This window comes from Pelodiscus sinensis, chromosome 32 (genome assembly GCF_052426305.1).
Source record: "Pelodiscus sinensis isolate ZL-2025 chromosome 32, ASM5242630v1, whole genome shotgun sequence".
In the NCBI taxonomy this organism is placed as follows: Eukaryota; Metazoa; Chordata; order Testudines; family Trionychidae; genus Pelodiscus; species Pelodiscus sinensis.
In genome coordinates, this window is record NC_143083.1 from 10,427,925 (window position 1) to 10,547,192 (window position 119,268).

Below are 119,268 nucleotides of genomic sequence, written 5' to 3' on the forward strand. Positions count from 1 at the left end.
GGATCCCTGCCCAGAAGCGCAGCCACATCTCTCTTTCCAGGCCTTCCTGCTGGAGAGAGGTGGCATGCTGGTTCATGTTGCTTTTAACAATGCAAGAAGAGCCTGAGCTGCAAGATTTGGACCCAGATTCCAGGCCAGATTCCTGTGCCTTCCTGTCCTCAGGAATGTCTGCATTTGGGATTCAAGCAAGGGCCCATATCTAATGATAACATTTGCTCCAAAGGCCGTAATGGTGACTGCAGCTTCCTGGTCCAGCAAGGTTTGGTGTAACAATTGGGCAGCAAGTTTCTTTTTCCCTAGACAAAACCCCCTGGGGCTATTTGATGGCAGTGTTCCAGCAAGGAGCTGTGAGTTGATCTTCAGGTGCAGCTCTTTTTAACTGGTTCTACTCATGTTTATAAATGTCCATCTATAGAGAAGGTCACTGTGCTGCTACCGCTAAGCCAAAGCATCTTCCTGCACTGGCTGTAGAACTACCATTGACTCCATTAAATAATAAATACATAGGCCTGAGTCTGACTAACACACTTTGCTTCTCGTGCTCTGTACCATGCAAGATCAAACAGCAGCACTTTTAAGCCAAGGGCATAATAAGCCTGCAGTGCATTCTCCACACAATTTCCTGGTCCAGCAAACATTACACCGGGGTGGGAAATAATTTTTGAAGAGGGGGCACACCAAGATTTTGGTAAGTGGTCGAGGGCCACACTTTTCTGTGGAGGGGTTGCAGGTCTGGGACAGAGGTCGGGTGCAGGAGAGTGGGTTTTACTCATGAAAGTTCACAATACTTTATATTTTTGTTAGTCTCTAAGGTACTACAGAACTATTTTTTGTTTTTAAAGTTACAGACTAACACAGCAACCCCTTTGAGACTTTTGTGTTTGGTTTGGTTTGTCTTAGAGAAGATGGGGTGGATCTGGCATGGTCAGCTGGGTGGTTGCACACAGCAATGGAGAGCTACTAAATGTGCTCGCTTAACCGGATAATCAGGAAAAGGTATTTCAGAGATTTGTGAGGATTTCAAAGGAGATAGGGTGTTTCCAATCTCCATGACACCTGGTCAGCAGCGTTATCAGAACCATCAGTATTGGGCATTGTAGGAGAGCAGTGAGAGAACTGTTAGGTTTGGCATAGGTAATACAGTATCTGCAGTTGCACTTATTGTCCTACTACATAGATCAATCAGGGGGCTGGTGTTACTATGTTAGTGTATCAGGGCTCTTCCCTCAGTGGGAAAGAAATGTAAGTATAGACACATGCACAATTAGGTTGACCTACAAGATGGCTTACATCAGCCTAACTTTGTAATGTAGACCAGAAGTACATTGCTTGGGTTAATGGACAAAGAAGGTATAGTCACAAAAGATTAGTCACTAATGATTCCCACTCTGTTGTTCATCATCTGTTACAATATGGGTGTGTCTACACTGCAGGGCTTCACTCAAAATAAGCTACACAAATTGAGCTACGTCAATTGCACGTCTTATTTTGAAATAGCTTATTTCGAAATAGGGAGCGTCTACACAGCACTTATTTCGAAATAGAGCACTCTTCTTCCAACTTCCCTTATTCCTTGTACAATGAGGGTTACAAAAGTCGGAGTAAGAAGTCCTCCAGCTTGACAGTATTTTGACACTATTTTGAAATAGTCTGCCGTGTAGATGTGGACTAAGTTATTTCAGAATAGCGCTAGTTATTTCGAAATTGTGTTGCAGTGTAGATGTACCCAGTGTTAATAATTCCGCCTCTGTGAGCGGCATAGCATTTACGTCAATGTACTCAGATCAATGCAATGCTAGTATAGATCAATGCAATGCCAGTATAGACAACTGCATTATTTATACCAACATTAGTGGCCCTTAGGAGCAGTGTTTCCTGTAAGCTGTGTGCTTGTGCAGCCGCTCGGGAGAGATTCCAATGCCATCCAGCTGATATAGCTAGGTTTGTGTTTCTCCTGCTGGTGCACATTTGCACATGCCATGGTGCACATAGCAAAACTTAGTCCACACATGGATGGAAAAAATCTGCACATGGATGGAAAAGATTAGACTAGAGGGAACATTCCTCAGTAGGTGTCCCACCCTCTATGGCTGCACTAATCACCATTTTGAACTCTGCTGCCTAGCAGCCCAGTACATAGGTATACATGTACACCTTTCCTCTCTAAATCCCTGCACATTTTTAAACGCCATTTCCTGGGCAGTTGCTAAGTGTGCATGGAGAGCTGACCCAGCAACTGCCCATCTTGACCATACTACATGCTGCAGATGCACTTCTGCCTCGAGTATAGAGGAGGCACTGAATCCCCTGGTTCTGTGGTGAGAAGAGGTTATGCAGGTAGACATGTAGACACCTAACTGTGGAACACCTGGGCAGGAGGGAGAAGGGCTACAAGAGGGTGCCTTAGTAGTGATGTCGGCAAGCCCAGGAGGTGTGGCAGAAACGAGGGTATGGGGCAGACATGCTGCTATTACAAAGAGCTGCATGGTATCCTTGGTGGAGACTCCATCATCACCTCATCACCACCTGCAAGAGCCCCATGGATACTTTGGAGGAGTCCAAGTCACAGGTCTGTGGAATGAACAGCGAGGAGGAGAAAGAGCAGGAAAAGGAGTATAGGGGATAGGCAACCAGGGGATCCAGTGGCACAGCCAGCCTGTTTTTTACTCCAACACAGTCAAGCCAGGCCTTAGAGTCCCGCTTGGGTGAGCCTGATGCAGGGGAAGGAACGTCTAATAAGCCTGCTTTTTGCGTTGATATTGCAGGGACACGTCTATTCATTTGCCCATTTACGATCATGTTGGCAGAGTTAATGAAATAACCAGTAGGAGTCACTCTCTGCTTCTCCTTTGCTGGTACAGCTTGGCAGATGGGCCCGCAGAGCAATACTGTGATGTCGCATGAACCCTATATAGAGATCTTGAAGAAATTCTCTGGAATCTGCTGCTGCAGGTTTCTATGGAGGGCTACCTTATTTCTTCCACCATGTGGGGTGCTGTCCCATGTCACTCAGCAAGGACTACAGATGGTGCCTTTGCAGCACACAGGCTGCAGCATACAGATCCCAATCAGTATCTGTACCCTCACACGTGAGATATCAGTCATATTCAGCATTCCCTGAAAGCTGAGCACTTGGGGGCCACCCAGGAGAGATTCAAATGCCATCCTGTTGATTAACAGTGCACCCACAGCCACCAGCATGTGTTTGTAGTGGTGGTGCACATGCCTCAGTGCATATAACAAAATTTATTACACACAGATAAAAAATTAGCGGGACTATTGATCAAAATCACTACCGCCTGTGGAAAATAGGTCCAGTATTCAGTTCATTTGTCCTAGCCACATATACTATACCCATGATCAACCCCTGGCTTTTTGTTCCAACTCTGATGACATGCTCTATGAGTCCCAAGTAAAAGTGAGACTCTAGTGCTCGTGTGGATCAAGGGGAGTAAGTTCAGTATAACAAATTTTCCATTTATCTTAATAATGCAGGCACCATAGTACTTCTATTTATTGCATCTTTTGCAGCTAGAGAAATGGCCTGGGTGGTCTGTCCATCCACAGCCTCAGAGTAAGTTGGCTGGATAAGGAAAAGAAGGAAGAGGATGTGGGACAACACATTCTAAGAGAGCCTACAGGCCTGTGGTGCTTCAAAAAACAAGCACTGTGCTTTGAAGATCATCATCACAGACAGAACGGAGAAGGATACGGGGGAGAGGAGGAAGGCACTGGAGAAGGAGAGGGACATGTAGCAGGAAATGCTCATCTCCTTCTGCAGCCCATAAGAACTGCATTCCAGGACCACCCTACGCCCTCCCCCCTCATTCCATGTTGTTTCTGGGCTTTTGCTTGTTACACCAACCTGACCGCTCCACCCCCAGAAACTGCAGCCATACATATACTGACTGACCTGTGAGAGACACAGTTGGTGTACATAGAAATGTAGCCGTGTACATGTTTGGTTCTTTTCCCTGCAGGAGGTTCTTTTCCCTGTATTTCTAAAGTTTCATTCAGTTATAAATATGTCTGTTTGCCTGGGTTTGGAATAAAAAGTCTGTTTATGGAAACTGGATTCATTTTTCTCCACCCAAGCTCCAGCCCCTTCCCCTGAGCCTCTCTCCTGCCACCTCCCTGCCCTGACTTCTCCACCCTGACCCCCTGCCCTGAGCCCTTCCTCAACCCCTGCTCTAACTTCTGGCCCCCACGCTGAGTACTGCACCCTCCACCTCCTGCCCTGAGCCCCTCCTTGCCCCCCTACCCTGACTCCTGTACCCCCACCTCTCCAGCCCCCTGCCCTGAGCCTTCCACATCCCGAAGCCTCTGCCCTGACTCCTACAACCTCCACACTGCCAGCCCCCCACCCTGAAGGATCTGAGCAATGCTGGATAAGCCTTCTAGTTCACAAATAATATATAACCCCTTTTTCCTCCCTGGGTTACTTGGGAGCAGGTCACACTCACGTGTGTGCTTGGGCACCTGATGTTTTTAACATAGAAGGAGATCCCAAGTACCCCAGTGGTGATGTTGTGTAGCTGGGGATTCGCTAACCACCCCCTTGCTGCTTAAAGAATATACAGTACCTCCATCTAGCTAGCCCTGTACACACTTAATGGTGTGCCTTGGGAGCCACCAGGAATAAAATTATTCCAGTGATAGTCTGGATCTAACTCCAAAACAACAATTATAAATAATATACATCTAATTGATTAAATTAGAACACACCTTTACATAACCACTTAAAGAAACAGGGTTTAACAGGATTAAAAAAGTGAATAAAATCAATTAACAAAGTACACAGAAAGAAAGGAAACGTATCTATCTGGCATTTACACTGCCACCATTTATCCCACCCCAGAGCGTGCATTCCTCTGCATTCACAGTCCCAGATGCTTGCATGGGCGGGCTTGAAGGTCTGCAGCTGGAGTGGAGACAGCACCAGGCAGGTTGTATACATGGCAACCAGCTGCAAAATCCCTCTGCCACTGTAGCAGGCCCCACCAAATGCCAGTAGCTCTGGTTTAGTGGGCTGGTCACTCTGCCTCTCTTTGGACCCAAAATCTGTCTCTTCTTTGTGCTGTGTCCCAGGCAGCACTTTCCAAAAGTTACCTCCTGTGCAGGTTTATGTAGGCCCCTCTCTGCCACAGGCACAGCCAGTGTCTCTAGGGACAATCAACAGCCCCTGAAGCAGCTTGCTAGATCCAAGCCCTGGCAGGCTCTCAGTAACAGGCTCTAGCTGCAACACAACAGCTCCTGGACTGGAAAAGGCTACTCAGCAACAGCTTGGCTCCTCTCTTCAAATGGAGACTACAAACTCTTTGGAATGGAGACTACAAACTCTCTGGAATAAAGACTTTTCCGGAATATCCTTTATCCCTTATTTTAAGAGGTCTGCAAAATAAGAGGGATAAGGGATCTTTCGGAAAAGGCTTTATTTTCCGAAAGATCCGCGTCTAGACTGGCGCTTTTTTCCGGCAAAGCTCCAAGCCGGTAAAAAGCAGCAGCCATTTTTATGCTAATGAAGCAGGGGAGATTTAAATCCCCGCTTCATTTGCAATTGCGATATGTCTAATTTGCATCCCTTTTACGAAAAAGGGATGCAGTCTAGACACAGCTGAAGAGTTCTGTGTAGCTGGAAAGCTTGACTCCCACCAACAGAAGTTGGTTCAGTAAAAGATATTACCTCACCCAGCTTGTCCATTTAATATCATGGGACCAACACAGTTATAACAATACTGAAAACAAGTATTATTATTGTTACCATGGGCACATCCACACAGCAGGGCTAAATCTGAAATAAGCTACGAAACTTGAGCTACGTCAATTGCGTAGCTTAAGTCGAAATAGCTTATTTTGACTTTTGGTGCTATCTGCCTAGCAGGCAGTCCAAGAAAGAGCACTCTTCCTCCCACTTCCCTTAATCCTTGTCAAATGAGAGTTACAGGAGTCGGAGTAAGAAGACTTCTGGCTGGATGTTATTTCAACATTATGTCGAAATAACTGCTTGTGTGTAGACGCAGACTATGTTATTTTGGAATAAAGTTAGTTATTCTGAAATAACGCTGCTGTGTAGACATAGCCTACCACAATGACAAGCACCGTACTATACAAAAGCTTTCAAGGACTGATCAACTCAGAACTGCAAACTTTGATCAGTAAAAAGTCTGAAAAATTAGGGTTTCTTAAGAGCTTCCCTGTGGGAAATGATTTAATTTGTCAAAGTCACAATAACTTCTAGGCTATATCCTCCTAGAAATGCTGACCTCCTAACAGAATACTTCTAATCAGAAAGTGGGGCATTAATAGTATCTTAATAGCATGTTCTCTAAATAGACTTTTGACACCAGGGACATACCATTCTTGTGGCACACAGCTGTCTTTTGTAATTAATTTCTGGAGGTCACAGGGAAGGTGCCTTGTTGTGAAGATAGGGGGAGGTCATTCTGTATGGAAATTGTACAATTCCAGGACCCATTTACCCTGCTCTAAAAAGAATAACTCAGTTTACATCCATGGAATTACTCAGGGTAAATTAGGTCAGAACCAGGCCTCAGACCTTTGCTGGGACAGAAAGTGAAAACATCCCTCTAATCTGAATGATGTCAGTGAAGTTTAGGATATAAGTAGAGCAAGATGAGATAACACAGTCCAGCATGCTGGGTTCAGAGCCTAGTGATTGCAAACTTTAAGAGGTAAATCTTTTCCTCAGGCCCAATCTCCAAATTATAGCTAACAATGTCCTGGCATAGTGTCCTTGCAGCTGTTAAGCGCAACCCAAATTATTCTTTCATTATAAAAAGGGAAAAATATGATTCAAATGCTATATTCCTAATCAGGTCACATCATACATTAGAATGTTTTCACACATTACAGGTGGCACAGACATCAATGCCTGTGCTTAAGGTGATACATTTTCCATGAGGAGACCTTGTTTTGAGATATTTATAATTTTGCCAAACTGTAAGCATTCGTGCTGAAGTTTTCCCATGCTGTGTGTCAGCCTCTGACTGTGAGGGTTTACTTAGAAAACGTCAGCAAAAAGAGTGCTGCCATTTCAGAGAATGGGAACAAGGAAAACGTTGCTTTGCCCAAGTTAAAAAAATTACAAATCATCTGTAGAGGAGCTCTAGAGCCTTTATGGTCTGGAGCATGGCCTTAAAATCAGACAGACTATTTGTTCGAGTGTTTCAGAGGGGTAGCTGTGTTAGTCTGTAACTGAAAAAAAATTAAAAAACAGCGATTAGTCCTGCAGCACCTTAGAGACTAAGGCTATGTCTACACTACAGTGATCTATCAGAAAAAGGTACACAAATTGCGCTACACAATTTGCGTACCTTTTTCCGATAGTTTTTTTGGAAGAGGCTTTTCCATAATTCAGCCCGTCTACATTGGGCTAAATTTCGGAAAACCTTCCTCTTTTGGAAGAGCCCTTCTTCCTTGTGGGAGGAAGAAGACAGGGCTTCCGAAAGAGCATGTCTGCTCTTCCGCAAAAAAAAAAAAGTGGAAGAGCAGACGCATCCCCTGGACATGGCAGAGTTTTTCTGGGATACCAGAGGTATCCCAGAAAACTCCTGTAGTGTAGCCATAGCCTAATAAAAATGGTAGCTGGTATTATGAGCTTTCTTGGGCACAGCCCACTTCTAGGATGTGCCTTTTACTGTTCCACTGCAAATCTGACCAAATTTGGCTAAGGTATGATATATATCTCTGAAAATCTTTTAGCACATGCCCATTAGAGCCTTGTTAGAGTTTGGCAACTAAATTCTCTGAAGATTCTATTTGCACTGAACATGATCCTGTCCAAGGCTACAGGGACCCAGAAACAGAGAGCAAGGAAGCTGTCTCCTCTGTGTCCTGAGTGTTCCTGCTGCTGGCACCTAGGCAATAAGGAGGAAGAAGAAGAAAGCAGCCTAATTAGAATGTGGGGGGAAAGGAGCAAGATTTGGTGGGTGATTGGAACAAAGGGGCAGGGGTGAGGGAGAGTTGGACAATAAGCAAACAGGGGACAGCAGAGGAGACAGGCAGGGTTGGCCTTACCATGAGGTGAACTGAGGCGGACGCCTCAGGAGCCAAACTGGGGGGGACGAGACATCACTAGGACTGTCGCCAGAGGCATGTAGATTAGGCTACCCGACATAGTAAAATGAAGCGGCGATTTAAATAATCGCCGCTTCATTTAAATTTACATGGCTGCAGCGCTGAGCCGACAAACAGCTGATCAGCTGTTTGTCGGCTCAGCGCGATAGTCTGGATGCGCGGGTGTCGACATCAAAGGTATTTGTCAACCACCCAGGTAAACCTCATCCTTTGATGTCGACACCCGCGCGTCCAGACTATCGCGCTGAGCCGACAAACAGCTAATCAGCTGTTTGTCGGCTCAGCGCGGCAGCCATGTAAATTTAAATGAGGTGGCGATTATTTAAATCGCCGCTTCATTTTACTATGTCGGGTAGCCTAATCTACATGCCTCTGGCGACAGAGGCATGTAGTCTAGACGTACCCAGAATGTAGAAAATTGTGTCTGCTGCTGGTGCATATCTATTCTCTCTGCTCTAGTGCACAGCGATGGTGGAGTGCTGTGCTGGAGGAAGGAGGGCACAAGAGACATAACAGGCAGGCAGGAGAAAAGGTGGCATGAGGGCATCATTTGAGCTCCCTGCCTCAGGTGCCAAAATGGCTGGAAACAGGACCTAAGAAGAACAATTGGCAGTGGCCTGAAATTAACAGGGGACAAGAGTAGGCTAGATGGACCAAAGTTGGAAAGTGTCTGTTTGGAGGGGCTGGGTCAAAGGGTTTGTAACTATTAGAAAACACTCCCCTAAGAACCTGGAATATACACTGGGATTTCTAACTATCACCATTTCTTCACATTCAGCAAATATCTATGGGCATGTCTACACTAGGAAACTATTTAGAAATAATAAAAATTGATTTAATAACTCCTGAAATAACAGCATTGAATAGCGTGTCCCCATTATGGGGAAGCCTTGAAATTAGTCCGAGGCAGGCTCCATTAATGTGGACGTGCTATCTCAACTTAGAGCCCCAGGAAGCACTGGGGAGCAATTACTTCAACTTACTCTGGGGAATAGTTATTTCAAAATAGCAGCAGCAGGGCATCCACAATAACACTATTTCAAAATAACTATTTTGAAATTAGCATTATTCCCTGAAGAAAGCAGGAGTACAGATTTTGAAATAACCAGCCCATTATATCAAAATAATTATATTCTTTCAACATAAGCAGGGTTATTTTGAAATAACTCTCTAGTGTAGACCAGGGCTATGAAACTCACAGACAAAGTGGCTACGTCTACACTGCCCCTTTTCCGGAAGGGGCATGTAAATTTCACTAGTCGTCGTAGGGAAAAGAGCGTCTAGACTGGCCCCGATCCTCCGGAAAAAGTGCCCTTTTCCGGAGGCTCTTATTCTTACTTTGAAGTAGGAATAAGAGCCTCCGGAAAAGGGCACTTTTTCCGGAGGATCGGGGCCAGTCTAGATGCTCTTTTCCGGCTTTTTTAAAAGCCGGAAAAAAGCGGCGGACATTTTTATTTAAATGCCGCGGGGGATATTTAAATCCCCCGCGGATTTCCCTACGACGACTAGTGAAATTTACATGCCCCTTCCGGAAAGGGGCCAGTGTAGACGTAGCCAGTGTGTGCCTCATCTCTCTTTCTGTTCCATGTAGAGGATGACAAACTACTACCCATTACCAAGATAGCTCCCCAATTATCACCTCTAATACCATTAACTCACAAACATCCCACTCTCCCCACCTCTAACATCATCAATTCACAGACACTTACCTTCCTTCCTCCCCCCCCCCCCCCATCACCCTCCTGTTCTGAAATGTGATTTGTCCTTTTCATATGTGTTCATTTTTTTAAATTGTATCCTTTGGTATATATGGTTGTGACATTTTCTTCCACTATTTGATCTAAGGAAGTGGGTCTGGCCCACGAAAGCTCATCACCTAACAAACCATCTTGTTAGTCTTTAAAGTGCTACAGTGTCCTGCATTTTGCTTCAGCTACCCCAGACTAACACGGCTACATTTCTATCACTACTCTACATAGCAAGCATGTGATTGTATAACTATAGATTTCATCATGGTACATCATGGTTCATCCTGGTGCAAGGAGAACAAATTAAAATTTCATGGGCAGTCATAATTCTGGCATTTTCTAACTTTAAAGTGTTTGACTTTGTAACCAAAATAACTTTCTCTGAATGTAGGATTTTAATGTGATTTCCTATGTAGTTTAAAGGAGAAAAATCCTATTTTGTATATTAACCACTATACCCTGTACCATCAGCAGGATTTAAAATCTGAATGTTCAGCACAGGCAAATACCACTTGAGCTACAGGTAGGCAAATACCACTTGAGCTGCCAGATACTTTCACAAAAAAGTGGCCTTCTGTCTGAGAAAAACAGGCTGCAAATACTGCACTGTCCAGGCCAATACTGGACACCTGGCAACCCTAGCTACAGTGCCAACTACTTCAGCTGCTGTCAGATAAATGCTGTTTCCTAAAGGGGTGAGGTTGGGTGAGATGGACCATTTGTTCAGCATGGACTACTCTGGATCCATGTGCCAGGCCTGAAGCAAAGAAGCCTGGCATAAGGGATGTCAGGTCCCTTGAAACTCTCTGCTGGTGGCCTTGCAGACCTACCACATGCCATACCAGAAAAGGAGCAGTAAAGGCGAGTCTTCCAGGTCTGCTGAGAAAGGCTGCAGGGAACCAGCTAATCAAAGTGCAGCAGACTCAGTTAAAAAGTGATCAGATGATTGAGCTAGTCACTTTCTGTCTCGGACCAGAAGTATAAGGAAGGGTGCTCCTTGCTGATGCTCAGGGGAGAGCCAGGAGACGGGCTCTAGTGACACTGGCATTTCATGAGGAAGAAGAAAAGTTGAGAACGTCAGCCCTGAAGTGAGGGTGAAGAGGAAGAGGCTACATGGGATGTGGCCCAGGGAATAGCAACAAGAAGCAACTATTAAAGGAAGCAAGATGTGATTTCTACTTGTAGAGTCCCTGGGTTGGGAGTAGTGGGTGTGTCTGGATTCCCTCACAGGCGTGGTGAAGTGGCCTATGTCCTGAGGAGAAGATAAAGCTTGATTAGAGGCTCAAGTGAAAGTATTTAAGGGACACCAGAGAACAGCTAAAGGCTAAGATCTCCAGGGAGGAAGTCCTGAGTGTGCTGGTTTATAATGTGGTAGGGATAGATTTAAAGCCAGTCCAGAAGGGGCTAAGAACCTAACCCAGGGTAGAATAACAGTTCCAACAAGGGCATTATGATAGGCGTTGTTGAACCTTTGCTACTCTGGAAGGGAGTCATCCATTTTAGACTATGTGTGTCAGCCAAAGGAAAGAGCCCCTGAAGATTCACCTGATGAGGGCAACAACTGATAGAGCAGGGCTACTCAACTTTGGAAGCTCCAAGGGTCACAATGATACTCACAGAACATGCCGAAGGCCGCAACTTAAGTGTGGTTGCATATTTCGCATTGACAGGCATGAATACAAAGGTCAAGGCAAGATTGCACAAAACACAGGCCCCATTTAAGTCAGTTCTGCTGATATTAATAAAATGCAATATTTACCCGATTTCCATCCATATGACAGCTAGGGTTGCCAGATGGTTTAACCAAAAATACAGACCCCCGCTCTCCCCCAAAAAAACACCGGGAAAAAAATTCTGTTGAGAAAATAAAAGGACAGCAGTTATTAAAAAATAAAAATCAGCATGGCCCATTTAAGAAGAGGCTTTTTTGCCGGTGGCCATTTTGTTTTTCTGCCAGGCACAAGACAAGCCCCTGCAGAACCAGGTAAGTGGGGGAGCCTGGCAGAAGGGAGGCGGGGGGCTGGGCCCAATTGCTGAGTGAGTTGCCAGGTGTCCGGTATTTTTGCCTCCTGGCAGGGAAATGTTTTTTTAGGTGTTTGGTATTTTCTGAATTTTTTTACCGGACAGGAGGTGAAAATACCAGACTGTCTGAATCAGTACCGGACACCTGGCAACTCTAATGACAGTATTTTAAATTCCTGGACTGTCATTGCTCATTAAACTACTAAAACACATATCAACAGAAGACCATTATATTGCCTACTTTCTTGTTTTGGCTCCCACCCGCGGGCCACATGTTAAATCCCCGCTTCATTAGCAATTGCAATACGTCTAATTTACATCCCTTTTCCGAAAAAGGGATGTAGTCTAGACGTAGCCACAGGCTGTGGGCCACATGAAGAGCCCTATAATAGAGGATACTTTGAGCACAGAAATAGGGAGGGTTCACATCCATCCAACAGGGGGTGCTCACAAGAGGTTAGTGTGCCCCATCAGAAAGCCCATTCTCCTTCTGTTCATCCTACCACTGCTCTGGGAGTACCCATGTATTCCCACTGTAGTGGTTCCTGTTGCTATTAGTCTAATAGTGGTGTGAGTCTGGCCTAGAATGTGTGCTTAGCTGCTATTTTGACAGGCTGACAAATTTCCCTGAGGAACAGGAGGGAAAGAAAATGGTGATTTCATTGTGTATCTCAGCAATACCTGATATTTGTTCTCCCTGCCAAATACCTGCTGCAAACAATGGAAGTGAAGAACAGATCACAAAAATTCTTCATAATGGAAAGTGTCAGCTTCCCCAACCCCTATAATACAGTAAACTTCCAATAATCTGGCACCTTTAGGACCCAAGGGGTGCCGGATTATCAAATATGCTGGACTATCAGAAGGGGGGGGGGCATAAGGGGTCTGGGGCGGAGTGTGGGGGATGTGCCCCTCGGCGCTGCAGGACCAACCCAGCAGCACCCCAGCTGCTCTGCCCCAGGTGTCCCCAAGTCAGCCGCTGCTGAAACTGACCAGTGACTGACTCGAGGAAGCCCGGGGCAGAGCAGCTGGGGTACTGCCGGGTTGGTCCCGCAGCGCTGAGGGGTGGTGCTAGGGGACCAACCCGGCAGCACCCCAGCTGCTCTGCCCCCGGCGTCCCCAAGTCAGATGCTGCTGAAACTGACCAGCAGCTGACTCCGGGAAGCCTGGGGTAGAGCTGCTCTGCCTCCGGCTTCCTGGAGTCAGCCGCTGGTCAATTTCAGCAGCGGCTGAATAAGGGAAGCCGGGGGCAGAGCAGCTCCAATTGTCCGGCTGCCCTGAGCACTTCTGGGTTCCAGATGGTGCCAGACCATCAGGAGTGTGGGACCATTGGATGCTGGACCACTGGAGTTTTACTGTAGTTAAATTTTGTGTGAATTTAGAACCAAATAATCTTCCCAGCTCCTAACCTGATACCTCTGTTGTGGGATAGGGATGATCAGAGGACAAATGGGAGAGAAAGCCTCCTTTTCAGGCCACTGGTCTGACCAGTAGCTTTGTAGTTACTCATTCAAAGAGTTGGAACAGTCTCTATGGCTGTTGCTCACCCCTTTTATGGAGAAGACAAACTTCTGTCTAGTTCAAACCTTCCACTAGCTGTAACAGAAGCACTGTTTCAACAAGGACATCAAAGTTTGTACCAAGGATATTTAATTCCTTGAAACGTGACCTCCTGAAATCTCATCCCCGTACTGCTGAGTTCAGTGAACCTTGGGGGGGATAGATATTTGGCTATGTGTGTGTGTGTTCCCTCTGTGTGCCATCTCAGCTCTGTACAGACAATTGGAACATAGGCCAGGATTATTGTTAATGAAGCACAATAATAGCATTTGGCAGACTCTACGGCTGTGTCTACACTGGCATCCCTTTCCAGAAAAGGGATGCTAATGAGACACTTCGGAATTGCAAATCCGCGGGGTTTTTGCCGGAGAAAAGCGCCAGTGTAGACGCGATTTTCCGGAAAATAAGCCCTTTTCCGGGATATCCCTTATTCCTACTTTCAAGGAATTCAAGGACTGAGGCGGCGGAAAGGGGGCTGTGGAGGAGGGTGGCGGTGATGGACTGAGGCGGCGGGAAGGGGGCTGTGGAGGAGGGTGGCGGTGATGGACTGAGGCGGCGGGAAGGGGGCTGTGGAGGAGGGTGTCGGTGATGGACTGAGGTGGCGGGAAGGAGCCTGTGGAGGAGGGTGGCGGTGAAGGACTGAGGCGGCGGGAAGGGGGCTGTGGAGGAGGGTGGCGGTGATGGACTGAGGCGGCGGGAAGGGGGCTGTGGAGGAGGGTGGCGGTGAAGGACTGAGGCGGCGGGAAGGGGGCAGTTGAGGGGGGTGGCGGTGAAGGACTGAGGCGGCGGGAAGGGGGCAGTTGAGGGGGGTGGCGGTGAAGGACTGAGGCGGCGGGAAGGGGGCTGTGGAGGAGGGTGGCGGTGAAGGACTGAGGCGGCGGGAAGGGGGCAGTTGAGGGGGGTGGCGGTGAAGGGCTGAGGCGGCGGGAAGGGGGCTGTGGAGGAGGGTGGCGGTGAAGGACTGAGGCGGCGGGAACGGGGCTGTGGAGGAGGGTGGCGGTGAAGGACTGAGGCGGCGGGAAGGGGGCTGTGGAGGAGGGTGGCGGTGAAGGACTGAGGCGGCGGGAAGGGGGCTGTGGAGGAGGGTGGCGGTGAAGGACTGAGGCGGCGGGAAGGGGGCTGTGGAGGAGGGTGGCGGTGAAGGACTGAGGCGGCGGGAAGGGGGCTGTGGAGGAGGGTGGCGGTGATGGACTGAGGCGGCGGGAAGGGGGCAGTTGAGGGGGGTGGCGGTGATGGACTGAGGCGGCGGGAAGGGGGCAGTTGAGGGGGGTGGCGGTGAAGGACTGAGGCGGCGGGAAGGGGGCAGTTGAGGGGGGTGGCGGTGATGGACTGAGGCGGCGGGAAGGGGGCAGTTGAGGGGGGTGGCGGTGAAGGACTGAGGCGGCGGGAAGGGGGCTGTGGAGGAGGGTGGCGGTGAAGGACTGAGGGGGCTGGAAGGGGGTAGTTGAGGAGGGTGGCGGTGATGGACTGAGGCGGCGGGAAGGGGGCAGTTGAGGGGGGTGGCGGTGATGGACTGAGGCGGCGGGAAGGGGGCAGTTGAGGGGGGTGGCGGTGAAGGACTGAGGCGGCGGGAAGGGGGCAGTTGAGGGGGGTGGCGGTGAAGGACTGAGGCGGCGGGAAGGGGGCTGTGGAGGAGGGTGGCGGTGAAGGACTGAGGCGGCGGGAAGGGGGCAGTTGAGGGGGGTGGCGGTGAAGGACTGAGGCGGCGGGAAGGGGGCAGTTGAGGGGGGTGGCGGTGATGGACTGAGGCGGCGGGAAGGGGGCAGTTGAGGGGGGTGGCGGTGAAGGACTGAGGCGGCGGGAAGGGGGCAGTTGAGGGGGGTGGCGGTGATGGACTGAGGCGGCGGGAAGGGGGCTGTGGAGGAGGGTGGCGGTGAAGGGCTGAGGCGGCGGGAAGGGGGCAGTTGAGGGGGGTGGCGGTGATGGACTGAGGCGGCGGGAAGGGGGCAGTTGAGGGGGGTGGCGGTGATGGACTGAGGCGGCGGGAAGGGGGCAGTTGAGGGGGGTGGCGGTGAAGGGCTGAGGCGGCGGGAAGGGGGCTGTGGAGGAGGGTGGCGGTGAAGGACTGAGGGGGGTGGGGGGGTGGGAACGAGGCAGTAAGGGCTGACAGGTCTGGAGCCGGGTGCTCACACCCCTGAGCCACCGCCCCCAACCTCCCGACGCGGGGGGAAGGGACAATGCTTTGTTGTCACAGGTGGGTTTTATGAAATGTGGCGCGTGCAGTTGTGCGCATGCCCCGTGAGGCTCCTACAGCGCTGACTCCGCTCCCCTCACCCAAGAGGCTCTGCTAGTCCTGCAACGGGCGGAGCGGGTGGGTTTGGCGCAGGCGCACTGTTTGTCTAACCGCGAGCGGCGGAACGAAGCCTTTGCTTTTAGCGCATGCGTACTAAACCCTGTGAGGCGGAAGGGAGTTAAAAAAAAAAAAGAAACGTTCTTCGGAGCATGCGCAGTCTCTCCCGCTTGACGGCGGGAGAGCCCCTCCCTTGCGGGACACTGCGCGCATGCGCCGCCGCGCTGTGTCTGTTGTAAATCGGAGGCCGGCCGGCCGCGCGATGCACTGTGGGAGTGATTGAGGAAGTAAAATGGCGGATTTAGCGAACGAAGGTAGGGGGGGATGTGGCCGTTATCGCGGTTGTGCGGAGGCGGGGTTTGGGCCGCGGGCCGGAGCAGGCCTGGCATTCGCCTCAGGAAGAGCTCCACGGGCCCCGTAGGGGAGTTGCTCCTCCCTGCCGCCTGCCTCAGTGCCGGCCACCGCAGGGGAACGGACTGGACAAAGGGAGAGGCTGGGCCTAAGTGGGGCCGTCTTGTTTCCCCGCCCCCCAGTCCGGGGGGAGCCGACCGACACCCGCCCTGCAGCGAGCACCTTGGGGGGCATCGGCGTGAGCATGGGGGTGACGGAAGTGGGGCTGGGCGTGGGCCCGGGCCTGTCGGTGCAGGCTGTGCGGGCCAGGCGCTAAGAGAGAGGCGTGTGTTATTTATTACTGCCCAGCGTCAGGAGCAAAGCTACTCCTTTCCTGCTGCAGCCTTCAGCGTGGGACAGAACCGCATCCCTTTGTAAAAACAGGGAGGAGTCCTGTGACACCTTAAAGACTAACAGATTTATTTGGGTATAAGCACTTGTGGTCAAGGGCCCCCTTCCTCAAGCTGCATGTCTTTGCCCAGAAAAGCTTATGCCTGAGCAAACCGGTTCATCTTTAAATTATCACAGGGCTCCTTGTTTTTTGTGGATACAGACTAACACAGCTACTCCTCTGATTCCTGTCAAATCCTTTTCTAGTGAGCCTATCTAGCTTGGCAGGTACATACCCTGTGTGTGTTCCGAATGTGAACAGAGCATCCCTCTATGTTCCCATTAGTCACCTTATTTTGTTCATGGTGAAAAACTGTGAGGCAATGGTGGCAAAGGAAGAGACCTGTGGGAGCTGCCTCTTGTTTAATTATCACTTGAACCCCAAAATGTGAAAAGCAAGCTCAGTATTTCTCTTTCCTGTTTGGGGCTAGGTGCCTCCTTATATGTCACCCCTTTTTATGCAGTGTTCAGGTAGCATGTCCCTTCTTGGCATGCCTATTTAAGGGAGCTGTAAAATTCCCATTGTTAATGCTGTGTATTTATGTCTAGCAGTTGGCTAAGAATATGCCTTGCAAGATTAGAGAAAATTTAGGTATCTTTTGTATAGCCATAATTTTGTGAGGGCAGGGAAATTGGTTTTATTAATTCTTCCTTGGGAGCTTTAAGAGAGAATGGCATACCATGTAGAGGTCCTAGGCTTTATCTACACTGGCACTTACCCAAATGACACAAGTTTTCCAATAAATGTGGAAAACCTTGCCCCCTAACACCCAAACAAAAATGTGGAAAACCTTGCCTTCCACCACCCAAACAAAAAACAATTAATTGATGAAAAGTGTCTGCTTGCATAGTGCTTTGTTCAGTGGGACCTTTGCTTGTTGGAGGTGGTTTTACTTTGTCACTGGAAAACATCTCTCCCAGCAGTAAAGAGTGGCCACTCAGTGCACCTTATAACTATGCAGATTCAGCACTGCTATAAGGTGTGTTGTGTAGACATAGTTTTAATGTGTATCTCCCAAGTGGAAGATAGACAGAAAACTTTCATAATATGAAAGAGTTGGGGCTCTTGTACATTTGAAAAGCAGAATCGCAGCAGAAGCAGCGCTAGTAGAGAATGCTTCAGTCCCTGCTTGCACCATTGCCAGTGTGCTTTTATCTCCCCTGTCCCCCTCAGAGATGGTGCTGGGGGAAACTGGCTTTCACGCTGGCTTCCCCCCAACATCATCTCCTGCTTCCCCCCCTTGCTGCCGGTCTCTGATAGAGGCTGCTACAAAGTCATTCTCTTATCCTGTCACATTCTCCTTGCATCCTTTCATTGGCTTCCTCTTCTCTGTTGCCTCAAACAAAATTTACTTATGTTTACCTTCAAGGCCCTTCATGGTGTGTTCCCACCACACCAGTCATCTCACATTGACTGACATGTAGATTTACACTTTTGATTAGCCATGATGCCAGCCTCCATCACACACTCATTAAAAGATTAAAATAAGACCTTTGTGCCTTCTTCCATACTTTTCCTCACGCTCAGAGGAACTCCTTGTAAATATGCGCTAAGTTATCCCATTAATCTCATTCAGAATTCTCTTTGAGATTCTCCTTTCAGTGTACAAAACTTTTGACATCTTTTAGGCCACTGAGAGGCCTGAGGCAACTGCCTATCGTGTCCAATTTTGCCTTTCAGTTTCCTTGCACCCCTCTGTCTATATCTATTTTCGCTTATCTTATACTTAGGTTGTAAGTTCTTTAGGGGTAGGGTCTGTTGTTTTGTTTTGTATTTATTCAGTGCCTAATATAATGGGGTCTTCTTCCATGACTATTGCTTCTAGGTACTACCATAATGTCTCTTTTTTGAGATAACTGGATTAGTCCTCATCAACACTTATTTTCATGAATTCTCCTCTAACAAACTTTCCAGATTGATTTGTATGAAGATGCTTGTGATAGGAAGCAGTATAGCTTTCCATGGTACTTTATAACTACATCCCTTTATTTTAAATTTAAATTGAGTTTTACTAAACTCCCCTGCATTTTATAAAAACTATTAATTTTTTCCAATTTTCACCCTGCTTTTGTATTCTTGGAAATAAATTGCATGAATATATCTATTATGATAATACGCAGGGCTTGACAAATCCATGTATCTACTCGCCCATGGCGAGTAGATTGCAGCGGTCGCCCCGTTCACTGGTGGTGCACGCATGCGCAGTGCAGGTCTGGCGCATGTGCGGGGCTGGTGAGTGGATTTTGCTGTGGTTTGTCGAGCCCTGATAATACGTTAGTTATAACTACTCGAGAGAGATCTTGGAGTCATTGTGCATAGTTCTCTGAAAACTTCCACTCAATGTGCAGTGGCAGTCAAAAAAGCAAACACAATGTTAAGAATAATTAAAAAAGGAATAAAGAATGAGCCAGATAATATCTTATTGCCTCTGTATAAAACCATGGTACGCCCACATCTTGAATACTGTGTACAGATGTGGTTGCCTCATCTCAAAAAGGATATATTGGCATTGGAAAATGTTCAGAAAAAGGCAACAGAAATGATTAGGGGTTTGGAACGGGTCACATGAAGAGAGAGAGGATGGCAAATAGGATGTTAGGAATTATTAAGGAAGGGATAGAAAATAAGACACAGAATATCTTACTGCCCCTGTATAAAACTATGGTACGCCCACATCTTGAATACTGTGTACAGATGTAGTCATCTCATCTCAAAAAAGATATTTTGGCCTTAGAAAGGGTTCAAAAAATGGCAACTAAAATGATTAGGGGTTGGAACGGGTCCTATATGAAGAAAGGTTAAAGAGACTGGGACTTTTCAGTTTAGAAAAGAGGCGACTAAGGGGGGATATGATAGAGGTATATCAAATCATGAGTGGTGTGGAGAGGGTGAATAAAGAAAAGTTATTTATAAGTTCCCATAATAGAAGAACTAGAGGACACCAAATGAAATTAATGGGTAGCAGGTTTAAAACTAATAAAAGAAAGTTCTTCTTCACACAGCGTGTAGTCAATCTGTGGAACTCCTTGCCAGAGGAGGCTATGAAGGCTAGGACTATAACAGAGTTTAAAGAGAAGCTAGATAATTTCATGGAGGTTAGATCCATAAAAGGCTATTAGCCAGGGGATAGAAATGGTGTTCCTGGCCTCTTTGTCAGAGGCTGGAGAAGGATGGCAGGAGACAAATCGCTTGATCATTGTCTTTGGTCCGCCCCCTCTGGGGCACCTGGTGCTGGCCACTGTCAGCAGACAGGCTACTGGGCTAGATGGACCTTTGGTCTGACCCAGTACGGCCATTCTTATGAGATTAAAGAGACTGGGACTTCTCAGCTTAGAAAAGAGGAGACTAAGCGGGTGGGGGAGATATGATAGAGGTCTATAAAATCATGACTGTTGTGCACAAAAGTGAATAAGGAAAAATTATTTGTTCCCATAATAGAAGAACTAGAGGTTACCAAATGAAATTAATAGGTAGCAGGTTTAAAACAAACAAAAGAAAGTTTTTCTTCATGCAGCATGTGATGAACCTGTGGAACTCCTTGCCAGAGGATGTTGTGAAGACCAGGAATTTAACAGGGTTCTAAAAAGACCTAGATGAATTAATGGAAGTTAGGTCTTTAAATGGCTATTGGCTAGGATGGGTAGCAATGGTGTCCCTAGCCTCTGTTTGTCAAAGACTGGAAATGGATGACAGGAGAGGGACCACATGATGATTCTCTGTTCACTCCCTCTGGGGCATCTGGCATTGGCCACTGATGGCAGACAGGGTACGGGGCTAGATGGATCTTTGGTCTGACCTTGTATGGCCATTCTTATGTATGTCTGTATGTAAATGCAAAGCTATTTGAAGTAACAGTATGTATTAAGCTAGAACAGGAGTAGACAAAATATGGCCTCTGGGTCAGATCTGGCCTGCCAAACCACCAGATATAGCCTGTGGCCCAGCAGGAGTACCAAGCACGCTTCTTGCCTTTCCTGCTCTGCACATGGCTCAAAGCTGCTGGCTGTAGGAGCCATATGTTTTCTGCACGCGGGGAATTGGGAAAGGCGGTCTCCCCAACACAATATTGCAGCTCCATTGGTTGGAAATCAGCCAGTGAAAGCTCCCTGGACTGTGCGTGAGGCATTCTTTGTGCACAGAGAACATGTAATACCCACAGCTGGTTGCTTTAAGCAATGTGTGGAGTGTGTACGGCAAGGAGCCGGCCTGAGAGTCCTGCTGGGCTGCTGGCCAGGAGCTGCCTAGGAAAGCACCTCCTGGCCAGAACCTGTTTCTGGCACCCCAGCCCCTCCCTGTCCTCAACCCTCTGCTCCACCTCATGTACTTCTGCCCCAGATCAGTCCAAAGCTTTTTCACCCCTATTCCTGCATCCATCACCTCTCCCAGACTCTGCACTCCAATCCTTTGCCCCAGGTCAGGATCCTCTCCTGCACCCATTCCCCCTCATGGATCCTGTCCACCACTCCCCTGCTCCACGTCACAATCCCATCATAGATCCTGCAACCCTCCTACTCTCCCCTTCTAGGTCAGAATCCTTTCCTGCACTCATACCCCCATTGGACTCTGTACTCCAATTGCCTGCCCAAGTTACAACCCCCTCCCTCACCCAGATTCCTTCCCAGTTCTCTCACCCTCTCCTGCACCCCTAATCCTCTATCCTAAGCTCCTTTCTATCGCAGATCCTGCAACTCCTCCATGAATATCATGGAAGAGTGCACCCACTGAGCACTTACCAAATTCTTGTAGTGCCCCCTTTATCAAAAATTATTGCCCACCTCCAGCCTAGCGGATGCTTATAATAAACAAGCGCACACACAGGCCCTGAAGTGTGTGCACCTCTGAATGTATCAATGAATCTTATGTTTATATTGGGGGGAGGAGCAGATGGCTCCTCAGGAGTCGGCGCATGCAGGAAGGTGGCTCCACAGGAGCCAGCTGCCTGCACATACCAGCTTCTGCGGAGCCACCTGTAACCCATGCTGCTGCCTCTGTGTCAGTATGGGGTGAGGCAGGATCAGGTGAGAGCCTGTGCTCAACTAGCAGCTTCTGTCCCCCCCCCCCCCCCAAGCTGTTGCCTCTGATACAGGGCCAAGGACTCCCCATGAGGCTGCTGCCTCTGATGCATATGTATTTGCATGTGTGCATGTAACTGTAAAGGTTAACAGATGAGCCCAAACCTATTGGTTAACCGTTGGCTCGTTTACATTCTGACATCCTTTAGAGCAGGGGTGGGCAATAATTTTTGATGGAAGGCCACTCCAAGATTTTGGAAAGTAGTCAAGGGCCTCACTCTTCCATTATATTAATGGAGGGGGTGCAGGTTCTGGGATGGAGGTTAGGTGCAGAAGGGAATTTGGGTGCAGGAGGCAGTTTTGACCTGAGGCACTGGACTGGGGTATAAGGGAATGGATTGTGACCTAGGGCAGGGAATTGGGGTACAGGAGGGCGTTCAAGGGTTTGGGTTGTGAGGGGATTATGATCTGGGGCAGAGGATTGGGATGCTGGATCGGGGAGGAGGTATGGGAGCAGAGGATTTGAGTAGGTGGAATAGGGAGGTAGGAATGGGAGGGGGCAGAGGGTTGGGAGGGGAGGGGATGCTAGAGTGCCAGAGGCAGGGTGTGGCCAGGAGACTTACCAGCCAGCAGCCAGTTCTTGAATCAGTCTCCCTGCCTACTTCACCCCCACACAGGCTGCAGTCATGTACTCTGTGAATAACTGAGCCCCTTGTGCTTCCTGTCTGCCTGTTGTTGAAAGAGGCAGCTCCCGTTGGCCAGTTTCTGGCCAGAAGCCAGCCAATGGGATAGTGTTGGGGGCAGGAGCAGCTCCTAAAGCTTTCCCCGCTCCTCTCCAGGCACAGTTTTTAAAGTGAAACCGCCTCGCAGCTGTGTTTCTTCCTGCAGTGTCCGCATGCCAGATCCCGTGGCTTGCCAGGCCAAATTTGGCCCGCAGGCAATATTTTGTCCAGGCCTTCTTTACAGGAGCAGAATGTTAAGGAATTGAAATATGCATCTGTTAAAACAACCCACCCTCCAAATACTCAATTGTTCTATTATTGAGACACTTAAGACTAGTTTTGCAGGCCCTGTAAACAACATTTAGTTCTTCCAATGTTGGTTTTGCACCAGTTAGCTATCAAATAATGAAGTGAGATACTGAATTCTAGAGTCTTATAAAGATACAAAATCTGTATCCACATCTTCATCTACATCCACAAAAATGAATCTTTGATATTTGTGGGTTTGCAGGGATCTACTGAATTCTTCTGTTTTTGGAGATACTTTAGCCCTCATATAAACCACCTGTTCAGAGGTCACTGGGCTTACAAGATGGAGATTTTTGAAGACTGTTAACATTGTAATTTTTGAGGTGCTTATTTCCCAGCTACTGTCAGCTAAAAATAGGACTTTTGTTTTCAGTCATACTTGTTAACAACTTCTTCATTTGATGCATCTCTGGCTTGGGCTGAAAGTGTTTTCTGCTTGTTTGTTTTTTTAAGTATAGCAAAAACTAGTTGTGTTTTAAAATAAGCTTTGTATCTGTCAGTGATAAAAGGGCACAGAAGTTGACACCAAAAAGCCAGTTTATACTGTAAGCTTTTACATCTTGGATCCTTGGGTATGATTTGAAATATTATTTTATTTGGAGAAAAAAAGGGGGCTGTGGGAGATCTACACTGTTTCCCTATATTCTCATTGAACATTTTGATCTGAAGTGACTGGCTAATTCATTTGCAGAGAACAAGTAATTTTTTTCAATCTATGTCTCTACAGTTTTTTAAACAGAATCATCTATGTTAACTCTGGTTCAATTCAAGACACAGGAAATAAATTTTGTAAAGAAGAAACAACTAAATTATTTCCAAGCTTTTGTGAAAGCAGTTCACATGGTGAATTTGGAATAACTGTTGATTTACCAAAGTGTTCAGGTAGTCGGGTAGTGTTTGTTGCCTTCTGTATAGCGGCTTTATAAATTGTGTACACAAGTTTATTTAAAAATAAGATGTTCTGATTATCTTAAGTGTAGTATGGCTGGTTCGGGTATGTTCTCCTGAATCAACTGAATTGACTAGCTGAAACCTTTTTTCTTAATTCTTCTCAGCCAGCTATCCAGTAACCTGTTTAGCTGCCAGAGATACCATTTATACCAGGGATGTTAAAATGCATGTATTTGTATCAGCATATACTCACTGAAAGTTTCAGCTGATACATGTTTACATGGGGGAGGGGAAGCCAGAAGCCAGTTTTCATGGTGAGCTGGATTTTAAGATGGCTCTCCACACACACTGGCTCCCACTCCTCCCACCCTCCCACTGGCTGCCTCTGATACAGAGGCTGCAGTGGAGGAGGGGGACTGAAGCTGCATGTAACGAAGAGGGTTAATCGATGAACCCAGACTGATTGGTTAACCGTGTATGCAGCTGCATGTTCACATTCCTGATTTGTACTTGTATAAACTAATAATTTTCGTCTATGTATGTTGTAATCAAAGAAGAGTAGAGAATATACATATGGTGCCTTCTGCATCCCTGGGAGCAATTAACCATGTAACCAATAGAATTTGTGTTGGTTACACGGATAGTCTTGTTAAAATGTACATCTCTGATCAGAATTGTAAAGTTGACTACACAGTTTCTGTTTACACTAGGAAATTTAACCTATTGTGATACAGATGAACTGTTGCTAAAAAGGATTTAACTGCAAGTCTAGAGTGGGCCAAATCATGCTAATCACAGGTGCAGAAAATTTAATTCTGTTTTGCTCAGAGCAATGTTCAGACAATAGTGATTGTGTGTCTGAATTAGGGTTGTAAAATGCTATTTACTTGGTTCACCTGTTAACCAATTAAGCAGGGCACACAGCAGGGAGGGAGTCACTGCTCTAGCTCTACTGGTTAACCATAACCAGTAAGCCTCACCCTTATTGGTTGGCTTTGAAGGCTTTTTAGGCCTTCAAGTAGGAATGATGGTGTAGATTTTTTGAGAGCAGACATATTGGGAGCTATGCCAATCAGTACTAAATCTGTCTCATCAATGATGTGCAGCCTAGACCAGTGAGTGGGCCACTCTTTATCTCATTTGGCTGCAAAATTGTCCTGACCAAGACAGTCTCCTAGGATAGGGTAGTTTTACGAACTACACTTGCATAACCAGAATTTGTAGGGTGTGTGAATTGGATGCAGTGGAGCATAGTCAATGTTGTGTGCAGTCAGCATGCACTTAACTTCATGTGACTTTGCTTTACTTTTTTGTCATTTTAGTTAATACTAGAAGGAAAAAAGCTAGTCAAATATGGCAGTCCCACACATGAGCAGTGATAAACATAAAATCTTGACGAGTGACATGCGGACCTGTGGCTGCAGGTTGCTTGCCACTGTCTCTCATTCTTCCAAAGTGTTGCAAAGGAGTTTTAGTCTGGATCCCAGTGCTACCCAAAACCGTAAAGAGGTTCTTGATTTCAAGACTTTGAAGAATTCAAACCTCGAGAAGGAATTGAAGTGTTTCAGTAGGCTTGACCCTTCTTTAGAGTAATTTATTCCACGGTCAGACAAGACCATTGTGATCATCCAGTCTGATCTCTACCTGTAATAACACAGACCATAGAAATTTCCCAAAATAACGCCTACAACATATTTTTAGAAAAACATGCAGTCTTGAATTTAAAAATTCAGTGATGGAGAATCCACCAAACCTTTAGAACATCATTCCATTGGTTAATTACCATCACTGTTAAAAAGGTATAATTTATTTCCTGGTTGAATTTGTCTAGCTGCAACTTCCAGCCATTGTATCATGTTAGACTATTCTACAGTGAAGAACCCACTGTTAACTGTTTGTTCATCAGGTAGGGTATTTTACAGACTGTAATCAAGTCATCCCTTAGTCTTCATGGGATAATAGGGAAGGTCAAGAATAAATAATCCTTTTTTATGATGGAAAGAGGTAAAAAGTAGGATCCCCCAAGGTTCTATACTGGGATCTGTGCTGTTCAATGTATCAATACATCTGAAAAAGGGTAAACAGTGAAATGGAAAAGTTTTCAGATGATACAAAATCATTTAAGGTAGTTAAGTCTGAAGCTGACTGAAGAATTCCATGAGGATCTTTCAAAACTGGGTGACTGGGCAACAAAATAGCAAATAAAAATGATCGTTGAGAAATACAAAGTATGCTAATTTGAATAGCAGGTTTAAAGTGGACAAGAAGAAATACTTTGAAAACAATACATAGGTAAAAATCTCTCTATTTCTGAGATTCCCTTGTTTATGCATTCAAGGGTTGAATTAGTCCTTGGACCTTAGCATCACTCTGGAAACTCAAGCTGAGCCTTGGACTATCAGATCGCAACCATCACTTGGGTGTAATTTAATTAGCCATTAGAATGGTCTGAGCTACAAAATGGTAACTGTAAGAACATTTGAGAGAGAGAGAGAGATAGCTAGATCTAAAATCCCATTTAATGAGTTAATCGGTTAAATGTTAAGTTTCACTGATTAAATGAGGTGGGCGGAGGGGGACGGGACTGTTCAGCCTGGGGGTGGGTGTGTGTGAGTGAGAGAGAGAGAGAGAGAAAATGCGTATGTTGTATTTTCAGCAAATGTGGTGTATTGCCCACTCCCCTGAAAAAGATCTTACATGCTTCTTATAAGGATAACACTACAGACTGGTCAGCCTCACCTCAGTACCTGGAAAAATCATGTAGCAAGTCCTCATGGAATTCATTTTGAAATGATTGGAGGAGAGAAAGGTAATCAGGAACAGTCAATATGGATTCACCAAGAGCAAGTCATGCCTGTCCAGTCTGATTTATGATGAGATAACTGGCTCTGTGGATATGGGGAAAGTGGTGGACGTGATGTACCTTGACTTGAACAAAGCTTTTTATATGTTTTTGCCAGAAAATTAAGGAAATATAGATTAGATGATTGGACTATAAAGCTGCAGCCCCTGGAAAGGACGGGGCTGGGGACTAGCCTCCCCCCAGAGTCTTCTTGGGCTGGAGCGCTCATGGCTTCTAGACCCGCTGCTACCACATAGCCTGGCAGCCACCCAGGGTCGCTGTGGCTATTTAAAAGGCACATGGCTCTGGCCTCTGCCAGGGTAGCGCCACAACTGTGAGTTATGAGCTATTTAGGATCCTGCAGTCTGAGCCATTGCCTGGAAATTTGGCGGCAGGATATAAATAGAAAATGGCCAGATGCAGTCCGTAGGCCAGATCTAAGTGTTAGGCGGGCCGGATCTAGCCCCCGGGCTGCATTTTGCCCAGCTCTGACTTAGTAGGAGAGGCTGAGGGAACTGAGCTCATTTAATCTGCAGAAGAGAAGAATGAGGGGAGACTTGATAGCAACCTTCAGCTCCCTGAAGGGAGATGTCATGGGTTCAGTCACAGAGATCCCCTTGAGAATATTGCCTGATTGGGCTGAAGAGCCCCCTGAGTACATTTAGCTGCCCTCTGAAGTGCCCTACCACCCTGCCCTGCTGAGCCAGAGCCTTTGATCTGCTCCAGCAATGGCACAGAGTTGGAGTCACAGCCCAGAAACATAGACACTGAGATGCACTCAGCTCTGGGAAAGCTCAGTCAAAGGACTTAAAATAGCCCCCAGGTGCACAGCCCCATGGGATCAAACCATAAATCTGTTTCTATATGCATAAAGTTTAAGCAGAGCAAGCTCAGTAGTTCGCCCTCTTTATCAGTGAAAGAGTCACAGCTGTTTCCTTGGTGGCAATAGCTATGCATAAGTTATTTACACTGGGTTTATTAATAAATAAAAGTGGTTTTTATTAAGTATAAAAAGTAAGATTTAACTGTTGGCAAGTGATAATAGATCCAAGTAAGTTACTAAGCAAAACAAAGCACATCAGCTAAGTCTAATACACTTGAGAAACTTGTTACATTCAATTTCTTACCCTAACATTAGTTCTAATTTTGTTTTCTCACAAGCTAGGTAGCCTCCCAGCTTAGGCCTGATCCTTCCTCCTGTTCAGTCTTTGATGTTTCTTGGAAAGGGCAGAGCCAGGACATTTCCATGCTCCCCTGCCCACAGACCCTGATTGGGATGGGGAAGTCTGTGAAGTTGTTGTTCCAGCCTTTCCTAGAGAGAGCTGCCAGTTGTTCCCTCTAGGCACCCACCTTCTGGCAGAGGATACTTCTCACACTCCCCTTGCCTTCAGGTCAATCAGGGCCTGGCAGTGGGGGAGTGCATGAAGTCTTTCACTCCCTACCCCCTGCCCTGCAAGGGGTGCATGGTTCTTAGTGAACCACCAGCTGTTTAGCTGGTGCTTCACTCTAAGCCCTGTGCGCCCCTGGTAAGAGAGGAGGCCCTGATTGACCTGGGGACAAGGGAGCAGGAGGGTGTCCACAAGCTGGATCAACTCACTTGGTGGGTCAGATCCAGACTGTGGAGGCTCTCTTGCCCACCCTTGAGCTAGGTTATTGCCAGTGGCTGAAGATGGAAGAACAAGGAGCAATGATCCCTACTTGAAGTGGATGGTGGTCGAGGTTGGATATTAGGAAAAACTATTTCACTTGAAGGGTAGTGAAGCACTATAATTGGTTAACTAGGGAAGTGGTGGAATCTCCATCCTTAGAGGTTTTTAAGGCCCAGTCTGGCAAAGCCCTGGCTGGGATAATTTAGTTGGGACTGGTCCTGCTTGGAACAGGGGATTGGACTAGATGACCTCCTGAGGTCTCTTCCAACCATAATATTCTATGATTCTTTGAAAAGGCGGAGCTTTTAAATAACTAGATGAGGTTCATTTGTACTGGGGACGGGCAGTGCGCAAAGCCTCTCCTCCCCCTCCTCCTGGGCTCACAGCATTTAGAGAGCTGGTCTGAGCCACATGCGTGGGTGGGGACAGGCAAAGAACCTGCCTGAGGCTCCTGCGGGCCAGATCTGGTGGCTGCATCCTACACATAGGCCATATTTTGTCCCCCTGTTCAATACACTGGATCAACCTTGTCCATGTGCTTGTTGACCCTCTCAAAGAATTCTAGTAGATTAGTGAAGCATTACTTTCCCTTTACAAATTATGTGGTTTTTTTCCTCAACATATCGTGTTCATTTATGTCTGATCATTCTGTTCTTGAGTACATTTTCAACCAGTTTGCTGGAACTGAAGTTAGGTTTACATAAGACTGGCCAGAGTGGGTCAGACCAAAGGTTCATCTAGCCCAGTATCCTGTCTGCTGACAGTGGCCAATACCAGATGCCCCAGAGGGAGGGAATACAACAGGTAACCATCACATGATGCCTCTCCTGTCATCCATTTCCAGACAAACAGAGGCTAGGGACACCATTCCTACCCATCCTGGCTGATAGCCAGGGCTCGACAAATAATGCAATCTACTCGCCCGTGGTGAGTAGATTGCAACCCGGAAGAGCCGGGTTCCAGCGATCTGCGCATGCGCAGATCGCTGGACAGTGCGGCTGGCGAGCAAGGCTCGCCGCAGTTCAGCGAGCCCTGCTGATAGCCATTGATGGACTTAAACTCCGTGAATCTGTCTAGCTTTTTTCCGGCCAGTAATTGCCAGGAGTACTTCCAGAGCTGTTTTAAAACACCAGCATAGCATTAGTTATCCTCCAGTCATCTGGTACAGAGGCTAATGTAAAAGCAATAGGCTGCCTACCATTGTAGATGTGCAATTTCATATTTGAATTCTTTTCAGAATTCTTGGGTGAATGCCATCTGGTCTTAGTCACTTATTACTGTTTAATTTATCAGTTTGTTCCAAAACCATCTCTATTGATACTTAAATTTACCACTTAAAAAGAATGGCTGAGGTGTGAGGCAGTCCCACATCCTCTGAAGTAAAGACCTATGAAAGAAATTCATTTAGCATCTCTATAGCTACTTTCAGTGCTCCTTTAGCATCTCCGTCATCAAGAGGCTCCACTGATTGTCAGGCTTCCTACTTCTGATATATTTAAATGCTTTTTTGCTATTATTTTTTGTATCTCTTGCCAGTTCTGGTTCTCCAAATTATTTTTTGGTCTGCCTAATGCTTTTATTCTTGTCTTGCCATGGTAAGATTTTCTATTTTCCTCAGTGGAATCTGATTTTCAGTTTTTAAAGGATGTAATCCCACCTTAGTTATAACAAGTGTAACTAATACTTGAAATAGGAAAGATATGGCAATTTCCTGCAATATCCTTGGAAAAAAATCTTACAAAATTAATACATATTTGGAGTCCATTTTGTTAAATGGGAGGTGTGAACTTCAAAAGACTACATGAACAGTGGACCATGGAGTTTATGGATGGTTTAGACAAATAGCATAAAATGGTTTGCCACCCTAGGGAATATCTGTAGATAGGTGAGAGCAAATTTTCCAACTCTGGTTATGTGAAAGCCCATCTTTTTGTAGTTGCATCCTGAGGAGGGAAGTATTTTCTCTTGATAATCTGTTTCTGGAATCTTAAGATCAAAGGCCCAAGCTGTAAAAGGAAACATGAACCTATGCATAGGTGAGCTTATTCTGAACTAAGGCTGTTTTGTTTACTAACTTGTAACCACAGAAAACTGTTTGTTGAAGTCTGGAGGTGATCTCTGATAAACTTATTAGCATGTGTTTAGGTTCTGTTCTTGTCTTTAACATGTTTTCACAATAATGCTTCCCACCTTAATAATAAATGTGTTTGCTTATAAAGAGCTATGTGGTAACTCATAACTGCTGGCAATTATATTATTCCTAGCCTTCAGAAAGAAATCAAAGCACAGTTGTTGGCTATTTTGGCAGTTGACTTGCTGGGAATATCAGTGTAGAAAGGGAACTGTGTAACCTGGAAAAAGCTCAGTCATGAACAGTCATGAACAAAAGGAATGCAGGCTTCTATCCAAGATAGGTTACAACTGAGGAGTCTGGAGCTTGTTGCTGTGCTCATGAGGGACCATATACAGGTGCAGTTGCTCTGACTTGTCATATGAACTCTTTCAGAATTCATTCTTTTTCTGTGAAAAGCATCACAGAACAAAAGTGTGTGATATTTAATGCTGTTAGAAAAAACAATTTCTTTTTTTGCAGAAAAGCCTGCCATTGCTCCACCTGTCTTTGTGTTTCAGAAGGATAAAGCACAGAAGGTAAGGAGCTATCATTGTGTATGTACTCATTGTACGGCATACTGTCATCCTGATTCATATTTTAGTGGCAGCAATAATTGGTATAAGGTGTAACTCTTCTTAAAGTTTAGGGTAGATAGGTTGTTGTCATTAGGATTTCAAGGAAAAAATTCATTCAAGGAAAAAATGTGGGAAGACAGATTGTAGATTAGTGGGAGGGAAACAGAAAAGACAGACGGTGTGGGAAATTTAGAGCAATCTCAAAGCTGTATTCTAAGCAGAGATGGATGGAGAAAAAGGGACAGACCTTATTACAAATAGAAATTTGAGCAAGAAAAGAGAATAACAAAATGAAAAGGAAAGCTAAAAGGAAAAAAATGGTTCACATTAGTGCCTTTTAATTTTACGTTACATACAGCTACTGATTGATTCCTTGATTAATTGCTTATCCTTAAATTTAAGTTTGGTGAAATTGAAAAATAATGCTCTTGGCTGTGTAACTCAGTAACTTCAGAGCATTTTGTATTTTAAATGCACTTTAAAGTCCTTTTATTTGGTGATACCCAGTTTTTTGTCCAATATGTAGTATCTATGATGCATTAAGCAGGGTTAAAACAGAAAAGCTTTCGTTGTTCTAGTTAGTTGTTACTCAAATATTTTATCAAAACGTGGAGCCAACTATCACATTACTGTTTTGAATCAAGGAAAACTTACCAAATTATATGGGAAATGTTAAGTTTCAGTCCTTTTCCAACCATAAATGACGCTCCTGATGGAAATGTAAGCAGAGACACCATTGAAAATTACTCCTAAAAGTGCTTCATTCAGTCAGGGTTGAAGCATGTTGACACAGGGTTTGGTGGGAGAAGTTTGCATTTCTCTGTTGCCAGTACTGTATTTGTTCTGTAATTAGAGAGAGACCTTTTGTCACCGGGATTGACAGCTTGGTTCTGTTTAAAGTAGTTCCATTTTATCCAGAGTTCTGGGATTGTATTTTAAAGTCTTCAACTCTACTGTTATATTTCAATATTCATGTTTTCCAATCAAATTAATGTTAATTATTTCCCAATTTAGTTATAGCTATCTAACTTCTCATTTTATGTATAATCTGTAAAAGCTCCTAGATTATTAAGACCTGAATAGTGATCCATGTCTTAATATGTAACATTCCTTAAATTGTGGTAAAATCACAGATTTGACCTTTGCCACAGTTTTCCTGCTCAAGGAACATGAGTTAAGGATTAACTCTATTACTTAGGGACAACTAAATTAGTTATGTGTAGCCAAAGTATAGATGATTCAAGTTGCATGCCAGTAATTTCTTCAAATTATAGGTAGATCAATTTTATCTACCTTCTATTCATTATTATTTTTAGAAGTGTCTGTCAGTTTTCTGATACCTCCAGAAGTTTGAATGGTTTTGGGAGGGAGGATTGGTGATGGTGACTTCTCCCATTTTATTTTCCATCTGTAAAATAATTACAGCTACTTAATGGCATAGTAAATGCTAGTGAATAGATTAACATATGCAAAAACTTGGACTTACTGATTTATACAAGTTATTAAATATTAGTGTAGGCTTTATATATCTCAAATGTTAAATGGCCAAAATATATGTAAGTTAAATTTAAAACAGCCATGAAAGTCTCCAGACTTTGTTGGAATCTAAGAGCCAAATCCCAAAACTCATAAAGGCAGCATTTTTAGCTGACATGATTGCGATTTTAGTTAGAACACCATTGTCATTGAGTGTCAGACGACAGCATTTGCCATGAACTTAGTTTGCTTCCCTATGAAATGCCGTGGTTAAATGGATTTCCTGATTTCATGCCAAACCCTGCAATTCGTAATTGATTACTCGGATAAGTTTGATGGGAATTTTTCCTGTGTGCATGTCTTTGGGGGAGAGGCCTGAACAATGTGGCCTTATTTTTAAGTGTACTGGAAAAATGTATAAAAGCAGTTGGCGGAACACGTGGTTTTAGAATATAAATTATTATTTTCCTTGAGCAAAATGTGTAGTTTAAACATCTGTTAGCCTTGCAGTCCTGGTCAAGTTGACCTTTGTCAAGCACTATACAAAGTGCTTCATTTCTTCAGTTACTTGAGCAGGCTGTCCAGCAAATATCAGTGGGAGAAGAGGAAAAAGGTAGCCAATGAAGGTATGCCCCTCATGTGACAGTCTAACGCGTCTGGGCCATCACTGTTCATTAATAGATACTTAGAATTGTGGAGAAGTCAGGTACTACAGTTTACTGCAGAAAATAAAACTTGACTTTTCAAGGTCTCTTGTTGTAGCTGGACTCTGTACCTTCAGCTGTCTTTTCTCTCCATCAATGTTCCCTCTAATCTTTTTCATCCATGTAGAGAATAAATGTTTTATGTGCACCGAGGCATGTACAAATGTACGCCACTAGTAGAAACCAAAAAACCTAGTTGTGGACATTCTGCTAATCAGCTGGGCAGCACTGGAATCTCTCCTGAGTGGCTGGCTGCAAAAGTGCAAAGTTTGCAGGGAACGCTGCTCTCCATTGCTAACACATAGGTGGACTTGGCAGGGTTTCCTTTAAATAGTAAATGTTGGTAATGTCGATTTCAGCTTACAGGCTGAAATTGACGAAAAAATATTGCTCAGTAATAGTGGGAGTGCTGCCTTCCCTTCCAGACTCCCCTTGCATCTATAGAGATGGGATGTTGCTGACCCTGCAGCAGTGCAGAGAACCCTCATGGACCTGCCCCCCCTCAGCTGTGACAGTAGGCTGCACTCATCAATCAGATCAAGGGAGCCTAGCACCCCAGAGCTAGGGGCTCATCTTTGTCCTTGCATTCCTGGTTGGGGAATTGCATTCTGTCTTGTCTCCATAAGTCATGTTTCCTCATGCATCCTTGCACCCACAGAGCTTGAGTGGCACAGGCACACAGCTGTATTGGGGAATACTTCCTGCTTCACCCTTGTGGCCCTGCTCGCTCACTTAGTAGCCAGGAGTGTGGGAGCCATCTCTGGGCAGGAACTGTTCAGCAGCATCCCACAAATGGGGGCTTGCCCTCCCAGCTGGTGGGGACACTCCACTCTCTTAATTTTCAGCAACTGTAAAAACTTAGAAATAAAAACAATTCCTAAGTGAAGATCAGTATTAATCATTCCTGATTGTAGGAACCACTATTTCCAGTAATGCTCACTTGGGGCTTGTTCTTTTGAGGTGCCCTAAAACCCATGGTTCCCAGTGAAGATAATAGGTACTGAATGCGGAAAACCTGTTATCATTGTAACTGAGTAGCCGCTACATTTTTTAGCAGTTATACACTGGCTTCCTGGGAGTGGAGGCCATCAGACAGTGTGCTCCCAGCTGCTGGCCCCACTACTGGGGAGCCAGCTGCCACTCTGAATTGCAAACTCTCATACAGTCAGCAGTGCAGAGCAGCAGCTGGCTCCCCAGGAGCTGATGTATGCTGGGAGTCAGCTCTGTGGGTGTACTGGCTCCAGCCTACTGCCCCATATTGTAATGTAAAAAATGTATTTAAAAATCTACTAGCTAGAGGAGTTGCTGTGTTAAAGGCAGACAAGCAATTTAGAAAAGAATGGTGCATTAGAGAAGCGACAACGGGGTGGGGGATCAAAGTACAGCCGCATTGTCAGAAGGTAGTTCCCTTTTCCTGGAAGTGTGAGAGTACTGGGATTTCTAGCAGCCCATTTTCCTGGGACTCTACTTGTGGGATCCATTTGTTCATGATGATTTCTGTCCACATGGCAACTATAAGGAGAATGCATCTGTGCTCTTTTGTGCATATGCTTTTTCTCCCTCACCTATCTGTAGAACCTCTTGATTTTTGGGGCAAGGCTGTGAGATCTACAGCTCTACTGCTTTCCAACTGCCTGGCAGTTACAAGGAAAGAAGTTTTTGCGTCTTCCTGTCTGCTAGCTGGTGTGCGTGGTTTTTGGATGAGGTGAGAATAATGGAGGCCCTCCTTCTCTCCATCTATCAGTGAGTGAGCCTTTGCTTTTGGGGGTCTTCTTTCCAGTGACTTTCTTCAGCTGCTCCATGTTTTCCCAAGAAGAAGCAGTATGAAATGAAATATTAAACTGATCACAAATGTCATTTCAATTTCACTCTTTTAATGTTTGGAAAAGTTATTAATAGTCTTGGCAGAATTTGTATATTTTTAAATAATTTTTACTGAATATTTTAAAGCATTTTTTATCAATTTGAAATTTCAGTTAACTGAAATTATGGAGGCATCAGGCAATGGAAAGGTCAGGCAATTGAATGACAATACATGTTAAGAGTCAAAATTAAAGCTCTATAACCACTAGAACACAAATTGTATATTTTTTGACATGTAACATTGATGAAAGTCAATATCCTTAAGCTCAAATAGCAGTTTTCATTCTTTGTCTATCTGTAAACTTCAATTATTATCAATGGAGATATTTTCTTTTCCATGTATATGGCAAAATCATCTGCTGACACTCATTGATAAAAATCTCATCTTTCCCAGCCTAGTTAGGAATCTCAGGAGCTACTTGCATACTCAGAAGCACAACATTGCAAAAGTTTCTATAAATTCATAAATGTTATGGTCAGAAAGAACCATTGCGATTATCTGTATAACATATGGCATATTGGACTGTCACTAGTAATGTTTGCATCAAGTCCCATAACTTTTGACTCAACTAGAGCATATTTTTAGGAAGACAATCACTCTTCATTTAGGGATTTTAAGTGATAGAAAATCCACCACATACTTAAGCAAGTTGTTCCAATGGCTGATTGCTTTCATTTGTTAAAATTTTCCTCATTTGTAGTTTGAATTGGTCTAGCTTCAGATTCCAGCCACTGAATCTTGTTATGCCTCTTTGAGCTAGATTAAAGAGGCCCTGTGATAATTGAAGTCTTTTCACCATGTAGTACTTACTGCCATGATCGAGTCACTCTTAACCTTTTCTAGAATGAACTAAATAGAACTTCTTTTGTCTCGAACAGTAAGGCAAGTTTTTCAGACATCAAATCATTCTTATAACTCTCTTCCTAACCCTTATCGCTTTTCTTCATTATTTTTTAAATAGTGGACACCAGAACTGGATACAGTAATCCAATAATGGCCTCATTATAGTGATAACATCACCTCCTTGCTCAATATTTTCTAGCCTAAACATCCCAAGATCACGTTGACTCTTAGCTATCACATTGTGCTGGAAAATTATGTTCAGTTGGTATCCATCATGATCCCAAAATTATTTTTGACTGATTTCTAGGAGAGCCCCTTATTCTGTAAATGTTCTCTATGTTCTGTTTCTGTTATATGCTACTAAATAATAGAGTAAAACTCAAAAGACCCAGTTGGAGTGGGGATCCTTTATGATGGATGCTACACAAACACAGAAAGAGGCAATTCCTGCCCTGATGGCTTGCAGATGAAAGACACAAACAAAAAAGAACAGTGGCTGTAAACGCATCCAGGGAAATAAATATATCCTAGCAATATTACATGGAGTGTAATTTTTTAAAGAAAATAAAGTAACTGGGTTTAGGGGTAGGGAATAGGAAAAGGAAAAAAAGGGAAAAAGGAGAATCACGTGTCACTTGCCAAACCATGATTAACAAGATACCTGTTGTAGGTATCATTGCAGTGGTGAACCCTAAGGAGGGATTTGAAAGAGGATAAATAATGGCTGTTAGAATTTTAGTAGAGAGTTTTCCCCATGCATGAGAAAAAAGAGGTGTTTAACGGAGAAGCTTACTGATAGGTAGTAAAGGCTGGGAATGCTAGCTCAAAAAAGGGCCTGGGCATGTTGCAGGAAGAGGCTACTCTGGCTGCCTGGAGCAGCTCTTGCTTGTGAGCAGAAATGGAAGGCTGGAGCAGCCCCTGCCTATAGTGAGGCTGCCGCTCCAGTCCACCCCCATTTAATTGGTTAATCATCACATTTAACTAGTTAACAAATGGGGTTTCATATCCCTAATTAATACTAGTTACAACATTAGCTTTTTTTACAGTTCTCTACAATTTTTCCAGTATTACAAGGTCTATTAAATATCTGGAGTTGCGGATTTAAAAATATATATTACTGTTGTAGAAGCTATGCAACTTGGTCATTTGAAGTGTTATAACAGTGTTGGTTCTGTGATATTAGCGAGAGAAAGTGGGCGAGGTAATATCTTTTCTTGGATCAACTTCTTTTCATGAGAGAGACAAGCTCTCTAGCTACACAGAGCTTCTCTTCAGGTTTTTGTCACTTTTCCATTGTTTATTTGATGGAATACAAAATACTTAATATGACATGTATGTGTAACCCTTCATGTAATACAATATTTATCACTCTTGCCTTTTCTTCATTGTTGACAATTCTGAAATCTCTGTCTAGTAATGGACTTATATAGATGTTAGGACTCCTGTTTGTTTCTGATATTTTAAAAAACAAAATCACACCTGCTCCTTCATGATACTACTGGCCAGGGATTTTTCACTGATACCTTTAATCTTCCCTTTTATTAATTACATTTTTGTTACTATTAATCTGCTGATGTTAACCTTTATATTGCAAAGGCCACAATTAGGTTAAGCCAAGTTATACTAGGAGTGGAACAGAAGTAATAAATGGGTGTCTGTGCCTCAAAGAGCTTATGTTTTGTTTTTTAGACTGTAAGTTTGATAGGACAAGTGGTCTGCATTGGGGGATGCAGGAGAGACACTGTAATAATTAAGATGTCTGCAATTCTTAGCCAGTTAGTAGCCGTGATCACAACTTGTCACCTGCCTGTCCTTTACCAGGTTGTAGTTTTATGTGTGCATTCCTGTAGAGATGAGTTTTGAGGATGAATCTGAAAGAGGAAAGGTGATAGCTTTACAGATTTTGATTGGGAACTTCTCTGGAAGGTGGCCTGATTAGAAAGCATTAAAGTGCTTGTTGAAGAAATAGGTTATGGTGATTGGCATCATCATTAGAACAGAAAAAGTGGAATTCAGCCTGATGAGAGGAAAATTGTGGAGAACTTTGAAAGTAAGGATGAGGAATTTTGTGTGTGATGCTGTTGAAGTGGTGGAGCCTTTGGAGAGACGTCAAGAGTGGACATTGATATAGGTGGAGACCAAGAGTTGGGAAGATGATTGTAGTGGCAGCACTTGAAATAGATTTTCAGATTGCAGTACTGGAGGTAGCAGAGGAAAAAGTTCAGATCTTGGAGATTTTCAGGAAGAAATGGTAAGATTTAAACATGAAATTGATGTGGGGATGTCAACAACTGGTCAGTAAGAATAACCCCGCTGTGGCTCTGCAGTTCCCCACCTTATCAACTAGTCGATGGAAATTCCATCAATTAGTCAATTAGCTGATTAAACACCATTTAACATTCCTACCTGCTTGTATGCGTCACTGGAGAGGTGCAAATCAAAGATGAAACCAAAATTATGGCCTAAATTGACAAGTAAAATGATGCTTCTGATAGGCTGGATCAGAGAAGTCACCTGGTGTGCTGATCATGCCACTGAGCCTGCCTATCTGCCCTCTGGGGTACCCTGTCACCCTGTCCTGCTGGGCCAGAAACTCTGGTCTCTCCCAGCCAAGACACAGAGTTAGGGTAACAGTCCTTAAAGAGAGCAACACAGACACTGAACTAGCTGAGCTCTGGAAAGGCTTAGCTGTAGGGCCTTGATAGCATCCAGGAACACAACCGTCAAAAGTGACCAAACCCCCAAATCCATCTTACTCTGTATAAAAGTCTTACACAGAGAAAGCTTGTAAGTCTCACTCTCTTTATTGATACAAAAAACAGGACTATGTAGCACTTTAAAGACTAACAAGATGGTTTATTAGGTGATGAGCTTTTGTGGGCCAGACCCACTTCCTCAGATCAAATAGTGGAAGAAAATTGTCACAACCATATATACCAAAGGATACAATTAAAAAAATGAACACATATGAAAAGGACAAATCAAATTTCAGAACAGAAGGAGGATGGGGGGGAGGAGGTAAATGTCTGTGAGCTAATGATATTAGAGGTGATAATTGGGGAAGCTATCTTTGTAACGGGTAAGATAATTAATGTCTTTGTTTAAACTTAGGCGTAAAGTATCGAATTTAGGCATGAATGGCAGTTCAGAGGATTCTCTTTCAAGTGTGGTCTGAAAAGGTCTTTGAAATAGGATTCAAATGGTTGTGACAATTTTCCACTATTTGATATGAGGAAGTGGGTCTGGCCCACGAAAGCTCATTGCCTAATAAAACATCTTGTTAGTCTTTAAAGTGCTACATAGTCCTGTTTTTAGTCTGGTGTAGCTGAAACAAAAACAGCTATATTTCTATCTCTTTATTGATGAGAGATATGCACAGCTATGGTTCCCCCCTCAGGTAACAATTATTTACACTTGGCTTGATGATAAAAAGTCTTTTTCTTAAGTATAAAAGGTAGGATTTCAGTGATTGCAAGTTAAAACAGAAGAGATCAAAGCAACTTACTAAGCCAAAATAAACAAAACATGCCAATTAAGCCTAATACACTTAAGGCCAGGTCTACACTAGACTGGAAGGTCAGCTTAAGGTATGCAACTCCAGCTCCGTAGAATACGTAGCTAGAGTTGGTTTACCTTAAGCCGAGCTTGACACTGTCTCCACTGCGAGAGGGCAACAGGAGCAAATGCTTCTGTCAGCTTTCCTTACTCCTCGAAACAGTGAGGAGTACAGATGCCTGTTGGAGCTGCTCTCAGCATTCAATTTACAGGTCTATATTAGACCTGCTAAATTCAACACCAAAATGTCTGTCTCTAGCTCAGCAAGTGAAGACATGCACTAAGAAATTTGTGACATGCAAATTCTTACCCTAACGGTGGTTCTAATAATCTTTTTCACAAGCCAGGCAGGCTTCTGGCTTGGGCCCGCTCCTCTCCCCATTCAGTCTTAGATGCTTCCAGGAAGTATCTTGGGTGGTACGTGGGGATCTACTGATGTCCTGCCACCCCTTATTGTTTGTTTTTCTCACCTTTACATCCCCTTTGCTCAACCCTGGAATTCTTTGTGTTCAGTTCAAAATTTTCTCATCTTGTGTGGAAAAATAAAAGATCCAAAGTGGGATCCAGCAGCAGGTGGCTGGACCATGTGTTTTATAGCACCAACCACCGTTTGGGCTTACAGGAAAAACAAAGCCATTTACAGATGGTTGGCTTGAGTACCGAGCCATGATGTTTCCAGAGTATCACTAATGGCCCTCATTAGAACGTCTAGATTTATAAACAGATTCACACTTCGTATTTCTAACTTCTCATACAAGAATGATACATGCACAGAAATAGAATATGCACATTCAACAGATGGTAAGTTTTAAAATGTTAGATGGTGTATTTTGCTCAAAGTATCTTCAAGTTATGCTTATTCATATTCATAAGCCAATTTTCTTAAAATATTTGGGGCATGACTGATGATGTCCACCATGACTGATAAAGGTAGTCGTGGAGGGCTTTGAGGGAAAAGTCAGGGGCTCAGTGCTGGCGGTTTCATGTAAGTGCTAGACACCATGAGAAGACTTAGTTTGGATGGAGGGAAATTCGTGCAAAAGTGTTTGCCAATTTTATTTGGCCATGGAACCCCTAGGGTTGCCTTAAAAAAAGAAAAAGCCTTCGTCGAACAACAACAAAAAAAAGACACCCCCGCCCCGGCACCTCAATTCCCGGTGCTTTATGGAACAGGGATATGAGGAAGTGCTAGCTCTTTGCGGAACCCTGAGCACTAATTAGGAAACACTGGTGTAAAGGTATCAGTCAATGCCATGTATGTGGATGAGGTCACCCAGAGATAGGGTATATAGAGCAAGACTGGGCTGTAGCCTGCAGGCTGGATCCGGCTTGCCTAACACTTTGATCTGGCCAGCATACTGCATCTGGCACTTTCTATTTATATTTTGCTGCCCGTGCCGCTAAATTTCCAGACGGTGGCTTAGGCAGCAGGAACCTGTTTAAATGGTTCACAGCTCTGAGTTGTGACGCTACCTTGGCAGGGGCTGGATCTGCCAGTCTTTTACATAGCCACAGCAACCCCAGGTGGCTGCCAGGCAATGTGGTAGTAGTGGGGCATGGAGCCCATAAACCCTTTGCTGTGGCTTTAATTCAAAGCCTCTGGCCCCAGGCGATAATTGGGGGAGGCTAGTCCCTGGGCTCTGCCCTTCTGCCCCACCCCTTCTGGAACCGACCCGTGACCACATACCAAAAATCATTATGGCCCCCCTACAAAAATAATTGCCCACCCCTGGAATAGAGATACAATAGGAGAGGGAAGCTGAGACATTGCTATCAGCTTCCCTGTTCTCCACTTGTTGTTTGCATTTTTAATGTTAATTTTTGAAGTCTAAGGGCTAAACAAGCCCTACAGAGGGAGAGGGGTAGGGCAGCAAAATGCTGAAATTTTGGTGAGTAAATAAAATGCTCCTTCATTTAGTTTTTCCTAGTTTCTTTATTTTAAATTGGTGTTTGGGTTTGGTAGTTTTTGTGTATTTAAAATAAAGCTATAGGGTTTTGGGTTTTTTTAGATTCCAAAACATTTTACCTTTTAGATGAGAGTATGATCATTAACAATCCATTTCACTTTTCACAAAAATAGAGATGTAATTCAGATATTTACATTGTGGATGCCTAAAATAAACGAGTACAGTGGCATTGTGGAGACTACAAAAATATATAGTATAATGACCTTTCAGATATAACATTCTTGATGTAATATAATGTTCCTCTGTGCTGTTAAACAGTTTTTGTGTTTCATATGGAAGGATGCTGCATTATGGTGGTGGATGAAATAATCATGTATTTATGTAACATCTGATGTTTGTGAAGAGAGTTAAGGAGCTATTTAAATATAACATGGTAGTGGAAGTAGTTTCTTCTTAGATACACTTGGACAAGAATAAGGGTTCATCAACTTCTTCTCTTTTACTGACTACTTTGTAAGAGAGATCCACCCATGGATACATCCACTCTAAAAATCTCAAATCTTTGCGTTGCTTGGGAAATTCTGTTCTACAGATGGGGAGCTGACACACAGGAAAATCAAGTGATTTGACCAAGATCATTCAGGGAATCTTTGGCAGGGGTGGGAACTGAAGCCAGATTTTCTAACTATAAGATCATTTCTCTTGTATTAACATGCATTTCTCTTGTATTAGCATAATGTAATACAGTGGTCTCCAACCTTTTTACACTCAAGATCACTTTTTAAGTCTCAGAACAGGCGAAGATCTACTGCCCCGCCCCTTCCTTGAAGCCCCACCTACATTACATGAGGAAATCTAATGTAAATGTACTGCGCAGGTGCGCAGTTCAGAGAGGGCTCAAGAGCTACTCTTAGAGCCCCTGAGATCTACCGGTAGATCGCGATCTACTGGTTGGTGACCACGGATGTAATATATGTAGAAGAAGAGACTGTCACTGCTTTTCAGAGAGAATGCATTGACACACAAACACAAGTATTTGGTTTGTAAGTACTGATAAATGACATTTAAAAACCAACAAATGCTACTCTTAATTTGCATGGCCTGCAACAGTGGAATAATCCATTATTTCCAGCAATTGTCTGTTTGCTAATTATTTGTCTGGGATGTTCCTACTAGGTAGGTAGAAGCTGTCAATCAAGGCTCAAGAGAAGGAGAAACTAAACCTAATAATCCTGTGGCTAGGGATGTGGCTTGCAGAAAAGATTTTGGTGGGGGCACTTGAAGTTTTGGCTGCCTTTTGTAAGTGTATGTGGTCTATCTGATGCTTATTTGAAGGGGGACGAATTTAGTACAGGTTCTTACCTGCTTTATGCCGTCTTTCATTGGAGCAACTTCTTCTGAAGATCATGAAAATGGTGAAGTTAAGAGAGGATTAGTACATCCTGTCACTTGGACAACTGCTCCATCATGTTGCAGCCTTGCATTGAAGGGACATTGTCTTTTTTGCTCCCAGTCCCCTGCAGAGCAAAAAGGTTTGTCGGATTCAGGCGAGGACTCACAGGGAGAGGCTGAGTCCCCCCACGGTGGTATGGGTCACACAGAATCAGCTGGTGAGCGCGACTTTGAGCTTCCTGCTCCCGCTGTTGCCTCAGTCAGTACTACTCTGATTCCTGCTTCTGAAGTCCAGCTTGCTCCTATTCAACAAGAACTGGCAGGGGTAAGTGCGAACCTACCAAGTACTTCTGCTGCTGATGGGATTTAATTTTTTTTTAATTCTGTCCATTCCCCTAAAGTGGTTAAGTGATGCTGTAAACTCTCATTGTTAATAATTTTCCCGGATCCTGTATTACTCCTCCTAAGCCAATAGTTCAGTTGGTAGGAAAAGAAGATTTTTGGTAATGAGGAGAGTTTTGAAAGACTTGTCCTTTATGTAAACTCTCTTCAAAGGGTAAAAAGAGATGCAGTGCTTCCAGGAACAAGAATTCTCCCAAGCCAGAGGAGAAGTGGGGGAGGAGGGGAAGGGAGTTCACAAGAATCAAAGTAAGATCATCCAAGGAATCTTTCAAAAAAGAAGGGGATTTTTTTGACTCTAGTTTATAATCCTCCAATACAACAAAGCAAGAAGAGCTATAGAGCTCTTGTTCCCCTGGATTCAAACAGGTGCGTGCCATTCTTCTGTTTTACCTTCTAAATTACATTATCTAGAAGAGAATTTCTTAATGCTGGCAGAAGAGTTAACAATGTGTGAAACTGCAGACTAGAAAAAAAATCTGTGTAAATTCAGTTCTCAAAAGTACATAAAGTTGTGGGTTTGTTGGCTAAAGACCATGATCCTTACAGAGGAGGAGAGAATATTTTCAGAAAGATCAAATGTACAGACTGGTGCTTCCAGGCATTGAGTGAAAGCTATTATAGTGTCATGCTTTGAGACCAAAAAAACAGTACATCAGTCTGGACAAAACTGTAAGGAGCTTAATAAGAGAGATTCTATCTAAAGCCTTTTAATGAGCTTTTTAGAAGGGCTATTTGTTCCACTACAGTTGCTGAAGATTATTGGCTGAGACAATGAAAAGCTGATACCCAAATGAAATTGTTAGCATTTTCTAAGTTGGCCAGGAAAAAATTGTTTGGACACTCCTTCAAGAAAGTAAAGCCTAAAAAAAGAAAATGGCATTATCTGTCAAACTTGCTTGAATTTTAAAAATAACTTCAATTCTAACAGTCTTATTGTCAGGCCAGTTAACCCAGAGTTTAAATAGATTCTGTACATGCATAAACTGTAGTGGGAGTCAGCAAGTGGAAGAGATCATAAAGGAGCTGGGTTTCCAAGCAGACTCTGACACCTAATAATCCTTTGTGATTATCCTCATAGCTTTAAAAGAACCCTCAGGAGAATGGGAGCACTTTTATAGGAGGAAAATGAGATTCAGCAATGGCCAATTATTAGAAACTACTACCATGAGTAATCAAATTCTCCCAGGATTCCTCTTGATTCCTAGAACAAGATACAATGCAGAATTCATAGCTTTTTTCCTGTGCATCTTCTGAGTGCTGATATCACTGTGAATTCCTGGTTCCATCATAGGCTTTCAGAACATGATTCATCATTCATGTCCCCAACAAGGCTGGTAAAGTAATGCTAATTCTAGAACTGGAGGAATTGTAAGTGATGTTGATCTGGCAGTGCACCTAGCACTGTTACCACCTGTAGAGACAAACATGGGCTAGATTCCCTGTTTGTCAAAATGACCCTTGGTACTATGGAGATGGAGGGCTCTGAGAGCTGCTTACAGTTCTTTGATTGTCAGCTAGTTGTCTGGTCTAGATAAGAATGCAGCAGGGTCTTCTCTAAGTGCACCAGCTTGCCAGAGTCATGCATGCTTGGGTCTCTCCTCCTTCCTACTTGCTGCACTTGAGGCTGGTTACAGTAATGTATGTAAACAAATACTGAATGTAAGTACACAGTGGACAAAGAAGAAATGACTGAGTGTGCCTTGAAGAGAATCAGCTGTCTCTTCAGGCCATGCATTTTTTACAGAAGAAAGACACTTAGATGAATTGACTGAGCAGAAGGATGATACAGGACTTAATGGCATCTGCATAGCAGGGATGTGAATGGTTAACTGGTAAGCATCACTGGGCAATGCTACTGGTTATGGTTAACCGGGGGTGGAGGTGTGTTTGTGCGTGTGCACTTCAACCTGGCCGCTTACCGGTTATGGTTAACTGGGGGAGAGAGCTCCAGCCCGGCTGCCCCCTGTTTAAGCTGTTAACTGGTTAAACGACTGATTAAATGGGATTTTTCGTTCCTACTGCATAGGGAAATATTAATGAATACCATTTTGTTTGACATACCACAAATGATCTCTGAAATGAACTAATTGGTGTTCTCCATTGGGGAAGTAATTGAAGTGCTTTGTGTAGATGCTATTTTATGATGGGAGATGGTATCTCCTTTCTTCTAATTTCAAAGATGGGCATGAAGAGACTTTTGAGCCACCATGGTGGTTCTTTGCTGGCTTGAGAAGTCCTCAGTATTGTTTTGATGTTTGTATGTTACTATAAATATTCATTGCAGTTTGCAAAGTGCAGAATAGGATGCAGCCCCCAAAAGCATAGTCTCTAGGGTCTTAAAACAAACCCTTTTGCCCACTTCTCACTGCTGAATGAGAAGAATTTCAGGTTACTGTGTATAATGGGTGGCAGAATTCTTATGCTTATGAAGATAACATTACAGATGTTAAATGTATATTAATTAGTGATGTAAAAAGTCGTTTAAAACAGTAACCGTGTAACCACTGAAAATCTTAGCAGTTATATGGTTACACATGCTGTGGGCTCTTCAGTATAAAACTTATTTAAGCTTTATACTGCAGAGCCTTCAGTGAAGCCTCCCTGGGAGCTGGGAAGGCAGTGGCTGCCGGCTTTGCTCTGGTAGCTGCCTCTCCGGCAGCCAGGTGAGTTTAACCAATAACATTAAGCTTCAGCTTATTGGTTAATCGGTTAAACTCTAACATCCCTAATATTCATGTTGTGATGTCGTCTTGAGTCTGTAAATATGTGACAGCTCAGTGCCCCTGCTGGTACTTTTGTTTACCAATCAGTAGCAAAGCAAAATTAAGATTCTAGGGAGCTTCAGTACTGCTGTTCAGAACAATGTGGAACTGTCAAACTTGTCAGTGTGGTGCTTCTGTTTGGGAGAATATTTGGAAGGTTGTGGGAGAGGCTAAAGTAGTAGCGAGAGTAGGAGGAGAGGAAATTTTCGCTCCTTGCAGAGGGTTTCAAAGATGAAAAGGGCTTTTAGGTGTTCTGTCTGTGTCCTTTGAAGTACCAGGACCTGGAAAACTATATCTTGATCCCCTTGTGGTCTGCAATTCTGTAGGTGTAATATTTGGTGTGGGATTCACCCTTTGCCACAGAATTATTCTTAAGTATTCTAAACTTCAAAAGGCTCATGAAACTGTGTAAACCAGTGAAGTGCTTTTTCTGAGTTTTTAGGTAGCCTAAGACAACAGAGAGCTGTGAATTTTGCTAGTTATATCACTAGAGTGAAAGATCTACAAACTAAAGGTTGCAATTGAAATGTCAGTACTGATAACTGTATCACATAATGGTAGCCAAACATCCAGCTAATTCCACGTGCCCTCACACTGCTTCCCATGCCTCCAAAAGTGGCAGCTGTCTCTATCCCACTTGCTAAACACTACAGCTTCTCCTTACAGTTCTGCAGCATTGCTGTCTTGTCAGTATAGAAATATGAGAGATTGGAAACTTGAATGTGTGGAGAATGTAAAATAGAATTTAACATCAAAATAAACAACATTTGGATACTGTTGCATAGACTATTTTTTCATAATTAATTTAAAAATGCTTATTCTTTAACTAGCTGGAGTTACCTGGCGTTGCTCGGGAAACTGGAGGTACAAAATGTAGAAAAACAGTAGTCCATTATCTTTTTTTGAATGGTAGAAAAGTTGCACTGATTTCTATAGGGATTAAAATATAGGTCCGCATCATCCCCGGGTGGAGGGGAGGCTACACGCAGAAGGGGTGCCCCAGCTCACGCATGGGGCTTCAGGTGCCGTAGGGGTCAGGGCAGGTGCCCGAGCCGTTGTGCACGTGAGGTGTCGGGGCACTGTGTGCCGGGGCAGAGGGAGGTGGGAAACAGGGTTGCTTATGTAACCTTGTGGGCGGGAGGGGATGAGTCCCGGACAGCGCTGGGGGCCACAGGTGGCAGGCACGGGACCTCGTGTGGGCAGGGCAGTCCCTGTAGTGCAGTGAGTTACTTTTTGATTTTTACAGCTTGAGCTCAGGCCCGATCGGGTCCCAAAGTACCTTTAAAACCTACTCCTGGATGAAAGGTTATCCCATGCAAAGATTGGTTGTGGTAGCTCTTATATATAGTGTCCAAATTATTAGCGCACAAATTTACAAACATTCTCCTTTATATATTAGATTTAAATGAAGCTGAGACATAATTGAGTTTCATCTTGCCCTAGAGTACATGGATTATATACAAATACCTGGCTAGTCAAGTGAGGTTCCTGAGTACCTTGACCTCCTCAATTGTATCATGCTGTATTTGACAAAAGTAGGAAATGGCTTCTCAACTGTATTCTGAAAATTGGATTAGCTTTAAGTACGATTTCTGGGGGAGAGAGAATCTGATCTTAGAATGATTCAAAGTCTGGAAAACTCACTTAGTGGTGACTTAAGAAGCTTGACGTTCATTTTAGTCAAGAGCAGTTTAAAAGGTATCTTGATTGATGTGCATGGGGAAAATATTTCTGATGTAAGAGGGCTCTTTAAATCTAGCAGAGAAAAATGCATCATGATATCCAGTTGTTAGAAGCTGAAAGTAGACACATTTACACTAGAAATAAGATGTTAATTACCATCATTATTGAAAATGTATCATGAAAACAACTTACCCAGGGACCTGGTGGCCTCTCCATCATTTAGTCTTTTTAAGACTGGATGTCTTCCATACAAGGGAAGTTTTGGACATTTGATAGTTTATGCTGTGCAGGAGATCAGGTTACAGGATTGTAATCATTCCTTCTGGACTTATTCTGTGGAAGACTCTGATTCCCAAGTTGTAGAAATTCAGTGGGTCTAAGTATTGGCACATGTAGAGCTGAAGTGTTAGTAATTATGATGTTATTACATGGAAACAGTTCCCTTTAAATAAACATTACGTTAATGTTGCAAAGTCAAGCGCACACAAGCTGAGAGATGCCAGAATTAAAGTGGCCTGAACGATCTTAATTTGTCCTTTTTTGCATATTCATTTTGATAGTATATCATCATGAAATTAAAGACTATCTAATTTTCCTCCCTGATCTCTCTGACCTGACTGGTTGCAGAGTCTCCTCCATAGGCTTCTGAACAGTCTTTCCTCCTCTCCTTGATCAAGTCTTGCCCACTTTTCCCCATGACCCCTTGTCAGATGTCTCCCCTTTCCCTCAAACTTGTTTCCTTAGGGGCCTCCCCCTGCCAATTTGCCTCAGCAGGTCCTAGACCTAGTCTCCTTGCAAAGCCAGTCCCAGTTTCTTCCACCTGCTAGCATTCAGTTCCAGTCCCCATCCTTGCAGGCTCTGTGTTCCAGTCTGTTTCCCCAGTCCTCCTCTGTAATGCCTTAGTCCAGTTGTTATCCCTTCTGCAGTCAAATCATATGTCTTCCATTTCCCTACTGACTGGTTCTTTGCTTTTAGTTCTGGTCCCCATTCCATAGCAGTCATTACAGGGAAAGTCCAGCTTCTTCACCCCTGTTGCCCAGGGCTGGAGGATACTCAGGTACTTTGTGGGGATGGAGTATGTATTATCCAGTCAGCATTCAGAGCTGTGGAAGGCTCAGACATTCACAGTGAGGAAAGATACTCTGGTGATTTTAGCTGTTAGGCTCTGGCCAGTCTCCACTGAGCATGTGCAAGCTGGAATTTTTGAAGAAAATTGGGTGAATTTTCATGAGAGTGGCAAAAGCCACATTGCTGACACACAGATCAACAATTTCAAGTTCTTGTTCCAAAGCATGAGGGCCCTAGCTTTTTCCAGAGAAAGGGCGACCAGGAACTTGACAGTGGAAAGTCACTTTTCTCTTGTCTTAGAAATGGCTGTTTTGGTTGAAACTTAGTAGAACAATTCAGCCTGCGGTATCACTGAAAATTTCATCCCAAATAGTTATAGGCAAGTCTTATAATAGGAAGTATCATGCAACTTTGGTAGGCAGTGCCATCAGCCCTGACGGTAATAGTTAAATGATTTCAAACTGCTTAAGAAGGTTCTTTGTGAGGATCATTTCATCCACCACTAAAATGCAATAATTGTTCAACAGTGCACACCAATACTGCTCAACTGTTTGTTAGGGACAAGAAGGGAGTATGCTTCCTGCAGCTAGAACTTTAAAGGGAATTTTCAAGTAGACTGAATTTAATTACCCAATTTTAATTTTTTTAATGCTTACTCTATTTTCTCAACTTTCTTTTATTCTTAATGATATCTTAATTGTTGGAGTTAATGGAAATTGCTGATATTTAACAAATAGTTTTGCTAACATAAAATACAGCTTGAAAGTTTTTTCAGTCTGGAATTATTGGTGATTGGTGCTTTCCTGTCTGAGCCCTGATTGACAGCTTTGAACTATCTTTGGATTCTGGTGCGGGGGAGAAACCCAGACATTCTTTTTAGCGGGCATGCTAAGTAGGAAAAAAAAATAGGGCATGAGATATTTCCTTATTCTGTTGCTTGTAACCACTGTCTTTTTTAAATTACATTGACAGCATCAGCAGCCTCTAGCAAATTTGGCATGAATACTTTTTTTCTTCCCTTAATATGCAAAGCTTTTGGTTTAAGATATGTAGAACTTAATCTGAGCTAGTGGATATATAGCTCTTTCCTTTGTATATGTCTGATGAGTACGGCTCTACCATATTCACTGTCCATTTTGATCAGTTTCATGGCCATGGTCCATTTTGGTCAGTTTCAAGTTTTCAGATGGGTACACCTGAAATTTCAGTGTTGTGACTGTGGGGGTTCCCCCCCAAAAGATACTTGGAGGTGGGTGTGATTCACACTCCCCTCCCCCGAGCACCCATGCAAAGGAAAGCTAAGTCCTTTCCCTCCCCAGTCCATTGGGGGTTTTCAGCTAGGGTCCACCAGTTGTTGTGCTCCCAGAAGCACGGGAGAGATCAGATTTCATGGGGAATGGCTAATTTGTTGGCCCGTAATGTGTTTTCACAGTTGTGAAATTGGTAGGGTCCTACTGATGAAGAGTCCTAGTACTGATGTGCTTCACCCTCAGAATGTAGCAGTTCATTTTTTTGTTAATGCTTGCTTGCAAAAACCTACGTAACTCACAAACAGCAAGGACTGCAATGAGTAATATGGTCATTCAAGGCGACAAAACATTTGGACTGCGCCACATTGTGTTTTTTTGATCTCTCATGTTCAAACAGCTATTCAAACTACAATATATCTATATCATTCTCATTGGAACAATATGTTAGTAAGGAAATTTTCCTGGGACCTTGGAAGTTTGTGGAAGAATTCCCATTAATTAAGAGACATTTTGTCAACCTGCTTATATGTTGGTTTGTGATGGCATGATTATAAAACCTGTGTTAAACATTCTCTTCTTTTGTTGTATTAAAGATTCCCACAAATGGGACATTTTTAAATCATTGGTGATAAAGGAAAAATAGAAAAAGTGTCACATGCACATACACTAAAAGAGCATTTCCTAATTTCTTTCATATAAGATTCGTGTTGGAAGAGACTTTAGGAGGTCATCTAAACCAAACCCTCCTCATCTCCAGCTTGAAGTAGGACCACCCACCTTTATCATCCCAGCCAGGGCTTTGTTATGTTGGAGCCTTAAAATGCCATAAGAACGGAGATTTTGTGACCACACTATAGAACCCATTCCAGTGCTTCACCACCATCCTAGTGAAGCAGTATTTCCTAATATCCAACCTAGACCTTTTCTACAGCAATTTGAGACCACTGCTCCTTTTTCTGTCATCTGCCACCACTGAAAATAGCCTAACTCCATCCTCTCTGGAACCCTTCCTTCAGGTATTTGAAGGCTGCTATCAAATACTCTACTCCCAAACTTCTCTTTCTGCAAACTAAATAAGACAAGTTCCATCAGCCTCTCCTGATAAGTCCCATGCTCCAGCCTCCTAATAATTTTTATTACCCAATAATGACTTCTCTTGATCTACTGGCAGTACTCCTACTAATGCAGCTGAATGTGCTGTTAAGTTCTTGGCAACAAGGATGCACTGTTGACGACTCTCCAGCTTCACTTGACCTTGCTGAGCCTCATTACATTTCTTTTGGCCCAGTCCTCCAATTTGTCTAGATCACTCTGACCCTGGGGGAGTGTGGAGGAGTCTGCATGGCCTTTTCTGGCTTGACATGAGTTCTGGCTAAGAAGCAGGGCCCTGCTAAGTCTGGTGCTAGCAAGCATGCAGGCGGGCCTCAGTCTGAAGCAAGTATGTGGAAATATAACCTTTTGCCCTTGGTCATTGGTTAAAGCAGGGCTACTCAACTTTGGAAGTCCCAGGGCCACAATGATACTCACAGCACATGCTGAGGGCCGCAACTTAAGTGTGGTTGCATATACATGCAAATATATATATAATATGCAAATAGCTTCTTTCACACTGATGGGTATGAATACAAAGATTAAGGCAAGACACAACACACAGGCTCCATTTAAGTCAGTTCTGCTGATGTTAATAAAATGCAATATTTACCCGATATCCACCCATATGACAAGTACTTTAAATGAGCAATGAGAGTCCAGGAATTTAACTATTAATATGCATATCAACAGAAGACCTTTATATTAACTACATTTTTGTTTTGGCTCCCAACAAAGCAAACAAACTGGCTTCAGGCTGCATGCAACCCACGGGCTGCGTGTTGAGTAGCCCTGGGGTAAAGGCTTGACCTTAAAGTGCTGAAACTGCTAAGTTCGTGCCCTTGGTCATTTGGTGAGGTTACTAATAAGTTCCTTAAAGTGCTGAGATCACTTACGTGTATACCATTAAAAACAAACATGATCAAATTTTCCAGAATTATTATGATGTGACTTATAGGAATAGGGTGCGACACAATGGGCCACCCTGTATTTTACGTAAGTGCTGTACGGGGATTGTTGGGGATCAAGGATGAACTGTAAGTAAATTAGGCTTGAATATTGTAATATAACTAGTTTTGCACTAGCTGCTGCTTTGCATTATAGGTATCTTAGGCTAGCGCTTTAAAAATGTATAGTACATAAAACTATATTGCATAGTAATAAGTTAGCCTATAATGAATCATAGGTGAAGCCTGTACTATGATTTGTGCTGTTCATCTGTCTTGCACTGCTTATGGGAATTGTTTTGACCCTCTTACTTGCAAAGTTATTTGGTTATTGTATTTGCTTGAATTTCAATAAAATAGGAAAGTGGTTAAGTTCAAATCTCTCTTACTGGTCTGTCCTGCGCCTCTGAATCTAAAAACATAGTGAAAGAACCATCACACGACAATCATCCCAGCCAGGGCTTTGTTAGGTTGGAGCTTTAAAATCCTACATGAATGGAGATTCTGTGACCACCCTAAGTAACCTGTTCCAGTGCTTCACCACCCTCCTAGTGAAGCAGTTTTTCCTAATATCCAACCTAGACCTTTTCTACAGCAACTTGAGACCACTGCTCCTTGTTCTGTCATCTGCCACCATTGAAAATAGCCGAGCTCCATCCTCTTTGGAACCCCTCCTTCAGGTATTTGAAGGCTGCTATCAAATACTCTACTCCCAATCTTCTCTTTCTGCAAACTAAATAAGACTAGTTCCATCAGCTTCTCTTCGTAAGTCCCATACTCCAGCTTCCTAATAATTTTCATTACCCAATAATGACTTCTCTTGATCTACTGGCAGTACTCCTACAAATGCAGCTTGATATGCTGTTAAATTCTTGGCAAGGATGCACCGTTGACTCCTATCCAGCTTCTTATCCACAGTAATCCTCCAGTCCTTTTCTTCAAAACTGCTGCTTAGCCAGCCTGTCCATAGCCTGTTCATGGGATTCTCCTGTCGTAAGTTCAGGGCTCTGCACTTGACCTTGCTGAGCCTCATTACATTTCTTTTGGCCCAATCCTCCAATTTGTCTAGATCACTCTGACCCTGTCCTTACCTTACAATTTATTGTCATCCACAAATGTGCTGAGGCTACAGTCCTACCCATCGTTCAGGTCATTAACGAAAATGTTGCACAAAATTGGCTCCAGGATCGACCCTGGGCCACTCCACTTAATACCAGCTGCCAACTAGACATTGAGCAGTTGACCACTACCTGGTGAGCCATACAATCTAGCCAGCTTTCTGTCCACCTTATAGTTCATTCATCCAATCCGTACAACTTTAACGTGCTGGCAAGAGTATTATTATAGACCATATTAAATGCCTTGCTAAAGTCAAGGTATGTCATACCCATCCACTTTCCCCATATCTGCGCAGAGATCGCTATCTCCTTATAGAAGGTGATCAGGTTGGTCAGGTATGACTTACCCTTGGTGAATTGATGTTGACCTTTCCCAATTACCTTCCTTTCCTCCAGGACAAATCCTTCATCTTGGCAGGGGATTAGGTTAGATGACCTTTGCAGTCCCTTTTAACACTATGATCCTTCAGCTTATCTAATTTTTTTAAAACTGTTACACTTTTGACCACCAAAACATCCACTTGGGGTGTGTGTGTGTGTGTGTGTGTGTGTGTGTGTGTGTGTGTGTGTGTGTGTGTGTGTCAGTTTGAAGAGGCAATGTGTAATGAAATACTTCCTTATTTTGTTATAAATCTGGTGTCTATTAATTTCATTTATGTGAGTTCTGGTTCTTGTCTGATGTAATTTGTCCCACTCCTTTTAATCTCTCTTCATATGGAAGCTGTTCCTTTCCCTGTCCCATTTTTTATCCCAATCTGTACTTTTTTTTCCTAATTCTAATTTTTGCTTTTGAGTAGGGATATAAAAACTCCTAAAAAAAAAAAATAGTTACTGTGTAACCAATTAAAATTAAATTGGTTGCACAGTTAAACGAGCCCTATGGCCTCTGGTCAGCCCCGCAAGCCTTTGACCAGAACCAATAAGCATCAGCTGATCAGTTGACCCTTTAAACTCTTACATCTCTAGTTTTGAGATGGGCCAAACAGAACTGCATAAAGTATTCAAAATGTGCATGACGGGTTGGGTCACCGGGCCCCCTTAGGACTTATTTGATGTGCTGAATTACTACTGAGCCCACTTCTTGCCCTCATGAGTGTTCCTCAACTCTGTCCTGCTGAGGCAGACCCACAGGCCTCCTCCAGCAGTAACACAAAGATAGGGTTACAGCCCTCTACAGTATAATACAGAGACGGTTCAATCAGCTCAGCTCTGGGAAGGCTCAGGTAAAGGGACTTGCCTAATCACCCAAATGCACAGCAACAATGGGACCTGAACAATGTTCCCTCTAATTTTTTCCATACATGCATGGAATAAATTTTATGTGCACCAATGATGTGCAAATGTGCACCAACAATAGAAATTAGGGATGTAAAATCCCAGTTAATCAGTTAAGTGGTTAAACATTAGGTTGACCTAATGTTTAAATGAATAACCAAATAAAGTAGGATCTGGGCTGGGGACCGCTCCAGCCTGGCTGTAGCAGCCTGCAGCCTGTTGGGCTCCCTCTCCCAGCTCCTGTGGCAGGCAGGGTGCTGTTTCAGCCCCCACTGGTTACCGGTTAACTGGAACCAGTAAGGATCACCTGTTTAGGGTGATGCTTACTGATTAACCTTTCACATTCCTAAAAAAACGTTAGGGTGTGGATGCTCTTCTAATCAACTGGGTAGCATTTGAATCTCTTGTGGGCAGCTGCCCAAGGAGATGCATATCTGCTTGCTGCTCCACCCCCTCAGATAACAGTTAGTTACAAATGGTTTGTTAATGAACAAAAATAATTTTATTAAGTATAAAAGGTAGGATTAAGTGGCCATAATAGATGGCAGACAGAACAAAGTAGGTTACTAAACAAAACAGAACGTTCAAGTTAAACTTAATACCCTAAGAAACCATAATATTTCACTTTCAGTGTTATTTTAATAAGCTGCTTTCACATACTAGAAAGCCTCCCTGACAATCAAGATTACCTCACTTCCCACACTTTAATAGGTTTTGCATAAGGCAGGAATCCTTTGTGTTCAGTTTAAAACTTTTTTTCTCACTTTCAGTGGAAAAGTATCACATCCAAGATGGGTCCCAGCATCAGGTGACATACCTTGGTAGGACCAACCACAGTCCCTCCTCACAGACTTACAGGAAAAAAGTCTATTTACAGATCATTAAGTTTCTTGAGTACTTCTAATCACCCTCATATAGCATAATTACATTAGTAACTTAATTTTATACTAGGGATGTAATAGTATAGTGGATTAACTGATAAGCAAAATCTTATAGGTTAACACTATAGACTACATGCATTTCCCTTCCCCCACTCTTGCCAGTACCTTTTTTAGCAGGCTTGTCAGCAGCCCAGCTCAGTTCTGACTCACACCGGGTCCAGAACCTACTTCTGCTGCAGCTCTGTATTTAATGTGTATTAGGAGCCGGGGAGGCAGGCAGGCAGCCCAGCTCAGTTCCAGCTCATGCTAGGTCTGGGAGCTCTGACCTATCTTAAACAGAGGCAGCTGCCACCCCACACTGCTGCCTCTTTATTAGAGGCAGCAGCACTGGGCAACAGGCAGCTTGTCCACAAGGGGAGCTGGTTTTTAAACTGGCTCCCCTTGTGGACCAGCTCCTGCCTGACACTCTGCACTGCTACTTCTGATACAGTGGCTGCCGGCCCCACCCCCAGGGAATATAAAATAGTCAACTAACCAGTAAGAATTCATGAGGTTACTCAACTATTCCATTAACTTATATTTAACATCCCTAGTTTATACTGCATGTTCCTAGCTTTGATCTACAAAGATGATACATTTATAAAAATGAGAAAATCATATTCAGTAGATGACTTTTCCAGTGATGTCTTACGTAAGGTATGTTGCATAAAGCATATTCCAGTTATATCATTCCTATTCATAATCATATTTTCATAAAGCATATGGTATGGCCCTTCACAGTGTGGGTTCACTATGGATTTATACAGTGTCATTGTGATATTTTCAGTCTTTATCCTTTGCTAATAGTTCCTAACCTAGGAGTTTGTTTGCTTTTATGACTGCTGATGCTTATTGGACAGATGTTTTCAGGAAATTATTGGATTTTTTTCCATCCATGTGGGGAATAATTTTATGTTCACTGTGGTATGTATGAATGTGCACCACCAATAGAAATACAAAGTTTAGCTGTGGGTGCTTTGCTAAATAGCTGGACAGCATGTGAATTTTTCCTGAGCAGCTGCACAAGTGCACAGCTTATGTAGAACCCTGTCTATGATGTCGCTACGATATTTTTGGAGTGGGGAAACAATTTAGAGCCTATCATTCTGCATGTATAGTTGGAATCATGTTTTTCCATCATGCGTTACTTTGCATTTATCAACAGTAAATTTCATCAGCCACTGTGTTGCCTATTCAGCCAGTTACGTGGAACCCTTTGTGTAACTTTACAATCAGATTTGGATGTAATTATCTTGCAAACTTATGGATATGTTGAATAGCAGTAGTCACAGTACATGTACTCAGAGATTCCACTATTAGCTCTCTCCATCATGAAAAATGAGTTTATTCCTGTGCTGTTTCCCATTGTTTAATTAGTTACTCACCTACAAGAGCGCTTTCCCTCTTATCCCACGACTGCTTAGATTACTTAAGTGCCTTTGGTGAAGGACCTCGTCAAAGATTTTCTGGAAGTACAAGGCACACTGTGTCCACTGGATCACCCTTTTCCATGACCCTGTTGAAGAAAATTGTTGATGCCTATGACCCAACATAATTTGCTGAGGATGAGAACTTTGGGGTATAGGAGGGGGCTCCAGCTTTGGGGATGTCAGGGCTGTGGCAGGAAGAGCTTACCTTGAGTGGCTGCAGGTCAGCAGTGTAACAGGGGTGCTAAGGCAGCTTCCTGCCTCTCCTGGCATTGCAGACCATGCTGTGCCCCAGAAACAGCCAGCAGCAGGATCCCAGCCAGTGGGAGTGTGGAGCTAGTGCTCAGGGCAGGGGCAGTGCACTGTGTGCTCTCCCACTCACACCTAGGAGCCATGGCTGTTGCCGGCTGCTTCTGGGGCACAGTGCTGTCTGTGGTGCCAGGACAGGCAGGTAGCCTGGTCACCTGATCACCCTGCAGTAATGAGACCCTGTGCCTGACATTCCACGACCCAGTGCTGGGTCGCGACCCATAGTTTGAAAACCATTGCTCTCGGCATCTGGGACAGAGGCTCATTAAGCAGTAGATTACTTACCACAGTTAGTAGTTTTGCAACTTCATATTTGAGTTCTTTCAGAACTCTTGGTCTTGCTGACTTACTGTTTCAGATTTTTTCTCTCCAAAATCTTCTCTTTTGACACCTCAAATTGGGATAGTTGCTCAGATTTGTTTTCTAAAAACAAAGTTCCATAATAGAGCCAGTCTTTCTCATTTCTTTGTAGTGAAGACTGATGTAAATAATTCTTTCAGCTTCTCCCCAACAGTCTTGTTGACTTTGAGTGCTCCTTGAGCACCTGGATCTTTGAATGGCCCCACTGATTGTTGGTAGGTTTCCTGCTTCTGGTGTACTTAAGAAGTATGTCCCTCTCTCCCCCACCGCCCCAGCTGAGATTGGTGTTAGGCAAAAAAGAAAACCAATCTAATTACATTTTTTTCAATTGACTTGCTAGAGTTGATTCCTTTTTATTTTTCTCAGTAGGATCTGACCCCCAATTTTTAAAAGAAGTCATCTCGTTTCTATCTCCCTCTAACGCTAATGTTTAGTGATTATCTTCTTACTAGTGGTAGAAATGTAGACGTGTTAGTCTGGTGCAGCTGAAACAAAGAACAGGACTGTGTAGCACTTTAAAGACTAACAAGATGGTTTAATAGGTGACGAGCTTTTGTGGGCCAGTCCCACTTCCTCAGATCAAATAGTGGAAGAGAATCCTGAGCATCCAGAAATATAATTTATGCAATCATGTGCCGAAAGTGTCCATCCGCTATGTACATTGGACAAATGTCTCAGACACTTTGCCAAAGGATCAAAGCCCACAAAACAGATATCAGACAGGATCACAAAGAAAAAACAGTTTCTTGCCATTTCAACCAGAAAGGATATTGTCTCAACGACTTGATTACCTGCATCCTGCTTCAAAGACCTTTTAAGACTTCACTTCAAAGAGAATCCTCTGAACTGTCATTCATGCTTAAATTCAAATTTGAATAAAGACGCTAATTATCTTACCCATTACAAAGATAGCTTCCCCAATTATCACCTCTATTATCAATTTGATTTGTCCTTTTCATATGTGTTCATTTTTTTAATTGTATCCTTTGGCATATATGGTTGTGACAATTTTCTTCCACTATTTGATCTGAGGAAGTGGATCTGGCCCACAAAAGTTCATCACCTATTAAAGCATGTTGTTAGTCTTTAAAGTGCTACACAGTCCTGTTTTTTGTTTTATCTTCTTACTATGTTTTTAAAATTGGAGTATATCTATACTTTGAGCTTCTGTTTATGGGATTTAAAAAAAAAATTCCATGCAGTTGTCATGCATTGCACTCTCGTGATTGTTCCTTTTGATTTCCATTAAACTAGTTTCCTCAGCTGTGTGTTATCTCTTGGGCCAGATTGAGTGTGCTACTTGTGGCTAAATCAAGAATTTCATCTTCCTTTATAGGTTCTACACCTACCTACTCCAAAAGCCATTCATGGAATTGCATAGTCATCTTTTATTCCCTCAATGGGAAAACAGCTTATTTTCAATCATGATTGATAATATCAGCTTGTAATCATTGCTTTGATCATGTATCTTGTGATACCTTGGTTCATAAAATTAAATATCATAAGGCTCATTAAATATGGAACTGTGTATATTCAGAAATAATCAGCTAGCATTCTTTCCTGATATTTAAAAAATAAAGAATTTTCAAAGTATACCTGAAAAAGACAGCTATTAAAAAGATAATATATAGTATTTGTCAATATTGTAGTTTTCAAAAAAAAGTGGTTTTTTTTAAATTAAATGTAAAGGACACTTGCCTTTTGGAAGTAATCCTAGGTTCTTATACAATTTTCAGTTTTGATCTGCTGTGATGATAACAGTGTAATGCTACATCTTTTAAAACACTTAAAACATAAATTACTTTCTATTGAGTGATCTGTTCATTTGTATTTAAGGAACCAGCATATTTAGCTTAATTAATTTTTTTAAATAAAAAGAGAACATACATGATTTATTTAAATGATGGTATTTTTCAAAAACAAGGAGCAAGAGCAAAGTGCACAGCTCGTCTGCTCCCCAGCCAGAGTGAGAATGCAGCAAACTGTGAACTTTCCACTTGCTCTCTGTTAAACAGGAGCAGCCAGCAATGTCCCCATATGAATCTGGGGTTAGGGAGAGCTTCAGCCCCTCCCTCAAAGGGTGCCTAGGGGGTGAGCAGTCCTGGAGCAGTCCTGGATGGGAGGGAGCAGGGGCATGCTCCTAGCCAGCTCCTTTCACTTTCCTGTTGATTGTGTCTCTGCTGCATGGTAAGAATGTAATAGTATAATCGATTAACCGATAAGCAAAAGCTATAGATTAATGCTATAGACTGCACGCATTTCCCTCTCCCTGGCTTGTGACGGATCTGGTATCTACCCCTACTGTGGCTCTGCATTTAAAGAGTATTAGGAGCTGGGCAGGCAGGCAGGCAGCCCGCCCAGCTCAGTTTTGGCTCATGCTGGGTCCGGGACCCACCCTCATTTCAGCTCTGCATTTCAACTGTATTGAGAGGAGGGCGGGCAGGCAGCCCTACTCAGTTCTGGCTTGTGCTGTGTCCAGGAGCTCAGAGCTGCCCTAGACAGGGACTGTTGGCACCCTGCACTGCTGCCTCTTTCTCAAAAGCAGCAGCACATGGTGAAAGGCAGCCGGTCCGCAAGGGGAGTTGGTTTGTAAACTGGTTCCCCTTGCAGAGCAGTTCCCACCTGGCATCTCGCGTTGCTGCCTCTGATACAGTGGCTGCCAGCCCTATCACCGGGGACTATAGAATAGTTGACTAACTGATAAAATTTCACGACGTTACTCGACTATTCAATTAACTGATATTTAATATCCGTACTGTATGGATTTATTTGAAGCAATCCCATTCCAAGCAAATCCCATTTTACTGGCACAACCAAATCCTTACATTGCTTTAAGTTATGATAAGAGGAAGCTGTATACTGAATTTGAACTCTTTCCATTTAGGAGGAATTTTTTAACAGACAATCAAACAAACTGTCTCAAATATATAGTATATGTATATACTTTCTCAAATATATAGTACAGAGATTTAGAATAAACTCTTAGAAGTTTACACACTTACTGTGAAGTTAGAATTTTGGGGGTTTTAAAAACCAAAAACGTATTTTAACTTCCTGAACTAGTCACGCACACACGCACATTCATCTGTTGTGGGATTTCAAAATATAGGAATATTAGAATTGCTTTAGTCAAAATTCTCATATTTTATATTAGGAAACGTGGGAATGTACTTTCAGATACTATTAGTTACAAAAGATGCACACAAAAAATCCATCTCCATCTTAATTACTAAGCATTTGTCCTTTTTTGTTTTCATCATGTTATGTGAAAATCTGATGTCCAGTATGTTTGAACATAATTTACTCTGTTTTTGCAGTTTAAATACCCACCCTATAATAGCAGAAAGTCTCCAAACCAGCAACTGAAGCATATAGGATTATCTAAAGAGTGAGAGATTTTTCTATCAGTCTGTGATATAAAATCTTAATTTATCTTATGATTGCAGAGGTCAGCAGATGGATCAAGTCCAGAAGATGGAGAAGGTAAGGAAGGAAGTGTTTTAATTATTTTAGATCAGTAGCTGCTGCCTAATCAGAATTTTGTCTGTTTTATCTCTCTTCAACCTTTATCTCTACAGAATCTGACGACCGAGAGGATGGGAATTACTGTCCTCCTGTAAAACGTGAAAGAACTTCATCTTTAACACAGTTCCCTCCTTCGCAGACAGGTAAAATGTATTCTAATTCTTTTATGTCAAGAAAATAAGGGAGATGGTGCCTGGGCTTCTATTTAATTCTTGTGTCCTGCCATCATCTTCCATGCTACAGACAGACTACCTAGGCTGGAAAATGAGCAGACCCTCTTTTGTTTAAATTGTTCTGCATTGTCTCTGCCTTCACTCATGAGCCTGTTCTCATCCACATCACCTGCCACCACTGAACCAAGACAGTGAGGAACGTGGGTTTTAACCAGTAGACAAATCAGGGATATTAAACAAATGTCTTTACCCATAGATTCATATATTAAGTCTAAGAAAGTAATTGTGATTGTGATGATTTGAAACCGTTGGGATGTCACCTGATGAACTGAGATACCACTTAGCTTGCCTTTTCTGTCAGCCTGGGCACTCTTTACCCTGACTTCCTGACCCAGGCTCTTCAGTCTCCTCCAGCACATAAGTGCATAGGGTTACACACGAATGCAGAGTGATACAGATACTGAGATCAGTTCTGGGAAGGCTCAGCTTAATAGACTTGTCTCAACATCCAGGTTCGCATTTCCATTGGAGTACAGATGCAAAATTATACGTAATCTATCTCCTCCCTCAATGTGGAGGAAGGTATGGATTTTAAGTGGTTGAAGAGGTAGCAAGCAGCAAAGCTGATTATTAAGAAAATAATACAAAGCACCCAACTGAGCTAAATTTTCTAAAGAAGTTGGTTACAAATACTAATTCCTCACTCTAGATGTTGTTTTATGTAGATTCCTTCACAAGCCATGTATCTTTCTAGCCTGGGTCAGTACCCCCTTCCCTTCCAGTCCTGTTTTTTTCCAGGTATTTTCAAATATCTCTTTGGGTTGAGAGATGGAGGGCAAGCAAACTGAAGGCCTTCATTTGTCCCCCTCCCTAATATAGAAATCGGGAATCATTTGTCTGAATTCCTCACTAGTCAGTGGAAAAGTTCAGGCGTCTAAGATGCAAGTTAGTGTCAGGTGTCTAGGTCACCTGGTTCTATAGTATTGCAGCATCCATGAATCCGTGGCGGGTTCCTAGAAAGCCAAGCCTTTTCACAGTCCATTATCCTCGCTGATGGGCCATCAGACCTATCTGGCTTTTCCCATTGTGGTACCTGAACTGTTAGCAGTGGGTGTCACCCGAAGTAGCATAGTTGAAATATAGATACGCAATCAATATTCCTAATTTCAGATACAAAAATAATGCATGTATATAATAGGATAATCAAATTCAGTCTATCATAACCTTTCTAATGATACCGTACATGAATTACTTTGCATAAAGCATACCTTATGCCATATTCATATCATAAACATATTTTCATAAAGAATAAGAAGTGTAATGTCACAGTGATCATCTAGTCTGATCTCTTAGATAACACAGAATTTCACTCAGTAACTTCTGCATCAAACCCACAGCTTCTGGTTCAGTTAGACAGAATCACATGCAATTTTGATTCAAAGAAAGTCAATCTTATTCGGGGTGGGCAATAACTTTTAATGGGGGAGCCATGCCAAGATTTTGGCATGTGGTCAAGGGCACTTCTGTAGAGGGGGTGTGCAGTCTAGGATGGAGTTTGGGTGCAGAAGGGAATTTGAGATAAGATCCTGGGGTGCGGGGTAAGAGGTCTGAGAGAGGTAGTTTCGGTGAAGGAGCTGGAGTGCATGGTCCAGTAGGGGGTATGGATGCAGGAGAGGATTTTGGCCTGGGGGAGGGGGCTCTAGGAGGTGGTGCAAGGTCTTTTAGGGAGTTGTGACCTGGGTGAAAGGGATTTAGGTGGGGACCTGAAGCAGGGGAATGGGATGTAGGGGTCAGAGAAGGTGTAGGAGAGGATTCTGACCTGTGGGCGGGGTCGGGGGGGGGGGCGGGGAGGCAGGGTCTGGGATGCATTTGTGACCTGAGAGAAGGGGGAAGTATAGAGGGTTTGGGTGGTGGCCTGGGGCAGGTAGTCAGAGGAAGAGAGAGGGTTGAGTGCTAGAGGCAGGCTCTGGCTGGGAGGCACTTACCTGCAGAAACGTGAGGCAGACTGTCTACTGCAGGCGGCTTGCTGCTTCGTGTGGCTCTGCTCCAGGCAGCAGGAGGAGGGAGGAAGGGAGGGAGAAGGCTTCCCACACTGCCCCTGCTCCCAGCAAAAATTCTCAGCTCCTATTGGCTGGAAATGGAGAAAATGACCAATGGGAGCCGAGATATTTTTCTGGGTGGCAGGAGCAGCATGAGAAGTTTCCCTCCTCCCTCCCCAACCATTCAGAGTGGAGAGCAGTTGGCTTTTTTAAAGTGTGATCTGTTCTCTGTCTAAGGGTTCTGATGAGGCAGCCGTGGGTCAGATTCAGTGGCTTGGTGGGCCAGATCCAGCCAGCTGGCAGCCTCTTGCCCACCCCGATCTTATTTCTAGTCTCAGTTTGTCTAGCTTAAGCTTCCGACCATTGGATCTTGTTATATCTTTGCCTGTTACACATAGTACAAACTATGTCTATTGAAACCTTCTCCACGTAGGTGTTTATAGACTTATCAAGCCACCCCTTAACTAGTCTTTGACAAAATAAATAGTGACCTTTTTATTTTTCACTGTAAAGTAAGCTTCCGGGCCTTGGATTGTTAGTTCTATCACTGTGGATAACATCACAACTCAGGCCTGTAATTGGGGCATCATTTTTGACTCAACCTTGTCTCTTGAGCCACACTTCCAGATAGTGTCCAAGTTCTGATTCTGCTACCTAGCTAAAGTTTCCAAGATTCAGCCTTTTCTTTCTGTCCAGGGTGAAGGCTCTTGTTCAGGCATTTTCATCTGCCTTGACCTCTAAAACCAGCCACATCATTCTAGTCAAGTCCATTCAAAATATTGCTGCTGGGTGAACCTTCTTGGTACATCACCTCTCTGTGCCCTATATGGCCGTCTCCTCCTCCACCACTTCAAACAGCATCTTTGCTTTTTAGTACTGTTCACCATTTAGTCCCACTCTTTCCTTCAGCTCTTACTGTCTTATCAAGCTATTGACTTTGCCATCACTGGCATGATGAAGGTGATCTTAACTTGGCTGACTACTCTTCCCTCCAGCACTTACCAGTTCTTTCTTACAGTGTTCCTGTACATGGTGTGTAGGGATAGGGAGGAACTTCCCAACACAAATGGTAAAGCTGCCAAATGTTCCCTCTACTTGCTCCTACATTTCTACTTTTGTGATGCTTCCAAATCACTGTCAATAGATAGATTAAAAGGTGAGGTGAGACTTCCAGTTTTTTGCTAATTTGTTGTTGTTCCACCCACTTCATATTGTCCACTGTCATGTTCTATCTGATGTTTAGCCTATACATTGTCTGTTTTCTGTCTGTATAGTACTTGCATGATGGGGCCCTGATCCTTGATTTGGTTGCTAGGTGCTGCCATAATAAACAGTTGTGTTTCAGGTTTCCTGAAAGCCTTGGTGATAACTATTTAGTTTCATAGATAGCATGGCTAAGAGAGACCATTAGACAACCAGTCTGATCTCTATATTGCAGGCCATTAATTTCCCACAGTTGCACCTATTCTTAACCCTAAAATTTCAGTTAGTATAAAATATTCAGGACTCAGATTAAAAGTGAAGAGAACAAAAGAGACTAAGATTTCCACCAGTGCCTGAGGCCCCTAAAATAGCTAGATGATGATGGGCAGATGATCCCAGAAGGTGAGCTATACCCCATGCTGTAAAGGAAGGCAAAACCCTCCAAAGTCCATATAAATTTGAACTTTGGATACATTTTTCTCTAACCCCAAACCTGACCACCAGTTTCTCAGGGACCAACCTGACCCTGAGAAAAGCATGCTACCTTAAAGCACTGATCCATCCCATTCAGCATCTACTTTCCATCAGTGTTCCCTCAGTGTGAAGAGCCCTCGCCCCTGTAGCACTGAGCCCTCTCAGCCCCGCTATATTGGTGCACAAGGCTCTGGGATGGGGCTGGAAATGAGGGGTTTGGAGTATGGGAGGGGGCTCAGGGCTGGGGTGGAGGGTTGGGGTGCAGGGGTGAAGGCTTTGGCTAGGAATGTGGGATCTGGGATGGGGCTAGAGATGAGGGGTTTTGCATACAGGCTCCCCTGAGAGCAAGGGCTCCTCCCAGTGTTGCCTCGCTGGAGCAGTTAAGAGGCGCCTCTCTGCCAACTGGGTTGGGCTGAGGGAGGCGTGCCTCTCCTCCAGCCACAGCTGCTCCATGCATGGCAGCCATGAGCTCTTGTGCCAGTCTTATTAAGCAGTCATGTGGCCGTGCAGCTTAGAGGGAATTTAGCTCTCCACTTGTGGATAGTCTCCAATGTTTCAAAGAGAAGTAAGTGTGGTGGGAGACAGAAGAATTATTTTGCTGACTCAGATTTGAAGTCCCATGGAGGTAAGATTAGGTTCAATCTTGCTGTTATTTGAGCACCTTTCTGCTGATGCCCTTCATTACAATACCTGATACATGGAAGTGCATTTGAGGATGGGAGATTGACATGCCCCCCATGAGGGCAGAGGAGTGGACTGGATGATCTCTCAAGGTCCCTTCCAGTTCTAGTGTTCTATGATTCTATGATCCACAGTTGTGCCTGGGGACATGAAACATCAATTCACAAAGTCATGCCTGGCCTGCAATTTGCTTATTGGATATTAATGTTGACTAGTCAATATCCCCGCCCCACCCCTCCTCCCTGGTGCCACCTCTGTGGTAATTCAAAGTGGCATTCCTGGAGCCTAGGGTCAGCTGGGATTCTCAGCTGACTCTGGGCTCCCTGCAGCATTTCCCTGGAACCTGGGATCAGCTGGGAAGTCTTATCGACTATCGACTAGTCAGTTAACTGCATTTTAACATCCTTAACTCAGCTACGTGATTCCAGCAGCCGCATGCTAATCCTAATAGGGATTTAGACCCAATCTGTTTTTTACAGAGCCGAGGTCTTGCTTTCAGTCGCATCAAAAAGCCTGCTCCCAGGTGACAGGGTCCAAGACTTGAAATATCGCATGGCTGGTGAGGTAGAGTGGGAAGATTTAGCTGATGATAGCATGCTTTGTGAATCTGCTTTGAGTGTCTAATAAGCTTAGGACTTATATGGGCAGTTATTCTCTGGGAAGTATTGATTTCATAGCTTTCAGGAGGCAAACATGAGGACTTCATGAGGACCAATCTGGTGTCAATTGCTTGTTAAGATAAGGTGGTTCATTTAAATATTCATGAATGCTTCCCTTAAGCATTGTGTACACTGGGAAGTTTACTGTACAACTATATCAGTATAATTCTAGCACTAGTTTTGTTGGTATAACACAACCTCCTGTGTGCACACACTGTTTGTGGATGTGGAGTGCTTTTATTTGTTTTAGCTTAAATTACTTCCAAAGAGACAAAGCTAAGTTTTGACTTTGAGACAGTTGACTCTTTTGGGTGTGTGTGGTTTTTAAGCAATTGTCCTTATGGTGCTCCCTTCCAGCTCTGTGCACGCCTATGTATTTTTGATCAGACATTTTTGGCGTCGATACCTGTGTCATCTGTCCTTGTATTGTGATCAAAATGCAGGCTGTGGACAGACTTCACCTGACAGACTTCCCTCCCCCCCTTCCCAGAAGGGGGGGTGGGGTTGGGGGTTAGCCTCCTTCAGCCATCCCTTCAATACCACTGGGAGTGGCTATATGGGGCTTCGGTGATGCTTTTAAGGGTCCAGGGATTTTTGTGGGAAGTGGGTAGGATTGATATTTTCAAAACCCCAGGCTTCAAACCCTGCCAGACCTGTTGTAAGTCTTTTCCTCTCAGCAACAGACATTCCAGCTGCCTCTGCTATCTCTGAGAGTCTTGTATTCCATATTGACACTGGCTTTTAAGAGCAGATCTAGGAAGCTGAAAGAAGCAGGCTCAAGTTACTCCTTGTGGAATAATCCTTGAGACCTGCTACCACTTCAGGGTCCGAGTACCCTCTTTTTATTGCCCACCCCCTGGAACATTGGCCTCAGGGTTCCCTATTAACTTCTGTGTCTCCAGTTCCAACAAGCAGAGACCTGGAGACAGCTTCAGAGATACCCTGACACCTTAAAAAACATTGAAAACCATGTCTATAGGCTCTGGGCATAAGAAACATATAGATTGCCCAGCCTTACCATCCCTGGTATTTTTGGCTGAATTGCAGCCTGCCACTCAGTGCCCTGCTTTGCCAGGACTAACCAGATTCCTCCTGTAAGAGGACTTTCAAGTGTCTGAAAAACTTGATTCCCCTCTACTAAGAGGCACCAGGAGGGATCATTTGCTGGTAATCTTGTACCCTCTCATGACTGACTTCTGGGAATGGTGCCTCTAGCCCTTGCCTCACACATGTTGGAAACGTGGTGATCCCTCCTGGGACTTGGAGATCTCTGTGTAAATTTCCGCTACCTTTTCCATTTGATACTGCCTATCTCCTGCCCCTGTTGAGATGACTTTGTCTGATTAAGACATCTCTTAGGATAAAGATGATGAAAGCACGGTGATCAGGCTGGGTTCCAGGATGCGGTGGGAATGGCAGCCAAGATGATGAAGTGCCTTCCATCCCTTTCTGACACTCAGTGTCAGGGTAGCCAGCTTTCCTTCTCCGTTCCCTGCAAAGTTTTTCTTTTTGAGGACCCCGAAATGGAACTTGCACTTTTCACATGTGTGCTCAGAGTTGGCCCAATTATCACAACTGCACCCATAGAAACAAAGGAGAATAGGTTACTTACATTTATGGTAATTAGAGTTCTTTGAGGTGTGTATTCTTATGGTTGACCTGCCCTCCTTACCCTCTTCTTCAGAGTCCTTGCTTCTGGCTGGATTTTGTGGTTTGAGAAGAAAAGTGGAGTGGCATCATTTTCATCTTCCCCTATGTGTCCTCAGATCAAAGCATTAGAATGTATAGGGTACAGTAGGTGGAGGCCAAAAACCTGTGATTTAAAGTACATGGGTGCACATACATCTGGAATGGAGCACCCACAGGGATAAACATTTCTAAGAACTCCAGTTATTGTAGAAGTATGTAATCTCTCCTTTCATAGATGTCTAATTGCATCTCTCCATGGCATGAGCCTTTATGTGTGGTACTGGAGGACTCTTCTTAGTCATAGGGCCCACTTGTTGCTTGAACCGTGGTAGAAAATCTTTTGACCATGATCAAGTCTGTGCTGCCTCAGGCACGAAGATAACTATCAGCATGCTTTTGTGTGTGATCTTCAAGCTACATCAGCTTGGCCTCAATTTCTAGGATGCATTCCCTATCAGACTGTCAGTACAATGATGGTTGCCCTTCATTTGAGAGGATTTATTTTCTTCCATCATCTGTTTTTGTTCCTTTCAAAATGTCCTAGATTGGAGAAGCTTGACACTAACAATGCCCTGTGGGGATAATCTTAAGGATTGCTTTTCAATTGGTGTATCTGTATGCATTTTTTACATAGACGTGATTAAGAGATCTCTTGATCCACCTACTTGCCAAGGCTTTGTCTAGATTAGAATAAAAGGTATGATGCTAAAGTGTTTTTGCTACAATGTGCTAACAATTTTGAAAAGCAGTCTAGATAAGGCATGCTGCATTTTACAGTTTGGTAGAGTTAAAGCCTAAAAAAGAGCCTAAACATCAACTTGAACAGTATAACATGTGTTCAAGTATTCACTGCCTTTCAGAAGTGTTGGTTCAAACACACGCCTTCCAATTCTAGTCTAGGTAGGACTCAACAGAGAAAATCCTGTATGTGGCATATCTTCTATTCTTTGGCATTTCCTAATTTTTGAGTGCTTGATTTGTAATATTTTCCAGTTTGAAATTCACATGTTGATGTATTAATAGTTTTTAAGGTTGGAAGTGACTATTATGATCAATCAACTGTGACCTCCCAGAACACAGACCACAAAATGTCTAAGTAATTTTTGTTTGAAATAGGACCATATCTTTAGAAAAAAACTCCCATCTTGACTTAAAAGTTACACCATCAGTAAATTGTTCACGTGGCTAATTATTTCCATTAAGTATAAACCTTCTTTCCAGTTGAAATTTGCATAGCTTTCAATTCCTGCCATTGGCTCTTGTTAGATCTTCTTTTTTAGACCTCTTTTTAGACCTCTTGTTAGATCTCTGCTAGATCGAAGAGCCCATTATTTGTTCCCCATGTAGGTACTTGTAGTTTGAAATCAAGTCTCCTCTTTGCCTTCTCCTTATTAAACCAAATAGATTGAGGTCCCGGAGTCTTATCACTGTAAAATCTTTTCATCATTCTTGTGACTCTTCTCTGAACCTCCTCCAATTTATTAACATCCTTCTTAAATTGTGGACCACAGAACTGGATATGGTATTCCAGCAGAAATCACACTAGAGCAAATAGAGAGGTAAAATAACCTCTCTGCTTCTGCTTGAGATTCCCATTTATACATCCAAGGACTGCATTAGCCATTTTGGCCACAGTGTTGGACTGGGAGCTCCTGTTCAGCTGGTTATCTACCATGACCCCCAAATCTTTTTCAGAGTCACTGCTTCCCAGGATTGAGGCCCTCATCTTGTGAGTATGGTCTACATTCTTTGTTCCTTGGTGTATACATTGAAATATAGCTGTATTAAAACACATATTAATTGCTTGTGCCCAGTAGCCCAAGTGATCCAGATCACACTCAATCAGTTACCTGTCCTCTTCATTGTTTACCATACACCCAATCTTTGTGTCATCTGCAAACTGTATCAGTGATGATTTTGTATTTTCTGCCAGGTCTTTTTTCTTTTTATTTGATAAAAATATTAAACAGTGTAGGCCCAAGAACTGATCAGGACCCCACTAGAAATGCACCCTCTTAAGCCAATTTCTTAATGTTTAATGTGTGCCCTGTTAGTTTTATGTTGTTCTAGGTTTTTTTTAATCAAAATGTCATGCAGTATGAAGTCAAATGCCTTTATAGAAATCTAACTATATACATCATCACTATTGCCTTTATCAACCAAATCTTTTAACAGTATGAAGAATATTGTTAGGCTCTGTTTTCCATTAAATTTCCGTTGATTGGCATGAATTATGTGTTACCTTGTTTATTTTTTTTATTTGAGTTCCATATCAGCTGACCCATTATTATATTGAAGGGAGGGACTTTCAATGAGGGATACTCTCTTGTGCCTGTGTGACTTTTTTCTTAGTAACTTTTTTCTTGACTACAGTAACAAAGAACAATGTCTTTATGCCGTCAAGCTTCTGTGAACCTTCTGCAGGAAATTCTGATTCAGAACCAGGTGAGCTTTCTAATCTCTTTGCCTTTTTCAGCAAGCTGTTATGGTTTGTGCTGGTGATCCAGAGCAAGCTAGTTAACATTTTAAAATTATGCCCTTAGCTGAAAGAACGTAAATTAGCTGCTAAAGCTCATGTCCACTCATGAGTAGATTGCTCTTTTTAGTCATTCGAGGTGGCTTGTCTTTTAGGCCTTGCAATTTGCAGATATAAACTGATTGTTTAGGTACAGTTCCCACTTTGCAATCTATCTGAACTTCAGGTGAAGTGGAATGTAATTTTCCCAGTGCATCATTGTTTTGCACAATGAAAGGTGGTATGATCCAGGTTTTATAACTGTTCCTTACTAGCATAATAGCCTCTTGTCATGTTGGGTGTGTATGGTCACAAATCTAATCCACAAATCACATAAACATTTCATTATTGAAAAGAAAATTTAATGTAGCTGTATCATGTGACTTTTAAAAATGTCTTTAGGAGTTGGTTTTAATTTTACTTCTTTCTTTTCAGTTTATCAGACTGTTCCCACAGCCCCATTTCTTTCCTCTCTTTGGAACATGGAACTTTGCCCACTCCTGCAGTAATTTACAGCATATGCTGTCTTTAGCACTTCCCCAGCTGTAGAGTAGAAGCCTGTACACATGCGCTAAACAGTCTTCGTGGTCCAGTGCCATTCCATTTAACTCCCAATGAAGACTCTCAGACAAACACTACATTAAGATAGAGTTAAGATTTTGATTACAGATCAGTAATTTTGACTAAAGATTGTATTTGTTCCTAAATTAAGATCTATAAATTCAGGTAATTGACTTACTCTTATACAGTAAAACCTGTGTTATCCGGCATGCTCAGGGATTAGGGTGTTCCGGTTATCTAAAAATTCTGGTTATCTGAGGGTTTCCATCAACCTAGGAAAAACCAATGGACAATAGTAAAACTCAATTTTTTAATATTGATAGTTTTGTGAGACCAACTGCCTCACACTACATTTCTATTTTGAGTTAAAGATGATTAGTACTTAAATAAAAAATTGTTAAGCCAGTCATGGTAAACCAAGCCAGGCCTTTGCGCCTGAAGATGTGACAGGACAATGCCAGTTAACAAAGTTTTCTGGTTAAGAAAGTGCCGGATAACAAAGGTTTCACTGTATTTGCAAGAAAACATTTTAATGTAAATTCTTAACTTTGTCCTTTAATAACACCATTCAGTAACCATTCAATTATAAATTAAAATTAACATAAAATTATACATTTTTAAGTATTCAGGGTCCTAGATTAGATATAAATGATGTTAAATTAGATTTTGTCTTTCATCTTCATGGTGTCCCTACAGGACAGTCTTTAGATGTAGTCTCTACAGAAGATTTCAGTGAATTTTAACTATTAAGTAATTTGAAGAGATACAGTAGTATTACATCTGTTACTGAAACCATTTGAGATGAGAAAAAAGACCTTAGGTGCTAATTTTCTTAAAGAACCCATTTTCAAATAATTAATTTTGATTTAACAAATTTACTTACAAATTTCTTAGTAAACTTATTCTGTATTCACAGTAAATTGTAAAGAGAATCGTATTCTTCATTAGTGACAGAGAAGTTGAATCCCTGTTTTAAGTACAAAATTGAATCTTAATTCAGCTCCCAAATCTGCCCATATTAATAATGGGCAGAATGAAATTTCTGAGTGCTGGTACCCAACGCAAAAGCATAGGGTGATTTCTATAGCCTCCATAATACCTGCTACCTCCTTAGCCTTATTGCTATTTTACTGTTTCTGTTGTACACAATTTGTCATACACAATTTGCAGAATGGTGAAGTACAAAATCACAACAAATTGATCATTGAAAAAATCTGTTTCCTTTCCCCAGCCATCTTTTTGCACTTCTTCCCCTCAAAACGCATGCATTTTTATACTCCTCCATTTGAGAAGAACAATTTCTCTTTCAGTTAATCTTTTAACAATTCTCTTTGTGGTGACCAGCAAGGGCTGTTGCCATCTCCGTAGTCAGGTACTTGTGGGTCTGGAATCCAGGCCTATGGTGTTATCTAGTTGGAGCTTTATGCACTGTGCCTCACCACAGATGTTTCTCCTGCTGACTAGCAGCAGACTGCTAATTCAACATCAGTGGATATAAAGCTTTCTGTTCCTCCCATCACTTGTTTGAGCAGTGAGTCACAAGATCTGTTGCTTCCTATAGCTCTATGGACAAGTCCCTACCTCTTTGCTTGGCTCCTACTCCTAGTTTCTGGCTCCTGCTACTTTGCCTTGCTCCTTGTTGTTTTTACCATGCCTAGTTCTCCACCCTTGCCACCATGCTTTGATCCTAGTTCTTGTTTCCTTACGCTAGCCCATGCTGCTGACTACTTCTTTGACCCTAGGTGTTACTACTTATTCCATTTCTGATTCAATTCTTGGCATGGCTCTAAATCTGACTGTTGGCGTGGCTTTGAGCTCTGGTTCTGACTTTGGCCTGAGTATATCATTGGTTCTGACCAGTGGTTCAGGTTGTTCTTTTACAGACTCTGACAGCTTGCTCAAATCCTTTTGGTCTCCTCACTGCTGGATGCTTGGACTAACTATGGACTCCTCTTGGGTGCTTGCTCCACTGTGCGCTAGGGGCCTGTGAGTCTGCAGGACCAAACTCTGTTATATCCAGCATGGATTGGGATTGAGCCTGCTTTGAGCAGGGAGTTCAACTAGATGACCTCCTGAGTTCTCTTCCAAACCTAATCTTCTATAGTCAACAGCTGCCGATGGGGATCAATATACATTCTATTGGGAGCCTATCAGCCCCGATAGCATTTCTGAACGTTCCCATTGGAGAAATCTGTAGGACTGTCACCTGGGCCTCACCCCCACATGTTTACACAGCATTACGTGTTACAACAAACACATCTTTTGATACCCTGTTTGGTCATTTGGTATTTTCATCTGTTGCAACTTCAACTCCAAAGCCACCTCCTTCCGTCAGAGGGCAACGCCTCTGAAGTCACCTAAATAGGAACATCCGCAGAAACACCACTCAAAAAGGAGAAAGTTACTCTCCTTGTGCAGAAACAGAGGGTCTTTGAGGTGTGTGTCCTTATAGGTGGTCCACTATTCTCCATCCTCCTCTCTGCTTTTTTCTGTCAGATTGCAGTACAGGGATTGAGTGGGCGTTGATTGGCCAGTGCTAGTTAATCATCTGAAGTGCCACAAGACAGGGACTTTGCATACGGGGCCCGACCAGACATTGCTACTATAAATTTCCGACTATGAGCGCAGGTGTGCATTGACACCTACAGTGGCCCAGTTACAGGGACACACATCTTGAAGACCCCTCGTTAATGCATGTGGTAATTGATTTAAGTAATCCCCCAATATAACTCTTAATCTATTGTGCAGTGTTCTAGGTCAGTGAAGATGAGAACAATTAATTTATGCCCTAAAATATGAAACTTGATTGCCTTTATTTGAATGTAGATACCTCTTGATGCCATAATTTATAAATAGAAAACTATGTGTTTTGTAGAATCTGATTCGACATATATATTTCCTTCCATCCCATAGCAGCAATTGCCTTCATAGTATTGCAAATTTGTTAGTCTTTTCTGCTTGTAATACTCATTGGTTTACTTTGTTGTTCATTTTCTAGTTCAATTTTTCAGCCTTTCAGAAGGATCTTTTCCCTCATGTAATAGTGTTTTAGCAAATTGTATATCACCAAAGTGGGGCTGCAGAAACCAAAGACTGTTCACAGCAAAATGTCCTATACAGGCTACTTCTACAAGTTTAATTGCTTCTGGGCTGGGAACATGACTAAGAGTAGGTCTTCTGTAACAGGAAAGCATGTCGCATTTGAATATATTATAAGTGGGGATGTATGTTTCTGTTCGCTGTGAAAATGAGTAAACTTTGTGCTATATTGGGAGAAAATGGGCTCTGAGCAGTGCTTTCTTGGACCACACAACAAATGAAGACTGGTCTACACCAGAAAACTAGATTGGTTTAACTATGGGAAAAATCCACAGCTCCTGAGCAATGTAGTTAAGGTGACTTCAGTCCTCATATATGCTGCATTAGGTCAATGGAAAATTATTTGATAGTACAATTATTATTTTACTTAATCAGATTTTTCATTGTGTGGTATCTTCCTGAAAACAATAAAATGTTAAATTTATATCTGGCAACAACTCCTAGTTTGTCCCTTTTCATTTAATTTTTACTGTCCAAGCAAAGATTGTGTGTGTTGTTGAGGAAAACAAAATATCATTCCCCAATTTGAAGAAAATTCCATTTCGCAGCATTTTTTTATATTAGGCATTTCTGCTGCTGGTTGATATTTCATTTAGAAAAGTGTGAGCTCTCTTTGGCTTGTGTGTGAAAGTACCTTCTCCATTTTCCACTCAGAGTGCTCAGTTCTTTGCATTCTGCTCAGTCCCATGTTTTGGCTACATGCCTCTAGGAATCTAAATTCTTACATTTTGTATTGTACTTCTAGAGGAAAAGAGCAGTGGATTCCGTCTGAAACCACCAACACTTATCCATGGCCAGGCACCCAGTGCAGGTAGGTTTCTGAGGCCGAGGAAAAGCAAATTAAATAAGGACCTTGTCTTAGTCAGGGATTTCTTTGAACTACTCTTCCAAATTGGAAGGATTCTAGTTTTTGTTTAAAAAAAATTGTTTTGTATATGTAAATATGTGATGGGAGAAACAGTGCTGTTACAATTGATGTAGGAGTGTAAAGAAATAAAATAGTTTCTTTCTCTGTTAGTGGAAGCCACGATCTGTAACTTAAACTGTTTTGTTCTCAGTACAAACAGGAATTTGTAAAATATTACTAAAGCTTGCTGTTTTCTCGTGATTTGTTTTGCTCGCTTCTAGTGCTCAAAAGCCAATTTGTGCAAATCAGAATGTGGATATGTTTGCAGGCATGGAGGTAATCAAGATATCTAGCAGTTTCCTTACTCTCTATCCAAATTCAGTACATCTTTTTGGATACGTTGGAAAGTGATACACTTTCAGTTCAAGTGAGAGATTAATGCTAAAGGTGACAATTTTTTCATAACATTTTAATGGGCCCAAGTGTTCCCTTTTTTGTCTTCAGAGGAGAAACCCTAACTAATCAGGGGTTTCCATAGACTTCTGGATTTGATCCAGTTGGATGATGGAAGGAGGTTCCTAATTTTTTATTTTACGGTCCAAAAGTGAATGGAAGAATTGTAGCTTATTGTGGTGTTATACCGTATTTGAAAAACTTTACTTTGACTCCCAGAACCAGTCAGGTTTAAATAGAACAGTTTGCTATATTAGAGTTTTCAGTAAGTTTCAGTTTACAGAGAGTGAAAAGTATTTCACCCTCCACAACTTATAAGAATTCGAAGGGAAAGATGAGACCTAGGGTGTGGAGCTAGGCACTGCTTTTAAATACAGTTGGGAATGCAGGTTCTCTGCACTCGGCTTTTAATTGAATTTTCCGGCTTTTATTCTGCCTTCAGTATTCTTTTAATGTAGCTTTTAGTGGCAAATGCAAACTGTTTAAAGACTAGGAACAAAACAGTGATCTTAATCCTTTCTAAATTACTTTTTTTTGGTGGGGGGCGCCGCCGAAACAGGAAATGTCTCTCCAGGGAACAAATACAATATAATTTTAGCTTTGTGTCACTTCAGTCTTAGGGTGCCTCAGAAACATTTAAGGGGAAGATAGTCTAGATGTTGAATTTTGCAGCTAATGTACTTTTGAGGGTCCTAGAGAAGTTTGCTTTCGTTTTTAGGTCTCCCAAGCCAGAAACCTAAGGAACAGCAACGAAGTGTGCTTCGACCTGCAGTTTTGCAAGCACCACAGCCCAAGGCTTTTTCACAAATGGGTAATTCACGTTCCTCTCTTGCTCTATAATATGCTATGCACTTTGACCATGTACCCATAATGATGTTGGGAAAGAAAACCAAAATGGTAACAGGCCTGAAACTCTGACTGGAACTCTGAACCTGGAAATCGTTAGGGTGACATACAACTGTCACATAAGAAACAATTCACAGTGAGTCATTCAGTGTTTGTGTAGTAAATGTATCTTGGCATTTGAATCTGAAGTATCATCTCAGGCATATGAATCTGATTTTTGTCTCATAGCCACTAGAGATGTGAAGGTTTAACCGGTTAATCGGTAAGCCTCACCCTTAACAGTTATCGGTTAAGGTTAACTAGTGGAGCTGGAGTACCTCCCCTCCTGCTGTGGGCAGGAGACTGCGCCAACCTCTCTCAGGCACCACCATGGGCAGTGGATGCTCCAGCACAGCCTCTTCCTGTGGTGGGTCCAGCCACTTCGCAAGCAGGGGCTGCTCCAGCTAGAGTAGCCATGTGGCTGGGAAGACAGGGGGAGTGTTCCAGCCCAGTGACAGGCAAGGGGGGGCTGCTTCAGCCAGCTGGACTGGCCCCCCTCCTGCTCTTGCCCTTTAATTGGTTAACTGGTTTAAGATCCATTTAAGATCCGATTAAACAGGATCTTACATACCTAATAGCGACAGACCCTGGAGTATGCTGATGTAAAATATAATTGACTTGATGAATAAAACACATAAAATTTTTGAGTCATAAGCTTGCTTCATAAGTGCATTATGAAACTGATCGTATAAAATGCTAAGGAAGATTATAGGCTGATTAAAATATGAAAATGTTTAGTGTGAAAATTTTATAAATACATTTTATAATGGTACCAAATTTTTTTTTATTTATATTTATATATATATATATATATAGCATCTTTTTAGAGGTTCCAGTGGCTTGGAAATTTTCCAACTGCAATTTTCCATATTAATTTGGAAAGCTGAATATCCTTTTGAATGGCTTTCTAAATCTTCAGCATATAACATTCTCATTACAGTTCCGAACAGTGGGACCAATGGTGTAAACATCCCACCAGACTCTATGGTGGAAGTCACATCAGAATCAGTAAATAACACAACACTGAAAAATTCTGACGCTCAAGACCAGGTGAGTTTGACAGTGATTTAGATGGTCAGCAGTATATGTGCCTGCTCTGCGGTGATGGTCTGCTTCTTGCAGCCTCTCTCTGATTGACTTCCTACTGCCAGGCCTCCCCAGGCCACTTTCTCAACCAGTTTGTGGCAAATGCCCCATCACAAGATCCTTAGCTGCATCTGACTCAGATGGAGGGGCTAAGTATTTCTGAGCCAAATCAGAGGACTTTGCTACCAAAAACTCAATTGACTTGGAACAGGAGGTCGATGTCGAGGTTTAAGCTTTTACCACTGTTGTCTTTTGGGATCTGTAAGTACTCTGAGCCCATTTTGGTCTCTTAACTTTTCCTTCAGATCCCTTCACTGATTCTGATCCCAGATGCATGGAAGATAAAGCCTCTTTGTAGTATGAGGGCCCAAAGTCTATTTTCCCTCTCCTTACAATCTCAATGAGTGAAAATGCTAAAATTAACACAATGCAAAGGAGAATGTCTTTTCCCATGGCATTTAAGGTGTGTGACGTGTATCAGAACCAGGAAAATTGAGTCAGATGAGGGAAGTCTCAAATGTAGTTCCACAGGAATATGTTCTGGGTCTGGTGTTTTTAATGACCTCAGTGTAGGTCTTGCAGATAAGACAAAACTAGATGGAAGTTGCCAGCACTTTGAAGGATAGATCTAAATCCAGAGGCATTTTGATCCATTGGAAAATTCAGGAACGAGGTGTACAGCTAGTTCGGATTAGGAAGCCTAATCCGAACTAGCTAGTTCGTGCCGCGTGTAGTCGCGCGGCACGCAGTTCGAACTAGCCGGCATTTAAAAATGGCGCCAGCCGGCATCATGCAAATGAAGCCCGGGAAATTCAAATCCCGGGCTTCATTTGCAACTCCGAATGACTACATTACCCCCCTAGTTTGAACTAGGGGGGTAGTGTAGACATACCCTAAGTTAGCTGACCAGAGCTAGTGCAGCATGCAGAGAGAACACACACAGTGTACAACTGACTGTGGGTGAGGGCAGTGCACAGAGGCCCCCCTCCATGGGATGCGTGCCATGCAGACAAACACAAGCTGGCCCCTGCAGCCGGCTACTTTGAGCAGCATGTGGGGCACGGTAGGCAAGGAGTCTGTTCCAGGGTCTCATTCAGCCATGGGACATTGGCAGCCCAGAGGATTGTGATGGGCCAGACCTGATCAGGGCTGTGGGTTTAGACAGCTGGGTAGCTGATGCCAAACTCTGAAACTCCCTTTTCAAAGGGGCATAGTAATAAAATCAGATTTTATTACTAGATGGTGCTTGGTCCTACTGTGAAGTCCCTTCTAGTTCTAGTATTCTATGATTCTGTGAAATCTTTCAACTGAGTTGTAAGTCCAGCAATCATCATCAGAGCTGAGAGATGGAGTGGAGTGAAAGGGAACATGAGGACACTCATAAAATGAAAAGGAATGTGTCAGTGTAGAGAGGAGGGGTGCTTGACAAGGCATCTTGCCTGTGCTGCATTGGAGGTCAACCCTGAATCGGCTCATTCTGCAGCTTGATTAGAAGCTTGAGCATCTCTGTCTGCTCATCCACTCAGTTGCATCCCTAGCAAATGTTTGGTTCTTTTTTCTCTCCTGGAGAACCTCCCTAACGTAACTTTTTTGCTGCATCTTGACCTCTTTCTTATCTGCCAGAGGCATTCTGCTGGAGTGCATGCGGTGAACTTCAAGGTCTCCGTTGCTGTGAACAATACACAAAAGGGGGATTTGTTTAATTCTAGCGCAGCAATCAAATATTTAATTGCAGTACCTTTTGCCACATATCACTGACCATTGTCAGGCACGTATTTTGCAAGCACCCAAAGCATGGTGAGTGCTGGGTTTGGGGGGCTGGGATTGTGCACACAGACAAAAGAATGTAATCATTGCAGGGCATGTGGAGCAGCTTTGCAGGGAACTCATTCTAAAACTATCCCACACTTTCCCACAGGTGAGTATCATTCTAGCAGGCATCTCACTGCTGAGGGTAAGCCGGGCAACCAGGGTGCACCTCTTATGTGCCTTTGGCTTTCACCCTGCTCCATATGGAGCTCATCTATGTGTCTCTTTGGTCCCAGGACGTGTCATTTGCAGAATGGCTAAGTGCCCTACAATGGGGAAGGCACAAAGCTGCACTGCCATGGAACCTGCAACAGAGGGTTAACAAGTACCTCCAGGAAGCTTCCCAGAATATTTATCTGGAGGATTCCACTGAGATCTCAGTATGCATCAGCATTCTGCTTGGTCATACCGATTAGCTGTGCACGGCAATGTCAGCTCTCACAAATACAGCCAGTCGTCCATTTTTCTATTCTCTGTATCCACGTCGGCACTCCACAGCCACTTACCCTACATCTTGTCTCCTGCTTCCTGCTCCCCAGAGAGCACCTTCTGAGACTGACTGCACGTCAGGTGTGGACAACAGGGCAGACAGCCAGAAACTATGGGGCAACCCTTCTCGGAACGCCACATCCTTGTCTAGCTCAACCTCTTCATCAATTACTTTATCCTCCAGGTTAGATCCTCTTTCTGCTGCCTCTCTGTCCACCAAAGTATTCATGGGGCTCTTGGTGATGGAGGTGGAATGACTACCGAAGATAGCATCCAGCTCCTTATAGAAACAGCAGGTCTTTCATGCAGCACTGGAGTTATTGTTTGCCTCCCTCGCCTTATAAGCCTGCCTCAGCTGCTTTATTTTTGCTCTGTGCTGCAAAGTGTGCCAATCATAGCCTTTTTTGCACAAGCCTTGAGAAATTTCCTCATACTTTTCCCAGTTCCTATGGTTCACTAACAGCTGGGACTGAATAGACTTTTCCCCATACACTGATCAGATCCAACAGCTCTGGTGGTCCAAGCAGGAGAGTTTTTGGTCCCATAGCCAGCCATGATCACCTGGGAAGATGCCTTGAGAACTCTCCATGCTGAGCCAGTAAGCAGGAAATGGAATTTAAAATTCCCAGGACTTGCAAAGGGGAGGGGCAGATTGATTACCTTAGCTGCAGAGTAGCAAAATTAAAAACCCTTGGAGGAGAGGTGATCAGGAATAGTTGGCACGGATTCACCAAGGGCAAGTCATGCCTGGCCAACTTAATTGCCTTCTATGATGAAATAACTGGCTCTGTGGATATGGGCAAAGTGATGTATATGAAATACCTTAATGTAACATGATTTTTGATAAGATCTCCCACAGCATTCTTGCCAGCAAACTAAATAACTTATTTGATGAATGGACTATAATGTGGCTAGAAAGCTCACTAGATCAGTGGTCCCCAACGCGGTACCCGCGGGCGCCATGGCGCCCGCCGGGGCATTTGTAGGCGCCCGTCGACAACCCGGGCTGGCCCCGCCCCCCCGGTGCGCAGCGCACTGGAAGCGCAGGCCCCAGGCGCGCGGCGCTCGGGCGGCCCCAGCCCCGGGGCACATGCGGGCGCCGGTGCTGGCCCCAGGCACGCAGCTCGGGCGGCGGCGCCAGCCCCGGGCCCACGGCACAAGTGGCTCGGGCGGCCCTGGCGTGCCCCAGGACACACGGCCCCCGGGCGCCCGGCGCGTGAGTGGCCCCGCCCCCGGGCGCCCGGGAGCCCATAAAGGTTGGGGACCACTGCACTAGATGGTTGGCTCAAAGGGTAGTATTCAATGGCTCAATGTCTAGTTGGCAACTGGTATTGAGCAGAGTGCCCCATGGGTCGGTCCTGGGGCCGGTTTTGTGCAGTATCTTCATTAATGATCTGGATGATGGGATGGATTGCATGCTCAGAAAATTCACAGATGACATTAAACTGGGGGGAGAGGTAGATATGCTGGAGGGTATGTTCTAGACACATTGGAGGAGTGGGACAAAAGAAATCTGATGCTCAGCAAGAAGAAGAGCAGAGTCCTGCACTTCTCAGGCACTGCTACAGGCTACGGACCAACTGGCTTATGTAGCAGTTCTGCAGAAAAGGACCTGGGGATTACAGTAGATGAGAAGCTGGGTATGAGACAACAGTGTGCTCTTATCACCAAGAAGGCTTATGGCATATTGAGCTATGTTAGAAGGAGTATTTCCAGCAGACTGAGCAGAGTTATTTGCCTCTATTTGTCATTAGTGAGGCCACATCTGGAATATTGTGTCTAGTTTTGGTTTCCCTACTACAGAAATGATGTGTACAAATTGGAGAGCTCCAACAGAGGGCAACAAATTATTAGGGGGCTGGGGCATATGACTTATGAGGAGAGGCTGAGGGAACTGGGCTCATTTAGTCTGCAGAAGAAAAGTGTGTGGAGGGGAGGAGGGGGGGCATTTGAGAGCATCCTTAAAGTACTTGAAGGGGGATCTAAAGAGGATGTAGCCAGGCTATTCTCAGTAGCAGCAGATGACAGAACAAGGAGCAATAATCTTAAATTGCAGTATAGGAGTTTTAGGTTGGATATTAGAAGACACTACTTCACTAGAAAATGTGCTGAAGCACTGGAATGGGTTAGCTAGGGAGATGATGGAACCTCTGTTCTTGGAGGTTTTTAAGGCCTGGCTTGACAAAGTTCAGGCTGGAATGATTTAGTTATGGGTGGTCGTGCTTTGAGCAGGCAGTTGAACTAGAGGATCTCTTGAAACCCTCATCTTCTATGATTCTCTGATATGTTCCTAATTCATAGCATTAATGAAAATTATTGGAAATGAAAAAGCTTGTTTTTTTTAAAAAATGTTCAGCAAATTGATTTTAATTTTTCTAAACCTAATTTTTCTCCTTTTTTGTCTTTAGGTAATAGAATGCCAGAAAAATGAGTCTAATACTTCAGAGGATGAAAATGGAGAGAAATCAGAGCACAATGCACAGCAAGCATTTGTATTTGGTCAAAACTTAAGAGACAGAGTTAAGGTATGTAGTTAATCAGAAAAACAAAGATTATGTGACTGTGGAACTTCAATGAAAGTAGCTACATCAGGTGAAAACATCCAGAATAAAAAGCTGGTGGTTCTTCAAGTGATGTCCCTGTGGATGCTCCATAGTTGGTGTCAGGCTCGTCCTGGCACCACAGATAGGACACTTCAAGAGCAGTGATTGGGTGGGCTGCGCGTGTGTGAGCAGTGAGCAGCGCTCCCGCCTTTGAAGTAGCATGTGCAGCCTGCTTCTCCTCAGTTCCTTCTTCAGCATCCTTGGCCGTAGATGGAGCTCAGTTTTCTCCTCCTCAGCGTGCTCTGTCGGACAAAGCAGAACCATACCTTACTAGCTTAGATAGTCCTGAGGCACTCAGGACTTACCTTCCTTTTACACAGAAGAAGAAGAAAAAAAAAGCCGCCGCCGCCAGCATTTACTGTGGCACAGCAGCAAACTGGTGACCCACAAGCAGTCTCAGCTGCTTGTACAGCTACATATAACTTCTGGGAGGCATGCCAGATTCTCCTATGGAGAAAAGATACAGCAAATGCCGAGAATGCCCACAGCGAATGTATACGTTGTTTGGGGGACACACGTACCTCAGAACCAGAGCTCGCGAAGAAAGGGAGCTCATTGTGCTCTTGAAGTCTATGGATAGAGCCCTGGACCCCCATAATTATCAAGGGCTAGAGCACAACTTCTCAGGGCAAACATCCAAGCCCTTCTCCTTAGAGAACACATTCAGAAACTAGACCCTCACCAGCCTGTTCTCTCCCCTCAAGAATTAGCAAATGAGATGAGCCAGGCACTTCAGGCATGGCAAACTCTCAAGCCTCCTCTATAACGGGCTCAAAGATGCACTTGAAACAGTCCTCAAAATCAGCTACCACAAAAAGGGCACCTAGCAAGGGCCCTGTGGTGCCAAAGGCACCACTAGCATTAAGGGAATCTGGGTCACCGCAGGCACACTCAAGATCCCTAACACATTGCCAACCTACGGCACAACATTCACCTATGGCACAGAAAATCAATAGGGCTAGCTCCAGGCGCCCCCTAGTACTCCACACTAACTCGAGTTCCCCTGGGGTCACAGCTACACCCATGCCAGCAGCTCAAGTGCTGACCAGCTCAGCAGTGGGTCACAAGCCTGCATCCCATCACTGTTCCTCAGGTCGCAAAACACAAGCGCTACCAGGACATGACGGGGTCTAGGACCCTGTCCCCTCCTGAGCCTTCACCACACCACCGTTCACAATCCCCACAATGAACAAGGGGCTCACCATGGTCACTGTCCATATCGTAATTCAGTGCCTACCATGGGGATACAGGGAGCATGTTTCCTCGCAACACTCTTCTCCAGAAAGGGCACATGCACCTTATGGGGCATACAGACCACCACTTTACCAGCATCCTCCGTGGCACACTGATTGGCATTATTATGACACTCATCGCAGCTGATGGTCCCCCATCATTAGTGGGCACCACGACACACCGCCTATACCTGCACAAAGGTCACTACCCTCCATGCACTCAAATGCATCACTTTCCCCATCTGAGGGCTCAGATCTAGTGGAAGGACAGACTGAGGATGACCCAACCGTCCACCGATCTGATACAGCACCGAATGATAATTCATCCTCCGCTCCTGATGAAGCGGATATTCCAAATGACCCAACACCCACTGATGATATCAAGCAATTCCAGGACCTGTTTAAAAAGGTGGGTATTAGTCAGGAGGTAGTTTTATCAGAGGTCCAAGAGAAACCACACAAACTCCTAGAGAATCTACATCCTTCTGCAAAGTCCAAAATTGCACTGCCTTTAGATGAAGCAATCCTTCAGGCAGCTGATGAAGTCTGGCAAACGCCTGCCATGGCCCCTCCAACCAATAAAAAGGTCGATAGGAAGTATTTCATGCCATCTAAAGGTATGGACTTTCTCTACTTGCACCCAACCAAACTCCTTAGTGGTTGATGCTGACAATCAAAGGTCCAAGAACCCACATCACAAAACACATACACAGGACAAGGACCACAATGCCTGACTGTGTTTGGAGAAAAGCGTACTCTTCATCAACCTTCCAGCTATGCATCGCTAACTATACAGCATTGCCTGCAAATCATGATTTTGACAATTACACAAAATTAAGAGAACTCATGCACTATCTTGCAGAGGATAAAAGACCTATCCTCAAGGCAATCATTAAGGAGGATCACACTATATCCCATACAGTGCTGCAAATGACCCTGGATGCCGCAGACACTGTGGCTAGGTCCACCGCGACATCTGGGGTGATGAGATGTTCATCTTGGCTGCAAGCAGCAGGAGTACCATAGGACCTCCAGGCTAAAGTAGAGGACCTGCCATTCGACAAAGCAAAATTGTTCACGGTAGGTACCAATTAAGCACTTACATTCCAGCAAAGATTTGAATACTACCCTTTGCACATTGGGGATGTATGCTCCCCCTTACCAAAGAAAGCACTACACAGCCTATCAAAGGCACAGGGACATAACCTTCACTAGACAACAATAATACTGTCCCTTTGAGCAAAACCACTTCAGACCTCGAAACCAACGAAAGAGAGCCCCAACCACTCTCCTGTGACCAAGGCCTTGGGGCAGCAAGTTTGAAAATTTGGTCAAGGGTCTGCCTGACCTCCCCCCAATTACAGTACCAGGTGAGCACAATATATTTCATCACCGTTTGCCCCCCTTCTATGATCAGTGGGCAGCAATCACTACAGACCTGTGGATCCTAGAAATTGTCAGTCGTAGTTATTCTATCCCCTTCACTGCAATTCCTCCAACCTCCCCACCCTCTTCCCTCCCTCTTCAGGGACTCCTCTCACGAGACTCTGCTCCGTCAGGAGGTTTCACACCTTCTCAAAATCAGAGCCACAGAATGGGTCCCTGAAAAATACAAAGGGAGGGGGCTTTATTCAAATTACTTTCTCACTGAAAAGACGTTCCAAGCCCATCTAGAAGGAAAACACATATTGGTCATGATGGATGATATAACAGTGATGGTTTATGTAGACAAACAAGGTAGTGCATGCTCCTCTCCCCTGTGCCAGGAAGCCCTCAAGTTGTGGGACTTGTGCATAATACACTCAGTACACCATAGAGGTAGCCTACTTTCCGGGATCCCAGAACAAGTTGGTAGACCATATGAGCAGGTCTTTCTACAACCACGAATAGTCCATTCACCTGGACAGCATGAATAGCACCTTTTAACAGTTGGGAATTGTTCACATAGTCTTGTTCACACCAAGACACAACACTGAGTGTCTGCAGATCTTCTACTTCATGAATCAGAGCCTGGACTCCATCACAGACGCATTCTTCCTTACGTCTGTTCTAGTAGTGGGCAACCTGGAGCCCGTGGCGCCCTTCCCTCATTTTCTTTCCCTACTCGTTTTGTGCACTGGGGCATTGGAGCCCTGCACTTCCTCCCCCTCCCTCTCAGCACTTCCAGAGCACCATGAATCTGTAGATTCACGCTTCATCCCCGCTCCTCCTCTTCCCTTCCAGAGCTTGAATACCACAAATCAGCAGTTCACAGCTGTTCAAGTTCTGGGAGTGAGGGGCAGGAGTGGGGATGGAGCACAAATGAGCGGATTCATGGCACTCCAAAGGTGCTGGGATGGGAAAGGGAAGAGTAGGGAGCTCTAGTGCCTCAGTGCATGAGAGCTGTGGGGAAAGGGAGCAGAGAGGGGGTGTGGACCATAAGTGGAACACCAGTAGGCTGCAGGTTGCCCACCACTGTAGCCCACTGAGATGGAGGGCCACTCATGCGGCCCAATCACTATTTTCAGTTGCCCATCACTGATGTATTTTATGTGTTTCCACCCATTCCATTTGTCCACAAAGTTCTCCTGAAGGTCAGAAGGGAAGGGTCCTCTTTGATATTGATAGCACCAGCCTGGCCCCATTGGCACTAGTATACCACATTTTAAAGTACTAGGTAGGTTAGACTCTCAAGCCCATGGGATCTGCATGGGATCTAAATCTGGTGCTATCAAGATTAATGGAGCCCCCATTTGAGTTCCTAGCAACATGTTTATTACTTTACCTTTCCTGGAAAATAGTGTTACTGGTGGCTATAACTTCAGCCTAGAGGGTATCTGACCATAAGGCCCGGACATCTGAGCCTCCGCATGCAATCTTCTGTAAGGACAAGATCCAGCTTCAGCCTTACCAGCTTTCTTTCCAAATGTGTGTCTCAATTCCACTCAAATCCAGAACATTTTCCTTTCAGTCTTCTATCCAAAGCTGCATGCTAGGAGCTGAGAGCAAAAGCTCCATTCCCTCAATGTCAGATATGTGCTTTATATCGAAAGGACAAAACTGCCATCTTTTCATGGCAGTAGACAGAATGAAGGGAATCTCATCCTGGATCACATCTTATATCCAAGCATGCTACAAATTGCCAGATACCTGCCCCTGCACTTGACAGCACTCTTCACAAAGGTGCAGGCATTCTCGGCAGCTTTCCTGGTGCAGTTCTCAGTCCAGGGTATCTGTAGAACTACAACATGATCTTCAGTCTATGCTTTTTCAGAACAGTATGTGATTGTATAGCAAGCTCTGGACAGTGCCACATTTGGTAGAGCGGTTCTACAATCTGTGATGCAGTGAACTCTAATCCTTCCTCCTAGGAACTGCTTGGGAGTCCCCCAAATTTGAATCAGCACAATCAAGCACTTGAAGAAGAAAAAATGGTTACCCACCTTTTTTTAACTATTGTTCTTCGAATTGTGCTGCTCATATCCATTCCAAGATCCATCTGCCTACCCGTCTGCCAGAGTCCGCTAGCAAGGAGCTGAAGAAGCGGTAGGTCAGCAGGGCCCTATATATGGTACCATGAAGATGCAACTATGAGGAGGCACTGCAGACCCCACCGATGGATACCGCTAGCGGAACACCTTCTAGCCACTGCAACTATGCTTACACTTATGCACACGCACACCCCTACCTGGAATCAGTCTGAGCAACCCATCTTGAAGAAGAAACTGTTAACTGCCTTTAGTAACTGTTCTATCTCCTGGATAATGGGACAGAATTAAGCATAAGCATTTCATATTAGCTTCCTATTTCAGCTTTCAAAACTATCAGGAGTTCATTTTGTTTGAATATATATGCAAAGCTTCTTTTTCTAAAGCAGCCACCTAAAATGCATTTGAAAAACAAAAGTGATAACCATGTGCTTAAGCGTTGATGTGTATATATGCAAATTCAGGATTTGTGTACACAGTAAAGTTGATCACTTTGCAAAAAATGTTTTTCGTGGTACTACATTTTGAAGTCCATTCCTGTAAAAAACAAAAAATACCCATTACTGTTATACATATAAAGTCTGGGGAATTGAGTGCTGTGTGATGTTTCTTCTGAACTGCTGGATTGGAAATGATATGCTCCCTTTCCCACCAAGCCTCCAGACATCCCTGCATGCCAAATCCCTGCAGTACAGGTCCCAAGGGCATTGCACAGACAAGAAGAGAGGAGCGAGGGCAAAGCAGGCTTCTGCCTAAACACAGGCTAATTGAATTAGATTAACAGGTGTTATCAATACCCCAAGAGACAAGTTTTATGCAGACACGTAGGGTGGGTGAAGCCAGTGGGACCATATGGCTCCTATATAACGTGATAGGAGGTAGATTGGCCAGAACCACAGAGGGAATTCCACAGCCCAAAGAGAACATAAACTTGATCAGAAAAGAGAAAAGAGTTTGGAGTATAGACCAGTACAATTTCCAAAGCAGATACAGAACTGCTTGAAGATGTCCTTGGTTCTTTGGGATATATGAATTCAATACAGGGACACTGCTTGCAACAAGGAATTTGTGTCATGGGGAATACACTTTGGTCTTAATTGTTAAGAGTGTATATATGAGCATATTGTTATGAGTATGTATGTGCATGTTTTTTGAGAAAATAAGGTCTGATCTTGATTTAGCTATTGTTAATTGTGTATAAATGTCAATCTCTTTTGTAGTTGGGAGATGAAAGTGATGAATCCGCTGATGTACAGAATGCTGGGCTTCCCAGCTCTGAAGCACCATCAGCAACAAACTACTTTTTGCAGTACATCAGTTCCAAGTAAGTCTGCAAGTAAATTCAGAACAGATTACTTTATTGTATTACATGCTGAGCATTAGTAGTAGTTTTGCTTTCTACCAGAGGCAGGGTTCTGTTTGAATTGGGTTGGTACTCAGCACTTTTTTGAGGCTGCTACCTTGTTCTTCAGATTTGTAGCTTTTTGGTTTAAAAAAAAATACAGTCTATTGTTGTTATGATTACATAGGATAGCTTTATAAGATGAGGAGTGTGACAAATACAGCCTGCCTGAGTTGGCAGGGAGCTTGAAATGAATGTGACACTAAATATTGCCAAGATACTCCTCCACTGAGGGATCATCCATACTCAGAAAGCTGTTCAGGCTGCAAGGATCTGATTGCCCAATGACAGCTAACAACTAGACCACTTTCATCCCTTGAGTTTAGCTGTTAATTCCAAAACAATGTGTGACCTAAGACTTAGGTGGGTGGTTGATAAGGAGCCCGAGTTAATTGGTAGTGTTTTTTTAATAAATGAAGAAGGAATTAGAAGGAAGGAATTACACAAATTCAGGTTAGAGAAAAATGTGCATCTTATTTCCAACTATTAATTGAACAACTTGGAGGTTGTGGATTCTCCATCACACAAACACAATAATGTTGCAGTTACCTTTCTCTCACAATCTCTTTTTGGGTCAGGACCCCTGCATTTATAACAATGTGAAATTTCAGATTTAAATATTTGAAATCATGAAACTTATGATTTTTAAAATCTAGGATCATTAAATTGACCAGAATGGACTGTGAATTTAGTGGTGCATTAAGCACCTTATTAGACCTTTTGATATTGGATAAACTCTTAGGATACATTTGGTGGTGATTAGATTTCTTAGACTACAGTTTAAACATTTCAGAGGCTAGTACTCAGAGAAAATCTCCAATTATCAGAAAATATTTTTTTCTAGGATGTAGAGTTTGTCATAAATCAGTTATTGCTGCATTGCTCACTGCATTGTTACATCCTAAATCCATGGTCACCAACCAGTAGATCGCGAACTACCGGTAGATCTCAGGGGCTCTAAGAGTAGCTCTTGAGCCCTCTCTGAACTGCGAGCCTGCGCAGTACATTTACATTAGATTTCCTCATTTGAGGAGCAGCTACTCACCGAGCAACAATACAGGTGCGCATCTGCGAGGAATGGTGGGAGCTGGGAGGTTAGGAGGGCTGAAACACCCCAGCCAGCTGACTGTGGCTTTCAGCTGAAAGAGTCTGCCCTGCGCTCCAGCTGATCAGCGGCTTCCCCTCTGCACCTGCCCATGTGGAGCTTGGTGGCACCCTGGCTGAGCACCATGGCCAGCTGGCTGGGCAGCCGCTTTTCTTCGCTCCAGCCCGGCTGCCCTGCGGTCAATCCGGAGGGAGCGCGGGTTGGAGGCTTTCCTCTGTGGCTGGTGTAGGGATCTCCCTGCCCCCAACCGTGTTCCCTCTCCTCTGCCCCAAACTTGTCCCCCGCTCTCCTGGCCCCCCGTTCCTTCTCCCTTGCCCTCCCTCTGCAGAAACTTGTTCCCTGGCACCATGCCCTCCCTCTGCAGAAACCAGTTCCTTCTGGTACCATGTCTCCTACTACAGAAACCTGTCCCCCCCCAGCACCCTGTCCTGGCACCCTACCCCCTTTCCCCTGCCACCACTGGCACCCTGTTCTCTACCCCAGAACCCACTAGCACCCCTCCCCAGTACTGTGTCCCCTGCTCCCAAATGACTTTTCTATGGGTCAGTGACCCCTGACTCAAGGCAGGTTTCCTGCCATTCTCATAAATAAAGACAATGCAGAATCTTTTTGTGTTTAACATAGTATTTCATTTAAAAATGAAGCCTGGCCAACAAACCCCCAATTGGGGCCAAGCCCCCATCTGGCCACAACCACTCCTGCATTCCCCCTTTCCCAGACCCTAGATCTGAGCCTATCAAACACTGGAACCCCCTGCCCTTAGCCCCTCACATACCCCAACCCAAATTCCTGCACCCTCACATCCGCAAGCCTGTGGCTTGCTTAGTATCCCAACACTGCCCAGCCTGGAGCCCCTTCCCCGAGCCAGTGTCCCCTTCTCCACCTCTTCCTGCATCCAGATTTCCTCCCAGAGCTTGCACCTCTCACCCCTTTCCACACCCAAATCCCTCATTCCCACCCCAGAGCCTACACATCCTGTCTCAACACAGTAAGGGTCCAGCTAGACTGCAGGAGTTTTTCAGGATTCTGGAGATATCCCAGAAAAACTCTTCTGCATCCAGGGTTGCGTTTGTTCTTCCGCTTTTTTAGTGGAAGAGCAAACAGGCTCTTTTGGTCACCCCTATATTCCTCTTTCCACAAGGAATAAGGTGGCTTCCAAAAGAAGGGTTTTTTTTTCTGACATTTGGTCCAGTCTAGACAGGCCAAATGTTGGAAAAAACTCTTCCTACAGAAGATTTTTTTTTTTTAAAGCAGCAGTATAAGGATTGGGGATAGCAAGTGATGGAGAGGAGGAGAATAGAGAGGACTGAGCTTCAAGGAAGGGGTGGGGCTTCAAGGAAGGGGCGGGGCAGTAGATCTTGGCTTGGTCTGTCATTTAAAATGTGATCTTGGGTGTAAAAAGGTTGGAGACCACTGTCCTAATTAATCAAATATACTCTTTTTACATCGTTTAATTTAACAAAAAAATGAAGTTCAGACCAATTATAATTCTTCTGTTGAAATTTTAGTGATTATGGAAACGTCTGTTTGTAGTAAATTAATGAGTGCATTTCTCTCCAGTTTAGAGAACTCAACAAACAATGCAGATGCTTCCAGCAACAAATTTGTATTTGGACAGAACATGAGTGAAAGAGTCTTGGTGAGTGGTGTTTGTTTTTTAAGTATAATGTTTTTTGAGTATTGTCCAAGTGGTATGATATGCATGTCTGGTCATCAGTGTCTTTTGGGGCTACCCATGGGACTTGAGTGTCTTAGTGGCTCCCACCTGAGGATATACAGGTGCCAAATCCCAGGTGCCACTTGATTCCTTACCGCTCACAGCAGCAAGCCAAAGCATCACTATTTGTCCCACTCGCTATAACAAGCTCCTCTCCTGACACATTCTCCCCTGTGAATCACTCTTGTCAGTCTAAATTAGTGAACTTTCTTGTCATTAATAGTCCAGGGTAGCTGTCTGCCACCTTGGCAGTTTTCTCTGTCTTGCATTTGACTGAACAGTTGGCCCAAAGCTAGCTGTTTTCCAACTTCTTAATGAGGCAGAAGCTTTGGGTTTTAACCCCCTAGAGTGGCCTTGTGTTAATCACTGATGACCACATAAGTTACCTGATCTCTGAAAAAGTCACAACTTTGACAGATGGGATATCCATTTCCAGCAGAATCCAAAAATCCAGGGCTGCCACATCAATCTGTTCTTATGTTCTTAGTGCTGTCCATGAAAGTGACTTGAGATTCAGATTACCAGGAATCCAAATTGTGATGAGTGATCTTTAACTAAGGTACCCAGATCCCTCAGTGCTCTGGTGATCTGGGACTCTGTACCTATGTTCCTTACCACCAATAACAGTGCAAGGGACTTGATCTGCTTTGTGCCACTCACAGTCCCCCACTTTGACTACAGCAAAGCTTGCCTCTCCCAGAGCTGTTCCGGTGCCAAAGAGACATCAGGCACCAGCACACTCCCTCAGAGCTGAGGAGGGAGAACATGAATCACCTAAGTCTCCCTTCCAAGGGATTCTGGGTCCTATCCATGTAGCATGCTTCTGTCTGGTGGGAGAAGCCTAGCTATTTTGATGCCAAAGACACTGTAAGATTCAATACCCTCAGCTTCAATGCCAACGCCACAGAATTACCAGCTGCTGGTATTAGCATGGGCAGCATTGATAGGAAGGAGTTCACTCTTTCCTTACCAGGGCTGTACATCTTTATCCTGCCATGCTGGCACTCCTAATCAGAAGTAGTGCTACAATTTGTACTAAGGAAATATGTGTTCCAGGGGGCACCAGATACTGGTACTTTTATAAGATTACCAAAGATGGAAGACTGTCTCAAGAATCACATTAGTATTTTTGTTTTTGCAAATCCAAAAGTTCATCTAGCCTGCCTCTTTTTCCCTACAGAGCCCACCAAAATCAAATGAAGCTGGTACAGAAAGTAGCAAGGAAAATGCTGCTACGGAATCTGGCTCTGAATCTTCTTCACAGGAAGCCACTCCAGAGAAAGGTGAATAGTGGATTTTTGGTTTTAGAATTGTTTTTAAGAAAAACAGTATTCTGTCACTACTGCCTGTATTGTGCCTAATCCTTTCCTGCAGTTGTTGTTTTATTACCATATCAAAGTATAAAACCACCCCATTTCCCTTACTGTCCCTTCTAGCCAGCATTTTATTAAAAAGTGGAGGGGGAGGCTCCTTGGTCCTTTGAAGGTCAGGAGGGAGAGGCGATTAACAGGCTGGATGGCTCTAGCATTCTAGAGGTATCAATGTCAAGCAATTTTTGTTCACTGCATGTGGATCAGGCATGTGAAAGGGGTAGGAATTTAGAGGACATATAGTCAGTCTTATTTTCATAGAATCATAGAATAATAGGACTGGAAGGGACCTCGAGAGGTCATCGAGTCCAGCCCCCCGCCCTCAAGGCAGGACCAAGCTCCGTCTACACCATCCCTGACAGATGTCTATCTAACCTGTTCTTAAATATCTCCAGAGAGGGAGATTCCACCACCTCCCTTGGCAATTTATTCCAATATTTGACCACCCTGACAGTTAGGAATTTTTTCCTAATGTCCAATCTAAACCTCCCCTGCTGCACTTTAAGCCCATTACTCCTTGTCCTGTCCTCAGAAACCAAGAGGAACAAATTTTCGCCTTCCTCCTTGTGACACCCTTTTAGATATTTGAAAACCGCTATCATGTCCCCCCTTAATCTTCTTTTTTCCAAACTAAACAAGCCCAGTTCATGAAGCCTGGCTTCATAGGTCATGTTCTCTAAACCTTTAATCATTCTTGTCGCTCTTCTCTGTACCCTTTCCAATTTCTCCACATCTTTCTTGAAATGTGGCGCCCAGAACTGGACACAGTACTCCAGCTGAGGCCTAACTAGTGCAGAGTAGAGCGGCAGAATGACTTCACGAGTTTTGCTTACAACACACCTGTTGATACAACCTAGAATCATATTTGCTTTTTTTGCAACAGCATCACACTGTTGGCTCATATTCAACTTGTGGTCCACTATGACCCCTAGATCCCTTTCCGCCATGCTCCTTCCTAGACAGTCGCTTCCCATCTTGTATGTATGGAACTGATTGTTCCTTCCTAAGTGGAGCACTTTGCATTTCTCTTTATTAAACCTCATCCTGTTTACCTCTGACCATTTCTCTAACTTGCTAAGGTCATTTTGAATTATGTCCCTATCCTCCAAAGAAGTTGCAACCCCACCCAGTTTGGTATCATCTGCAAACTTAATAAGCGTACTCTCTATCCCAATATCTACATCATTGATGAAGATATTGAACAGTACGGGTCCCAAAACAGACCCTTGAGGAACTCCACTTGTTATCCCTTTCCAGCAGGATTTAGAACCATTAACAACAACTCTCTGACTACGGTTATCCAGCCAATTATGCACCCACCTTATTGTGGCCCTATCTAAGTTATATTTGCCTAGTTTATCAATAAGAATATCATGCAATACCGTATCAAATGCCTTACTAAAGTCTAGGTATATGACATCCACCGCTTCTCCCTTATCCACAAGGCTCGTTATCTTATCAAAGAAAGCTATCAGATTAGTTTGGCATGACTTGTTCTTCACAAACCCATGCTGGCTATTCCCTATCACTTTCTTACCTTCCAAGTGTTTGCATATGATTTCCTTAATTACCTGCTCCATTATCTTCCCTGGGACAGACGTTAAACTGACCAGTCTGTAGTTTCCTGGGTTGTTCTTATTCCCCTTTTTATAGATGGGCACAATATTTGCCCTTTTCCAGTCTTCTGGAATCTCCCCTGTCTGCCATGATTTTTCAAAGATCATAGCTAAAGGCTCAGATACCTCCTCTATCAGCTCCTTGAGTATCCTGGGATGCATTTCATCAGGACCTGGTGACTTGCTGCCATCTAACTTTCCTAAGTGATTTTTAACTTGTTCTTTGTGTATCCTATCTTCTAAACTTACCCTCTCTCTGCTTGTATTCACTACGTTAGGCACACCTCCAGACTTCTCGGTGAAGACCGAAACAAAGAAGTCATTGAGCGTCTCCGCCATTTCCAAGTTTCCTGTTACTGCTTCTCCCTCCTCACTAAGCAGTGGGCCTACCCTGTCCTTGGTCTTCCTCTTGCTTTTAATGTATTTATAAAAGGTCTTCTTGTTTCCCTTTATGCCTGTAGCTAGTTTGATCTCATTTTGTGCCTTTGCCTTTCTAATCTTGCCCCTGCATTCCCGTGTTGCTTGCCTATATTCATCCTTTGTTAGTTGTCCTAGTTTCCATTTTTTATATGACTCCTTTTTTATTTTGAGATCATGCAAGATCTCCTTGTTAAGCCAAGCTGGTCTTTTGCCATATTTTCTATCTTTCCTACACAGCGGAATTGTTTGCTTTTGGGCCCTTAACAACGTCCCTTTGAAATACTTCCAACTCTCCTCAGTTGTTTTTCCCTTCAGTCTTGCTTCCCATTTTGATTGAAGACTGGTGGCAAGGGATTATTTTTGTCCTATACTTGGATGAAACCTAACTAAACCAAATATCTAAATCCAGAACAATTTACTGAAACTAGGGGTTTTCTCTAACCCTGTGAAGGAGTAGGTTTTTAATGAGAAAAACAGGTCATGTGGAAGCTATGGGAATTAGTTGCCAGTGAGCTGCTAGAGACTATAAAATAAAAGGCTGCATTTTCAAATGTAGGCATGGCTGCGTTACCTGTAGCAATGCAGATACTAATATTACACCTACAAAGGTTTTACACAATCCTCCTCTTGGAGAGACTCTCATAATCTGTGGACTGGATTTTCATTTACCAGTATTTAAGAAAAGAAGACGAACCATTCCTTAAGACACAGCTACTTTCTTCATACTTCATTTCTATAGCCTGATAAAAGCATAATTGGTAGAATGATAGTTGCACAAGACAGTTACAGTCTAGAGGAAAAACTTATTAACTGGTAGCTTATTCAAGTAAATGACAGACTTTGTGTAGGTGCACATGGGCATACACTTGTACAATGTGGATTTATGTGACTAGTATCCAAAGTAAACTTGAAAATGTTGTTCAGCTAATAATATTTCAGAATCACTGGCAGAGTCTGCAGCAGCTTATACTAAAGCAACAGCAAAGAAGTGTTTACTGGAGAAGGTAGAGGTGATCACTGGGGAAGAAGCAGAAAGCAATGTGCTACAGGTAAGAAATTGTTCACACAGTATAATGAGCTTCACTCTTGTTGGGATTCTTATGGTCCAGCTATATTCATTCCAGGATAGGAGTGGGAGAGAGGGGTTGGTGGTCCTGATGCTTTTCAACAGGTTATGAAAGTACACAAGGTAGGTGCCTTGATTCCACAAATGTGCATATGCAGAGGCTAGTTACAGGTAGGTAACATTCATTTTTTAGTCTAGTGAACAATTTTCATATACTAGCCACAACTATTGATGCCTTAGATTCCACAAGGCACCTCCTTTGACTTGATGTTGCCACCCTGCACGATTGAGAGGGATGGCCACTTGAGCTCAGATGTTAGAAAATGTGGTCTGAAACTGCTGTCATACAGAATTTCTCCACTCTCTGCTGAAGTTCTGTTCCATGCCAAGAGGACTTTTCTATTAATTTTCTTGAAATCACAAAACCATGTCCTAAAGACGCTATCCAGTGTGGTAAACTGCCACCATACCTCTTGTTTCTAGCAGGATCCATTGCAAATATCTGTCATGGGGGAAAAAAATCAATGGTCATGAGGCTCTAATCACCCTATGACTGCCAACAGAGAGACCACTTTTCTTTCCTTCAGTATAGCCATTAACACAGGGAGACATTGGACCATTGAAAGGATATTTGGTCCATGCTGATATCCACCCTTCCCAGTGAATAAGATTTGTGAGTAGCTGGTGCTTTTCCTGAATGTGTAGAATTAGACAAATTCATATTAAAAATAAATGCCAAATTTTAACAGAATTATCAATCATTGAAACAATTAAGTAGGGCTGTGGTAGATTTTCTGTCACTTAAAGTCTTTCATATTAGATGCTTTTTTAAAAAAGATCTGTTCCAGCTGTATGGGCTTGATGCAGAAACCATTGAGTGAAATCTGTGTTATGCAGGAGATCAGACTGGATGATCATAATAGCCTCTTCTGGCTTTAAATTGTAAATCTTCCCTTCCTTCAAACAAATAATAGCTTGAACAACTATGAACAAACCTAGCCTGGATGCGTCAGGTCTGGCTCATTACCATCCAATATTATGCCTTACTTTCCTCAGCCAACTTTTCATAAAAGTTAGCCAAAAAGCACTTCCAAGCTTTTTTGGGGGAGTGAGCCACAATGCAAGACTCCCTTGACTGAAGATAAATACTTAGTTAGTCAAGTCATTCCACAATTGATGTTTGTTTCTATATTCCTTTCATAATGTCCACTTTCTTTCTTATCCAGGCTGGTGAGGAGACTGCATCCCATACCAACCTGACCTTGATAATGCATGTCTTTTGGCTGCATTTTAGCAGTAACATCTGAGCATGGAATACTTTAGCAGTGCTGGTTGCTGTGATCAGATCAAGCCTGTTCTCTGCTCACTAAGATGGTTCCTAATAGAGTATCAGATTAATGGTTTCTGTTGTATGTGAAGGTTTTGTGATTAGGACTATAGTCAACAGCTGATCTAGGACAGTAGACCTTTTACTGAATGGGTACAGCTCGTCTATGAGAAATCTGAAAAAACTCTTGTTTCTCTATCTGAGAGGGTGCAGTGATTCTCCTTAAGGATTTAAGAATAACCACAAATTACACCATGCTTCTGTTCTAAGAGCAAGGTGATTTTGTTCTTCAACTTGCCTTTCCTAATGAAAAGTCCACGGCACATAATATATTTTGAGGGCTTTAGTTGCCAGAGACAGTAAGACTTTAGTTTCCATGTTATCAATTCAGCACATTTTAGTAGCAATGTAATTTCACTTTAGTGAATATTTGAAATCTAACCAAATGCAGATTGGGAGATTTTGATTCTGTAATCATGATGTATTCTATAATTATAGTCAACAATTAAAGAACTTTAGCAAGAAGGCATCTCTTTTTGTTGCAGATACAATGCAAGTTATTTGTGTTTGATAAGAACTCTCAGTCTTGGGTGGAAAGAGGTAGGGGACTTCTGAGACTCAACGATATGGCATCAACAGATGATGGAACGTTACAATCTCGGCTGGGTAAGATGAGCTGTGGGAAGGAAAGTTTTGGGATGACATACAGTGTTGCTACCACAAAATGCTTCCTTGGTAGTTGGGGACATCCACTTAGGGTTACTGTGTCTAATTATAGCAGTTGGCTATAATTTGAAGTTCATGTCAGTTTCCCAGAATGGTCTTTCTCTCAAGCTTTAATGTGTAGATTAGATCTTGTCTGAAAATATTAGTTCATCAAACATGAAACTTCTCTGGAAAGCAGTTGGATAGGATGTAACCCTCCAAATGTACCTGTTGGTGAGCTCCATCCTGCAGTATGCTGTCCAACCAAAGACCCCAGGTATCTGGGGGTCCATGTCTCTTTGGCAACCTGCCATGCAGTCTGCCTCCAGAGAACTCCCAAGCGCCCAGAGTCTGTTGCTGTGGGGCAGCCCTGTCACATCTGGGTTTCCAGATTCCTGCTGTCAAGATTAGGAACCAGAAAGCTCTGGAGACTCTCAGGGTTTCTGGGCTTCCTGCTTCAGAAACCTAAACTGGAAGCTTAGGAGTCCTGGGATTGGCTCCTGGGGTCTGTATCTCTAGGGCAGAGCAGCCATTTGGACTACCCTACTGCTTAAGACTCCTGAGCCAGCTGGCTTCCTGAAGTCCCACAAAGGCCAGGAATACTTGGGGTCCCCAGCCCTGGGCAGCCTGCATGGCAGGACTGCCCCAGAGGTGCAGATTCTAGGAGCCCTGGCAGCTGCTGAGTGAAATTAAGACTGTGTTTCACTCAGCTGGACAATGTGTGTCACTTCTCTCTCTCAGCAGCAGAATTTGATCCAATTAAAAGATACCGCCTTACTGCCCTTGTCTCTCTGTTATCTAGGGACTGACATGGCTACAACACAGTATACAATTTCACTCACTGTAAACTGGTTCCAGAGAGCAAATTGCATTTCTGAAATGTTGTGTGTTTGTCTTTCTGAAACAAATACTTTTGGGAATTTCCAGTTTGCTGTGTGTCAGAAATCCTAAGTTTTGGACAGATCTAGCATAGAGGATTTGGTGCAGTGATCACCAAGCTATTGGTTATTCCTTTGCAGATAACACATTCCTAGGTTTTGTCTACACTACCAAGTTTTGTCAACTTAAATTTGTCAGTACCCAAAAGTTGATATAAAAATGGGAAGATTGTTCACATTAGCCCCCTTCTGGTGACGGATCATATCTACATTGGAGGCACCATCATTGACACAGTGAGCAATGCACTGTGGGTATGTATCCCACAGTGCAGAGTGGCACCTTCTGTCACTAGGTATTGTGGGATGGCAGAGCGGATTGCTGCACATCTTGGAATGGTGCTAAATATTCCATCATGCAGTGCTTTCTATCTTAGCCCCTCTGTTGGCTTGCAGCTTTCTTTTGCACTATTTTTTTTCCAACAGCCATTCTTTGATATGCATCCTAGGATCTGTACTTAGAAAGGGTGGATCCCACGTTTCTCTCCTGTGCTCTATTAAGTGTTGTGAACACATCACATATAGCAGCGCAGTTAATCATTATATTACTGACAGAGGAAGGCACATAGGTGCCCAACGTTCGGTGTGTTATGGGCAGAAGTAACTTTACATTGCTTTTGGCATTCACAGAGCAGCTGCATAGGGTAGACCATTGCTTTTGGGCTAGAGAAACCAGCACTGAATGGCGGGATTGCACCATCATGTACATGTGGGATGAAGAGCAGTGGCTACAGAATTTTCAGATGTGGAAAAGCCACTTTCCTAGACCTGCGTGCTGAGCTGGCCCCAGACGTGGTGCAGGGACACCAGAATGAGAGCTGCCCTCTCAGAAACGTGTGGCAATCGCTTTCTGGAAGCTGGCATCTCCAAACTGCTACTGGTCATCACAAATCAATCTGGAGTGGAGAAGTTGACCATTGGGGTGCTATGTTTAATGCAAGTTTTCAGGGCATTAAGTCACATCCTTGTACAAAGGACTGGGACTCTGGGAAGTGTGTGAGAAATAGTGGGCAGCTTTGCAAAGATGGTTTCCCTAATTGTGGAGGGAAAATAGAGGTTATACACATTCCAGTTTTAGTACCAGATCACCTTACAACAGAGTACATCAATAGGAAGTATACATCTCCCTTATGTTGCAGGTATTCATGGATCACTGTGGGTGTTTCCCTGAAGGGATGGTCTGGAAAGGTGCATGCTGCATGCATATTCAGGAACACCAGCTTGTACAGGAAGCTGCAAGTGGGGACTTTCTTTCCAGACCACAAGATTACAGTGGAGGATATAGAAATCCCGATAGTGATCCTGGGTGACCTGGTTTACCCCTTACAGCCCTGGCTCATGAAACCTTACATGGGGCACCTGGACAGCAATAAGGAGCATTTCTACAACAGGCTGAGTAGGTGAAAAATGACAGTTCAATGTGCATTGGTAGATTAAAGGCATGCTGGCGCTGCTTGTATTGCAAGGTAGACCTTAATGAGAGTAATATTCCCATGGTCATAGCCACATGGTGCACTTTGCATAATATCTGTGAATCTAAGGATGACACGTTTGCTCTGGGGTAGAGCGCTGAGCCAGACCATTTGGCTGCTGAGTTTCAGCAGCCAGACACTAAGGCTATCAGAGGAACCAAGATGGTGACAATTGAAATCAGGGAGTCTTTGGGAAACACTTGGCCAATGAGAGCAGTTATATATGTCTGTATAATTATAGCAGACATCTCACTGCTAAGGGTAAGCAGGGAAACCAGGATACATCTGCTGCATGCTTGAAACGTCTGTCCTGCTCTATATGCAGCTCACCTATGATCCACTTCGGTCCCTGCACAGGTAATTGTAGATAGTACGGAACAGTGCTCTGAAGTAGAGTAAGGAACAAAGCTGCACTGCCAGAGAACCTGTAGAGGCTTAGTAGAGGATTAATGAGTACCTCCAGGAAACTTTCCTGGATATTTCTCTGGAGGAGTCCGGTGAGATCTTGGTACGCATCAATACCCTGTTCCGCCATGCTACTTAGAGGAAATGTCCAGCTTAGAGAAATAGAGCCAGCATCCCACTTTCCTATATCCTTAACGTACCTCTGCACTGCACAAGCCACAGCCACTTACCCTGCATCTCATCTCCTTCCTCCTGCTCCCCAGAGAGCAAGTGCTGCATCTAGCTAGGCCCTTCAGGAGTGGAGAACAGTTCCTGGCTGCCTGCCGTGAGTTCCACATCCTCATCTAACTTCACCTCTTCACCGATAATGTTGTCCTCTTTCCACTGCCTTCATATCCTTCGAAGTATCCATGCAGCTTCTGGAGATGGGGACACCACCAAGAATAGCATCCAGATCTTCGATGCAGTACTAAAGTGGCAGTTTGCCTCCCTCACCTTATAGTACGTCTGCCTTAGCTCATTTATCTTTGATTGGGATACACTAGAGTGCAGATTGCAGCCCTTTTTGCACAAGCCTCAAAAAGTGTTCCCATAAGTATCCCAATTCTTAAGAGTCAAGCACAGCTGGGACTTCAGACTCCTCTCCCTCTGTCCTGATCAGATCCAACAGCTCTGTGGTGGTCTAAGTGGGAGAGCGTTTGGTGTGGTAGCCAGCCACGGCCACCTGGGAAGACATGATGAGACCTCTCCACACCAAGCCAGCAAGCAGGAAATGGAATTTACAATTCCCAGGATTTGTGAGTGGGAGGGGCAGATTATTGTTCTACCTGGCTGCAGGGCAGCAGCGTTCAAACTAGGGATGTGAACAGTTAACCCTTTATGCGGTGAGCATAATTCTTAATGGGCTGTGAGAGGGTGTCGGAAGCAGCAGCAGGGCCAGGAGGGCTGCCAGCTCTCCCTTCATCCTTCCTCCATGAGCCTGCAGACTCACAGCCTGCAAGCATGCACAGGCTGGGAGCCAGCAGTCCTCTCCTCACCCGTACCCCACTTGAGACTGCCAACTCCCAACCCATGTGGACTGGGAGCCGGCAGCTCTGTGGGCCTGGAACAGCCTGGCTGGAACAGGCCCTTCCCAAGGTTGAGAGGCCATTCCAGCCCTTCTGTGGTGGGTGCGGGGGCCGCTCCAGCCCAGCAGACTGAAATGGTCCCCCTGCTTGTCCCAGTTTAATCTATCCAGTTAAACTTAACTTTTAACGGGTTAACTAAACAAACAGGATTTTACATCCCTAGTTCAAACTGCTCACCAGAGCAGTCAGGATGGGCATCATGGAACACTTACTAGAGGCCAAATAAAGTGATTAAAGCAGATGTGGTGTGTACACTGGCTTTTTGTCATGAACAAAGGGAAGGGAAATGGCAAGTCTCTCATGGGGTAGAACATTTTGTTACTGAAACTGGACATTTTTGGCGACAAAACTTGGTAGTACAGACAAAGACCTAGATGCATAAAGAGCGGTTATTGTTGTTGAATGTTTGTTCTTTAAAATATATGGACCTTCTTCATAGCAGAGCCCAGAAATTAGATTGGCTTGATTCCTCTAACTGCAGCTGAACTTCTCCTGCACTTAAAGCAGGGTGAGTTCTAGCAATTTGCTGCCACTAATGCCAGGATAAACACAGCTCCCTCCATTACAATGAGGGGGCAGTTAGAACTTCAGGGGCATTGATGGTGCAGAATTGGGTTGAACACACCTAGCACAATGCCGAAGTGGCAGATTTTGTTAGGGATGGGTCAGGTTGGGTCCCCGAACCTATTGCCAGTGATGAGAGACTGAGAGAATTATGACTATCTAGAGATGTGGAATGGTGTCATCAAATATTTGGCAGCATGTGTAGTATTTGTGTTTTTCTCAGCTCTGTGCAGATAGTTGGCACGGCAAACCTCAGTCGAACTGCCCATGAGAGAGATTACCTTAACTTTTGTCCTGATTTTAAGAGGTTTTAAATTTACCCTGTTTACATTCTAGAAAGGCACGAGGCATTGCTAGATAATTTTTACTGCATTAACAACATTCTTTGGCAGTGAATAAAATATAAATATTTTATAAATTCCTCACCATGTCTTATGCATTGATGAACACACAATCTTTAAAGATTAGTCAATATATGCTAGGAATATGCTTTCTGGAAGCTGGCAGTTTCCATCTTTAGTCTGTGATATATAAATAGAGACTTTGAGGCTGAGGCTGATCCCCTCTCTGGCCCTTATACATTCCTTCTGCAATGTAATGAAGCTACAGGATGCACCTCTGTAAACCGGAACTCTCTAGTCTGGCAACATCCGTGTTTTGGCATGACCACATATGTTCCAGGATTAGAGTGTCCTGTCATGTTGCAGGGGGTGGGAGAGACAGGAGCTTGGTGCACTGTGGGAGATGTCGGGCTGGGAGCCAGGTGTGTAGCTGTGGAGGGGGAGAGTGAGAGGGAAGCCTGGTGCATGTGGTTCAGCTGGGCTGTGGGGGGAGAGGGTCAGAGCTGGGAAGGCCAGCACGCAGCCCCATTGGGCTGGGAGGGAGTTGTGGGAGGAGGAATAGGAAGCCCAGTGCATGACCCAGCTGGGCTGCCAGGAAGCCCGGGGGAGTGGCAGGGCAGGGGGGCCCAGAAATCACCTCCCTTGGTCCCGCAAATTCCCTCATCCTGAACCAGTTAGGTCCCAAGGAGGTCCAACCTGTACCTGGGTCTGATTCTTCTAGTTATGCTTTCTCAACATGCAAGTTGTATGTAAACAGGATTCTCCTTCTAAAAAATATGTATTCTGAAAGTGACAAAAGAGTTTTTTCTGCTATGTCCAGGTGTCCAATGTCTGCTGTTAACTTGCTTTGTACGTTGGTTCTAGTAATGCGGACTCAGGGGAGTCTCAGGTTAATCCTGAACACTAAGCTCTGGGCTCAGATGCAGATTGACAAAGCCAGTGAAAAAAGTATCCGTATCACAGCCATGGATACAGAGGACCAGGGAGTCAAAGTTTTTCTGATATCGGTGAGTGATTTTATTTACCCTCATTTTCCTGCCAAAAAGAGTTGTTTTTCTTTGACTAGCGTTCATATGCTTGTGACACTTAAGGTCTGCATGCACACCATGCACTTTCAATCAGATTTTGGTTAACCATGTACATTCATCCCACACATGCACCTTTATGTTTCTTGTGACCTGCACGGGTGGGCAAACAACCCTCAGTTCCTTCTCGACTGCCTCTGCCTGCGATGGAGCATGAGCATGTCCACATTGAGCATGCCTTGCTAATTTTTTTCTTATATTTGTTAGTTTGGTCTAGTTTCTTGGTTAGATTAGCTTAATTTAATAGTTGACTGTGATGGTTTATCTCCCCCGGTAGCAAGGTACTACCTGATAATTTTGGGGTTCCACTGAGCCCAATCCTGTTCCACCTCTCTGGGTTCACTTATAGTGCCCTGCTGAGCCAGATCCTTAAGCCGCCTCCAGCACACACACAGATAAGAAAAGATATAGACACTGAGACTAGTTGTGGGGGAGGGGAATTCAACTCAGGAATTGCCCTGCTCTCCAGTGTACACCCCCTCTGGAGCGTACACCCACAATTGTAAAGTCTAGCACAGCACAGAAATCTCAGGAAATCCACCCCCTCACAGCTTTTTCCTTTCCCCTTCCTCCAGCTTATGAATTCCACAAACAATGGCTGGCTTTAGCATGAAGATGTGCTGGGCCTCATACAAAGGGCCCTTTCTCTGTCTCAGGTCTCTGACTCAATGTCAAGAAATCCATGATGATCCCTATACAGAAAATACAGTTGTTGGATTTGTTGGTAGCCAGAACCTACATTATCATGGACAGATTGATAACATTGTCAGATCTTGTCAGGGCTAGTCAAAAGAGTCCGTAAAACTCATGAAGAAACTGCCTCCAGCTCCTAGATCACATGACGGCACTGTTGTAACAGATTGTGCAAAGTGTTGTCTTTATTGCTTCCAGGGTAACTCAGAGCAGTCTACTCACCAAACAGACAGAACTTAGACAAAGAGGTTTCGATTCATGCACTGGGTTAAAAATTCCCTAGGCTGGTGGAAAGGTTATCAGAACATTGAAGCAGGTGTTGCCTTCCTCTGACCAACCTAAATGGTCACTGTAACAACGGACACATCTCTGTTGGGATGGGGAGCACATCTTAACACTCAGACAATCCAGGGCAAATGGTCACCTCAAGAAACCAGTATGCACATCAATTAGTTGGAACTCAAGGTGCTCATGTTTGCCTTCACTTTCTGCCTCTTCTCAGGGCCATGACTGACAATGCGGCCTGCATGTTTTCTGTCAACTGTCTTCAGGAGCAAAATTCCCCTCTCTGAGTGCTGAAGTAATAAAGTTGCCGAACTGATACATAATCCATCAAATATATATTTTGGCAATGTACCTATATCATATTCAATATACCAGGCTGATACTTTTAAAAGACACTTTTCCTAAGACTACAAATAGGAGTTGGACTCTCTTACATTCCATGGCTTATTTCAAACGTGAAGATTTCCAGAAGCAGGCCTCTTCACCACCTCCATGAACAGCTTTGTATGTTCTGTTCACGATGAGGTCTAGGCCGCAGTTCCCTGAGAGATGCTTTCTTCCTGCATTAGATGAAGGGTCTGTTTTCTGTGTTTTACTGCTGACACCTCTGGTACTGAAGCTGATGAACAAAATCATTCTTGGAGATACTCCATGCATCTGACAAAATGGTTTTTACCCACGAAAGCTTATTCCCAAATAAATCTGTTAGTCCTTAAGGTGCCATGGGACTCCTTGTTTTTGCAGCTACAGACTAACATGGCTACCCCTTTGAAAATTATTCTTACCTGTTTTACCTGTCCCCTCGAGCAATCATGCTTCCAATCATCTCTTGAGACTCCAGTCAATTACTTCATCCTGGCCTAAAAGTTCCCTGCTTCAAGATACTGGGGTGAACATCACAGTGTTCATCCGCTGTCACCATTTATTTGATTGGGGCTAGTTGCAGGGGCTGTTTGACTTTTTTTTTTTTAAATAACTGTGACTGTTTCACTGTGTGGTTGTTTGTCTGAAAATTGTGAATTGGGAGTGTTTTGTTCCAGATAGGCCTGGAGTAGTTGATTGGAGGGAGAGGTTTGACCTGGGCCCTCTGCTTTGAGCCAGCAGCCAGTTTCGAACCAAGTGAACAGAGGACAGGCAAACTGAGAGTTTTCCTGGAAGTTCACCTGGGGGGAGTTCCCACAGAGTTTTTTTGCCTTTCAGGCTTCTGTGAGCAGTAAATACAGCATCTGAAGAGGTTCTTAGAAAGAAGACAGTATGGATAGTGAGCAATCAGCTGTTGTGATCTGCAAAGGATATGCTATGTTTGTCTTTCTCCCAGAGGATAGAAGCAACTTTATATGAAGTATAGACTGATCTCCATACTGGAAGAGAAGATTAAAGGACTAGAGACCTAAGTATCCAACCATGTATTGCATCAGAAAAAATGAAGACTTTCTGGATAGAAGTCAGTATTTGATACAGCAGGCACTGCATGCTGAAGAATCAGAGAGGGCAGTTGCAGAACGAGAGGAAAAAAATTGGCAGCATGTGCCCTCCAGAAAAAAGGAGAACTCATGTACACCTGATGCAGATAGAGGTAAGAAACCATATTCAGGCTCGCTATACAAATACTGCAGCAGAGAATGGTTTGGAAGACACATCTACGGGAAGGCATCAGAAGGAGAGCCCATCGACTGGAAGGCGTGGGATGTACTGTCCTAGGGGTGGGGGTTCCACAACCACCATTCCCAAAAAGAGAAAATGGTAGGTGGTGGTGGTCTGGGACTGCCTTCTAAGGGAGCCAGCCATTTTCCATTCAGTCCGGGAAACTTGAGAAGTATGCTGCATTGGCAATGCTGTTCTTTTCAGTACTGGACCCAATTCTGAAGCTCTCTTGTCCCTAGGAGAACACTTCTTCGGAGTCACCTGAAAGTGGAGCACGCATAGGGACACCACTCAAAGAAGAAGTTGCTCACACTATGAAATAACTGTAGTTTTTTGAGATGTTTCCATATGGGTGCTCCACTACCCTCCATCCCCTCTGCTTTTGTGTTCTCTCGGAGAGACTTTGCATGAGAGAAGGAACTGAGGGGAGATTGCCTAGGCAACCCCTGTTTACCCTCAGTGCTCAGCACAAGAATGCATTGGATGAATGCACAGATGCTGCGAATGAAAATCTCTGCTGGAAGGCACTTGGGGTGCTCACACACTTGAAGCGAAGCACCTAGTTAATGCAGAAGTGAGTAACCTCCATTTTTTTAAATTGCTATCATCTCTCCTTCCATAAAAAGATCACTGACAGCCCCTTTTCATTGCCAAAGGAATTATTTATTTATGGGAGAGAAGAAAGGAAGCAAAAGCATACTTGTTTGACAAGTCCTGTGTGTTGTAAAGTTGCTTTGCTAAGCAGAATTGTCCAACCAGTAGCCCTTGGAATTCCAGTGGGGGGTTGCTGATCTTGCTGTAAATGCATTGTCAAACCCCATATTTCAGAAATTACTTTTGAAAGAACCAAGGTATCTGGCTTATTAATGAAACAAGGGGGTGAGTAGATTTCTAAAAACAGCTATTTATAGGCATTCATGTTGGTATATCCACAAGAGCTCTGAAGAAAAAAGCAAGTGACTTAATTTCTAGCAAGTACTGATCTATGCCAGAAGTAATACTTCAGAACATAGGGGGGAAGGAGGAGATTCAAAGATGGCTGACAAGAATGATTAGAGGCCTGTGTTCCTTCTAAGCAGCATGGTCATACAGCTGCCCAGAAGTGAGTCAGGTGCTGCACATTTGATTAGCAGAGCTGCGCACATCTGGCTATGTATATACAGGTGCCCTCCCCCTTCTTCTCTGCTGCCATGTAGCTCCTGCCCTCTGCCTAGGAGCCCCTGGCTGGCTGCTCCTGGGACCTTTCTGCTTGCTGTACAGAGGAGGGGGTCAGAGGGAGAGAGGGTAGTGATATCAGTGTGTGCCCCGCCAACCCTATGTGCATGTGCCCCATCTCTGCAGAGCAGGAGAGCTGCTGGCAGCTGCTGCAGTCTGAACAACAAGCTTTCTGGTGAATGCCTTAAAGAAACAATGCACAGTCTCTCATAGACTTTCCCAGCAACCAGTGCACACGCAGTCTGTCTCTGTCTCTCTCGCACTTAATCACATACACACTCTGTGTGTTTGTGTGTGTGTGTGTCACTCATATACACACACATACAAACACACACTCACTGTGTCCCTCGCATGTACGCATATACGCACTGTCTCACGCATATGCATACACATACTGTCCACATTTGTCACACTCCCCTTCCAACACAGACTTTGTGGTGGTCATTTTACATCTTGATACTTCTCTGTAATTTTAGTCTTTCAAAGAGCTGATACTTTAATGTTTATTTATCTCTTATACTTAAATTTTAATTCTTTGAGTTCTAAAATGCCTAACCTATCCTGACTGGAGTAATTATCCCCGTGATAACATTTTAAAAATATATATTCTATCTAGCCTTTTTGTTTCTATTGATGGTGCACATCCACACATTACTTAAGTATTGGTGCACATAAAAAATGAATTCTACATATAGATGGAGAAAATTTGAGGGAACATTAAAGGGCCTAGAAGAACTCTCCTCAGAAGAGAAATTAAAAAGATTGGGTTTATAACCTTAGATGAGACAGGTAAAAAGGAGACATGATAAAAGTATGCAAAATGATGTTTGGAATAGAAAAGGTAGATTGGGTTCTATGTCATAAAACAGGAACATCCAATTAACTGAAAACTAATAAATTCAAAATAGATACAAGGAAATATTTTTATATTCATTGTGATAATGAGGTCCACGGGCTGTCATGGAGGCCATCAGATTAGCAGTAGTTAGGAATGGATTGGTCTTAATTATTTAATGATTGTCACTCTGTGTCTCCTTGAAGCCTAGAATGTCTGAGTCAGGGTGAAGTGATAGAAACAGCTCCAGATTGAAACACTCAGGACACCTTGAGGGTCAGTCATCACTGAGATTTGCCGTTTTTTACTGTCCAGTGTTTTGAGTTCACAAATTAGCCATAAGTAGCAGCCTGGCATGTGTCTAAGGAGTGCCAGAAGTCTTGGCCATTGTGATTCCAGAGCTAACTCGTGCAGTCCCTACCTTATTCTTCAGCTAACTTGCATTGCTTGTGTAAAGGGAGACAGCAAGGGTGGTAGATTACTTGACCCGGTTATAGTAGTGCGTTAGAACAACTCATACAACAACACAAACAGCATACACAGTAACCTTAAACAAACATCGTCCTTCATGGCAGAAAAAAATCCTCCTTAATCACCTACACAAAGCAACACATCTCAGGTAGGGATGGATATAAGCAACTAGTCGACTATCTGATAAGCAGAAGCTTATCAAATAGTTGACACACTAGTCAACTAGGGCCCCCCCCCCCATCAGAAAGAGGCAGCAAGGAGGGAGGGGTATAGAGGAGAGTGTGCTGGGGGGAGCCAGATTAAAAGCCAGTTCCCCCCAGCTCTAGCTCCATGGGAGGGGGCAGGGTCGCAGCAGCGGCGTTCCACCTTTGAAATGTTCAAGATTCCCTGCTGGGGCTCTTGTACATTTCAAAGTGGGATCACGGCGTGAAGCTTGGGCCCTGCTTTGACACTTGTACATTTCAAAGGCAGAACGCTGCGTGGTGCTTGCTACATTTCAAAGGTGGAACAGCTGGGCGGGGTCTTGCTACATTTCAAAGAGGAAGCTCCCTTTTCGACTAATCGAATAGTCGATGGAAATTCCATTGACTATTCAATTAGTCAATTAATCTAATTTTAACATCCCTAATCTCAGCGCAACACAACGCAGACACATGTTAACACGGTCAGCATGGACAATAACCTCAGCTGTCACTCTGAAGCCAAGAATGTCTGACTCAATGTGAAGCAATGAAAAAAACTACAAGTATGGTTAAGAGCACTTTTTGTTTAGAATATTGCCAGATTCAATTATTGCTGGAATTCATGGTCTGTTTTCATCCAGTTTTTAAAATTCCATCCACTTTCCACTTTTTTTATACACATGATTTCATTAATTATACCCTTGCAACAGCCTAGCTTTCAGCTGCTGGTATGAATATTATCCACTGAATAATTTAGTTTTGAAAAGGCTACAACTCCCCTTAGAGTGTTCTAGAAAGTCAGATGCCATATACTGGGCTTCATGAACCACAAGTCTGGCAATTCACAGTTATTAAATGTGTTTTGTTAGAAAGTTAGGGGGTGTTATAGGTACATGATAAAATAATCACAAGTCATTTTACTAATAAATCTGTGTACAGGATGTATGAATGACAGTCCAGATAGATTGTTTGAGGGGACTTTGAATGTTGAAGACTTCCCTCTGTAAAGAAAGTAGAAGCTTAAATTTAGCCCCCTCTGCCCCTCCAAAAAAAAAAAAAAAAAGCCTGTGCATTTGGCCTGCAGCTGGGTGATTCTGAGTCTCCCCTCTGTGCCTTTTCTTTTGTTGTTGGTTCCTCTTCAATATCTTCTTGGGATGAAGGAGGTTGCATGTGGTTTCTTCTAAAGTCAACCAACATTCCCTTCAGTCAGCCATAGGAAGTGGTTGGAGAGCATCACTGAGTGCCCAGCCCTTGTCCACCAATGCTGTGATTCCATTGCTACTAACTCTCTGATTTGGTCTGAAAACAGCCAGCTGGATACCAGACCTACTGATTCTGAAATCTACAGTGTGAAATTCTAAAGCAGTGAAGGATGTTTAGGTGGGAATGTTTTGCTCTAACTTAAAATCTTACTTTTTTGACATTTTAAAAATCCATAGGCAAGTTCTAAAGATACAGGACAGCTATATGCTGCATTGCACCATCGGATCTTGGCTCTACGGTGTAGAGTGGAACAAGAGCAAGAAACAAAGATCACAGCCCCCGAGCCAGGGGTAACACAATCAAATGAAGAAGATAGTGATGATGATGATGATGATGTCATTGTTCCTACAGGATCTGCTGGGAGTGGTAAGCAAGAAAATGCTAAACTTTCTAGTTTCCTGTACTGTTCTCCCTTTGTACTTTTACAATGCAAACTGTTCGAGTCTTCCATTAATGCATAACTCTTACTTACATTCATGAGTGTTTGTAGTATAGGGTCCATTACGTGGACGTAGCTGTAGTCACAGCCAACTCGTCCAGTCACCTAATAGAAATTTCCTTATATTTGTCACATTCCTCTAAATGGTTGTTGAAAAGTTCCCCGCATGGCTTAGCATGGAGGGCCCTTAGTGGCGCTGTGGCCTTAATTACAGGATATTAATTAGTTCATCATTGTCAATTCTCATTAGTACAAGAATGGCCACACTGGGTCAGACCAAAGGTCCATCTAGCCCAGTATCCTGTCTTCCAACAGTGGCCAATGTCAGGTGCCCCAGAGGGTGTGAACAGAGCAGGTAATCATCAAATGATCCCTCTCCTGTCATCCATTTCCCAACAAACAGAGGCTAGGGATGCCAATTCTACCCATCCTAGCTAATAGCCATTGATGAACCCAGCCTCTGTGAATTTATCTAGTTCTTTCTTGAACCCTGTTAAAGTCCTAGCTTTTACAACAACCTCTGGCAAGGATTTCCACAGGTTCACTGTGGATGTTTTCAGAGAACTGTCCACAATGACTCCAAGATCTCTCTCTTGAGTAGTTGTAGCTAAATTAGTCCCCCTCATATTGTATGTCTAGTTGGGATTATTTTTTCCAATGTGCATTACTTTACATTTATCAACATTAAATTTCATTTGCCATTTTGTTGTCCAATCACTTAGTTTGGTGAGATCTCTTTTAAGCTTTTGACAGTCTACTTTGGCTTTAACTATCTTGAGCAGTTTAGTGTCATCTGCAAATTTTGCCACCTCACTGTTTACCCCTTTCTCCAGATCATTTATAAATAGGTTGAATAGGATTGGTCCCAGTATGGATCCTTGGGACCATTCTCCATTCTGAAAATTTAACATTTATTCCTACCATTTGTTTCCTGTCTTGTTAACCAGTTATCAATCCAGAAGAGGACTTTCTCTCTTATCCCGTGACAACTTACTTTACTTAAGAGCCTTTAGTGAGGGGCTTTGTCAAAGGCTTTCTGGAAATCTAAGTACACTATACCCACTGGATCCCCCCTTGCCCATATATTTCTTTATTCCCTCAAAGAACTCTAGGGCTACGTCTACAGTGGCCCCTTTTTCGGAAGGGGCATGCTAATTTTGAAAGTGGGAATAGGGAAATCCGCGGGGGATTTAAATATCCCCCGCGGATTTAAATAAACATGTCCGCCGCTTTTTTCCCAGCTTGGGGAAAAGCCGGAAAAAAAGCATCTAGACTGGCCCGATCCTCCGGAATAAAGCCCTATTCCGGAGGATCTCTTATTCCTACTTTGAAGGGCTTTATTCCGGAGGATGGGACCAGTCTAGATGCTTTTTTTCCGGCTTTTCCCCAAGCCGGGAAAAAAGCGGCGGACATGTTTATTTAAATCTGCGGGGGATATTTAAATCCCCCGCGGATTTCCCTATTCCCACTTTCAAAATTAGCATGCCCCTTCTGAAAAAGGGGCCACTGTAGACGTAGCCAAGTAGATTAGTAAGGCAGGATTTCCCTTTACAGAAACTGTTGACTTTTCCCCAACAAATTAGGTTCAAACTGTCTTATTGGCAGATTAAGGGTCATGAGTTTCTGATTTCTGCCTTCAACCTAGTGAAATGTTGTCCTTTATCAAAAAGTCCAGAGAAGAGCAACAAAAATGATTAAAGGTCTAGAAAACCTGATCTATGAGGGAAGATTGAAAAAAACTGAGGTTGTTTAGTCTGCAGAAGAGAAGACTGAGGAGACCTAACACTTTTCAAGTACAGCCACTCCCCGACTTACAAACACACTGACTTACAACCATCCGTACTCACGACCAACCTACCATTAACTCCATTATAATATTTTCGAGTTGAGAAGCATGTACATCAAGTTTTTCGAACAGTACGGGCAGCGCATTTAAGGGTATTGCCAACTTTCGACCAAATCGAGTTACGACCAGATGTTCGGAACATAACCCGTTCCTAAGTCGGGGACTGCCTATACATAAAAGTTTGTTTGTTTTTGTTTGTTATAATGAGAAGAGAGAAAAAATATTCCTGTTAACCTCTGAGGATAGGACAAGAAGCAATGGACTTAAATTGCAGCAGGGATGTTTAGGTTGGAAATTAGAAAAACTTCCTAACTCTCAGGTTGGTTAAGCAGGCTATAAAATCTTCATTGTTGGAGATTTTTAAGAGCAGGTTAGACAAACATCCACCAGATGTGGTCTAGATGATACTTAGTACAGTCATGAATTCAGGGGATGGGATTAGATGACCCCTATGATTCTATGAAAATGATGACAAGCTCCCATTGTTTCCAGGCTGCCTTTAGGGAAGATGTTGGCCCTTTAGTCATGATATGAGGCATAGTCAGGGATCAGGAGAATATAGAAAAGTGGGTAATAGGACTGTGTGGGCAGCCAGGAGTGCAGATGTATTAGGAAATAGTAAGGAGTCAGAGGAGTAGGGAACAGGGAAACAGGAGGGAGACTGAAAGTTGGGAGCAAAGGAAGGAGGAGTCATTTCAAGACTTGTGGATGGGAACCAGCTATCTTCTGTCTTCCTATAGCTAGAAACCTCCCATTCTTTTGCTGCTGCCAGTTCTACAACCTGTCTCATGGTAAAAAAAATAGCAAGCATGATTTGCAGCAGTGACTGAGTTTGGAGCAGCACCTCAGTTCTGGCAGAATGAAAGGCTCAGTAGTTTAGATGTCTATACAGAAATGTAACGAGTATGGGGAATAAAAAGAAAAGAATTGGCAGTTAAATTATGAATTCGCATCACAGAGACTTGGTGAGATAAATCTCTTGACAGACCTGTTGCTATACTGGGGGAATAGTATCTTCTGTGAATGAACAGTGGGATAGCTTCTTCAGGAAAGATAGTGGAAAAAAGGGTGGAGGTGGATTGCCTTATACATCAAGGACATATATACTTATTCTGAGATCCAAACGGAGATGAGACACACACAGTTGAAAGTCTGAATAAAGAAAAAATAGGGGGAGAATAGGGATGACATCACAGTAGGGCTCTTTTGTAGACCACCAAATGTGGAAGAAGATGTGAATAAGACCTTACTAAAACAAATAACAGAAATGGTAGTAATGGGGGACTTTACTTTTTCAACAGGTTTCTGGGTAGTTAATTCACTAAATGCAAAATGTCCAATAATTCTTGGAATGTATTGGAGACAGCATTTTGTTTCAGAAAGTGGAGGGAGGTAACTTGGTGAACAGCCATTTTAGACTTGATTCTGAGGAATTGGTTGTGAATATGAAAGTGGAAGGCAGTTTGGGTGAAAGTGATCACGAAATGATAGATTGCGTGATCCTAAGGAAAGAATGAGAACAACAGAATAAGGACAATGGACTTACAAAAACCGCAGTCTTTAACAATCTCAGAGAACTGGTAAGGTAAGGAAGAAAGCCTTAGATATAAAGGAGTTCAGAAGAGCTGTCAGGGTACGTCTACACTAGTCCCCTAGATCGATCTAGAGAGGCCAATGAGGGCAACCGGAATTTCAAATCAAGCCCAGGATTTAAATATCCCGCCCTTGATTTGCATGTTCCCGGCCGGTCACCATTTTAGAAATTCACTAGCTCATTCACTAGCTCAAAGTAACTGCCCACATCTACACGCGGCAGTAAACGGGATTCCGATTTAAAGGCCCTAATTCCAACTAGCTGGTAAACGTCATTGCAGGAGGAATACCAGCTAATTCCATGTAGGAAAATACATCATAAAAGTTAATGCACACGTAAAAGACATTAGCAGTAAGAAGACATTCTTTAAATACATGAACAAGAGAAATGCAAAGGAAAGTAAAGGTGGTCATCTTAGCAGGGAAGGAGAGCTAATAGCTGATGACATCAGGAAGGCTGAGGTGTTTAATGCCTATTTTGCGTCATTCTTCACGAAAAGGGTTAATTATGGCTAGATACTGAACACAACTAATACTAATAACATGGCGGAAGGAAGGCAAGCTGAAATGAGGAAAGAATTAGTTAAAGAATATTTAAATAAATTAGTTGCATTGACATCAGCAGTGACTGAAATTCATCTTAGGGTACTTAAGGAATTGGCTGAAATAATCTCTGAACCATTAGCAGTTACCTTCAAGAGCTAATGGAGGACAGGTGATGTCCCAGAGAACTGGACAAGGGTAAATGTAGTGCCTGTGTTCAAAAGAGGGAGCAAAGAGGACCTGGGAAATTAGACTAGTCAGCCTAACTTTGGTACCTGGGAAGTTACTGTAAGAAATTATTAAATAATTAATTTGGAATTATAAGTAGGGGCCTTACCAAATTCATGGCCATGAAAAATGTCATGGGCTGTGAAATCTGATCTCCCATGGTGAAATCAGATCTATTGTATGGGTCCTGACCCAAAAGGGAGTTGCAGGGGATTGCGATATTGCCTTCCTTACTTTTGCAGGCGGCAGCTCTCCAGATGTCCAGCTCTGAAGGCAGTGCCACCGCCAGCAGCAGCATAGAAATTAGGGCAGCAGTACTGCATCCCTCCCCCCCCATCTCCTGTTTGAGTCAGTATCCCTACATTACAACACTATCAAACTTCAGATTTAAATGGCTGAAATCATGAAATATGTGATTTTTTTTTTTTTTTAAAATCCTGTGACCATGAAATTGACCTAAATGGACCATGAATTTGATAGGGCCCTAAATATAAGGAATAACCTGCATGGAGAGGTCAAGAACAAATCGTTCCAAACCAACCTAATTTCCTTCTTTGACAGAGTCACTGGCCTAGTGGATGGGGATAAGCAGCAGACATGATATATCTCAATTTTAATAAGGTTTTTGATTAAGTCTCACATGACATTTTCCTAAGCACACTAAGAAAATATAGCTCCTAAAGTCCCTTCAAACCCTGCATTTCTATGATAATATAGAAGGGGGGTGATGATAGTTCTGTGTGGCCAGACAAGAACAGGTGGGAGATGTGTAATGGGGGTGGAGGTTGGATTTGGGAATGAAGGAATGAGAGAAGCAGAGATTTTTGGGCTCTTGTCTCTTGCCTTGAAATCCTAAGACTGAAATTCCTCCATGGGCTTCTAAGAACTGGGAACTCTAGAGCAGTGTTTTTCAACCTTTTTGATACTAGAGACTGGCTTGCTGCCTTCCTAAACTATGTTGGGGATCTCTCGGACTGGTTCCAGTCCACAGACCAGTTGTTGAGAAACACTGTTCTAGCTTATAGGTGGGAGAGGGAGGCATAGAGCAGTGGGAAAATCCAGCTGTAGCCTGCATTCCATAGTTTGCATCAGAAAATAGCACAGTAAGTTTTAGAGATAAATATTTCTTGTAACCATGATCTTTTTCTTTGTTTCAGCTCCTAATGATGAAGGAGATGGGCAGAATATTGGCAGCACATAGCAACTGTGAGCCCATCTGCTTGCAAGGCTGCTGCAAACCCCATCTTGCAGGCACCTCTGTGGATACCCCAGACCAGCGATTGTTCCAGACAGTATGGAAGGCTCCAGGACTTAGGAACTGTGCATCCCTGTTCTGTTGATTTGGTTTTTTTGGTCTGGATCAGTAGATTCCACAAAAAAAAGCAGACTTGGAAACTGCCTGAATGTGGTTTGGGACATGAAAGCTCATCATATTGATGAGCAGAAAAATAACATTTCCCCTTTTTCCTTGTAATTGGAATGGCACATTATGACTTGTCACAGCTTTTCATTGGGACCTTTCGACTGTTTTTTCAGTAGCTCATGTTTTGCAGGCCTCTGAGATTGAACTTTCCAGCACGGTTCCAACTTGAATTCTTTCTTAACCCCTGCTTCTCCCTTTTCAGTTCCTGCTGCCCGCAGAGAAGCTGTGCTCTTCTCTGGTCGTGCCCTCGCTGATTACCCTCTGGCTTTGTTCTCTTTGGATTGCAGAGAGGGCAGCTTGCCTTTTTTACCTTAATCCTAGTGTAATTAGTGGACATCATTGTCCTTTGTCTGGTGGGTCTCTACACAGAGGTTAAACACAAAAAAAGTGGCTTGACAGGAAAGCCTTGTACTGAGTTAATAAGAGACTTTAAAGTTCACTGGACCTTTTGTTAATCCTTTTCTTCTTCCCTCCCACTTCCAATATTATTATTTGGGGGTTTCTATTGTGCTGATACTTTTTTATTTTAGTTATGAATAAGATGCTCTCGTGTGTTGAGAAAGTGAATCTATTGTTTTGTACTGTTCTTTTCTGTTACTATTTAAGGGAGAGCTAAGCCACTATAAATAATAGGTGTTACATACAGTTTTTCTTAGTAAACTTACATTCTTGTGGCTGTGATTAAAGCGTAGGGTGGCACACAGGTCACACACCCCCCGAGCAGCTGAAACACTGCTGTCTGCATTTGGAAGAATAAGATGGGCTCATTTGGTGAGTTGAGCAAGCCATTACAAAAAATCTATACACGAAACCGATGTTTTCATTACAAGTATGTCTACAGTGCAGTTAGGCACTTGCCCTGACAATGCCAGCTGACCGCGGCTCCCAGGCTGGAACAGGAGAGCTGGGTCATTGCAGTGTATAGACATTTGGCATCAGGCTGCAGCCCAAGCCTGGAAGTCTGCAGTGGAGTAACATAGCCTCCCAGCCCAAATCTTGGGAACCAGAGTCAATGGGCAGTGGCCAGCTGCAGGTTTTCATTTGCTCTGTAAACATGACTTGAATTTCAGTTCAGCAAAATACTTAAGCATTGTGCCTAACTAAGCACATTAGTAACCACACCATTACTGGGATTACTGCTATGCTTAACATTAGCACATCTGCTTAAGCACTTGCTGGACTGACAGCTTTAATTAGCAAATCACTTTCTAACCCTGCCCCTTTCTTGCCTCCTTAGGTTTTGCAATATGAAGAATTATTGCTAGCTTTGATTAACTTGTGCTGAAGAATGATGAATCCTGTTTTGCCAAATAAAGGCAAAAAAAGTGTTTGTCTTTCTATGTCATTCTGAAGGGTTTCTTGTGTAGCCACAGTTCATTTTGTTTTTGTCACTTTCTAATTTTTTGGCCTCGTGTCAAACTCACTGTATTTCAGTAACCAATTGATACAATAATCTCATTCCTGTCCAGTGAAGATGGAATACATAGCCAGCTAAGAACCATGTGTAGCCCACTTTCCTATAAATATCCCCATTTTATTTTATTTTCTCTTATAATTTCATACTCTTTGTACATTTTTAAAAAATTTAGACTGGGGAGAACTAAAACTCATCTTCAAAAAATGAGGAAGAAATATTTAGTGCAGGAACCCTTGAAGATGGAAACCCAAGAGTTCTTGTAGCACAAAGGCAGCTGGAGAAACCATTCAAATTGAGCAGCCATTCTAGCTTTGAGTCCGAAGTGTATTTACCTTTGTTCTCTTTGTATTTTTCTTATTGTCAATAGCTGACTGTTGCCAGGGGTTTTAGTTGTTTGTTTGTTTTCCTGACTTAGCCCATTGAAGGAACTCCTGGTGTTATCCTTTCTGAGGGTGGAAAGGGCTCATGATTAGCAGTGCCACAGCATTTGTGACCTCTCTGGATTGTCTGCTCATGCAGTCTGTTGGTATTGTTATTTCTCCATAGAAGGAGTTGTATCTTTTGCCATGCACAAGCTGATTGACGCGCCTTTTTCGTGTTCCTCACTAGTAGAAATCTGGCAGATTTTTAACTCTGTGCAAGTGTTTATCTGCCCCACACGTTTTTGGGAATTCTTTGTTTCGCATTAAGTGATCTGCATTTCTTTTGGACCTATTTCACACGGATAGTCAAATTAACTTAAAATACCCCCCTTAAAATAAATGTTCAGAGTAAAGCTGGTATCCAACATAAAGATTATTACAGAAGTTAATGAAGTGTCTCTGTTGTAGGGCCTAACTGTGGAATACTAGATGTTATTTCCTGCTCCCAAACGCCACTCGTTTAGGAGGTGAGTGTGTAGGAGCTCACTTTTGGGCATTTTACAATAGTGTTACATTGACAAGTGCATTAACATACAGAAGAACGGAATAAGCATGCTTGTTTTCATGGGATGCAGTAGTATTAAACAGTTACCTACAGAGTTTTCTTAAAACCTAGCAGCTGTCGACTGGTAAAACTTGGGTTTCAGCTGCCTTGCATATATGTTTATAGCATAATAACAATAAAATATTTCATCCTAGTCCAAAATATTATGATCTATAAGCCAGTCACAGAATTGGCCAGAATTTAATTTCAAGCCCTGTCCAGAAAAGATATAGTTAGGTGAGATCTAAACGTTATTACACTTTCTGCTTTAAGCCTTAGTAAACTAGTGACAAGTAAAACCAGATAATGCCCATGTGTTTTCAAAGATTTATGTAAGATTGTCATATCAATTGTATTTGGAATTACATTAAAACTTTTAACAAAAACAAACAAACCGAAACCTTCCAAGCCCTGTGTGTGTTCTGTCTAGCAACGGGTGTTGGGAAGAAGGAAATGGTTTTATTACTGCAAAAGGCTTTTTGTTTTTTATGTCCCTGTTGCCATAATCTTTAGCTTTATTATTGTGTGTGTTTGTGATCGTGCTTTATCAGCATTTACTGAAATGAGCTGCTTGGGGTTGACAGTCATGAGTAAGATGACCATAAATTTTCCAAACCACAGTGTGTGTGTTTTTCCAGACAAAAAATACATTAAAAATGGAGTTGAGTTTGAGAATACATATCTATAATATGGGGGAGAATGTTACTGGGATTTTGTAATTATGGCCCAATCAAGTCTTGTAAAACCAGGAAATTCAGACTTAAAGTTACACTTACAAGCCAAACATATCATGGTATGGGAATGCATGGTTAGGGCATCTGAACAACCTTAGCTCTGCCCTGTAGTGGCACCATTCAATAATGATACACTTTGATTAATACATAGTAGTTTATGATACCAGAGTAGATTAAAATAATGTTTAGATATATTGGATTTTTCTCCAGTCCCTTTTCAGTCCCTTAACATGCTTGAATTTCTTTTTAGTTTAACTTTGCTTTCAGCTCCATCGGACCATAAGTCTTAGTCTAGGATTTTTAAAATTTTTAATTAAAATTTTCACACATGCATTGCAAATAAGAAACCAGAAGAGAATGTTACCATGTGATATTTTAATTAT

The 119,268-nt window shown here is 43.4% G+C and overlaps 1 protein-coding gene across 8 annotated transcripts; it reads left to right on the plus strand.

The window, feature by feature from the left end:
* Positions 1 to 15,707: 15,707 nt before the first annotated feature.
* Positions 15,708 to 115,743, plus strand: RANBP3 (RAN binding protein 3). 8 transcript variants are annotated; one of them, XM_075902971.2, is made up of 18 exons: positions 15,709 to 16,031; positions 30,517 to 30,572; positions 42,474 to 42,677; positions 60,409 to 60,445; positions 60,541 to 60,630; positions 69,779 to 69,850; positions 74,326 to 74,391; positions 75,599 to 75,691; positions 76,706 to 76,815; positions 81,558 to 81,674; positions 87,672 to 87,775; positions 90,519 to 90,597; positions 91,856 to 91,958; positions 95,021 to 95,130; positions 97,020 to 97,140; positions 102,888 to 103,030; positions 109,873 to 110,062; positions 115,503 to 115,743. In XM_075902971.2, the coding sequence occupies exons 1-18, from the start codon at positions 16,010 to 16,012 to the stop codon at positions 115,544 to 115,546; spliced, it is 1,761 nt and encodes a 586-aa protein (XP_075759086.2). In that variant the 5' UTR covers positions 15,709 to 16,009; the 3' UTR covers positions 115,547 to 115,743. The 8 variants fall into 8 exon arrangements, with proteins under 8 accessions (XP_075759087.2, XP_075759091.2, XP_075759092.2 ...); XM_075902970.2 differs by having other exon boundaries at positions 15,710 to 16,031; positions 95,006 to 95,130; XM_075902972.2 differs by lacking the exon at positions 69,779 to 69,850 and having other exon boundaries at positions 15,708 to 16,031; positions 95,006 to 95,130.
* The last annotated feature ends 3,525 nt before the right edge of the window (positions 115,744 to 119,268 follow it).

Coding starts and splice junctions, on each gene's coding strand:
- RANBP3 (XM_075902970.2), top strand. CDS start 16,010: ATGGCGGATTTAGCGAACGAAG. Junction 16,032..30,516: donor GGCGGATTTAGCGAACGAAG/GTAGGGGGGGAT, acceptor CTTTTTTTGCAG/AAAAGCCTGCCATTGCTCCA. Junction 103,031..109,872: donor TCAAAGTTTTTCTGATATCG/GTGAGTGATTTT, acceptor AAAAATCCATAG/GCAAGTTCTAAAGATACAGG.